Raw genomic sequence first — 121,920 nt, 5'->3', positions numbered from 1 at the left:
TGGCTGCAGTTGTCTAAGCTGAGAGTGTCTGTTACACTCTCTTTCACACTGCCCAAAGCCAACACTAACAATCCCCCCCCCAACCACACACACAGACAGACAGGAGACGAGAGAGGGCTCGATCTGCTCCTCTTTCCTCCCACCCCTACCCCTCTGTGTCTGCCCACACTCCAATCGCCAGGGATGTGCCTTAGAATAGGAAAGTAAGTTGGGGCCGGAAATGTGAAATCCAGCAGTCTCAGCTACATCTGGATTAGAGGTGCTAACTGCCAAGGGGTGAGTGAGCTCGCCATCCATCCCTGTCTGTGACTGAACTCTCCCCCTTCTCTCTCCTGCCTCTGAGTGAGCACACTAAGGTAAATCAGGGTTCTCAGAGCACCCCTTACATCAGAGTTCCCCTTTACACTTGAGGCCACAGTGTTTCCCTTTACATCAGAGTCTTCTCTGTACATCAGAGTACTCAGTATCCCTCTTAAATATGGGTTCCAAGAGCATCCCTTAAGTCAGAGTGACCAGAGTTCTCCCTTACATCAGAGTCTGCAGAGTCCCCCCTTACAGTGAAAGGGAACTCTGCAAGTTCAGATGTAAAAGGGGGAACTCTGTGGACTCTGATGTAAAGGGGGACTCTTGTTCTTAACTTCATATGATTAGAAATGTTATTTAATAGCAAAATATATGTATAGTTTATACTATAAAAAAAATGCAGCTAAAGTGTTCGGGTTTGACTTGAGGAAAATGTGGCAACCCTAGTTCTACAGCCGTAATGAATTTAATGTACTACTGAAAAAAATAATAATTGCCGTGCGCTGCTAATGTGTTGGGTTTGGCTTGAAGAAAAGGTGGCAACCCTAATCCCAGCCCAGTCTAAATTTAGTTTGGTGATCTTTGATCTCTTATCCATATTGTTCAGGTATATTTAAATAGTTTACTTTCAGCTCTGGGTAGCAGAATACAACTCACAGCACACTACAAGCCCAGTGTGCCTACTAAGCACAGCCACGCACTGGGTTTCTGCATTTTGCAAACGGTCTACTGTATGTAGTGTTGAAAGGGAAATCGCTCGATGCGTTAGATCTGCAGCCAACCACAAGGTGGCAGGCTTTTACCAAAACGTCTCTCCTCTAAATTTTGCATGCGAACAATGTAGTCAATAAAGTTTGAGGTGGAATATTGAAAAAAAAAAAAAATTCAAGTTGTTGGCGGCAGCGGGGCGGAGGAGAGATCTGTGTACGTGACAGGTGGGTTTCCGGGGCTCCCCTCCCCCAATATCACCTCCACAGGGCCCGGAATATCGGTGTACTCACACCTTCCCCCGACAATGTGTCTTGTAGCGCTAGACTCTGACCGGTGGCCTCTTCTCCTGTCTCTGTGCCGTGCATTCCTCCCTATGTGTCATCTGAGCACCCGACACTGCTTTATATTCTCCTCACTGTACATACCATACACAGGACTGTCATCAGATTCTGTGTTCCACGCCCCCTGTATCCCCTCCTTGCCCCTTGTCCCTCCTCCCTCTGTAGTACTGTACCCCCTCTCTCTGCGCCCCTTGTCCCTCCTCCCTCAGAGTCCCTTGCCCCCTGTACCCCTCCTTGTCCCGCCTCCCTCCGTGTCCCCTGTACCCCTTCCCTCAGGGTCCCTTGTCCCCCCTCCCTTCCCTCAGGGTCCCTTGCCCCCCCCTTCCCTCAGGGTCCCTTGTCGTGCCCCCTCTCCCTCAGGGTCCCTTGTCGTGCCCCCTCTCCCTCAGGGTCCCTTGTCGTGCCCCCTCTCCCTCAGGGTCCCTTGTCGTGCCCCCTCTCCCTCTGGATCCCTTGTCCCCTCTCCCTCTGGATCCCTTGTCCCCTCTCCCTCTGGATCCCTTGTCCCCTCTCCCTCTGGATCCCTTGTCCCCTCTCCCTCTGGATCCCTTGTCCCCCCTGTGCCCCCTCTCCCTCTGGGTCCCTTGTCCCCCCTGTGCCCCCTCTCCCTCTGGGTCCCTTGTCCCCCCTGTGCCCCCTCTCCCTCTGGGTCCCTTGTGCCCTCTCTCCCTCTGGGTCCCTTGTCCCCCCTGTGCCCCCTCTCCCTCTGGGTCCCTTGTGCCCCCTCTCCCTCTGGGTCCCTTGTGCCCCCTCTCCCTCTGGGTCCCTTGTCGTGCCCCCTCTCCCTCTGGGTCCCTTGTCGTGCCCCCTCTCCCTCTGGATCCCTTGTCCCCTCTCCCTCTGGATCCCTTGTCCCCTCTCCCTCTGGATCCCTTGTCCCCTCTCCCTCTGGATCCCTTGTCCCCTCTCCCTCTGGATCCCTTGTCCCCTCTCCCTCTGGGTCCCTTGTCCCCCCTGTGCCCCCTCTCCCTCTGGGTCCCTTGTCCCCCCTGTGCCCCCTCTCCCTCTGGGTCCCTTGTGCCCCCTCTCCCTCTGGGTCCCTTGTCCCCCCTGTGCCCCCTCTCCCTCTGGGTCCCTTGTGCCCTCTCTCCCTCTGGGTCCCTTGTCCCCCCTGTGCCCCCTCTCCCTCTGGGTCCCTTGTGCCCCCTCTCCCTCTGGGTCCCTTGTGCCCCCTCTCCCTCTGGGTCCCTTGTCGTGCCCCCTCTCCCTCTGGGTCCCTTGTCGTGCCCCCTCTCCCTCTGGGTCCCTTGTCGTGCCCCCTCTCCCTCTGGGTCCCTTGTCGTGCCCCCTCTCCCTCAGGGTCCCTTGTCGTGCCCCCTCTCCCTCTGGATCCCTTGTCCCCTCTCCCTCTGGATCCCTTGTCCCCTCTCCCTCTGGATCCCTTGTCCCCTCTCCCTCTGGGTCCCTTGTCCCCCCTGTGCCCCCTCTCCCTCTGGGTCCCTTGTCCCCCCTGTGCCCCCTCTCCCTCTGGGTCCCTTGTCCCCCCTGTGCCCCCTCTCCCTCTGGGTCCCTTGTGCCCCCTCTCCCTCTGGGTCCCTTGTCCCCCCTGTGCCCCCTCTCCCTCTGGGTCCCTTGTGCCCTCTCTCCCTCTGGGTCCCTTGTCCCCCCTGTGCCCCCTCTCCCTCTGGGTCCCTTGTGCCCCCTCTCCCTCTGGGTCCCTTGTCCCCCCTGTGCCCCCTCTCCCCCTGGGTCCCTTGTCCCCCCTGTGCCCCCTCTCCCCCTGGGTCCCTTGTCCCCCCTGTGCCCCCTCTCCCCCTGGGTCCCTTGTCCCCCCTGTGCCCCCTCTCCCCCTGGGTCCCTTGTCCCCCCTGTGCCCCCTCTCCCCCTGGGTCCCTTGTCCCCCCCTGTGCCCCCTCTCCCCCTGGGTCCCTTGTCCCCCCTGTGCCCCCTCTCCCCCTGGGTCCCTTGTCCCCCCTGTGCCCCCTCTCCCCCTGGGTCCCTTGTCCCCCCTGTGCCCCCTCTCCCCCTGGGTCCCTTGTGCCCCCTCTCCCTCTGGGTCCCTTGTGCCCCCTCTCCCTCTGGGTCCCTTGTGCCCCCTCTCCCTCTGGGTCCCTTGTGCCCCCTCTCCCTCTGGGTCCCTTGTGCCCCCTCTCCCTCTGGGTCCCTTGTCCCCCCTCTCCCTCTGGGTCCCTTGTTCCCCCGTGCCCCCTCTCCCTCTGGGTCCCTTGTTCCCCCCGTGCCCCCTCTCCCTCTGGGTCCCTTGTTCCCCCCGTGCCCCCTCTCCCTCTGGGTCCCTTGTCCCCCCCGTGCCCCCTCTCCCTCTGGGTCCCTTGTCCCCCCCGTGCCCCCTCTCCCTCTGGGTCCCTTGTCCCCCCCGTGCCCCCTCTCCCTCTGGGTCCCTTGTCCCCCCCGTGCCCCCTCTCCCTCTGGGTCCCTTGTCCCCCCCGTGCCCCCTCTCCCTCTGGGTCCCTTGTCCCCCCCGTGCCCCCTCTCCCTCTGGGTCCCTTGTCCCCCCCGTGCCCCCTCTCCCTCTGGGTCCCTTGTCCCCCCCGTGCCCCCTTTCCCTCTGGGTCCCTTGTCCCCCCCGTGCCCCCTTTCCCTCTGGGTCCCTTGTCCCCCCCGTGCCCCCTTTCCCTCTGGGTCCCTTGTCCCCCCGTGCCCCCTTTCCCTCTGGGTCCCTTGTCCCCCCGTGCCCCCTTTCCCTCTGGGTCCCTTGTCCCCCCCGTGCCCCCTTTCCCTCTGGGTCCCTTGTCCCCCCCGTGCCCCCTTTCCCTCTGGGTCCCTTGTCCCCCCCGTGCCCCCTTTCCCTCTGGGTCCCTTGTCCCCCCCGTGCCCCCTTTCCCTCTGGGTCCCTTGTCCCCCCCGTGCCCCCTCTCCCTCTGGGTCCCTTGTCCCCCCCGTGCCCCCTCTCCCTCTGGGTCCCTTGTGCCCCCTCTCCCTCTGGGTCCCTTGTCCCCCCTGTGCCCCCTCTCCCTCTGGGTCCCCCCTGTGCCCCCTCTGGGTCCCTTGTCCCCCCTGTGCCCCCTCTCCCTCTGGGTCCCTTGTCCCCCCTGTGCCCCCTCTCCCTCTGGGTCCCCCCTGTGCCCCCTCTCCCTCTGGGTCCCCCCTGTGCCCCCTCTCCCTCTGGGTCCCCCCTGTGCCCCCTCTCCCTCTGGGTCCCCCCTGTGCCCCCTCTCCCTCTGGGTCCCTTGTCGTCACCCCCCCCTCCTCCACCTCTCCCTCAGGGTCCCTTGTCGTCGCCCCCCCCCTCTCCCTCAGGGTCCCTTGTCGTCGCCCCCCCCCTCCTCTCCCTCAGGTTCCCTTTTCGTCGCCCCCCCCCTCCTCTCCCTCAGGTTCCCTTGTCGTCGCCCCCCCCCCTCTCCCTCAGGATCCCTTGTCGTCGCCCCCCCCCCTCTCCCTCAGGATCCCTTGTCGTCGCCCCCCCCCCCCTCATGGTCCCTTGTTGTCGCCCCTCCTCCTCTCCCTCATGGTCCCTTGTCGTCGCCCCTCCTCCTCTCCCTCATGGTCCCTTGTCGTCGCCCCTCCTCCTCTCCCTCATGGTCCCTTGTCGTCGCCCCTCCTCCTCTCCCTCATGGTCCCTTGTCGTCGCCCCCCCCTCCTCTCCCTCATGGTCCCTTGTCGTCGCCCCCCCCTCCTCTCCCTCATGGTCCCTTGTCGTCGCCCCCCCCCCTCCTCTCCCTCATGGTCCCTTGTCGTCGCCCCCCCTCCTCTCCCTCATGGTCCCTTGTCGTCGCCCCCCCCCCTCCTCCTCCTCTCCCTCATGGTCCCTTGTCGCGCCCCCCCCCTCCTCCTCTCCCTCATGGTCCCTTGTCGTCGCCCCCCCCCCCCCCCCGTCCCTCAGGGTCCCTTGTCGTCGCCCCCCCCTCCTCTATCTCAGGGTCCCTTGTCCCCCCCCCCCCCCACCCCTCCGCATCCCTTGTCCCCCCCACCCCTCCGCGCCCCTCCGCCTGCACCTCCTTGTCCCTCCCCTCCGCCCCTTGTACCCCCTTAGTGTCCCTTATCCCCCCCTCCCTCAGCGTCCCCCGTACCCCATGTAAAACATGTAATGATGACATTCAGTATATTTCATACTTGTTTATTTCACAATCCTTTGTATTTGTCTTCATATTTACATTTAGACCAAGTTGTCCAGCAAAAGTGACAAGATTTATAGCAAACAATCAAGCAAACAAGTGCAGCCATGTCTGTGACTGGAAACTTCTTCTGTAAACTGAGGTCCTTGGCAATCACTTTGGAGAAAGAGACAGCTCATCTGGACCAAGTATTCAATCAAGAAGACAGTGGTAATTAGATTCTGTCTTACAGTTTATAAAATAAACAGCAAAGGGACATCATTTTAACTGGTTTTTAATCTTTTATTAAAATCAGAGGACTCAACTGTGTTTGCAAACTATACTTAAAATCAACAGCCTCCTTCCTGGTCCTGTTTTGTATTACACCTGTTTTTAGGGTATGACCTGAAATGTGGTCAAAATCCACCGCAACCCCTTCCTTACTGAATCTTGGGGTTTCCCAGTCCCAGGAAGCTCCTGCTGGTTTTTGAATTTGGTGTGGTTGTTCAGGGTTTAGTCCACACAGCTGTGTCATCCATCAATCAACAGAGATCTGTGAATGGATCTGCCACCACGGTACAGGGACTTGTAGTTCTTAGTAAAGAAAAGTTAATTGCTACTTCCTCATAACCATAACCAAGGGTCCATGCTTTGGTAAGAACGTGTGGCCTGGAGGAGCCTGAGCATCGTACCCGCAATCCACTAATTGCAGTTGCAGAGCTTTGCAGGCTCAATTGCTGAAATAATAATAAAACTAATGAACGCACAATCCGAGTAGATGCATTTATTTTTTTGCAAAAGATAGAATATGACCAGGTAGTTCTCTAGGCATTCTTTAGGGATTTAACATATTGGCCTAAATTTATGGAGAAATTCGATTTTTCTCAAGTCATCTTCCAGGACGGCACACCTGAGAGATGAGAGGCTCCTCCCTACAGGAAACACAATCAATCGACAGCTGTTTTAAGTCCCCACCCTTCCCCTTGATCCTCAGTTTTTGATTGTGTTTCTCCCTGCACAGCGAAACTGTTTGTTTTTTTCCAAATGACCCGAAGCCTGGGGCTGGTGGTCTCCCCCTGGGAGCCGGACCACAAGCCTGGGAAGCCTCTGGGTCTGGTAGGATATTCTTGTCCTTCCTGGGGGGTTCCCCTATCTTTTCCTCAGGGGGGGCAGCAGAAATTGGAAGAGCCCCCCTGAGAGCTGAAGGACCCTGGGTACAGTGGTGTACCCAGAACTTCAGGGGCCATTATCCTGTCTCCCCTCCTTACCTGTACAGGTGGCTGTTCAGACGGGGGTGCTGGCCATTGCTTCTTTCCAGGGGGATCATGTCCCCGACTCCTGGGTCCCCGGTAGCTCGCGTGGGCTGCCGGAGAGGGCGTGGCAACAAGCAACCGCGTCATTTTCAAACTTCGGGAAAATGGCGTCGGCGTTCTTACCCAGGAGGGAAGGCTGAGAGTCAGTAGGAGCAGGCACCCACATCCTCCTTTCTCTAGAGCAAGGAGGCACCAGTTTACTACGGTGGATGTCTGCCTTAACCACCTCAGATGGGAAGATGGGAATGAGGAATGGAAGGCATTGCCCCCCCCCCCATGTATATAGACTGACTGGTACAGTGCAGGACACAGCCTAACCTGGCACCTCCCTATGGGGACAGCAGTTGGGGGGGGGGGGGGGGGAGCACTTTGGCGGCTATCCTCCTTGCGCGTGGACCATAAGGATGGAAAAGCAAGCCCGCTGGCTGTGGCAAAAAGAGGAAGACGACAACGGTGAGTACTTTCCTTTTGCTGTGGGAATTTAGCTGCAAAATCCCCAATTCCAGCCAGAGGGTTTCTGGGCCTTTGAGATCTCCCCTGGGGTCTGGATTCAAATAGCCCTTAAGCTTCTGCTAAAAACACCAGCTGCAGCCCCTCTTACATCAGAGAAGCTGTATGGTGGACAGGTGGTGCAGAGGAACGAGTGTGCCTAAACCACCTCAGATGAGAAAGAGGTAGGTAGGCCATTGCTCCCCCTTCCCCGTGTATATACTGACTGGTGCAGTGCAGAACCTGGGGTCGGGATACAAATAGCGCAGAGGCCACTGCTAAAACCACCAGCCACAGCTCCCTCTTACAGCAGAGACACTGTGGTTATCGCAGCAGTAGGTTGCCAGCCTCTCCCTACATGCCCAGTTGTGGTACATTAGTAGGGATGAATATGGCGTACAGAGGGGACCTGGTAGATACAAAGTTACTTACAGGCCAGGTATACCACTGAACAAGTGATTAATTGGGCAGTGTTTGGTGGATTCAGAAGCTCCCCTGGTCAGCAGGTGCACTAGGTTACTGGCCCTATTAACCCAGCTGCTAGGAATCTGAAGTTGCTTCACAATGTTTAAAAGCTGACCTAACATTCAAGGATGGGCAAAGACCAAGCTACTGTGTGGCACAGTAGGGGTTCCCTTGTGACAGATCCTCCTTTTGGGGGGTTGCTTGCTATAGTTTTCATAAGCTCCAACCTCCCACTCCACGTTTACACTGTGGTTATATTATAGTGTAGGAGGTAAGAAGAAACTTTTTTTATTGGTTTGGGCTACAATCCACTCAGTGGCAGATCTAAAGGCGATTCACCATAGATCGCTTCCTACATCCTTTTAATTGAGGATTTTCTGTGCAAACCTACGCAAGAGCTACATAATTGCTTGTTTGAAGCCTGCAAATAGCTATTTACCACCTCTTCTAGAGGCTGTCTTTAAATTGGTCTCTAGGGCTGGGCTCATTGAGACTTTAGTTGCTAATCAGCACCCACCTGGGTTTGAGCTGGCTAGCGTTTGCTCAGTCTATGGAGGTAAGGTAGGACAACTACTAATAGTAGGGTGTCCAACCATTTTAGGATTTGTTCCTTCACTGGTGGTGAAGGTTTAGTATCTACAGCCCAGGCTATGCCTATGAAATAAATTGCCTGTTGGTTATTTCATAAAGGGATAGACCATGACTCCTCATTGGCTGCACACCAGTAGACCTCAGTAGTGAAGGTTTGTCCTTGCTGGGATGTTTTTGTGGCACAGCAGAAATACACATTGAGATTTGTGACATCTCTGCTTATAAGGGCTATATTGCTGTACATCAGAAATGCACTGCACTGAAGCTTGTTTGCTATCCTTTATATCCTAAAGGTACTGCTTTGTTTGGCTACAGATCAGAAAAATACAACAGTGAAGGTGATCTGTACTTTCTGGTTTTGTGCTGCACAGCAGAAATGCACATTGAGTCTGGTGACATCTCTGCTCATAATGGTTATATTGCTGCACATCAGACATACACAAGATTGAGGTCTGTCTGTGGGGCTTTGTGTCCTGTTTTACTGCCTTGTTGGTTACTTATCAGAAAGGCAGCAGTGAAGTCTGATGGTCCTGATTTGCGTGGCGTTGTGCTGATTCAGACAGTGCTATTAACGGCAATGGCTGCTGAGTTTAAACATGCGATTTGACATGTTGAGTCGCATGACAAATCATTTCAATATGGATGTGCTATCTCTATTCAGAGTGTTTTATTGTTGCACATCAGATATATACAGCATTAAGGTCTGTGAGGTTTTGTGTCCTGTATTACTGCCTTATCAGAAAGGCAGCAGTGAAAATTGATGGTTCGAATTTGTTGGGCTACATAGCAGAAATACAAATTGAACCCCTGCCAGGTGTAGTACATATACTGCCTTTGGTAATCCGTGTAGCACCACAAAGTGGTGGTGTGCTGATTTTAGCCATGCGATTTGACATGTTGAGTCGCAAAGCCAAATCGCTTCAATATGGATGTGCTATCTCTATTCAGAATTGTTATATTGTTGCACATCAGACATATACAAGATTGAAGGTTGTCTGTCCTTTATGTCTTGCATATACTGCCTTATTGGCTGCATATCAGAAAGGACACAGCAGTGAAGATTGCTTGTCTTTTTCTGATTTTTGTTTTTGCTGCTCAGCTGAGAGACACATTGAGGATGGTGGCATCTCTGCTCAGTATTGGTATATTGCTACACATCAGGCATACACAAAGATTGAATGTTTGTGTCCTGTATGTCCTATATTTACTGCCTTATCGTTTGTATATCAGGCACAGCAGTGAGCAGTGTTTCTCATTGATCTACCTTTCTGCATCTTAGGGATACACAGCAGGGGCTTGTTGGCTGCAATCCTCCAGGGAGTCACAGCATTGGGGACCCCTTACTTGTTCGACCTGAAAATTGCAATTTTTTCCCTGCGACCTGTGTAATATTGAGGTCTGTGGATCCAGGAATCAGGGACTGCTGGTGTCGCACAGACACAAATGGTACCCATTGGAAGCCATAGTATATGACTTCTCATGCGTCTTGCAGTACCAAGTCGCAGGTTGGGTCGCACGGGTGTGGGAACCCTAAACTTATCTGTCCCTTCTGATTGAGGTTTTGCTACACAGCAGGAATACTCCTCATGGTGTTATTGTTTATTTTTCAGCAGACCAGAAAGATTGCAGCTGTAAAGGCTGTCTGTCTTTTTCCTCAGTGTCTGCTTTTATGTTGTTGCACAGCAGAAATACTCAAGATTGAAGCTTGTTGGTGCTTTCTGTTTCAGAAAAACACAATGTTGCAGGTTGCTTGTGTCCTTTCTCAGTGTTGGTTCTATCTGAACTACACTACAGAAGTGCATGACAGAAAGGATTGTCTTGTGTTCCATATTTTTCCCTGTGGCATAGCAGAGATGCACAACACGGGAGTTGGTGTTCATTATTAATCTTATAACTGTATTTGGTGGTTTGTCAGAAATACACAACATAGAAGTTTGGGTCTTTCTGTCTTTATATTTATAGCCTTGTTTTGCTGTACATAGGTAAAACACAACAGTAAAGGGGGTTCCTGTCCTTTCTGTATTTATATATCAGTTATGACCTAGCTAGCTGCACTAAAGAAATACGCAGCATTTAGGGTTTGCTTGTGTCTTAATGTTTTTACGTCTTGGCAGCACATCAGAAAACCAGACTGTGAGGACTGTTTGTCTACATTGAGGTTCAGATTTGGGTCTCTTCCCATATTTGATATATTGGTTTAGCTAGTCACACTCGGGTACACAACATTGTTGTCTATGCTTGTGTCCTTTCTGTCTAAATCTATTGTGCCATGCCCACAATCTATGATCATTTTATTTGTGATATTAATAATACATGTATCACCTTTTTGTATTTCAGCCTTCTTTTCCATGGAGGGGCCAGGAGTTCGGGCTGCAGTTGCCACATGTCAGAAAACCTCGAACCCTTACATTCAGGGATGCCAGAACCATTTCCTAGGGTTGAAGCCCTGTAGGGTTATGGGACACTGGAGAAAGGGGATAATGAATTGCCCTGTTTAGTAAGAACTTGGAGAGTTCTGTTCAGAGGAGTATTAGGGCCTGAGGATGGAGTATAAAGATGTATACCCGATCGAATAGGTTTCGGCTCGGTGCATGGCCTTCATTTCGCCCTTTTAGCAAAACTAGACGTAGCAATATGGGTAGTCTACTCCTGCTAGGGACTTTAATCTCCTGAAGAAGGCTCTCGGGCATAAGTAAGGACATAGATTGGGCATGCCTTAAACCCAGGGTTCAAGGTTCTGTTAATCTATTTCCCTTAAGTAGGCTTCCCTTAAGGGCCGGTTCACACAGCGAGGCGCGGCGAGGCGTCTCCGACTTACCTCGCCGCGACCTGCGGGGAGCTCAGCGGCGACTTGCAGAGGACTTCTGTATAGAAGTCAATGCAAGTCGCCCCCGAAGTCGCCCCGAAGTAGTACAGGAACCTTTTTTCTGAGTCGGAGCGACTCGAGTTGCTCCTCTCAGAACGGTTCCATAGTACAGAACGGGGGCGACTTGCGGGAGCGAGGCGAGCCGTGTCGCCTCGCCTCGCCTCGCCTCGCTGTGTGAACCGGCCCTTAGTCTTTTGCTGACATAAAGATAAAAAGGAACAGCTGCAGTTTTATTTCCCTCAACAGGGTAGTGTTAAGACAGGCCCTCTTATTGATTAATGTAGTGTCCTTGTCTTACACAGGTCTCTTATTTATCTTTTTAGTGGTTCTAAGTAGCACCTACAGGCACAATAGGCCATGGTTGTTAGATGTGTGAGATAGGCAACATTGCTAACCTACAAGTTTAACATGTTTTCTGATTCCATTTTTAAGAGCCCATTTCGCCTAGATACTGCATCCGAAGCGGAAAAGGCAGGAACATCTGTGGAGCAGACCTGCAGATCAGCCGCATGATCCAGCTAAGATGCCTTCATCAAGCATATGAGCGTATGGAGTGGAGGTAAAGCTCACTGCAGAACCAAGGTTCGCCAAGAGGGTCTTGCAGTGGCCCCACCCTAAGGTAGGCCTGAGGTACTTGTTTATCCTCTCAGGTGTGCCGTCCTGGAAGATGACTTGAGAAAGGTACCAGTTACTTACCGGTAACTGTATTTCTGGGAAATCTTCCAGGACGTCAGGCCTACTTCCCACCCGTTGGAGGAGGGAAAATTCTAGAACACTAGAAGGTGAGTACCTATGAGGAATGATTTCCCTTGTGAACCTGGTTCAGGAGTTACTTCTCTACAAACTGAGGATCAAGGAGAAGGGTGGGGGACTTAAAACAGCTGTCGATTGATTGTGTTTCCTGCAGGGCTGGACTGGGACAGAAAATTGGCCCTGGACTTCATTCAGACCGGCCCACTTTAATTTTGCAAACACACACAAAAACAGTATGTAAACTATACACAATTGCGCAAAAAAATAAGATAAAATTATTCATCAGTTACTGTGACCAGTGCCATTAAATTATTCATCAGTTACCGTTGCCAGTGCCATTAAATTATTCATCAGTTACCGTGACCAGTGCCATTAAATTATTCATCAGTTACCGTTGCCAGTGCCATTAAATTATTCATCAGTTACCGTGGCCAGAGCCATTAAATTATTCATCAGTTACCGTGGCCAGTGCCATTAAATTAATAATTGACCAGTGGCATTAAATAATAATCAGTTACCGTGACCAGTGACATTAATATTAATTTAATGCCACTGGTCAATTATTAATTTAATGTCACTGGCCACGGTAACTGATCAATAATTTAATGCCACTGCTCACGGTAATTGATGATCAGTTACTGTAGCCAGTGACATTAAATTAATAATTGACCAGTGGCATTAAATTAATATTAATGCCACTGGTCACGGTAACTGATTATTATTTAATGCCACTGGTCATTCAGGGACACCCCCCCCCCCCAGGCATTAAGAACAACAACACATGTCTTAAATTGCACTAAATATTGGCTTAAAGGGGGTGTTGTTTAGGGCTGCAACTAACAATTATTTTCAGAATCGATTAGTTGGCCGATTATTGTTTTGATTAATCGGTTAATAACCTTAAAAAAAAAAGTGGGTCAAATTGACGTTTAATAAATAGGGAATGCGGAGTGTATGGTGGTGAGTAATATGTACAGGAGAGGAGTGCGGAGTGTATGGCGGGGGGTGATATGTACAAGAGAGGAGTGTATGGCAGGGGGGTAATATGTACAGGAGAGGAGTGCGGAGTGTATGGCAGGGGGGTAATATGTACAGGGGAGGAGTGTGGAGTGTATGGCAGGGGGGTAATATGTACAGGGGAGGAGTGTGGAGTGTATGGCAGGGGGGTAACATGTACAGGAGAGGAGTGCGGAGTGTATGGCAGGGGGGTAATATGTACAGTGGAGGAGTGCGGAGTGTATGGCAGGGGGGTAATATGTACAGGGGAGGAGTGTGGAGTGTATGGCAGGGGGGTAACATGTACAGTGGAGGAGTGCGGAGTGTATGGCAGGGGGGTAACATGTACAGGAGAGGAGTGCGGAGTGTATGGCAGGGGGGTAACATGTACAGGAGAGGAGTGCGGAGTGTATGGCAGGGGGGTAACATGTACAGTGGAGGAGTGCGGAGTGTATGGCAGGGGGGTAACATGTACAGTGGAGGAGTGGGGAGTGTATGGCAGGGGGGTAACATGTACAGTGGAGGAGTGGGGAGTGTATGGCAGGGGGGTAACATGTACAGTGGAGGAGTGCGGAGTGTATGGCAGGGGGGTAACATGTACAGTGGAGGAGTGTGGAGTGTATGGCAGGGGGGTAACATGTACAGTTGAGTGCGGAGTGTATGGCAGGGGGGTAACATGTACAGTGGAGAAGTGTGGAGTGTATGGCAGGGGGGTAACATGTACAGTGGAGGAGTGGGGAGTGTATGGCAGGGGGGTAACATGTACAGTGGAGGAGTGCGGAGTGTATGGCAGGGGGGTAACATGTACAGTTGAGGAGTGCGGAGTGTATGGCAGGGGGGTAACATGTACAGTGGAGGAGTGCGGAGTGTATGGCAGGGGGGTAACATGTACAGTGGAGGAGTGCGGAGTGTATGGCAGGGGGGTAACATGTACAGTGGAGGAGTGTGGAGTGTATGGCAGGGGGGTAACATGTACAGTGGAGGAGTGCGGAGTGTATGGCAGGGGGGTAACATGTACAGTGGAGAAGTGTGGAGTGTATGGCAGGGGGGTAACATGTACAGTGGAGGAGTGCGGAGTGTATGGCAGGGGGGTAACATGTACAGTGGAGGAGTGTGGAGTGTATGGCAGGGGGGTAACATGTACAGTGGAGGAGTGCGGAGTGTATGGCAGGGGGGTAACATGTACAGTGGAGAAGTGTGGAGTGTATGGCAGGGGGGTAACATGTACAGTTGAGGAGTGCGGAGTGTATGGCAGGGGGGTAACATGTACAGTGGAGAAGTGTGGAGTGTATGGCAGGGGGGTAACATGTACAGTGGAGGAGTGCGGAGTGTATGGCAGGGGGGTAACATGTACAGTGGAGAAGTGTGGAGTGTATGGCAGGGGGGTAACATGTACAGTTGAGGAGTGCGGAGTGTATGGCAGGGGGGTAACATGTACAGTGGAGAAGTGTGGAGTGTATGGCAGGGGGGTAACATGTACAGTGGAGAAGTGTGGAGTGTATGGCAGGGGGGTAACATGTACAGTTGAGGAGTGCGGAGTGTATGGCAGGGGGGTAACATGTACAGTGGAGGAGTGCGGAGTGTATGGCAGGGGGGTAACATGTACAGTGGAGGAGTGCGGAGTGTATGGCAGGGGGGTAACATGTACAGTTGAGGAGTGCGGAGTGTATGGCAGGGGGGTAACATGTACAGTGGAGAAGTGTGGAGTGTATGGCAGGGGGGTAACATGTACAGTGGAGGAGTGCGGAGTGTATGGCAGGGGGGTAACATGTACAGTGGAGGAGTGCGGAGTGTATGGCAGGGGGGTAACATGTACAGGAGAGGAGTGCGGAGTGTATGGCAGGGGGGTAGTTAGTGGAGAGAGGAGGAAGAGGAGTGCACCTCCTGATAGTCTGTCAAAGTTCCAAGGATACCAGACAGTACAATTATCCCCGTGATAGCAGCCAGTTTTTCTTTGAAGATGGGGAAGGGGGCAAGTTGTGAAAGAAGAATACTTGCAGTGATTTTGGGGGATAAGAGCATGCTGGATGTGCTAGGAGGGCACACTTTGGGAGGGGAGAGAAATTGTGCAGGAAGGGGGGGGGGTTGAATAAAAAAATCTGACCCCCCCCCCTCCAGCACAATTTCTCTCCTCAGCTAAAGTGCCTCCTAGCACATCCAGCATGCTCTTATCCCCCAAAATCGCTGCAAGTATTCTTTTTTGACAACTTGCCCCCCGTCTCTCTGTGTCTTCTTCTCCTGCAAGTGCCAAGCACAAACCTCTGATCAGCACATCCCGTCCTGTTGTGTCCGTTCTCCTCCCCCTCCTTCTCCTGTCTGTGAGTCGAGGAAAAGGGGGAGGGGACTTCAGACCATGTGTTAGTGTGAGGTGGGCAGGAGGGGGGAGGAAGGGAGAGATGCCGTGCAGTACACACTGTAATCGCAGTGTGTGGGAACAGAAACACCCCACACAAGCTGCAAGCCAGTCACTGGAGCCAAGTGCGGAGGTGAAAGAACCAGCAGTGACTCAGCAGCACTAGCGCGGAGGAGGAGGATGTAAAATCCTCCTCCGCATTCAACGCTGGGCTGTGACGTCACTGGTTGCCAGACGCAAGGCGGCTATAGCAACCAGTGATCAGGAGGAGGTGGAGGCGGAGATAGAGCCAGTGCTATGGCAGCTCAGTCCGCCCCTGTTCCCAGATTGTCAATTTCATTCCGGTACAATTTATGCCAGCATCACTAGGGGGTGGTGCTTGTGTGCCGGGTGCAGGAGCGGAGCTGCCGCCGCCAGCCTTATTGTAACACAGGACAGACACGGAGAGTCCAGGGAGAGTGTAGTGATTCAAACACATAACACGCTGTCTGACAACCGGCCCACTGAGCCAATCGGCCCACCGGGAAACTCCCGGTAGTCCCGATGGCCAGTACAGGCCTGGTTTCCTGTAGGGAGGAGCCTCTCATCTCTCAGGTGTGCCGTCCTGGAAGATTTCCCAGAAATACAGTTACCGGTAAGTAACTGGTACCTTTTTTTTTTTTTTTGTTTATAGCACAAAAAATAAAAACCGCAGGGGTGATCAAATACCGCCAAAAGAAAGCTCTATTTGTGGGGGGAAAAAGAACATAAATTGTATTTGGGTACAGCATCGCACGACTGTGCAATTGTCAGTTAAATTAATGCAGTGCAGTATTTAAAAAAATGACCTGGTCATGAAGGAGGGTAAATCTTCCAGTGGTTAATAAGCCAACAGTAAAAAAAAAAACATACCTTTAGCATATAATTTCTGATTAGGAGCAGCAGATCAGGTCCTGACATATGACAGTGCCCAGGCCCACTGTTCTTCCAGCCTTCCAGGAGTTTATTAGGCATAACCCTCCCACTTCTATTTACTGGATTACATTGAGGGTTTCTCTTCAGGGCGTGGGGTGTAGGAAACCGTAAGAGTTGTGACAAAGGAAAATGGATGGCAAAGTTGACCTGTTGTATATCACTGCCCCGCACCGGCTTCATAATTATGCAATGAAACTCCATCCTAAGCTTATCTGACAGTGAAAAAGCAGGAGCATAGTTGGGAAAAAGTTCTCACCTCATAAACAAGAAGTGTCTGAAGAAAGACTTTTATGACCGGATCAGCAGCTATTTTAATGAAACGTGCAAGTTGTAAAAGAGTGAAAACATGTTTTGAAAACACACTAATATGTTAACGCTTATGTAGAAATTTAGTGATTTAGTTTGGATATAAATTTCCAAACACTCTGACATGGCTTTAAAAAAATAGTGCATGCATGCATACTTGCAAATCAAGCTGCGTCTTCTTCAGCAAAATCTGATGGGTTTGTGTCTCTCGGTCTGTATTCCTGGACAGCCATGAGCAACAGTTTGCAAAGTTCGAAGACCGACATAATTATTACTGAAGATAAAAATGATTTTGACTCCAAGTAGATGCATAAATAGGCAGTGATCAGGGGCAAGTTCAATGCAGTCGCATTTGTGTGTTCTTTAGAGCAGACTAAAGAGGAATTGATGACTCGGTTGTTACCTTGTTTTAAATCTGTCTCCCATTGCATTTCACTGCCCCTGTTGTAGCATTACGTTGCTTTGCAACAGGATTGGGAAATGTCCCTCTTTGTGTCTGGTGGCTTTTCCCCGAATATCTCCTAGCTGCTGTGCAGGACCTGAGATCCTCTATGACCTCTTGGCTTCAACTTTGCTAGCTGAACAGCTAAGAGTTCATAGGCTTTCCACACCTCTTTTAGTTTGCTCCCAAATTGCCATAGGAACCAGAGACCTGCAGAGCACAGAAAAGTGTGGCTCCTTCCAGTCCTGTCCTGTGTTCACTTGTCTCATTTGTTGCATCTTTTAAAGAATAAAGGTTTATTTGCTAAATAAAATGGGATACAGTTACAGCCATTAGACAGAAAAAGCGAGAGAGAGAAGCAGTGTCCCTATTTGATACTCAAGCGAAAGGTAGAAAATTACAGTAACATGCCTTATACACTATGCTGAAAATATCAGTCAAATTTATTTAGTCTCTGCCTTATATTTTAACAATCCATGTTGAAGGAAAGGGCATTGAGGTACATACAGTAGTGCTGTCATCTCGTCATAATTGTTCTAGCCACTTCAGCCCGGAAGATTTTACCCCCTTCCTCACCAGAGCACTTTTTGCGATTTGGCACTGCGTCGCTTTAACTGACAAAATTGATGTCCTTTTTTTTCCTACAAATAGAGCTTTCTTTTGGTGGTATTTGATCACCGCTGTGTTTATTTTTTGCACTATAACCACTTAAGGACCGCCGTATTGCCATTGTACATCATCGCAATGGCACAGGCAGGCACAAGCACGTACATGTACGTGTCTGCCTTCCAGCGGGTGGGGGGTCCGATCGGATCCCCTCCCGCTGGGGACGGCGGTCCGGTTCGCTGCAGGAGCGATCCGTGATGAGGGGATGGCCGTTGGTTTCTGGCTACCCCCTCTCGATCGCTCCTGGCCAATGAGAAGCTTCCTCCCACTGTGTATTGTATACACAGGAAGGAGGAAGTGATGTCATTCTCCTCGGGGCGGTCTTTTTGACCGGACTACGAGGAGAAGACAGAAAGTAAGTGTGCACCAACACTACACTGACATGTAGGTACACATAGGCACACAAGCCCCCCCCCCCCCCCCAGTCAGTGTCACTGATTGCAGTGATCATTTATTTACTGATCACTGCATTCAGTGTCAGTTGTAAAAGTAAAAACTGTCAGGGCAGTTAGTGTTAGGTCCAGGGTAGCCCCCTATCACCCCCCCAATAAAGGTTTAACCCCCTGATTGTCCCTAGAGTTAACCCTTTCACCCCCTTTTGCCAGTGTCACTAAAGCGATAATTTTTCTGATCGCTGCATTAGTGTCACTGATGTCGCTAGGTAGCTAGTTATTTTTTTTAGGTTCACCGCCAGGTTTTTATAGCGCTAGGTTCCCCCGATATACTACCCAATAATGGTTTTAACCCCCTGATTGCCCCTAGTTAACCCTTTCACCCCCTTTTGCCAGTGTCACTAAGCCATCGTTTTTCTGATCGCTGCATTAGTGTCACTAGTGCCGCTAGGTAGCTAGTTATTTTTTTAGGTTCACCGCCAGGTTTTTATAGTGCTAGGTACCCCGATATACTACCCAATAATGGTTTTAACCCCCTGATTGCCCCTAGTTAACCCTTTCACGAGCGATCACAGTATAAGTGTCACTGGTGACGCTGGTTAGCCAGTTAGTTATTTAGGTTCCCCGTCAGGTTTTTATATAGCGCCAGGGACCCCCATATACTACCTAATAAAAATTTGAACCCCCTGATTGCCCCTAGTTAACCCTTTCACCAGTGATCACCGTATAAGTGTTACGGGTGACTCTGGTTAGTTTGCTTTTTATAGCATCAGGGCACCCACCATTTATTACCCAATAAAGGTTTAACCCCCTGATCACCCGGCGGGTGATATCAATTAGGTTTTAGGGTCAGGGTCTGCGTCGCCCCAGGCAGCGCTAGGTTAGTGCCAGTGCCGCTAACACCCACACGCAAAGCATAAACCTGCCGTAGTGGTATAGAATCTGAACAGATCAATATCTGATATGATCAGATCTATACTAGCATCCCCAGCAGTTTAGGGTTCCAAAAAAACGCATTGTTAGCGGGATCAGCCCAGATACCTGCTAGCACCTGCGTTTTGCCCCTCTGCCCAGCCCACCCAAGTGCAGTATCGATCGATCACTGTCACTTACAAAACACTAAACACATAACTGCAGCTTTCGCAGAGTCAGGCCTGATCCCTGCGATCGCTAACAGTTTTTTTGGTAGCATTTTATATTTAAATCCGGAAGGCAGTGCTTGGTTTTCGGGGTCCCGTACGTGGCTAGGCTCCCAAAAAGTCCCCCACATGTGGTATCCCCGTACTCGGGAGAAGCAGCAGAATTTATTTTGGGGTGTAATTTGACTTATGCCCATAGCATGTGTGAGCAATATATCATTTAGTGACAACTTTGTGCAAAAAAAAATTGTAAAATTCCTGCAACTTGTGGCAAAATATAAAATATTTCATGGACTCAACATGCCTCTCAGTAAATAGCTTGGGGTGTCTACTTTCCAAAATGGGGTCATTTGGGGGGGTTTTGTGTTATTTTGGCATTTTATGGCCTTCGAAACTGTGATGGGTAGTGAGGAGTGAAATCAAAAATTTGCACCCTTAGAAATCCTGAAGGCAGTGATTGGTTTTCGGGGTACCGTACGTGGCTAGACTCCCAAAGAGTCCCACATATGTGGTATCCCCGTACTCAGGAGAAGCAGCAGAATATATTTTGGGGTGCAATTCCACATAACTATGGCATGTGTGAGCAATATCATTTAGTGACAACTTTTTGTAAACTTTTTTTTTTTTTGTTTTGTGTCATTATTCAATCACTTGGGACAAAAATAAAAATAAAAATATTCAATGGGCTCAACATGCCTCTCCACAACTTCCTTGGGGTGTCTACTTTCCAAAATGGGGTCATTTGGGGGGGGGGGGGATTGTACTGCCCTGCCATTTTCTCACCTCAAGAAATGAGATAGGCAGTCGTAATTTAAAAGCTGTGTAAATTCCAGAAAATTTACTCTAGTTTGTAGACGCTATAACTTTTGCGCAAACCAATATATATACGCTTATTGACATTTTTTTTACTAAAGACATGTGGCTGAATAAATTTTGCCCTAAATGTTTGACTAAAATTGAGTTTATTCGATTTTTCTTATAACAAAAAGTAGAAAATATCATTTTTTTTTTCCTCAAGATTTTCGGTCTTTTTCCATTTATATCGCAAAAAATAAAAATTGCAGAGGCAATCAAATACCATCAAAAGAAAGCTCTATTTGTGGGAAGAAAAGGACGCAAATTTCGTTTGGGTACAACATTGCATGACCACGTTACCAGTTAAAGCAGTGCAGTGCGAAATTGTAAAAAGACCTCTGGTCCTTAGGGTGTTTATTGGTCCGGGGCTGAAGTGGATAAACAAAAAAGTGACAATTTTGAAAGGCAAAATTTCTCCCTTCGCCTTTCAGGACAGTACCTTGGAGAGAGTGTAGCTCCACCTCTTCATAGGAAACACTGCGTGACAACGCCCCTTTTTAAAAGCAGCTGCTTCCACCATGCCATCAGTTTTAGTGTTTCCTCCGCCATGGAAGCACTGCTGGGGAACCAGAGAGGCTGCGCTTTCTTCAAGGAGATGGTTTTGGCAGTACCTTCTAGTTTGATGCTCAGACCAGACCAGCCCAGCACCTTCCCATATGAGAGGGGGGTGTTCCGGTGTCCCTTCCTTTGCCGGCTCACAGGAGTAATGGGCTGCTGGAGGTCGTCTGCCCATGGTGTTCGGGGGGCCGTGGGCATGCTCAGAACAAGCGTTCCATGCCAGGCTTCGGCATGGCAGCGCCGAAACCCGGACGCTGAGTGACGGCAGTTCTGGTGGGCAGAGACTTTCGGCGGGGCGTAACAGCGATTGGTTCCGGCTGCTGGAACACAGGAGCAAGGGGCGGGTCCTCTGGCCGCGACTTCCTTTTGTTTGGCACAACTTAAGAATCATGTGGTAGCAGGTACCTCCAGAAAAGATACATTGGAGTCCTTCCCTACAGTGCTTAAGGCCGTCAAATATATGGCAGATGCTTCTGCAGAATATATCAGGATGTCTGCCAGATCCTCCGTGCTTGTTAACTCAGTGAGAAGAGCCCTCTGGCTAAAGACTTGGTCAGGGGACCTGATGTTCAGCCAGAATTAGATACTGTCCTTGATAGGACTGCAGACAAAAAGAAAGCTTTCCCTCAGAAAAAAAAAGTGGTGCAGAAGAGGAAAATTTTTCGTCCTTTTCGACAAACCTATAAGGAAAAAGACCAGACAAAAGACCCTGGAATTCTCAAAGGAAGAGGCAGAGGCGGGGTACTTTTTAGAAACCCCGAGCAATCCCCTTAAAAACAATGATGATCTTCCAGTAGGCGGGAGACTTCAGGATTTCTTGCCAGTTTGGGAAGAAACGACAAGAACTGGAGTTCTGGGGTTAATCAAACAGGGTAATCATCTAGAATTCTCACAAAGTCCCCCAAGTCGGTTTTACATCACAAATCTGCCAAGAGCTGATGCAACAGAAAGTAATCTCTAGGGCTGCAACTAACGATTATTTTTATAATCGATTAGTTGGCCGATTATTGTTTCGATTAATCGGTTAATAACCTTAAAAAAAAAGTGTGTCAAATTGACGTTCATTTTCAACCACAGTGACAGGAAAATTTGGACATCATAGAAAACTTCTTAGTCAAAAGGAATTCTCAGACGGTGTTTGTGGTTTTCGTTCAGAAATTACATTCATTTTAAAAACAGAATGTACAAAGATTTTTCGTCTGAATATTCTCATCTGAAAATTGATTGGTGTGGCCAGCATAAGGCTCGGTATACACCTATGCAGTTTGCTTTTGATCTGTTTCTGCCGTGCCTTTTGCAGTACGTTTTGATTTTTGCGCATGTGATTTTAATGCAATTCGCATTTTTGCATTTTTTTGGGCAGATTAAAAAACACAAATTGCTGCAAAAACGCATTACATGCTTTTTCTGCAGCTTCTCCATTGAAGTATGTTGAACCAATAAAGCACCATTTTGCGTTTGAAAGTCCCTGACCCTTTCAGATGTGAACACTCATAGGAAACCATGTAAATGAACTGTAGTGCATTTCTGCAAAAAGCACCAATAAACACATAGATGTGAACCAGGTCTAAGACGTTTAGTAACATAATGGGGTTAAAAAAATGAAAATGAGCCCTTTATAGTAGAAAAAAGCAGATAATCACTACTGTAGGGGTTTATTTTTTTACTGTAGAACAGTGAAAGTAATATTTTTACAGTAGCCATTATTTGCTCTTTGTACTATCAAGAGCTCATTTTAGTTTTTTTTTAACACCATTATTTTACTGGCCGATTAATCGATTATGAAAATAGTAATCGATTAATTTCATAATCGATTAGTTGTCGATTAATCGATTAGTTGTTTCAGTCCTAGTAATCTCCCAGGTTCCAAAAGGTCAAGAGGGGAAAGGGTTTTACTCCCGGTTCAGGGGGTTTGGTCCAAACCAAAGAAGGTCGAATTGGAGAGAGTTGAAGGCTATTTAGCTAAGCCTTCTCTCCTTCCAGGAAGTTCTAGTGAAACAGCATGTCCAAATATTGTTGGACAATATGACGGCAGTATTATATTTAACAAAGCAAGGGGGCACCAAAAGCAGAACCTTGATGGAACTAGCTTACCAAATCCTGAGATGGGCAGAGAACAAGTTAGCCTCTCTATCCGCAGTCCATTTGAAGGGGACAAATTCAGGCTGGAATCCACGGAACTAATCTTAATAGCTCCTTATTGGCAGAAAAGACCCTGGCTTTCAATGTTGATGAACCTCTCAGTGAAACCTCCTTGGAAGCCTGATTTCTGGTGAACAAATCTTAAGACAGAAGGGCTTATCAGAGAAACTTTTCCTACTTGCAAGAAGGGTAGTAATAAAAGTGACGAGACATTTATTTCAAAGTCTGGAAGTTGTATAATACCTGGTGGTCCAGAAAAAACGCTAATTTGCTTAGTACAATTTCGGTTTTGGAATTTTTTCAAGACGGATTGGAGAAGGGGTTAGCAGCAAGTACGCTCAAGACGCAGGTAGCTACTTTATCATTTTTTTTTTTTTTTTTTTTTTTTTTTTTTGGAAAGAACCCTGTCATGGGAACCTTTTTAATAATCAGATTTTTTAGGGCTATGGCTAAAGTTTTGTTAGTGGCAGTAACTTCTGCCCATAGAATCAGTGAGTTATAAGCTCTATCAATTTAAAGAACCCTTTATGAGATGTCTACCAGATAGGGTAGTCTTAAGGACAGATCCAGCCTTCCTGCCAAAAGTGGCTTCAGTCTTTCATCATACACAGGAGATCATTCTCCATACATTTTGCCCTTTACCTTCGGGGCCAGGGGAAGAAGCCTTCCATACTCTTGATGTCAGGAGGTGTCTTCTTATATATCTTGAGATAACAAAGGGCTTTAGAAAATCATCTTCACTCTTTGTTTTAATTGAAGGTACTCCCAAGGGTTGTAAAGCTTCCAAAAGCACCCTCGGAAGATGGTTAAAACAAGCCATTAAAGAGGTATACACTTCTTTGGGTCCGGAACCTCCAGAAGGGATTTTGCCTCATTCGACTCGAGCAGTAGCGGTATCATGGGCAGAAAGGGCCGGGGCATCTCCTGAGCAAATTTGCAAGGCTGCCACATGGTCTAGTTTTTTTCAACCTTTTATAGGGCACTAGCGCTTGGATCTGCTTTCAGCCTCGGACCAATCCTTTGGTAGGAAGGTTTTACAGGCAGTAGTCCCACCCTGCAGTAAGTTTTTCGGTTATCCTCTCCAAGGTGCTGTCCTGAAAGGCGAAGTGAGAAAACCTTAGTTAGACTTACCGGTGACGGTATTTCTACGAGCCTTTCAGGACAGCAGCCTACTTTCCTCCCTAGGTTATCATGTATAATTATAGAGCTTGGTAACTGTCTGCTTATATTTTCCAGCATGTTGGAGGACTTCTTTTAAAAGGGGTGTTCTCACGTAGTGTTTCCTGTGAAGAGGTGGAGCTACGCTCTCTCCAAGGTGCTGTCCTGAAAGGCTCGTAGAAATACGGTCACCGGTTAGCCTAACGAAGGTTTTTTTACTTTTTGCTATAATAAATATCCCCCAAAAATATATAAACTATTTTTTTTTTCCCTCAGTTTAGGCTGATATGTATTCTACATATCTTTGGTAAAAAAAAAATCACAATAAGCGTATATTGATTGGTTTGCACGATCTGCGTGTTTTATTTTTTATTTTTTTTGTTTTTTTGTTTTGTTTTATTTTTTATCCTGATTGCAACATTATGGCGGACATATCGGACACTTTTGACACTATTTTGGGACCATTGTCATTTATACAGCGATCAGTGCTATAAAAATGCACTGATTACTGTTTAAATTACACTGGCAGGGAAGGGGTTAAACACTAGGGGCTGATCAAGGGGTAAAGTGTGTCCTAGGGAGTGATTCTAACTGTGGGGGGATGGTCTACCTAGGACATGACAGCGATCACTGCTCCCGATGACAGGGAGCAGTAGATCTGTCATGACACAAGGGAGAATGGGGAAATGCCTTGTTTACATAGGCCTCTCCAGACCGCAATCACGGCCCGCTGGTGATCATAGAGTTCCCAGGGACCCAGGACCCGCAGACTTGCTCATGTGGCGGGTGCACGCGTGCCCAAAAGGTGGCAAATTTAAAGGGACATACCTGTACGTTCCATTTGCCTGCCTGTGCCATTCTGCCGACGTATATGTGTGTGCGGTGGTTGATAATTGGCTAGAGAACCTGTGGTGAGGGAATAATCTCATCCTTTCCCTGAGATGGTAGCACCCTTTCATCACCTACCACTAATGCTGATGAAAAAACTAGGTCAGATGGCATATGTATAGTATGCAAAAGTGTATACGGAGTTGTGATTTTTAAATGCATGCATGATTTTTAATTTGCAGTTTTTAAGGGAGGGTTTTTGCAATATAAAGAAAAAAATCTTTAGTTCAGCTTTACGTCTGAGTAATTGCTAGAGTTCAACCTTAAGTAAGCACTCCACAGAGGGTGTCTGCTGGGTTCCTTGTATAAACAGAGTACAAGTTTACTTTAGAGCAGAACTAAACGCATTGATTTAACAGTTTCAAAAAGGTTACATTTCCGGCACGTGCTGGGAACATAACGGTCACAATGATTGTGCTCGCAACCAAGTTGTCAAACCATCCAATGGCTGGTGTCTTAACAGATCACACATGCAGCATCATGACAGTTGAAGATCAAACAGAGGCCAAAATGGCATCTTCCTTGAGTGAAAACGATAAGTGTTTACTTTCACTTTAAGGGCCCGTTTACACAAGACTGTGTTGCAGGAAACCTGCATTTTGTGCAAATGTTCCACACCGCGTTCAAAACACACTGGGTGTGTAATCTGCTGCGGGTGTCAATATAATCCTAATGCCCCATATGCAGTGCATTTGCCTGCACGGGATCAAATGAATGGGCTGAAAATTGAACGTGCTCTGCGTTTCTGTGCGATTCCGGTGTGAATGGGCACTAAGACACTGGGGTGTGCACAAGTGTAGGAAAATGTGATTATTTCATTTTGGGCCTGCTCTATAGCACACTTGTGAAATTTAGAAAGGACAGGGAAACTATTGGACAAGCTCTGGAGATGTTTAGTAAATTCTTGCTAAATGCCTTCTGAAGCTTGTTAAATACCTGCTGGAAGCCTGATGGTCTTCAAAACATTGTTTGTAGCATACTAAAATGTCCACTATACTTGGCCCAAGGATCATCTTAGCTTCTACTTTTGTTTTAGTTGTTATTTTCTTGAAGCACAAATGTTAATTTATACTTTTGCAAACCATGCACTGTCACGTTTCTGTTTGTAAAAGCAATTTTCTCCTTTCTGCAGACTATGAAGATGAATCTCCTATGAGAGTGCTGCATGATCTACGCTCGGAAATCGTAGGAGTAAAGGTTAGGTGATGCTCTCAACAAATGGTTAAGAACAAATCATCTAAGGAAATAGGTTCACATATTAGGCCTCACTTATTGCTGAAGAAAAAAAAGCCTTGTTTTGTCCCAAATCCACCAATCGGATTCAAGCTTGCACTTGAAATACAAATCTGACTGATGGCTGTGAAGCCACATTGGATTATCTTCTTACTTGAAGGACTATGTCTTTGGAACAACTTGACCATTGACACTGAGATTGAAAATGATAGAAAATCCAAAACCTGAAAAGGGTCCTAAATTCTTCTACTACCAAAAAATTATATAATTTTTTATTTTTTTTTCCGCTTCCCATACACCTTATTTTATGGTGGCCACTGATTTTTAAGGCATAGTTTAGTAGAACAGCTGTTTTGTGTTGTAGCAGCTCTTCTAGATTGAGAAATGGCTGACACTTTTAGAGCTCTAAATTGCTCTGACAGTAGAAGCCCATGGTGAAATTTTTGTTTCAACCAGATAAGACTGTCTCTGTTTTCTGACAAGTCTAATAGACACACCCAAATTGCGAAGATCAGTAGTAGATACTGCAGGTGACAGACCTGCTTGAAGTGATGATACTGTGGCCTATAAATGCCTCAAAATTCCCTTCTCTAAAAAATAGCAATTTTCATATTAGATCTCAGGTGCAGACACGCTTTACTATATGTAGTTTGGTGTGCGCACAGCAAGCCAGCTTTTCACCATTCCTAGGAGGCAGTGTGTGCAATAGTACACGTTTATTTTCTGGCCACAGATGTTATGTGGCAACTCTATCGCTCTGTCAGACTAAAGCACGATGGAATAGTCATGATTGTCCATTGCTGATATGATTAACTATTTTCTGTATTTTTAATATTGCTTCATTTATATCTAACAGACTGATGCTCAAGGTACTATTAACAGAAGCCTCGAGAGAGGCGATGAACTGAATGCATTTTTAAAGATTTGCAGAGTGCTGCAGACAAGAAACTCTTCAGATATCCATCAGATTAAAGATACTTTTCTGAAGTACGGGTATAAACCCTCTGAACTTGATACATCAGGTAATCTTTGAACGGTTATTTCTCATTAAAAGAACTGTTAGATTGATTCTGTACCTTACAGCACAGCAAATAGGAAAGCACTGCAAGTAGGAAGTAGCCCTTTGAAGCAGGGAATAGATATTTTTGTCAGAATTCTTCTAAGGGGAGTTTAGCTTTTTCATGGACTTTTTGCATTTACAGGGTTGTGCTTCTGCACATATTTGTCCAACAAAACATTACTGCAGCAGTCGATCCAGCGATGTTGCACTAGAGATTCGGTTGTCCCGGACTCTCCCTTCTGAGACGCACAGTGGGCACCATTGGCTTAAAGTCGGTGAGCCAATGAGGAGAGAAGGGGTGGGAGAGCCACAGCTCCGTGTCTGAATGGACACACAGAGCAGCGGCTCGTAGCAAGCTGCTTGCTGTGGGTTTACTTAGCAGGAGGGCCAGCGTTGTACCCTAGAAGAAGAGGATCTGGGCTGGTCTGTGCAAAACCACTGCACAGAGCAGGTAAATATAACATGGTTGTTATTTTTAAAGGGGGGGGGGACCACAAGACTTTAGTATGGCTTTTTTTTTTTTTTTTAAGTTTTTATTTGCCAAGTGTACATACATAAAAAAAAAAGGCATCATTTACAGAATACAATCTCAACCATAGTCAACAAGGCAGCAGAAGTATGGACTGTTTACAATGTTGCGCGGTCCGCAGATAAAGATATGTTGGCACATATAGCTTTTATTTCTGTATAATTTACCATTTACCCATATTAGTTACGGGTCATATCGTTCATCAGCATGTGGTATGGCAAAGAACAAACTAATAATTTATAAACCAAAACCATGGAGGTTAATTCTCCCACATCTATATGTGCTGTGTGCCGTCGTCTTTTCCCCCCCCCCCCCAGATATGCCCTCACCAATAGCATCTCTTGTTGAATATTTATTTGACAGTGGTATATAGTCATGTCCTTTAGGTGTCGCATGGCGTAGTTTTCTTAGAATTTATCCATCACCCCATATTTTATTACATTTTTTCTTGCTTCATAAGTCATTCTGTACAGGGTAATATTTGCATTAACCAGTCCTTTCCATGCAGATAAGGTAAGAACCTCACTCTTAATCCAGTTCAAGACTATAAGTTTTCTGACATAGTAAGGCTGCTTTCACACTGGGGCGGTATTCAGGCATTACAGCGCTAAAAATAGCGACTGTGTAACGCCTGAAAAAAACCGGCCCCTTTAACTCCAGTGTGAAAGCCGGAGGGCTTTCACACTGGAGCGATGCGCTGGCAGGACGGTGAAAAAAGTCCTGCTAGCCACATCTTTGCAGCGGTGAAGGAGCGGTGTATTCACTGCTCCTACCCATTGAAATCAATGGGACACCGCGGCAATACCGCCGGCAAAGCCACCCGCTAGCGCCCGCACACCGCCGCTAAAACGACGGTAAAGCGCCGCTAAAAATAGCGGCACTTTACCGCCGACGCCGCTCCCACTGCAGTGTGAAAGCAGCCTTATACAGCAATCGTGGGAACTGTCTCGTGTTGTTGTTCATCACCTCGTCCTCTATTACCCTCAGGAGTCCCAAGAGTGGGCTACATATATTCAGGAGATCAAAAGTGTCTGCAATAAACTGGGACACCTGTGACCACAATGGTCTTACTTTACCACACTCCCACACCATGTGAAGAAAGGTGATATAATTTGCTATTCAGTGATTGCAGTATTCTAGTCTTCATCTCCCCATGATAATACATAAAACCTGGCCTGTTAGTGGGCCCTGAGCACGCTTCCACACCTTCCCCATGCAGACTCTGTCTCTGTCTCTTGGGTACCTACTGGAGTCAGTCTACTCCTATTACTCCCAAATGGAAAGAGTATGCACTACTATAAAGTCATAGGATCAGCCTACTGCTTCTACTAGTGTTGTTCTCAGTCTGGAATCTTTTAGAACTCCGAAGACTGACACTTTCTTGGGGTACCCACTGTTCCAAGGCTTCCTCTATGGAGATTGGAAATGCCCTGACAAGGTGTTTGTTGTGTGCCCTTTGGCCTTGTATCCATTTAAAGAAGACTTTGCTAGAAAGTGGCCTAAAGCCCCCCCCCCCCCCCCCCTGTTGTTTTGGCAATGTGCCGCCTTAGCAAAGCCACTGCAATGCCAGTGAATATACACTTGTTTTTAAGCCCCCCCCCCCCCCCCGATGAGTTGGAGGCCCTCTCTAGAGCTCTGTTCTCGCTGGGTCTAGTCCTAGACATGGCTCAGGCCAGAGTTTATTTCCCTAGGAGAAGCTTCAAATTCTCAGATCCTGGACTCGTACTTTTCATTCCAGGAGCTGTGAACTCTTATTTCATCACAGATACCAGATACGTGTAGTGCCGGTTCACGCAGGGGTGACCTGTCAGACGACATACTTGTCTGACAAGTCGCGCTCCATGCAGTGCAATGGAACCGTTCTAATGGGAGCAACTCAAGTCACTCTGACTTAGAAAACGGTCCCTGTACTACTTTGGGGCGACTTCGGAGCAGCTTGCATTGACTTCTATTAAAGAAAAATCGTTAGACTTTGAAGCCGCCCCAGTGTGAACCGGCACATAGTGCTAAAACAACTATTCTGCATAATTGATTATGAAAATAGTTGTCAACTATTTTCATAATCGATTAGTTGGTGCAGCTCCGTACATCATCCATACATGTCAGTAAGTGCCTGAGAACTTGCCTCATGGGACAGGTAGTCCTGGGCAGGAGAAGCAAGGGAGTGATTCCAAAGGCAGAAGTTTTTTTTTTTTTAACCTTGATCTAGGGGCACTCTAAAGGAAGGAAGAGCCAGAAGTGCTGACGGGGGACCCCAGAAGAGGAGAATCAGGGCTGCTCTGTGCAAAACAATTAAACAGATCAGCTAAGTATGACATGTTTGTTGTTTAACGACTTTCAGACCAGACCATTTTTTGCGATTCGGCACTGTGTCGCTCTGAGAATTGCGCTGTCGTGCGACGTGGCTTCCAAACAAAATTGACGTCATTTTTTTCCCACAAATAGAGCTTTCTTTTGGTGGTATTTGATCACCCCTGCAGTTTTTATTTTTTGCCCTAGAAACAAAAAAAAAGCGACCATTTTGGAAAAAAAAACGCATTATTCTTTACTTTTTGCTATAATAAATATCCCCCAAAAATATATTTAAAAAAAAAAACACTTTTTTTTTTCCTCAGTTTAGGCCGATACGTATTCTTCTACATATTTTTGGTATAAAAAAAAACGCAATAGGCGACTATTGATTGGTTTGCGCAAAATTTATAGCGTTTACAAAATAGGGGATCGTTTTATGCCATTTTTATTAAAAAAAATGTTTTTACTAATAATGGCGGCGATCAGCGAGATTTTTTATTTTTTTTATTGTGACTGACATTATGGCGGACACATCAGACATTTTTGGGACCATTGTCATTTATACAGCAAACCGTGTTCTACAAATGCACTGATTCCAGGGGGTGGCAGTGTAGGGGTTAAGTGTGTCCTAGAGGCGTGTTACTAACTGGGGGGCGTGGCTGTGTTAGTGAACACTGATCTCTGCTCCAATCACAGGGAGCATAGATCAGTGTCACTTGTTTCTAGGCAGAATGGGGAGATGCTGTTTACTTCCGCATCTCCCCGTTCAGCCTCCCCGTGAGACGATCGGGGGTACCCCCGGTACACCCACGATTGAATCCGCAGGACCCACGACCAGACTCACGGGGGTCCTGACTGGCACACGCGCGCACCGCCGGCGGCACGCACGCAATGGCACGGTGGCAATTTCAAATGGACGTACCTGTATGCCAATTTGCCTGCACGTGCCATTCTGCCGACGTACATCGTCCTGCGCCGGTCGGGAAGTGGTTAAACAGTTTGGAGGGTAATATAAGGCATTACATTTAAAGTAAAAGTTTTTTTTTTTGTATCTGATCGAAATAATAATCGGCCAACTATACTATTGCAGCCTTAGATCTGTGATGGTTTGATTTTTAGAAATGTATTTGATCTGTGCAAAGAGAGATCACACAAATTCTTATAAGTATAACATTTAACCACTTACGGACCCCCGCCGCAGTTTTACGGCTGCTGTTTGAAGGAGGATATCGTTATAGTAGCAGCTAGCTGCTATAACCCCGGTATCCCCTTCTTCAGCGGGTGGTCCGCTACAAGATAAAAGTGGTCTCTGTGGCGGATTCGCCACGAGATCACTTTCATCAGTGGCAGGATATGAGGGCCCCCCTCCTGCCACTTACCGGAGCTGTCAGCAGCGGCGGAGGAGATCGCGTTCTGTCTCCTGTCAGGTATGGAGACGAGTGAGAGGTAGATGGCCTCCATCCGTCTCCATACAATTGCTGGGCGGAAGCGACGTCAAAATGTCACTTTTGCCCACAGGTATTATAGGGCCATTTTTTTATTTTACGCTTTTTTTTTTCTTTTCTTTTCTTTTTTTTTTTTTATTGCATTTTAGACTAAATATGAGTTCTGAGGACTTTTTGACACCAGATCTCATATTTAAGAGGTCCTGTCATGCTTTTTGCTATTACAAGGGATGTTCAGTTTCACTGCCTTAGTAATTACCACAGCCTTTTCATCTGAGGGAAATCCTGAAAAAATGACCTGTTGGGGTTACTTGAGGACTGGAGTTAAGAAACATTGACTTAGCAGACCATCATTCAAGCTTATGGTCTAAAAAGGATCAAGTCCCACCCTTTCTGGTCAAGGTGCAATCTACTAGATCCTACACGTTTCTCTTGCGCTTTTTGGCATTAGGGAATTTCACCCTAGATTTGCAAGTCTGCCATCTGGTCTTCTGTTCACACGTTCTACTAGGATTTTAGGCTTCAGCTGACACTAGCTTCCAGTATAAGGTCCTTCAGGTGGCACTTTGAGCACCAAACAATCCCCTGATTCTATTATCTTGGACCTTTTCAATGTCGTCACACTTCCTTCAATAGATGAGGACATTTTTTTTGTACCCAATGTAAATCCTTTTTCCAGAGTCCATATAAGAACAAAGGTCCTGTCCCTGTGTTTTTACAAAATGAAAGCATGCTGGTAGTAGGATCGGTTATTCTGGTTTGGCCTGCAACCAGCGGTGGCCCGTCCATAGGGGGACATTTAAAAAAAAAAACAGTGCACTATGGGAAGCGCCATGTCGATGCAATCACAAGATTGCATCCATGGCGCTTCATTTGCGGGTATTTAACCCACCTTGCGCTGCAGCCAGGTTACTTCCGGGTTTCGTGAAGCAGCCAGAAGTGACGTCGGCGGCTCCGTTCCTCAGCCCGAGCGGAGCTGCAGTAAAGTGAGGGAATGTAAATGTTCTCTACTTCTCTCTAAGGAAAAAAGCGATTTTAATTAAGCTCAAATCTATTTTAAAATGCACCCCGGCCTTTACTCAGAGTCTGCGTCACACACTGCCGGAATATGTGAGCCATTTTAAAATGTTTTGAAATGTAAAATTAAGCAGGAATAACATAACAATTAGGGGTGCACCGAATGGGTTTTTTGGTGCCAAAACCGAAAATGAAAAATACACTAGGCCGAAAACCGATACCGAAACAGCACCGATACCGAAAATGACTGTTTTTAAAAAAATATTTTCATACAGCAGATGGTCAGACTGGGGACATGGTACAGGAGATGGCCAGAGACTGGGGACATGGTACAGGAGATGGCCAGAGACTGGGGACATGGTACAGGAGATGGCCAGAGACTGGGGACATGGTACAGGAGATGGCCAGAGACTGGGGACATGGTACAGGAGATGGCCAGAGACTGGGGACATGGTACAGGAGATGGCCAGAGACTGGGGACATGGTACAGGAGATCAAAGCAGCCTCACCAGTTCCCCTCAGATGCAGCCTGCCTGATAAAAATACATGCACAGTGTTTTCCATGTATTCCAATGGCTTTAGTCCACACCACCTCTACTAGCAATAACTTGACCCTTCCCCATTCTATCACATGGCGATAAAAACCTAGCTGGGTCAAAATCAAGATTATTATTATTTTTTTTTTATATGGTCAATAAAGCCTTTGTCCTGTGACCTGGTTTTATATAGCATGGCTACATTCACACAAATGACTATTTTGGATGCAGCAGCACTGTAGGCACAAAAAACTTGTGATTTAGCTGCGGACAAAACTCTGCAATGCTTGCCCTGGGTACACTCTTTCCCCCTCATGCAGCTTGCCAGTGTGAATGCAGCCTTACCCATGCCCGGATCAGAGCGGTGATCTCCGTGTGTCACAGAGCTGTGCATTGAATTGCCCCGGTGGCTGCAGTAACAATGTCCCGCCTCCTGTAATCATGCCAGGCTGATTCAATGTCCCGCCATTGGATCAGTGTACCGTCTGTCACAGGAGGCGGGACATTGTTACTGCAGCTGCCCAGGCAATTCAATGCACAGCTCCGTGACACACGGAGATCACCGCACTGTCGGAAAGGAGGAGGGAGGACTGGGGACGAGCCAGGAAAACACCCCTGCAATGGGCGGCACCAGTGGGCGTAGGCCCGCCCAGGTCCCGCCCCCATTTTCCGCCCCATTATCGGCAAGATTTTCCTTTCGGTAATTTGCCGAAAGCACCATTTTCGGCCGATATGTTTCGGCGGCCGAAATTTCGGTGCATCCCTAATAATGCTTGCAGTTGCAGGAGGAGATGTAATGTGCATGCCATGCGGTATTCTTATCAACAAAGTGCAAACAAAGTAAATGGTCTGCTGCTTGTTACTCAAAGTAATTTGCTGGCAAAGACTAAATGATTTTGCTTGGTATAAATTGTGTGGCTTGGTGGGTGCTCTGTGCTAATAACATACATAGAGGAGTGTGGAGCATTTTTACAAACCTTTTTTGCATTTTAGTGTAAATAAGAGGGGTGTGGTTTAAGAAAAGTGGGTGGGGGGTCAGAAATGATGGGCGGAGTCTGTCCCCCCACCCCCCCCCCCAAAAAAAATTCACCAGTCGCCACTGCCTGCATCTTGTTTGCTTGCCAATGTCCATTTCTTCCATAGGCAGCTGTAAAACTCAGTTTTCCCTCTTCCAATGGACTCTAAAGATTTTCTGGTGATTTACAAAAATCTGTTTTTTTTTTTTTTTTAATACTATTCTAATACAAGGTTGGTTTTTTTTTTTTTTTTTTCCCTCCAGAAAATGAGATATTTAATGAAAATCCCAAACCTGATGGTGCTGCTGAGAACAACCACAACACAGCTCCAGCAGACCTTCCTCCTGACCCTGCAGCAATGCAGAAGCTAACCATATCGGATCTGCGAGCTCCTCAGTTATCAGACTTTGGTCTGTCTTATTACCCGATGCCCATAGTGTGGGAACCACAGAATGATAAGCAGCATGTTAAAGTACCAGAAGAAAAGCCCAAGCCCTTATATAAAGATATTCGTACACTAAATGTGGCTAAAACCCCTAAATGTGCCCTGACAAAAGAGGAAGACTTTTCACAAATACAGCACTTTGGGATCAGTGACTACAGCAACAATCTGAATGATGACTGCACCATTGCACTTTTCAACAAGAAAAAAGTAAGGTAGGTATACACAGTGTTTTTGGGGAAGTAATTGCTACATCTAGGAGTGTTCCCCAGAATTTGTTGCTTTTATTTGCCTGATCTCTCTCACTCTCACTCTCACTCTCACACACACACCCCTCTGGGTGATCAATGAATATTGCAGGAGTTTTAACAAGCTTAGTAGCCGATTCTTACCTTTTTGTTGCTACGAGGTTTGCTCTGTGTTATGTTTCATTGTTTCTTTGGGATACTGATTCTGAATGGGAGGGACTGGTTCATTATAATCAGCTGGCACATTCCCTGTGTTGTAATGAGGAAAGCTGCATGGTCTGCATCCCTTTAGAAGAATTTAACTGTCACGGATCCACAGTAATGTTTCTGCCAGCTTACCTCTCCATGTGTTCAGCTTAAAGACCAGTCGCCCCTTCACCTGGCTGCTTAAGTAATCTCTCCTCAAAGCATGACTCCACCCCAGGCCCTATCAGGGAACTCTATATTAACCTGTGCACTGCAAGCCAGCCCTGGTGATCAATATTGTGTTTTTGGCTTCCATGTGCTCCTTGCTGTGTGTTCTACATCCGATTCTAGTTACCGATCTTGACTGTCCTTGTCTGCTTCATATCCCGACTTTGGCGTATTCCTTGACTATCCTTACCTGCTTGTTGCCCCGACCTTTTGCTATCTCCTGACTATCCTTTGTTGTGGCAGTCTGCTGCTTCCTCTCTACCTTCCTGTAGTCGAGCGTGAGCTGGGAGACCCTGGGGGTCGCAACCTGGAGCCAGACTACAGCTAAATCCATCCCCACCACTAGGGGCCTCTGGTGAACACCCGCTGATTCCACGCCCTGGGAAATATCATGCTCTAGCTCCCAGTGTGATCCGTGTTTGTGCTCCAGAATACCTGCTCTCCTGAATCTCCTAGAGCTCCAACCCCAGCAGTCAGCCATAGGGTCCACTTCCTTGCAGTGCACTCCTGACCCCAACAGGGTGCATCTGTCACCTGGACTCAGGTGACCTGACATTAACCCATGGGGAATATCTCACCAAAACTGAAATTCCTATTGCAGTGGGTGCAGAGTTCTGGGAAAATTTTAGTGAGTGGGTCACAAAAGCAGGAAGTTGCATTCCTGTGTGTTCTGTACACCAACTGTTTGCAAAATGCCTCCAGGTTGCCATATTGCATTGAATTTTACAGAAGATTATAGTGGTTACAGATTGAAAATTAAATTACAACTCAGTTTGAGTAACAATTATATATGCTTTATTATTTTGCTATATTTTTAACACCTCTTTAACCACCTCGCGCCCGCCCTATAGCCGAATGACGGCCGTAGAGCAGGCGCGTTAGTCTGGGAGGCCGTCCCTGGACGTCCTAATGTTTACTTCGGCAATGCGCGCGGGCGCACATCGCGGAAGTTCTGTGTTTGCCGTGTCCCCCGGGGACAGGCAAACACAGATCGCTGTAAACGGCCAATCACAGCAGCCGTTTACAGCGTGATCGGCGTATCCAATGGGAGATGATCTCATATGTAAACATATGAGATCATCTCTCAGCGCCGCTCTCCCTCCTCACACAGTGTGAGAGGGGAGAGATGAACGGCTGCAGCGGCAGCCGTTCTGCCTTGAGCTGAAGAAAAAAAAAAAAGTAAAGTAAAAAGTGCCATCCTCCCCCCAGCGGCGCCATCCTCCCCCCAGCGGCGCCATCCTCCCCCCAGCGGCGCCATCCTTCCCCAGCGGCGCCATCCTTCCCCAGCGGCGCCATCTGCCCCCAGTGCTACGTGCCACGTATTAGTGCCATCTGTCATCAGTGCCACCTGTCAGTGTCACGTGCCATCTGTTGTCAGTGTCACGTGTCATCAATGCCACTTATCAGTGCCATCTGTCATCAGTGTCACGCATCATCGGTGCCATGTATTAGTGCCATCTGTCATCGGTGGCACGTATTAGTGCCATCTGTCATCAGTGCCACATATTAGTGCCATCTGTCATCAGTTCCACGTGTCATCAGTGCCACGTATAAGTGTCATCGTTGCCACGTATCAGTGCCATCTGTCATCAGTGTCACGTGTCATTGTCCTGGTGCTTCAAAAGTGTAATAAATAGTCAACAAGTTAGATGTGTAATTTATGTTCCTAGAACACATGATGGCGCTACCTGCATGTTGGGCCTCTCTATATGGCCAGGCTGTGAAAAGTCCCACACATGTGGTATTGTAATACTCAGGAGGAGAAGCAGAATTTTTTTGGGGGTGTAATTTGTGGTATACACATGCCACGTGAGAGAAATAACCTATTACAATGACAATTTTGTGGAGAAAAAAAAATGAAAAATCTTAATTTTGCAAAGAATTGTGGGAAAAAATGACAACATCAAAAAGCTCACTATGCCTCTTACTAAATACCTTGGAATGTCTACTTTCCAAAAAGGGGTCATTTGGGGGGTATTTGTACTTTCCTGACTTGTTCGGGTCACAAGAAATGAGATAGTCCACCAGTACATCAGATGTTATCAATTTTGTGCGATTCGCACCACACCTTGTAGACTCTCTAACTTTCACAAAGACCAAATAATATCCACTAATTTGGGTTATTTTTACCAAAGATATGTAGCAGTATAAATTGTGGCCAAAATTTATGAAGAAAAATGTATAATTTGCATAATTCTGTCACAGAAACAAAGAAATATGCGTTTTTTTTTTCAAAATTTTCGGTCTTTTTTCATTTATAGCGCAAAAAATAAAAACCCCAGAGGTGATCAAATACCACCAAATGAAAGCTCTATATTTGGGGAAAAAAAGGACAAAAAATTCATATGGGTACAGTGTTGCATGACTGAGTAATTGTCATTCAAAGTTTGAGAGCACCGAAAGCTTAAAATTGGTCTGGGCAGGAAGGTGTTTAAGTGCCCAGTAAGCAAGTGGTTAAGATAATATTTAAGTGTAGGCCCACTTTACATAAATGCTTAGAACCTCTTTCAGTTTTTTTAATGCTATCTGGGGCTCCATTGGAGGAATGTTGCATTTCACTTAGTAGTGCACCGAAATTGAAAATTCAGGATGCACTTGGCCGAAAACCCAAACTGACTTTTTTTTTTTTTAAATAATGTTTTTAAACAATTTTTGACTGGCGATTTTTGCATTGAAGTCAATGGGATGTGAGTCAGTGAGATGCACACATGCCATTATCTGCACTTTATTTTTTTTTTCCAATGGCAAAACTCTGATAACCCTATTTTTGCCCAATAATTTTCGGTGGCCAATATATCAGTGCATCCTTAATTTTACTTCCTGTGCTTCTGCTAATGTTTTACCAAACGGGAAGTGATGGTAGTTCTTTTCTTGTTTCGATGTAGGACATAGGAAGTCTTTAACCTTTTGGGTTGTACTGCCACCTACAGGAGGAATAGATACTGGCATGTTGTATGATTAACTTGGTGAGTAGGCCGATCAGGCAAAGCATTGGGAGCTACCACATTTGTTTGGATCACGGGGCATAATTTCATAATTCATAATTTCATAATTTCAGCTTTTTGCTGGTTTCTACCACAATAAGGGTTAACTTTTAGGATCTGACATCATCTGCTGGGTGTTGTGCTCTTTCTCCTACCAATTGAGCATTGAGTAAGCATCTTCCCACTGCTGCCTCTGCAATGCAACCAGCTACGCCCATCTTCTATCCATTTTTTACTCGCCTATGATAACTTTGCTCAGCTATGGCCATCCAATTCTTACTGGCTACCAGTTACCTGGCTTTTGGCAATACCTAAGGCCTTGTCTAGTTTACCACAATATGGCGCAACATTTATGTTTCTAGACTGAGAGGACAATCCTGCTGCAACAGGTGGCCCAGCTCACACTCCCGTAACTGTTCAAGGACCTTTGTTTCATACCTTCTGAAGGTATTAATGTCTGCAATCGGGAATCCTATAATCATAGGATATAACTCCTCATTCAGGTCGGGGTCTCTACTACCGTCATGCAAGACTCTGTGAGCCAGTTCATCTAGTTACCTGTTGACTGACTGCAGAGGCTTCAAGCGTGCTCCTGCACATTTTGTCTGCAGAATCTATAGCTGATCTGCCCATGGCCTCTGAGACATCGGTGGCAGTTACTATTTCTGACTTTAGTTCGAAATTGCCCTAATCTTTACTTGACAAACATACTTTCTGTTGCAGTTAATGTGGTATGCACTTCTGCCTCCAGTCTCATGTCTTTAGGCCTCCTACGGCTGCAAGACCTTCCCATCACCCCTGTTCTTTGAGCTAATCCTCTATGGGGATTGCAACCACCCTGATGTGCAATTAACATACTTTAAACACTTACTTTACTTACTCCTGTTTGGAAATTATTTCATAGTGTACATCCACTCTGGATCCGCCGGCAGAAACCACTAGGGCAGTGGAGTAAGTTCCTACATTCAAGGATTCTGATGGGCTCTATTATTTGAATTGAATTTAAATTTGTAGAAAAAAGTGCAGCGCTAAAATATATAAAGAAAGTTGTTGGACACAACTTACAAAAAAGTGCAGATTAGAGACCATATAATGTGAACAGTGTCACCATAAATCGCATATAAAACAAGAAAATGCTCAATACTGCCAATAAATAAAACATAAATCGAGCACAACTGAGACTTATACAAGACCAATAGTGTGTGTGTGTATATATATATATATATATATATATATATGTGTATGTATGTGTGTGTATATATATATATATATATATATATATATATATATATATATATATATATATATATATATATATATATATATATATATATATATAATACAGTAAAATATCGATTAAAAAAAAGTCCCATAAAAGTGACAAAAAATCTTCATATGGATATGTGACTTGGTGTGACTGCTTGACCTCGTGATACCCTTCATCTCTAGTAAAAGGAAGGCTTACCGGACCGCCAGCGACCCTTAGGGAGGTAAAAGAGCGTGAATTGGATCACAGATCCCCAGAAATTAACTCCAGATCTCCTGGGCTTCCTTGATCTTCTGGGCGTCTCTTGTTAATAACCTCTGTGTTCCGGGCGGTCTCTCAATCACGGTAAGTATCCCAAGTGTTCAAAAGATTGTGCAAATGTTGCAAAAAAATAGTGTAATATTGTCTCATCAAGAAGATTTATTGGAGTAAATGATACAATACAGTTTGGGAGCTTCCACAAGTCTCCAATTAGCATAAAACAGGGTTAAAACAAAGAGTTTCTAGCAAGTTTTTTCTTTTTTTTTATTGATCGTTTCGTCAACAACTGACCTCATCAGGGGTACGCCCACATGCCTGCACGGACGCTCTAAATAGGCTCAACCAGGAAATGAGCAAAGAGTGATAATTGGATGCAGACAGAGGCAAATCTCAATCCATCACAGCTGATGACGTTATACTTGATGCAATCACGTTTGCAGAGACCTACACATTGTATAACTACTTCCCTACCGCTGTATTGTCATATGACCCTTCATCCCTCCTGCGTCATATGATTTCCTGGGATTCCCTGCATTGCCGGCGGCTCGCGTGTCCGCTGCATCACTTGTGTCCCGATGCGCGTGCTCGGTGGCCACGATGTCACTGGCGGTCCGGTAAGCCTTCCTTTTACTAGAGGTGACAGGTGTCATGAGGTCAAGCAATCACACCAAGTCAAATATCCATATGAAGATTTTTTTTTTTTTTACTTTTATGGACTTTTTTTAAAATATTTACTATATATTTTGACCATATTTTTTGCACCTTTATTATAGCACTCTCTGGGGGTTATTTACAAAAGGCAAATCCACTTTGCACTACAATTGCAAACTACAAGTGCAAAGTGCACTTGAAATTGCACTGAGTGCAATTGGAAGTAAAGTCGCTGTAGATCCAAGGGGGACATGCAAGGAAAATAAAAAAACAGCATTTTAGCTTGCACACGATTGGATAATAAAGTAAGCAGAGCTTCCCCTCATTTCAGATCTACCCCTCAGATATACAGTGACTGCACTTCCAAGTGCACTTGTAGTGCAAAGTGGGTTTGCCTTTCGTAAATAGCCCCCGCCATCCTATCTATTTATCTATGTGATCTTTTGGTTTTGTATATTCCCAGTTGTGCTCGATTTATGCTAGTTTTATTTATTGGGAGTATTGAGCATTTTCTTGTTTTATATGGGACATTTTAACACTGTTCACATTATATGGTCTCTAATCTGCACTTTTTTGTAAGTTGTGTCCAACAACTTTCTTTATATATTTTAGCGCTGCACTTTTTTCTACACATTTATTTTATACCTTTTTATATCTGGATTATAGTGTTCAGCTGTTGCATGCTGTTTTTTTACCAAGCGTGGATATTACCCCCTCTTTTAAGAATTTAAATTGTCAAGCCATGGCAAAATGGTCAAAATCCTCTAACAGATCCTGTAGAACATATATCTGGAGCATTCCCCTCAAAGTCATGTGCAGAGCGCTCTGATTAAAGTGCTGGACTGTGGACTGCATCCAAAGAGCACATGACCTGTCTAGTGAGGGACGACATCTCTTTAGACCAACTCTTGACATTATTATCAAGGTTTTCACTGGAGACAAGAACGCCCACCTACCCCCAGCTAAAAAGTCTAAAGACAAGTCTACTAAGTCTCCTCCCTCTTTTTCCACTACTCCTGAAATATGCATGTCTAGGCCTCCTAAGACCCCTTTCACACCAGGGCATTTTGCAGGCGCTATAGCGTTAGAAATGGCGCCTGCAATCCGCCCTAAAGAAGCTGCACCATTGTGTGTAGTGTGAAAGCCCTCTGGCTTTCACACTACAGCGGTGCGCTGGCAAGACGTCAGAAAAAAGTCCTGCCAGCAGCTTCTTTGGAGCGGTGTGTTTACCTCTCCTCCACCGCTGCTCCCCATTGAAATCAATGGGGCAGTGCTGTAATACCGCCAGCAAAACGCCGCTATTGCGGTAGTTGTAACCCTTTCTCAGCCGCTAGCGGGGGTTAAAAGCGCCCCACTAACGGCCGAAATGCGCCGCAAATCCAGCGGTAAAACGCAGCTAAAATAGCAGCGTTTTACCACCGACGCAATGGACGGTGTGGTGTGAAAGGGGTCTAACTTGTTTCTCTAGCCACCCACAAGATCTGGGATAAGAAGCCTGCTAAACTCTGAGAAGCATTTGTCATCATCAAGGTGCTCTTCCACGTTATACAATGGGGGGAGAGTTTGCCCTTCATACATTTAGGTATAGAGAGTCATTTTTTTTCAGGATTAGAGACTGATTTGCGCCCTCCTCAACATCAACCTTAATGTGTTTTACTGTACAGATTAGCAGACCTGCTTCTTTCTCTTTTGGAGTCTCCTTGGTCAATCAGTCACTGATTAGATCCTCAGATTTTTCAGTCTTGCCTCTTGCCCGGGTGCTGACCCAAGTTTTGGCCTTAGTGCTATCTCATGGCATCCTCATTGTGGGATACTTCGACAACCTCCTGTGGTGAGACCTGGATTGGAAAGCGTTTCCCTGATTGTACAGCTGTTTCCACATTTCAGTTGGTTCCTGTGTCATCAGAAATTGTTTCCTAAATCTTTTCATTGCCCGCAGGCAGCTCAAACCAGAATGTTTCCTCCTCTTTTAGATGAATTTACAAGGTATTCACTTTTATGATCTTGTACCTCGGCCAAGGAGTTATCCCTCTCTCAGCTGTTGCAGGAGAGTCATGTGTTTGGTGCGTAATCCTCTTCAAGTCATCCACTTTTCTACATTCTGTTCCCAGACTGTTTCAGCTCTTCCCTCTGCTGTTGTGGGCAAGGTGGTCAAGTTTTTGAGCAGACCTAAGTTATCTGCCATATAGTTTGGGTAGTTTGTGGGCTGGTGAGCTGGTTTTCAAGTTCTGAGGTTGGGGGAAGTTTTCTTTATCCTGTTGCCAGGCCAACTGATCTGGATCCAGTTGGACAATGCTCCGGTTTAATACTGTTCATGTTGAGCCTGTTTGCAGTTGTTTGCTTTCATCTGCCATTCAGCTAGACTGTTTCTAGATGTTCTGACCGTGAATGACGTTGTGTGTCCCTCAGTGGATGAAAATAAAAATTAGGATTTTTGTATGTACCATAAAATCCTTTTCTTTGAGTCCATTGAGGGATATAGGTCCCACCTCTCTGTTTTTCACTATTTTCTACAAAAGATGAAGCATACTGGTGGTAGTAGGAGGGGGTTATCCTGGGCTGGCCTATACGTTTGCCTCCCTGTAAGTGGCAGTATAACCTGAAGGTCAAAAGCTTCCTGTGTCTTCACTTGTTTGACTTCAGTAAACTGAAATCTGGTTGGTTACTATAGTATTCTTTTTGCTTTTATATTTCCTCTGCTTTTAGTTTAATATGCATATCTTGTTTTTTGGATTCACGAAAGCTTAACATGGACCTCCAGATAATTTAATTGTCATATAACTTATTCCCGTTCCAGTGTTGCTGAAAACTGTACTAAGGAAACATCACAAAACCTGAAAAGTTTGCTAGCTACACCTGCTCACCAGAAATACAAAAATGGTAAGTTTCATTGAAACGATTACTTATTTAACTGCTTCACGCCCACATCATTGTAAAATGCAGGGAACCCTATTGTTCTAGGAAGACCTCATATATGGCGTTCTTCCGAGAATGTGCACCCACTCCGGGACATGCTTCGGAGCAATCTGTCACAGCTGATGACTGATCAATGTACTGGCCCGCTGCCGATACCATATGATCCCTGTGACCAATCAGACAGCAGAATCACATGACAGTTGTAAACAATGAATGGCTTCCTTTCATGCCATTCACTGTATACAATTGTTTTGCTAAATATGTATAATGCTAATGACAGCTAAGCAGATTCGTCAGGACCAAGAGGCTCCAAAAGGCAGTGATAGATAACAGCAAATAGCCAGCCGGATGTACATGGACGCCCGTCCACTAAGTCCCTGGTACGTGGTGACCTCGGCACATCAACGCCTCCCTATTATGGTGATTCCCCTTGTTTTTCTGGGTTTCGTATCGCTGCCTTTTGGAGCCTCTCGGTCCTGACAAGTCCGCTTAGCTGTCATTATCATCTGGTGGAGTGTGCATCCTCCGGAGACATTTGCCTTGTCTCTAGGATACAAGCCCGGAACTGGAGATTTTTGGTTCCCCTCTGGATAGAGGCCCTGACCGGGTTGCAGGTCACAAGTTCATTCAGCTTGCTAGTCGGTAAGCTTGCATATTATCTGGTGCCATATTCTGGATACGGTGGTGGATTTGTCATTGAATACTACTTTATTTTTTAGGACACTTTTTTCACCTCACTTTTAATCCATTTGATTATTTGTTTCACGTATTGGTTGGTGTCAAGGAGGGTGGAATTAATTTGTACCTTTTCATCCATGGCCATTTTTGCATGATTTATATGGACTTTTTCAATTAATTTTAATAATAATTTAATTTAGCAATGGATTGATTTGTTGATATTCACCCGCTGATTATTTCATCATTCACATTTTTGTGTTATTACACCTTTTTGAAATAGGTTTAGTTTTTTTTGTTTTTTTTAGCACTTGAGTTATTCCCTTATTTAGCACTGCTACATTTCTTTCTGTTCATTATTTGTGTGTATCTCACTTTTAGTGGCTGCTTTTATTTTAGTTTAGGAATTTTAGTATCATTATTAATTTTGGTATAGTGTGGTATTTTACCTTTATTTTTATTTATTTTTTTCCTCTTAATTTTCCAAGAAATTGTGACAAATTACAACTTCAAAAAATGTGCCAATTGAACGTGCAATTGTCATTCAAAGTGCGACAGTGCTGAAAGCTGAAAATTGGTGCGGGCAGGAAGGTGTATAAGTGCCCAGTATTGAAGTGGTTAAACTGCATTACTATGTAACATTGTGATAATTTTTATTTATTTATTTTTTTATATATATTAGATTTCTACTCTGTTGACTCTCCCTTGCCACCAATGTTCTGCACCCCTGGACTGAAAGTTCACAAGAAAGCAGACAAAGAGACTTTTGACTCAAACCAACCTGAAAGTATAAGAGGGTTAGTGTTATTCATTATTAAAACCTTCTTGCCCTATGAAAAGGGTGCCAGAAAACATTAACTTTTTCCAAGGACCATTTTAGAACTTGCTGTCATTTGGTGTCCCTGATCATTGGCAATATAAAAATCTTTGCGCATGCTTTTTTAGACTGACATAATGAGTGGTTGGCACCGAAATGGGTAGGACCCAAACAGAATCCCACATTTTGTATTGCCAGCACTTGTTAATCTGTAATATAATACTTATGTTTGAGTATCGCGCTCAGTAGTTGTGTGTGTTTTTTTTTTTTTTATGTTTTTGTTTGTTTTGTTTTGTTTTTTTCATTTTTTTTTTCGTTTTTGTTTTGTTTTTTAGTGGCTCTGACAGTTCTTCTGAAGAATGTAGCTCTTCACAAGCTGTGCATTCAGTCCAAGAACTGGAGACAGGTATGGTCCTATCATTGCACTTCACATTATTAAAATAAGTAGTAATGACAGAGTTGTATATCTATTATGGAAGGCCACGTACAGATGTTTATAGTGATGTTTTTACTGCATACTGTGTGTGGTAGACAGTGAATATATCATAACACAACTGCTTTTGCCTCTCAGACTGGGAAATGCATGACACAATAACATGGAATAAACAGAAAAAATATGCACAGAAATATATTTTTAGCGCGTTGCACACTTCTGCCCATGTTAATATGTTCACATCTGGTACTATGGTAACAACAGCAGCACATCTAAGGCAAACCAGTATATTCAATTGTATATGAACATACTTAGACTTGTACCTTTTTTTTTTTTTTTTTTTTTTTTTTTTTTTCATGAAATGGGAAGCACTACTTGTGTCACTTTGCATATCTCTGTCTGTGACATGCAAAATCATACAAAATCCTGCATCCCTTGCCCATCATGCCTACCTGTGTAGTCTGTGTTTTTTTTTCTCCAACAGCTAGTAAATGATGATTACGTATGTCAAGTGTATTATATTATACTGTATATTCTCATATATTGCACAATTGGGCGAATCACTATACAGAAGCCCAACACACAATAAAAGGGTGCTGTATGATGCGCTAAAACACGCACCACACCACCTCTTGCCATGGTTCACTACAGCCAAAACTGACAGCTGCCGGACACTAAACTGCTGCAGTTTAGTGTGCAGCAGCTGTCAGTTGCTGTGTAAATAGGCCCTCATGAGGTGGCATGTAGGAGTGGAAAAATTGTGTTTTACATAAAAGAAAAACAAATACTCTTGCGCTCAAGAGATTACTGTGTGATTGATTGAAGACGTGGGTCTTCGCTAATCAAGCCACCATATCAGTTGTTCTGTCACTCAACAGGTCAGGGGGAACTCAAAAGAAACTCTAAAAACGATAAGGGATCAGAGGGCACACCAGCCTCACACCTTTGCCATACTTTGTTGTAAAAGGTTTAAAAATCTACTTGCAAACAAGTGATAGAATCAAGCAAATTGTATAAAGTCCACCATTTGTTCCATCCAGGGAGGTCTGCTGGCCAGTAACAGTGCTGGGATGTAGAGTCCAAAGAAATCTGAAGCATTTCAAGGGGTAGCACCTGTTTTTTAGGCTGGGTTTGGAATGCAGGTAGATGGTCTTTATAGGATGACCATGGTCAAGGAATTGTCCCATGTGATTTAAGACCCTCCCTCTTATGGGAGAGCCAATATAATTTGGATTTGTAATATTTAAAAAAAAAAAAAAAAACACACGTATTGCGTTTTTCTGCAACACACTGAATCTCACCTCAAGTCACCATTCTCGTACTGCATGAAATCTCAATTTGACATTTAAAAAAAAAAAAAAAAGGGGGGGTAAATAGAGCCTTGCATTGTAAAAACACAAGGCACTACTCCCACCACAATATTGGACACTAGCCCTGTAGGTAAAACAGATCATACTTCCTCATGTTACAGCTCTCAGCAAGGAGAACAATAAGTAGTACTGGGTACTTGGGCGTAATTACCGTTTCTAACTGTTCTCCTAATATAGCAAATCTTCACTTTGGAAGTCCAAGTCTACTTTAAATTGGGCTAGCTGTTCTTTAATATACTTTTAGAAAAGCTGTAGTTACATCTGAACTTTGTAACAGTGCATAATGGAGTTATTGCGTCTTCAGATATAAACGGTGTGAATTCTCCTCAAGTCCCTACATTCTGTACACCTGGTCTGAAGGTCCAGAAGAAAGAAATAAGGTATGCAGTTGAGAAACCTGTGGAGGCTAAAGAGTTGAATGTAATTGGGAGTCTGGGCACTCCACCAATTCCAAGTTTTGAGACAAGATGGCTGAAGACTGACGCGGTAAGTGTCTTACACTGATAACATAGCACTGTAAGTGATCTCTACATTACCAGAAATGGGTACTGCTGTTTTTTTAGCATTCCAAGCAATGGCTCAGTGGCCACTTTTTTCATAATATATAAATCAAAAGTAAGCACAAGATGTTTGACAATCTCTTCCCTCTGTCACCCTATAATGGGATTATGTCAGTAGACCTCTTCAGTTGGCTCAATGATCAAAGCTCTACATTATGAGTTACCTCAGAAGATGGTGGTTGCCATTAGATCCCCAGTCTGTCATCCTCATTTTAGGAGGTTGTACATACAGACTGGAGACACCTGCACAAGGTGCTTGTTCCACCAAGTGGATTAAGACAGCAATACTCTGAGGGAGGGAGTTCACTAAGAAGTGGATTAAGCCCTCGGTGGATGCTTCTAATAACCTCAGAACTTTTACAGGCGTTAAAGTTCTGGTAGTGAGTACACTGCTCACAAAGGCTGTGACGCCATGTGTAAGGCATGTTGCCTTGATGGAGGCCGTTTTTTAGAAAGGAGCAGCTGTTAATTTCTGCCAGAGCCTCAGGTGTCCTCTGCATTTTAGTACTTTCTAATGGTTCTATGAATCTGTTGTTGCAGGCTTGGATAACTTATTTTAGGGAGAGTACCACATCTAGAGGATAAAGGTTTCAAGGTTGTGCTTAAACCTTTTTACGGTTCCAAAGCCGAACAATGAGTTTTTTTTTTAGATACAGGATCTCAAGTTGTCAACAGTTTTTTCTCCAGTGTACAATTATGTTGAATGGAGTTCATGTGTGTAGGAGTAGCATTTCTCCAGACTGGATTTTTTTTTAATTTATTTTTTTACATCAGTGGACATAAAGAGAGCTACCTACATTGGCATTCTTTAGTCCGGGGTTTTATGCAAGGGGTGGTGCAGGTTATTCCGCCAGTTAAATCACCTTTGAGCCCTTGGGACTTAAATTTCATTTGTCAGTATTACAAAAACAGCCATTTGAACAGATACAGCATATTCCTTTAGTCCTTCTGACAAGGAAGCTGGTATATTTGGTTGCTATATCCTCAGCAGGGAGGGTTTTGGAATTGGCTGCTCTTTCTTGTAAAGAGCCATATTTGATTATTCATGAGGACAGAGTGGCGTTATGCCCTCATCCAGGCTTTTTGCCAAAAGTAGTTTCAAGTTTTCACCTGAACCAAGATATTGTCCTGCCATCATTTTTTTCTAAAACCATGTTCCAGAGAAGAAAAGTCACTACATTGTCTTGATGTGGTGAGAGCAGTGAAAATCTATTTAAAAGGCAACTGCTCAGATTTGTCTTATTTATTCTGCCAGAAGGTCCTAAGAAAGGATGGTCAGCGTTGAAATCCACCGTCGCTAAGTGGATTCGACAAGTGATTATTCAAGCTTATGGTTAGTGCTTCTTGGGCAGTGCGTTACCAGGCCTCCATGGTTGAGATTTCAAGGCCGCAACTTGGTCTTCGGTGCATACATTCACAAAATGTTATTAAGTGGATGTAAGGAGGAATGAGGATGTCGTCTTCCGGCGCAGTGTGCTGTCGGCAGCAGTATAAGTCCTCAAGTCTGGGGGTACCCTGCGGGTTGTCTCTCCCTCCCCTCAAGTAGCATTGCTATGGGGTGTCCCATTAAGTAATTACTTAAGGCTTTGTGTCCCATGATGTATGATAAAGAAAATAGGATTTTTATAACAGCTTACCTGTAAAATTGGTTTATTGGAGCACATCATGGGACACAAAGGTCTCACCCCTCTTTTATGGGGTTTAAGTATGTTGTTTGGCTACAAAAACTGAGGTACTTCTGGAAGGAGGAGGGGTTATATAGGGGAGTGAACTTCCTGTATTGTGTATACCAGTGTCAACACCTGAAGGTGGCCCATAACCCATTAGGTAATTACTTAAGGCACTGTGTCCCATGGTATTATTTTTTTTATTTATTTATTTTTTTTTTTTTTTTTTAAATGGCAGTGGTTTATGGGTTTATGATGCACAGTGCTTTAGCAACTTAAATTTAATTCAATTACGGTTTACTTATACATAGCTTTTTGTTTTGGTAAGATAGATGCACCTGATTTTATCCCATTTTCATACATCCCACACTGAATGTAATTCTTTAGATTATTTTATATAATAGAATCCTCATACTCCTAAAAAAACATGTTGACTCTCTTTTAATAGACAATGTCACTGGATATCACAGAGCCAATTCCAAGGCCAGAGATGTCCCATACTGTATACTTGGAGCAGGCTGCACCATTGGGAATAAACTCTGATAAATATGGAAACCCAGCTAAGCCAATGTCTCCACCCAAGATGAGAGATTTTACTATAGGAACACCTCCAAGACCAGAGATGACTGCGCGTTTAACTGAGGATGTGTTCAAGGTACTACTTTATTAATTTCTATTTAATGTGTTCTATTTATTTATCCTCCATTGTGTCCACACAGAAAATGCATACTGACTGACAATACTTCCTTGGATGGCTTTATGTGCTCAGGCATTCACATCTCAAGTTGCCCAAATTAAAGGGGAATTAAAATATAATAAATAAATAAATAAATTTAAAAAAAACAACCTCTGAGCTTTGATGCTTCTTCCTTTTGAACTGTCAGGGTGAGCTGAAGGAGCAGACCTCAGTCAGTACACCTCAGTGTCACGGCACTTAGTGTCTCTCTTAACCACTTCAGCTCCGGACCAATAAACACCTTAAGGACCAGAGGTCTTTTTGCAATTACGCACTGCGCTGCTTTAACTGGTAATTGCGCTGTCATGCAATATTGCACCCAAACGAAATTTGCGTCCTTTTCTTCCCACAAATAGAGCTTTCTTTTGATGGTATTTGATTGCCTCTGCGATTTTTTTTTTTTTTTTTTTTTTTTTGCGATATAAATGGAAAAAGAGCGAAAATTTTGAGAAAAAAATATATTTTCTTCTTTTTGTTATAAGAAAAATCGAATAAACTAAATTTTAGTCATACATTGAGGGCAAAATTTATTCAGCCACATGTCTTTAGTAAAAAAAATGTCAATAAGCGTATATTTTTTGGTTTGCGCAAAAGTTATAGCGTCTACAAACTAGAGTACATTTTCTGGAATTTACACAGCTTTTAATTTATGACTGCCGATCTCATTTCTTGAGGTGCTAAAATGGCAGGGCAGTACAAACCCCCCCCCAAATGACCCCATTTTGGAAAGTAGACACCCCAAGGAAATTGCTGATGGGTATGTTGAGCCCATTGAATATTTATTTTTTTTGTCCTAGGGGATTGAATAATGACAAAAAAAAAAAAAAAATTTTTTTACAAAAAGTTGTCACTAAATGATATATTGTTCACACATGCCATGGTTATATGTGGAATTGCACCCCAAAATATATTCCGCTACTTCTCCCGAGTATGGGGATACCACATGTGTGGGACTTTTTGGGAGTCTAGTCGCGCACGGCACCCCGAAAACCAATCACCACCTTCAGGATTTCTAAGGGTGCAAATTTTTGATTTAACTCCTCACTACCTATCACAGTTTCGAAGGCCATAAAATGCCAAAATAGCACAAAACCCCCCCAAATGACCCCATTTTGGAAAGTAGACACCCCAAGCTATTTACTGAGAGCCATGTTGAGTCCATGGAATATTTTATATTTTGCCAAAAGTTGCGGGAATATTACAAACTTTTTTTTTTTTTTGCACAAAGTTGTCACTAAATGATATATTGCTCACACATGCTATGGGCAGAAGTCAAATTACACCCCAAAATAAATTCTGCTGCTTCTCCCGAGTACGGGGATACCACATGTGGGGGACTTTTTGGGAGCCTAGCCACGTACGGGACCCCGAAAACCAAGCACTGCCTTCCGGATTTGAATATAAAATGCTACCAAAAAACCTGTTAGCGATGGCAGGGATCAGGCCTGACTCTGCGATCGCTGCAGTTATGTGTTTAGTGTTTTGTAAGTGACAGTGATCGATCGATACTGCACTTGGGTGGGCTGGGCAGAGGGGCAAAACGTAGGTGCTAGCAGGTATTTGGGCTGATCCCGCTAACAATGCGTTTTTTTGGAACCCTAAACTGCTGGGGACGCTAGTATAGATCTGATCAGATCAGATATTGATCTGTTCAGATTCTATACCACTACGGGAGGTGTATGCTTTGCGTGTGGGTGTTAGCGGTACTGGCACTAACCTAGCGCTGCCTGGGGCGACGCAGACCCTGACCCTAAAACCTAATTGATATCACCCGCCGGGTGATCAGGGGGTTAAACCTTTATTGGGTAATAAATGGTGGGTGCCCTGATGCTATAAAAAACAAACTAACTAACCAGAGTCACCCGTAACACTTATACGGTGATCAGTGGTGAAAGGGTTAACTAGGGGCAATCAGGGGGTTCAAATTTTTATTAGGTAGTATATGGGGGTCCCTGGCGCTATATAAAAACCTGACGGGGAACCTAAATAACTAACTGGCTAACCAGCGTCACCAGTGACACTTATACTGTGATCGCTGGTGAAAGGGGGTGAAAGGGTTAACTAGCAGCAATCAGGGGGTTAAAACCATTATTGGGTAGTATATCGGGGTACCTAGCGCTATAAAAACCTGGCGGTGAACCTAAAAAAATAACTAGCTACCTAGCGACTGTAGCGACACTAATGCAGCGATCAGAAAAACGATCGCTTAGTGACACTGGCAAAAGGGGGTGAAAGGGTTAACTAGCGGCAATCAGGGGGTTAAAACCATTATTGGGTAGTATATCGGGGGTACCTAGCGATATAAAAACCTGGCGGTGAACCTAAAAAAATAACTAGCTACCTAGCGACACATGCAGCGATCAGAAAAATGATCGCTTAGTGACACTGGCAAAAGGGGGTGAAAGGGTTAACTAGCGGCAATCAGGGGGTTAAAATCATTATTGGGTAGTATATCGGGGTACCTAGCGCTATAAAAACCTGGCGGTGAACCTAAAAAAATAACTAGCTACCTAGCGACTGTAGCGACACTAATGCAGCGATCAGAAAAACGATCGCTTGGTGACACTGGCAAAAGGGGGTGAAAGGGTTAACTCTAGGGGCAATCAGGGGGTTAAATCTTTATTGGGGGGTGATAGGGGGCTACCCTGGACCTAACACTAACTGTCCTGATAGTTTTTACTGTCACAACTGACACTGAATGCATTGATCAGTAAAGAAATTATCAATGCAATCAGTGACACTGTGACTGGGGGGGGAGGGGGGGCGATCGGGGGGGGGGTTTGTGTGCCTGTGTGTACCTACATGTCAGTGTAGTGTTGGTGCACACTTACTATTAGTCTTCTCCTCGTAGTCCGGTCAAAAAGACCGCCCCGAGGAGAATGACATCACTTCCTCCTTCCTGTGTAAACAATACACAGTGGGAGGAAGCTTCTCATTGGCCAGGAGCGATCCAGAGGGGGTGGCCGAAAACGAACGGCCATCCCCTCATCACGGAGCGCTCCTGGAGCGAACCGGACCGCCGTAACCAGCGGGAGGGGGTCCGATCGGACCCCCCACCCGCTGGAAGGCAATCACGTACATCTACGTGATTGTGCCTGCCTGTGCCATTGTGTTGACGTACATTGGCAATACGGCGGTCCTGAAGTGGTTAAGTAAGGATTTTTTTTAATTATTATTTTATATGTAAGTTAATGCCTGTACTACCATTTTCGTTTCCAAATGAGCCACTTCACTATTCTGTGGGATGTAAAGTTGTAGAGCTGCAAGGATGTGCTATGTGTAATGTGAACTTTTATTCAATGTTTCCAGTCTCTGTGGCTGGTTAAAGAGGAACTGCAGTCTGCTCACATAAGTTGTAATAAAAACATCTTTGCCATTCTGAATCTTCCCTTCAACCACTTTGCATATTTTATATATGCTGTGATTCTGTACTTGGCAAATATGATGCAGAAATCTCCCTCCACTGAGTCTGGCTGTATCCATTTTAACTGTGGGCAGCTGAATCTTCTGCCTGTTCACTTCCTGGATTTACAGAGGCACACCTCCAGCTCTGATTAGCCCTCTTAAGACTCGCCCCCCTCCTTTTCTGGCAAACTCTGACAAGAGTGAGAGAGCCAGCTGTGCATGATGTTATAAGCCTAGATTTAATAGATGGAAAGTTGAAAAGAAAATGACTGAAGGTCCGTTTTAATAGATGTTATAAGATTCTTACTCAGTATAGGTTCTTTTAAATCCACTAGTTTTTATCTCTTGCAATTTTCTCCTACAATGTTAAGGATACGTTTTCACCTCTTTTGTTTTTAAAAAGTGACAGCTAGTATGGGAAACTTCTTCTCGTACTGCTGCCACAGGAAGGAGGAGCAGCAGGCAGTGGCTGCAGCATTTTGAACATGTTCCATCCTAAAGTTTAACCTTATCCTTTAAGTTTAAACGGAAACGCTGCATGCATGCATACTCCCAAATCTGTGTTTCTCTTGGTTTAAGCTCTGCGGGCTGCACAGCCCAAAGATCATGGTCGTTCCACACCTTGCTCTTAGTGTATCATTATGCTCTCTTACATTTGCATAAGTGCCAGCAACAGTGTGGCTCCTCCAAGTCCTTTCCTGTGTCCTGCCTTCTCCTTTGATAGACAACAACATTTAGTAAAACAAATAAAAAGTGGCAAATAAGACTGGGCAAGAGGGAGGGTTTGGGTGAAGATAGACCTGTCCTATTGCATGTTTTCATCCAGGCAAAGAAAAAAAGTGATAGCTTCCTTCAGATTGTAGCAGCATCTTAATCCAATGCTGAGGAGCTATAACTGAACAAACTCTACAAGTTGATGTATGGATACAGCAAGAGATAATACAGATTTGGACGTATGCACTATTTTTAACTTGCAATCCCAGAGGGTACCCAGTAAAAAGGTCCTTTTTAGATCTGCTTTAAAGGTTAAAAAATGATATGGCATTTGCACCTCAAATGTATCCTTTTTGCTCCTGTTGCCAATAAACACCCAACTGAAAATCAGTTTTTAAAGCCTGATCCTAGCAATATTTAGAAATAATGATCCGTGGGGATTAGCAAATTAATTTCAACCCATTACCAATTTGTCTTAACTTTTAGTTTTACTCATTGAGCTGCTTAGGCACATTTGGTTTTATTTAGTGCTCTTTTTTAAAGACCAGTTCCAGGCTCACCAGCCACCCTACCACCTTACCTCCATAAGAGTCACTGACGCTTTTTAATTAAATAAAAAAAAAAACGTTTATACATAATTTGTTTTTCCTGTATCCTTGGTTTGGTGACATGTCGTCACATGATGTCTTCTTCCTCCAGTGTAGGACGGATCTTGAATGCTACATAGAGCTGTGTCTTGTACTAACGTGGTGCTGCTCTCTGCAGCATTCTCCTGCGAGTCCAGGGTGAGGGTGGAGCCTTGACCCCCTGGGCTCACAGGAATTCGGTTAAATGACACCCAGTATTGGTGAATTGGTGTCTGGAGTAGACAGTGGAGTAAATAAGGTATAGCAGTTTTTGTTTTTTTAAAACCTTTGCTTTGTCCAAGCTAACCAATGCATTTCACTACAATTGTGAAAGCCATAACAATCGGAGCAATAATGTATGTGAATTTAGTCATGACACCTCAAAAATTGATAAACTAATGTATATGCTGTACGTTTACAGAATCAGTGTGGTAATGCCTTTAGTGAAAGGACAAATTTAACTGGTTAAAACACCATTAAATATACTGCACACTTTTTTTTTTTTTTTTTCATGCCTTGAGTTTTAGGTGTCACAGAGTTTGATCCTGGCACTCTCATCCAGTTCGCATCATTGTGCTAGTAGAGAGCTCCTCGGGCAGTGATAACTGTGTTCTGTTTCTCCACAGTACAGTATAAAACCAGCATCTCCTCCCAAGGTCTCGGAGTACGAGAATCTGCTGTGGACACCCACAAGACCTGAGATGACAACCTGCATAACTGAGGACATTTCACAGGTTCCTGCTTCTTAGAAAATATATTGGCGAAGCTGGTATTGCTTTAAAGAGACCTTTTTTTATAATTCTATTTATTTATTTTTTCTGTTGCAGCTATTATCTCGGTATTGTGAAAATAAAACAAAACCATCATGGCAAAATCCACAAGGCATGTATACTAGGAACAGAGATCCAAGAGATACAGAGAATAAAGAGAACAGGTGAGATTGGAGCTCATGCTATAGGTATGTTTCCTGTAAGATACCTCCAGAAATGAAGGTTGGGAAGTGGGAGATAATGTGATTTCTCGCCGAGAACAGCCAACTACTAAGACCTCTTCTCCTGGAACCTACTAGCATAGTATAAAAAAAATTGGCAGGCTTTCCTTTCTTGGTTTACCGGTAAAAATGTGCACCACTGTTGTATCACAGTAACGTGATAGTTTACGTTTTTTTCCTTTGTTTTTTTTTTGTTTTGTTTTTTGGAGTTGTATTCAATATATACAAAGAGAAATCAAACAAGTACATAAAAGTATAACATTTATTAAAGATAAAGAAAATATGACGAGAATGCCGTTTTGCCATGGAGTCCTCATCTGCTTTTATGCAGCATGGCTGACCAGGTTCTGACACATGCCTCAGCTCTAATGTGAGAGTAGCCTATTCCAGTTTGGGCTATGGTAGATACAGACTAATGTGTGATGTGAGTAAATGACCAATCAAAGTTGTTTGGACAGTGATATCACCTTTTAAGGGGAATAGTGGGCTGGTCATCTTGCATTCCTCAAGCCTTATATCAATTAAAATAAAGCCATTCATATTTTTTCTTATATGGCTCTTTGACCAAGATTTGGAGGCTTAGAATTCATTAGTGAGCCTCATAGTGGAGTGGAATTCACATGTTTCCTGTCAAAAGTAGAGCTCCAGTCTGCAGCCAGACCCCTCTCCTATGTGTTCTTCATACATTCGCACAGATACAATATCTCACAAAAGTGAGTAAACCCCTCACGTTTTTGTAAATATTTTATTATATCTTTTCATGTGACAACACTGAAGAAATAACACTTTGCTACAATGTAAAGTAGGGAGTGTACAGCTTGTATAACAATGTAAATTTGCTGTCCCCTCAAAATAACTCCACACAGCCATTAATGTCTAAACTGCTGGCAACAAAAGGGAGTACACCTCTAAGTGAAAATGTCCAAATAGGGCCCAATTAGCCCTTTTCCCTCCCCGGTGTCATGTTACTCCTTAGTGTTACAAGGTCTCAGGTGTGAATGGGGATTTGAAGTGTTCAATTTGGTGTTATCGCTTTCACTCTCATACTGGTCACTAGAAGTTCAACATGGCAAAGAACTCTCTGAAGATCTGAAAAAAAGAATTGTTTCTCTACATAAAGATGGCCTAGGCTATGAGAAGTTTGCCAAGACCCTGAAACTGAATTACAGCACAGTGGCCAAGACCATACAGCTGTTTAACAGGACAGGTTCCACTCAGAACAGGTCTCGCCATGGTCGACCAAAGAAGTTGAGTGCACGTGCTCAGTGTCATATTCAGAGGTTGTCTTTGGGAAATAGACATAGGATTGCTGCAGAGTTTGAGGGGTAGGGGGTCAGCCTGTCAGTGCTCAGATCATACACTGCATACTGCATTAAATTGGTCTGCATGGCTATCATCCCAGAAGGAAGCCTCTTCTAAAGACGATGCAAACAGTTTGCTGAAGAGAAGAAGACTAAGGACATGGATTACTGGAACCATGTTCTGTGCTCTGATGAGACCAAGATAAACGTATCTGGTTCAGATGTTGTCAAGCGTGTGTGGTGGCAACCAGGTGAGGAGTACAAAGACAAGTATGTCTTGCCTACAGTCAAGCATGGTGGTGGGAGTGTCATGGTCTGGGGCTGCATGAGTGCTGCCGACACTGGGGAGCTACAGTTCATTGAGGGAACCATGAATGCCAACATGTACTGTGACATACTGAAGCAGAGCATGATCCCCTCCCTTCAGAGACTGGGCCGCAGGGCAGTATTCCAGCATAACAATCTCAAACACACCTCCAAGATGACCACTGCATTGCTAAAGAAGCTGAGGGTCTCACTTGAGAAGAGGAGGAGCCAGGAGTGCTGCAGGGGGACCCCAGAAAAGGAGGACCAGGGCCACTGTGCAAAACCCTTGCACAGAGGAGGTAAGTATGACATGTTCGTTTTAAAAAAACAAAAAACCTACAATCACTTTTTAAGACTTGTACTACAAGAGAAAAGAACAGCCTCCAGGTGGCACTCTAGTTGCTCCATGTCCCTTTCTTAGATGTTCATCTGTACCGTTAATCCTCCAAGGAGTATTTAGGGAAAAAGCACAACCATAGTGTAGTAGTTTATATACCCGTATAATAAAATTATAAATTATGCTTGCATGAATACAATTATGTGCAAACCACCCATCAGTGAAACACAATAACAGTGCAGGTGACTTCCTGTTCCTCCAAAACAACACTATGCACAAATCTGGGTACAAAATGGTCTCTAACCAAACTGTGCAATCCTTAGATTCTATGGGGTCATGCCCGGTGTTGACAGCATATCATGGTCACCATGTTTTTCCTTCTCCATCTCGACTGGTCCAGACAACATCAGCATCTTAAACCACTCCACAGAGGGTAATATAGAGAGTGTAAAAGCTCATAGCATAGTAAAATTGTATTTTTATTTTAAAATTGCTTTATTCTAAAAAGAATCCTGCTTACAGAATTACATCAAATGCAGTGCGGGAACTGGAAGTGTGGAATCCACCATCTTTGTTGTAACGAATTGCATGCTATTTTGTCATGTTACAACCAAAAATGTAAACATATTTTATATGTGATAGACCAACACAAAGTGGCACATAAATGTGAAGTGGAAGGAAAATGATAAATGGTTTTCAATTTTGTTTACAAATATGTGAAAAGTGTGGCGTGTATTTATATTCAGCCCCCCCAAATCAATACTTTGTAATATCACCGTTCACTGCAAGTACAGATGCAAGTCTTTTGGGTATGTCTCTACCAGCTTTGTACATCTAGAGTGAAATGTTTGCCCATTCTTTGTAAAAATAGCTGAAGCTCTGTCAGATTGGATGGAGAGCGCCTGAACAGTAATTTTTAGGTCTTGCCACAGATTCTCAATTAGATTTAGCTCTGGATTTTGACTGGGCCATTCTAACACATGAATATACTTTGGTCTTAAACATTCCATTGTAGCTCTGGCTGAATGTGGTCATTATCCTGCTGGAAGGTGAACCACCGCCCCAGTCTCAAGGCTTTGGCAGATTCTAACAGGTTTTCTTTTAAGATTGCCCTGTATTTGGCTCCATTTATCTTCCCATCAACTCTGACCAGCTTCCCTGTCCCTGCTAAAGAAAAGCATCCCTACAACATGATGCTGCCACCACCATGTTTCACGGTGGAGATGGTGTGTTCAGGGTGATGTGCTGTTTTAGTTTCCTGTCAACATAGCGTTTTGCTTTTAGGCCAAAAAGTTCAATTTTGGTCTCATCTGACCAGAGCACCTTCTTCTACATGTTTGCCAATGGCTCCCGCTGCTATCAATCTGCCCTTTAAGGAGAGAGTGCCTCTGATCTCATGCACAGTGCTGGATCAAGATCGGTTGAGGTATCAGGGCGGGCTGGGAGAGGGGGATTATGCACACAGAAGGTTTTTCCAGAGTTTGCATTAAGGTGCTTTAAAACCACTTTAAGATGGGAATACATGGTGACTATGATATACTGCTAACACCTGGCATGACCTTGTAGAATCTAAGGCTACTTTCACCCTGAATGCTTTACAGGCTCTATAATGCTAAAAAATAGTGCCTTAAAAGAGCCTCTCCTCTCACTCCAATGTGTAACACTGGAGCAGTGTGCTGGCAGGATGGTAAAAAAGTATGGAATGAGAAAATGTATCAAAACGCGAGTGGTATGGTGGAAACAGAAAATAGTAGAAACGTGCCACGTCCTGGAATTAAATTTGTATATGTAGAATGAAAGGGGCTATGGACTTTATAGGCACAGTCATAAATGATTGATTAAAAAATATATAGTTTTATTTACACACATATCAGGAAAAGTGTTAGACAAAACATTAAAAACTAAAGACAGTCATATAGTCATTTAAAGATGTTACCGCTATTATAACTGTAATATATAAAATGTCTCTTGAACATTCCACGGTCCGAAACTTGATATAGAAACAAAATTGCGGAACATCAAAGGTGATTCAACGATGATGCTGGGCTCGACATGTTTTGCGTGTAACCACGCTTCTTCCGGATGACTGGCTAACAAAAAATGATGAAAGACTCACCATATAAATAAATCTGATGTTATATAAACAAAATAATACTGCAAAACATATACAAAAACATTTATATATAGTATCAATAGATTTGCATCCTGAATAGTCAGGCCTAACCAGGCGAGAAGGAACAGTTTTTGGGCGCTATGGGAGCGTACATAACAGTAGTAAAACTGTAGGAAAAAAAGTAGGAAAACTACGTGTGAGGAGACAAAAAGAAGAAAGGAAAGAAAAATAAGAGATGGAGATGTTATGTACGCCCCCATAGTGCCCAAAAGCTGTTCTTTCTCGCCTGTGCACTGGTTAGGCTGAACCGCTGGCAAATTGCTGCTGCAGCGGCACTTTGCGGGCGGTTTTAACCCTTTTTTGGCCGCTAGCAGGGGTTAAAAGCACCCCGCTAATGGCCGAAAGCCTCTGCAAAAACTATGGTAAAACACTGCTAAAAGTAGCAGTGCTTTACTGCCAAGGCCCCAGTGTGAAAGTAGCCTTAGGGTCTCAAACGCCAGTAATTTGTGCAGTGGTATTTTGGAGGAACAGGAAGTCGCCTGCATTTTTGTGTGTCGCTGATATGTGCTCTGCACATGTGTTCACGTAAGCATCATTTATAATTGTATCATACGAGTGTATAAATGTTGTGATTTTTACCTTTTTAATACTCCTTGGAGGATTCATTACATAATTGAACATCTAAGAAAGAAATGTGGAGCAACTAGAGTGATATCTGGAGGCTGTTCTTGTTTCATGATGCTTGCTATGACTTAATGGAGTGTTTAACATATCTGTGTGACTGTATGACGGTCCAATAGACGCCTGAGTACTGATTCATGAACTTGGGTTTACTGTTTTGTGGGCACTAAGATTGTTTTAACAATTTGTTTTTGAGGAATGGTACATATTTTTTTTTCCCCCCCTCCTAGCAATGTTTTTGTTTTATTTATTTATATAGCGCTTTCTGGACTATAGCTTATTGTCATGTAATTAAATCTGATCCAAAGTGGGAGGTGTTCTGCATTTTCTCCAGCTCAAGCTTATGGCCTTGGAGAAAATAAACACTGGCAGCTATTGTGATTTATCAAAACAGATAAAGGCAGCCACTTGAGATGCATATCAAAATAAGAACCATTCAGAAGGTCAACTATATGGGAAGGAGTGAAGGAAAGTATTATAGAATAGTAAAAAAAAAAAGTGTACCAAAGCGCTGATATGATAATAAATATTAGTGAAAAATAGAAAATAAAGAATTGTGCTGCAACCATTCTTATAGTGTTCTGACACCCCAAAATCTCATATAGCAAACAATAGTGCGCTATAATCAACTTTTCTATTTAAAATGCACAGACTCCTTTAACACAATACTAAAGGGTAGTGATAAAAGGTAAAATAAAGTGCTATAAATAAATCACTAGCGTGCATACTTTCAGTGACTTTTCTGTAAGTATATCTTTGAAGCACCAGCAATAATGGACATACACACGGCCCTCTAAGTAAAGCTCAGATTCAAAACCAGTTACCAATAGTCCCCAAATTATAAATAGATGGGTTCATACAAAGCTGTTCCTCAGTGTGCTTCAAAAGAAAAACCTCCTGTCAGCGGGTTTACACAACATAAATATTGCTCTGTTCTGTTCTTTCCTCCCACTCTTATGGGCTTCACCATTTACATGGATTTCATGGAAAAAAAGGAAACAATCATTGCGCAATAATCATCATGTAGGCTTATCATTAGAATCACAAGCAGATCCACTCACATGTAATTACGCAATGCCTAGCACTTAAGAACAGGCACTGAAGGCGAATTCAAATCCTCACACCACATCCACTGTGTCCCAAAGAGACACCTCAGATGTTGTCGCTGGCTTTCCCGACACGCTGCGTCACATGTCATGTGACTTTATCAAGACCCTTGATAGTTACGTGGTGTGACGCAGTGACGACATCTGAGGTGTCTCTTCGGAACACAGTGGATGCGGTGTGAGGATTTGAATTTGCCTTGAGCGTCTGTTCTTAAGTGTTGGGCATTGCGTAATTACATGTGATTGGATCTGCTTGTGATTCTAATGATAAGCTTACATGATGATTATTGCGCAATGATTGTTTCCTTTTTTCCATGAAAACGGTGAAGCCCATAGGAGGAACGGGCGGAAAGAGCAGAGCAATATTTATGTTGTGTAAACCCGCTGACAGGAGGTTTTTCTTTTGAAGCACACTGAGGGAACAGCTTTGTATGAACAATCTATTTATAATTTGGAGACTATTGGTAACTTGTTTTGAACCTGAGCTTTACTTGGAGGGCTGTGTATATGCCCATTATTGCTGGTGATTCAAAGATATACTTACACAGAAAAGTATTATAGAATGTCACTTGAGTCTCCTGACCTCACATCCAAGATGGCTGCACCCAGCAGCAGTTTTTGGGCTTTTGGATGTCTACTCAAGGTTTTACTGGTTACATATATTCTTACAGTAGGGTTTTTAATATATATATATATTTTTTTTATATGAATGGCCTTGTGACAGGGCCACTTTAAAATGGCACTGTCAGCCACCACTCACTGTGGGTGTTTTTCTTTTTCACTGGCAATTGCGTCACTACAGAAGTATGAACTGGTAAGAGGAGCAGAGTGACCGAGAGAGAAAAGTGCATTAGTCTTCTGCCTCTTATTTCACTGTCCAGTCACAAGGATCAGGGGGGCCTCCGACAGGACCTGTGTGTGTTGTTTAACTACAGCAGAGGGAATTCTGATTCTAATGCTGATAGGATTGTTCTGTGTTGCAATGCTGTGTTAATCTCAGCATTGTTTGGACAGTAATACAAATCCTTTCGCAGGTAAAAGAACCCTTTTCATTTATGTATGTACTTTCCTTTATAGTTTTAATTACATATGTTTTTATATGTGCCTGTAGCATATATGCAAGGCGGAAATGTATGAAACACTGGAATTCTTTTATGGAGCTCACTTACAATGTGATCCTTTGACTTTTTTTTTTTTTTTTTGTAGACCATGAGTGTGGATATCCTGCATGTGTGGAGAAGACGACTATGAACATTCTGAAAATGTATCCCATCTTGTATATCTTGACTAAAACCATTTTATGAGTTGGATATAAACACGCAGTCCTTAAGAATTCAAAGGGACCAAAAGCGTAACTGCTTCATGATCGCAGTTCTGCTTCCTCAACAGCTAAAGTGCTGCCATTAGTCCATGGCCCTTCTAAATGGAGAGAACAGAGCCCTGCTTTCATCTAAAAGTTATTTTCATTATTTTCTGTTCCTATAAACACTGCCCTAAAACTGGATACCATATTCAATATTAGTTTCATATTTTGTTTGAATCATCCTCAGATACCTGTTATAGTGCTGTATGTAAAGTTTTAGGAGATTTAATAAAATAATTATACTTTTGTATTTAATAAATATTGACCATGGTGAAGTTTGTCAAGGTGGTGTCTTGTCCATGAAAAGCGAAAAAAGAAGTGGGGACAGGAAGCTACCAAGGCAATGTATGAAAGGGTGTCTGGGCTGGAAGTAACATTTCTAATGTTCACTTATGACAACCTTGTCCTGTTGTGTAATCCAGCCCACCCTGATGTGGAGCAGCAAGAATACAGTGCCTCTTCATTGGGGGACACTAGCCCTGCACACTTAACCACTTCAATACCGGCCACTTAAACACCTTCCTGCCCAGACTAATTTTGAGCTTTCAGCGCTGTCGCACTTTGAATGACAATTGCGCGGTCATGCTACACTGTACACAAATGAAATTTGTATCATTTTTTTCCCACAAATAGAGCTTTCTTTTGGTGGTATTTGATCACCTCTACGGTTTTTATGTTTTGCTAAACAAATAAAAAAATACAGAAAATTTTGAAAAAAAAAATGTTTTTTTTTTGTTTCAGTTTCAAAACTTTGCAAATAAGTACGTTTTCTCCTTCACTGATGGGGTTACACTGATGGGCAATGATAAGGCGGCACTGATGGGCACCAATAAAGTGTCACTGATGAGGTGGCATTGATGGACACCGATATGTGGCACTGATAGGCGGCACTGATGGGCGACACGGATGGGCACTGATAGGTGGCACAAATTGGCATGGATGGGCATGGATAAGTGGCACAGGTGGGCATGGGTTAGGCGGCACAGGTGGGCATGGGTAGGTGGCACAGGTGGGCATGGGTAGGCGGCACAGGTGGGCATGGGTAGGCACAGATGGGAACTGATAGGCGGCATTGTATTATAATATATTGCACTAATGGATGCCAATCAATAATGCATGCCAATCAGTGATGCCCATTGTGGGCACTGATTGGCATCCATTATGGGCACTGATTGGCATCCATTGTGGCACTGACTAGAATCCCTGGTGGTCTAGGGTGGCATACCTTGTCCTTGGCATCCCTGGTGGTCCAGTGTGGGCATCCTCAGGGGGGCTGTGCTGATAATCGATCAGCACAGACCCCCCCCTGTCAGAGGAGCAGCCGATCGGCTCTCCTCTACTCGCGTCTGACACTATTTACACTGTGATCAGCCGTGATTGGACACGGCTGATCACGTGGTAAAGAGTCTCCGTCAGAGACTCTTTACCGAGATTGTAGTTGCCGGGTGTCAGACTGACACCCCGCAACAACGATCGCCGCGATGCACGCCCCCGGGGGTGGGCAGCGGCTCATAATCCTGATCACGTCATATGACGTCCGGTCAGGATTATCAAACCACTTTGCCGCCGTCCATTTGCTATAGGGCGGGCGGCAAGTGATTAATATTGCTAACGTCCTTGTGGCCAGTGCCACGATCCTAGCTACAAATACTGTAGCTGCTGCCTTTTAATAAACATGCACTTACCAGTCCAGGGATGTAGCGCTGTCCACACCTGGGCCCAAGTCTAACCTTTTCCTGCCAACCTGGCACATATAGGCATCCCTAGGTAAACCACTTTACTGTTCTGGGTGCGCACTCCCAGCACAGTAGCAAGCAGGTACCTGAAAGCTCTTCATGCATATTAGCAATTGGGAGCTTTCCAATCGTGACTGCCAATTACAGAGGTCACAAGATTGGAATACCTGGTCTCCCAGCATTTAGATCCTGTTAGGCCTCTTGCACACTGCAGCTTGAAAAAGCTCAGTATAGTGTTGTTTTGTTTTTCATGTAATACAAACATATAATATTACGTAAAAAAAAAAGAGGGGGGGGGGGGTGGGAGGTTAAAAGGTGAAAAAATGATGTACATGACATCTGCTCTCAATTCAGTGAGCAATTTGGATGATTTGAATGTTAAAATGGTTCTAAGGGCTAACTGTTTTTGTGCAGTTCCACCCCCTATACTTGCCTGAGCCTAATCTCGATTCAGTGCTGTGCACGAGAGCAGCGTCTCTCTCCCTTCCCTCCTCATAGACTCGGACAGCAACAGGAACCATTGGCCCCAGCCAATGTCTAAAATACAGGCGGTAGGGCCAGGCAGACCAATGCTCTGTGTGTCTGGACACACAGCTGGCTCAGGAGAAAGCCTGCATGAGTGCCTCTAAACGATAGCAAGCGGCTTGCTAAGGAAGATACTGTACTTATTGGAGGGGATGAGCCAGGAGAACCATCAGGGGACTCAAGAAAAGGACCCAAAACCATTGCACAGAGCAGGTAAAAACATCTGTTATCCTAACCCCTTCCTGCCGAGCATATGCAGATATGCGGCCTCGGTTTTCAGGGTTTATACCGGGGTGATGCCTGCAGCTACCGGCCATTCACAACACAGCCGGCCATTCACAATGCGCCACGTGACTCGGGCATGAGCAGTAGGAAACGGGCAGTGAAGCCACAAGGCTCCACTGCCTGTTTTCCTTAGTTCGAATGGTGGCGCCGGGACCGGATCTGATGGACGGATCGGCCTCGGGCGGCTGACATCGCAGGCACACTGGACAGGTAAGTGTGCTTATTAAAAGTCAGCAGTTGCAGTGTTTGTAGCTTAAAAAAAAAAATGTTTCAGCTGGACCTCTGCTTTAACTTGTAAACACCAAATATCAGAAATAGGCTTAGTCATGAAAGGGTTAAAGAAAAAAAAAACAATCATGGGTTTATAATCGCTTTAAATCCAGTCTCTTCTGATGTTGCAGGAGGCACTGGCCCGCTTAGATTGACATCTTTAGTTTTTCCAATGATAAATTAAGAGCTTGGTCCCAGCTGGGTAGCTGTCTTGTTCTGCAATGTGTGTTTCAGAGGAATCCAAGGGGGCATGCTGGAGTATTTTATTAAGCCCAGTGGACACACCCTTAATTCCCTCTACCCTGAGTAAATCTAGGTTTCCACATAACAAGGTTTCACAATTATAAAAACCAGCATATTATTTGGCAGAATGAAATCATGATTTGACCATTTGATTTCATTTTTCTTGCATTGAGCATCTTGAGTTGCACACTGTTTAACCACTTCCCACCCGGCCAATGCATATATACGGCCGGGTGGGAGCCGTCTACTCCTGATAGGACGTTCAGGAACGTCCTTCAGAAGTAGCGGGATCGCGCAGCGACGCGATCCCGATGTGCTCTTGTCACCCGGACACGGCACATCTCAGATCGGCAGGAGGGCTCTGTGATTGGCCCTCCTGATCACATGACGGCCGTGTCCAATCACGGCCGTCATGTGATGTAAACAAACAGCCGGTTGCTAGGCAATCGGCTCTCCTCTCCTCACACGGAAGTCATCGCTGAGGAGAGGAGAGCAGAACGCTGCAGCCGGCTGATGATCAGTGAGTATGAGCTGGTTTTTTACAGCTTTTTACTCACTGATCATCAGTCTAGTGTCAACACACAACACACCACACAGTACAAACACAGTCCCCACATATGTCCCCAAAACACACATGTCCCCAAATAATAAAAACACATGTCCCTAATAATAAAAACATGTCCCCCACATATGTCCCACTAAAATCACATGTCCCAATGATTATCTGCACACATATGTACGTGATCACCTGCACACATATGTACATGATCATTTGCGTACATATGTCCCTGATCACACAAACCAATTATTATACACTTAACGGAATTTTTTTTACCAAAAATATGTAGCAGAATACATTTTGGCTTAAATTTATGACAAAATTTGATTTTATTGGATTTCTTTTCAAATAGAAAAAAGAAAATATTGTTTTTCTCCAAATTTCCGCTTTTTTTGCGCTTATATCGCAAACAATAAAAAACGGAGTCGTGAATAAATAACACCAAAATAAAGCTCTATTTGTGCGAACAAAATGATAACAATTTCATTTGGGTACAGTGTAGCATGACCGCGCAATTGTCATTGAAAGCTCTAGAGCGATGAAAGCTGAAAATTGGGCTGGGAAGGAAGGGGGTGAAAGTGCCCTGTATTGTAGTGGTTAAGCAATGGTCTGTAATGGAACATCAATGCCTGTGTGTTGTGTGTTTTTTTTTTTTTTTTTGTTTCAATGTTTTTATTGATTAAAAAAAAATGCATGTTACATACACATAGTAAAACATAAATCTGAATATCATTGTAATTATGAAATACAGAATTTGAAAATAAAGCAACAATATGAATTGATATTTGGCATAAGATAGAAATGCATAGATCAATAAAATAAAAATTAAACAAAAAAAACACTTGTAAATATCTATCATATAGATGAAATGACTCCAAGCTGGATAAAATTTATTTAAACAACACATGCGTATATATGGAGTCATATTAGTCGCATACCTACATCTCATAAGAAACCAAAAAAAGGTGTAACAAACTAGAGTAACAATGAATCTGTAAATTCCATATTATCTCACGCACCCCTAATGGGATCAAACTGCGCGAAAAATAATTTGAGTCCTTACATCAGACTATATATAAGGTAGTGGTCTGTATGGCTTTAATCTGAGCTACAACCAACATGGTTGTCTACCTTATAAGGGATTAGTATCCAGAATTGAGTACAAGCTGCTATATAAAAGCAGTGAAATGTAATTTATTCTATTATATTAAGTTGGGGTCCCCAGATCAAGCTAAAAAGGGACAGATATTAGGGTGTTGTATGTAGTCGAGCACTTAAAATGTGACCAACATGACCACGTTTTATGAAATTTAATATGGGTATCTTTCGCTTGAGAGATCAAGCCCTCCGTTTTAGCTATTTTCTCTATTCTGCGGAGCCATTCAGAAATAGTGGGGGGAGAGGAAGAATGCCAATGAACGGGGACGCAAAGCTTTGCTGCATTTATAAGATGTAATGTGAGGGATCTTTTATAAGTCGATTGCGGAATAGATGTATGATGCAGGAGGTATTGAGCTGGCGTGTAGTCTGGGGTATAGGTTGCGATTTTAGTGATGAGCGTGTGGACTTCCTTCCAATATGGTTGGATTAAAGGACAATCCCACCATATGTGGAGAAGAAAACCGTGCGCTAGATTACATCTCGAACATGTGGGAGGGATAGTAGAATGGAATTTGTGAATTCGGTCAGGCGTTCTATACCATCTAGAGTATAATTTGTATCCATTTTCTTGAGCAGTAACATTTAGGGAGCCTGAATGTATGTGTTTACATATGTTTTGCCAGTCCTCGTGTGTTAAATCCAAGGACAGTTCTCTTACCCATTTCTTACATGTGGTGTCATTTGAGAAAGAAGCATCTGGGAACATTAAAGAATAGGTAAATGAAATGAGGTGTCTTTGAGGGTCTGTTTTGGAGCATACGTTTTCGAACGGCGTATGGTCTCTATACCAGAGATTGGGAGTTAGAGCTTTGCAAAAAATGTCTTATTTGAAGGTATTTAAAGAAAGGAATCTTCATTCCAGGGAAATTAGCTAAAATTTATTGAAAAGATAATATCTGACCATTGTGATAGAAGGATTTAGCTCTCATGGGTTCCACTGCAGATATGTCGGCATCGGATTTAAGCGAAATACCAGGAGGGAAGTCTGGATTCTGGTCAATTGGGGTTAGTGGGCCCGGAACTGAGGCAATGTGTAGCTTCTTGCAAACCGAATGGAAGATTTGTAACGTGGGCGCTATTAGAGGATGTGATCTGAACTCATGTGTTAATTTTTGTGGATTGATCCATGGTAAATAAAACATTGGTAAATGGAGGACAGCTTCTTCGATACCTATCCAGGCCTTTGTCTTGTGATGTAAATGCCAATCTAATATTCTAGTCAGATGACAAGCCCAGTAATACTTTTGAATATCCGAAAGACCTATTCAATTTTGGGGACACTAGCTTACCCCATTTGACCCTTGATGGTTTCTCTGCCCAGATAAATTTTAAACATAATCTTTTGTATGTGGAGAAGAAAGCTGGCGGTAGTTTTATAGGAATTGTTTGGAGTAAATATAAGAGTCTAGGGAGTACATTCATTTTTATAATCGCTGCCCTACCAAACCAGGAAAAATTGCTTTTGTTCCAGTCTTGAAGGTTCTTCTGTATGGTTTTTAAAATGGGGGCAAAATTTTTATTGTAAAGATCAGGTAGTTTTGATGGTAATATTATCTCTAGGTAGGTTATGGCTGATGCATCCCAGCCAAAAGGGAAATTGGACTGACATTGCGATACAATGGAATCTGACAGAGAAATGTTGAGTGTTTTCGATTTGGATAAATTTTATTTGGAGGTTGGAGATTTTTTTGAAAAGGTCAAAATCCTTCAATAAGTTCGGAATTGTTATGATGGAATCAGTAAGAAAAAGAAGAATATCATCGGCGTAAGCCGCTAATTTGTAATGAGTTGGCTCTAATTTTGCTTAGAATGGGTTCCATGGTTAGTATAAATATAAGGGGGGATAAGGGACAACCCTGTCTAGTTCCACCAGACGCGGAGAACGTGTCCGACAGAAGACCATTAACTCTGATTTTTGCTGTTGGGGACGAATATAAGGTTAAGATATAGTTCATCATGCGTTCCTTGAAACCTATTTTGCATAAGACTTCCTCATATAGTCACAGGCCACTCTGTCAAATGCTTTCTCCGCATCGAGGGAAAGGAAAAACGCAGGGGTGTTGGAAGATGTCAACCAATGATGAATATTGAGTGCCTTCAAGGTATTGTCCCTAGCTTCTCTGCCTGGGACAAATCCAACTTGATCCAGAGAAATCAAAGAGGACAGTAGAGAAAGTATACGATTAGCTAAAATTTTTGCATAAAGTTTCACATCGACATTTATTAAAGAAATGGGCCTGTAGTTAGAAACTATAGATGAATCTTTATTTGGTTTTGGTATCATAACTATATGGACTTCTAAAAGATCTTTATTTTTATCTGAGAGGGTATCTAGGGAATTAAAGGTCTCTAATAACCTTGGTATAAGAACTTCAGTGAATGTTTTATAGTAACTAACCGGAAGGCCATCTGGGCCAGGGCTTTTGTTTTGGCTTCATCATTTTGAGGGCTTCCAGTGTTTCTTCCCTGGTAAGAGGTTTATCTAAATCCTCTGCCTCCTCTTCAGTGATAGGGTGTGGACCATATTGTGTAAGGAAATCTTGTATTAATCTTATCCTGTCCTTGTTTGAGCCTGTCTGCGAATGGGATTGTATGTTGTAAAGTTTAGAAAAAAATTGTTTAAATTGATTTGCAATTCCACTGGATGATTCTATTTTATTCCCTTTGGGGTCCGTTATGTAATGAATGGTAGTATTTGCTTTTTTAGATTGCAGGGCTTTAGCTAGAAATTTGCTGGATTTATTCCCAAACTCATAGAAGGTTTTTTGTGATAGGACATATTTGCGACGTATGGATTTCCCTAGTTCTAGAAGTTCTTCCCTAGTTTTTAATAACTCTTGAAAAGTTTGATCAGCCAATGATTGTTTATGCTGTCTTTCCATGGAATTAATTTTATCTGATAATTTGGATATCAGAGCTTGTCTAGCTTTTTGACATTGAGCGTTTATGGAAATTAGTTCTCCCCGTATGACACACTTATGTGCCACCTAAAGGGTAACCGGGGTAATTTCGGAGGAATTATTCTCCTGAAAATACTGCAACAAGTGATCATTTATACACTTTACATTTACTGGCTCCGTTAAAATAGAGCTATTCATTCGCCAGATTGATTGTCTAGTGTTGGATGTAAAAAATGTGATTGTGACAAATAGGGTGATGATCTGAAATTACCATTGGGTCAATCGTAGCTTGATGAAGTAGATCCAAATCCGGTTGTGATAAGAAGTAGTCTATTCTTGTGTATTTCCAATGCGGAGTGGAATAGAAAGTGAAATCTTTACAGTTTGGGTTCAATGTGCGCCAAGTATCGTTTAACTCCAGGTTAGATAGCTGTGTTTTTATTGCCCGAAGAGCCCTATGCGTGATAGAGGAGGCACCTGAGGACGTATCAAGTAAGGGGTTCAAGGCCAAATTGAAATCGCCCCCGACGATGAGCATGCCTGCATGAAATGTACTAAGGTTTTGTAAGGCTTCACGGAAATAAGGAACGTGTTGTTTGTTAGGGGCGTACAAATTAGCCAAAGTAACGAGTTTGTTATGCAATTTGCCTTTTAGAAAAATATATCTTGCATTAGTATCAATCAAAGTATCTTGGATCTGCAATGGGCATTTTTTAGATATCAGAATAGATACTCCCTTTGATTTGGAGTCTGGATTAGTGGCATGAAATACTGTTGGATACTCTGGATTGAAAAGTTTGGGGATATTATCTGATCTAAAATGTGTTTCTTGGAGGTATACAATGTCCGCTTTAGCTTTTCTTAGTAACATAAAAAACTGAGATCTTTTTTTCTGGAGTATTAAGACCCCTTATGTTTAAAGAATATAGCTTGACCTGGGGAGGAGGGCAGTGCCTTCCTGCAAGAGGCATTGTATGTTTTGATTAGTAGCTTTCTTTTTGGATTAACTTTGGCAATAGGGGAAAGGGGGAAGGGGAATAGACCAGGTTATGTGATAAGGCTAAGATGGTGTAATGTGGGGAAAGGTCTGAAGCAATAACTGAGCAGGTTATGGGATCTACCCAAGACCTGTGTAAAATTAATCGGAGAAGTACAGAGCAAGGCCAGAGAAAGCCTACATAACACAGGCCAACTCTGATCCAAGCGGGGTTGGGGGTTGGATAAAACCTCACGGAGAACAGGAGAATGAGTGACATGGTAATCCGCTGTTATCAATGCCAAATGCATATAAAGGTGTAAATATGAGAAACTAAGGTAAATTTGTGTTGATACCGGTCATGTATTTGGCATGGGTGTGGAAGTACGAAATATCTAATTATGATAATAGACCCAAGCAACTACATGAGTGACGCAAATCAGGACATGGTGTATGCGAGTAGAGACTTGTTTTGTGGAATCTGCAAATAAAATACTGAGATGTTCTCACATAAAAAATAAATAAATTGTAAATTTATAAAGCATAGCAGTATCACGCCTATATAAACTTATACTTCTTTGGAAAGAACTAGAAACCCCAGCTCTGAATCCCATTATATATAGAACAACTACCAGGAAATATTAGTGGGTGTATGGAATAGACAGTGTAAAATTAGAAATATTTGTCAAACCAGAATGTCCTTACCAATATACCATTAATAAGGTGTTTTTGGTGTACTTTAACCTTAATATTAAAGATTATCTTAACCTAAGAAGACAAGTTCGGAACAGGAAAAAAATAATAATAATAAAAAAATAAATAAAAATAATGTAATAAAATAATTCTAGAGCAGTTGCAGTATTTTGGGCTTTCTTGAACCAAACTAGTATCTCCCAACTACTTGTGTAGTGTCTAATTGTATTGGTACTATACCTATGTATAAACCCATTCACGTTCCTTAGTATATCCACACCGGTGGAAGAAATATAACAATCTCTCACTGTCACATTCCAGTGGGTGTGAGGATAGGTGGGGATAGTTTAATGTATAATCCTGGGATGGACTTATCAAGTGCTGGAAGTAAAATAGCCATACCTAAAAACGAACTAGGACAACAGCACAAGTAATAATGCAAAACTAACACTTATAAAATGCGAGTCTCACTTAATGTCTTGACCGTAGTGTAATTCAATAAAGCCTTCTAGTATTTCATCCATAAGAACGAGACATAACCATTATGATGATTCCACTAAAGTGGAATACTATAACACTAATATTGCAATTAAAATTAAAGGCCAATTTTACCTATGATGACTTAATTTTTTTTTTTTTTTTTTTTTTAAATAGTGCTTCCGATTTTCCTTGGGCCTTGTTGGACCACCTTTATGCCTTACATCTCATTTAAACAGTGTCTAGCTTGACTGTTTCTAGGTATCATACAGAGGATAATACTAGTTCATTGGTCTCCTCAGAGCAGGATAACCGAAAACAAATCCTAATAACCGTAGTCCTACGGGTGTGATGAGGGGGGAGGGGAGTTCTGCATTGGAAAACCTTATATAGGACTAAACTGCTGGAAATTGAACGAAACACCCGTGGTCCCTTCTGGCCCTTCTAGGTCGCGGGGATTCAGGCGAGCTTGTACCGTTGTGCTATCTTCTAGTGGACATTGAAGACCTGTCGTCTGATGGAGATCTGCGACGAAGGTGTCGGGTCTCCTGTGCCTCCATAGGCTCTTCGTGGTGTTGTTCTTTTTTAGTTGCAGATTGTCGGAATTCAGAGTACCAATTTGGGACTTCTGCTAGAGGAATGCCCATGGTGTTGCAAAAGGATGGTAGGTCCTCGGGCACTCGCAGCAGAGCCGTGCGACCTTGAAATGTAGCCGAGAGCCCAAAGGGGAATTTCCACCTGTACAGAATATTTTTGGCACGCAGTGTGTCTAATAGGGGTTTTAGGTCTCTTCGGTTCTTCAGAGTAATGCCAGAAAGGTCTTGGCATATATGAATCTCCGCTCCCTCATACATAATGTGAATCCTGTTTCTCGCTTTGTGAAGAATGTCTTCTTTAAGTTTATAAACAACCAAACAGCACACCACATCCCTGGGGGAATCACTCTCTGCCTTTAGGTTTGAGGGCCCTGTGAATTCTTTCCATTGCTATATTTGTGTGCACTGGTCTGTCTAGCAGGTCATTGAATATAGTAATAATGGCAGACAGTAAATGATCATAATCCACAGCCTCTGGTAAACCTCTGACACGCAGATTATGTCTTCTTCCTCTATTATCCAAATCTTCTGTGTGTCTTTGTATGTCTCTAAGCTGTAGTGTGTGGGCATCTATTTTATGGGACATTCTGCGCAGATTTGTATGATGCTGGGCAGCTGTGTTTTCTACCACACAAACCCTGTCAGCAATGGCACAGATGTCTAGACGCAGGTTTGCAATGGCAGCTGACAGTGTATCCTTTATGCTACTGCTGCTACTGTTCTGAGGTCTAAAAGACTTGGGTGTGTAGCAGCTAGGGCAGAAGCAGAGGCCACTGAAATATCTGAGTCAGCGGGGTGATAATCTGGCTGCATTCCAGGTATTCTCTGCTGAGGTAACGGAGTTCTGGGAGGAAATTTGGTGGGAAGCTGCCATGTTAGAGCCCTGTGTCCAGAAAGGGTCAGGAAAATTGCTGTTTGTGCCGCTTTGGTTACTTCTCGGTGAGCGGGAACGAGAGGCGGAGGATGTCCGCGATGCTGTCCCCATGTCAGCTGGACTGGGTAAGCAAAGAAAAGTCTCTCAGCAGCAAAGCGGCAGCTAACACAGCGGGAGCTAACCTGTTGTGCGTCCATCTTCCTGTGAGGTCCGGCCACGCCCTTTTTTTTTTTTTTTTTTATGCACATTGAAAAGAGCTTGAATTATCATGGGTGTTAGTGGCCACAATAATAACCCCAAAAATATAACTTCCACACTCTCTGCACTGGTGGTCTGCATAGTAGCAGTGAATCTTAAAGTGGTTCTAATGGCAAAAATACAATTTTTGTACTCACCGTAAAATCCTTTTCTCTGAAGATTATATCGCCCCTTTAGGAGCGGGCTAGGCAGAAAGTGTTAAAAACAGCAACACTTGCACAGTACTGCCCAGGGGGCTGTCCAACTGGCTATAACCCCTTACACTGCATCCAGCAGCTCAGTTCGTCAAAAGCAGTACAAACAGAAATAGAAGGTGTGGGTGCTGTGTCCGTCTATGAACTTCAGAGAAAAGGAATTTGACGGTGAGTTCAAAAATCCTATTTTCTCTATTGTTCATTGATGGACACAGCAGCTCTTCTTGACCTTAGGGATGTCCCCAAGCAGTGTCAAAGAAACGAGGGGTGGGAACAGCAAACAACAATAACTCCACCCATAACAACCAGAGCTCCACAGAGGAGGCGTTGCAACCTTAAAAATCCACCTGTCAAACCTTGCGGCCGAAGCAAGCATCCAAAGATGCGCTCACATCAACCTTGTAAAATTTTGTGAAAATGTGAATGGACGACCAGGTCGCCGCCTTACACCCCTGAGAAACAGACGCTTGATGTTGGAAAGCCCAAGAGGCACCAATTACCCTGGTAGAATGCGCTATGACAGGAAAGGGAGGCGCCTGTCCCCTTATGGCATAAGCCTGAACTACAATCTGTCTGATCCACCAAGAGATGGTGGCCGATGAGACCACCAGTCCCTTCTTTGGACCAGCCACCTATACAAACAGTGAGTCCGACCTCCAAAAAGGAGCCATAGCAGACAGATACACCCACAGAGCCCGGGCCACGACCAAGGAATGCAAAGCCACATCTTTGGGGTGTGATGGCCGAGGACATAAAGATGGAAGCAGCATGTCCTCATTTAGATGAAAGGCCGAAACAACCTTTGGAAGAAATGAAGGCTGCGGGCGCAGCACCGCCTTATCCTCCTGGCAGATGTAATGGCCACTAGAAAATGGAAAATTCCTATCAAAATACTTACCGTAAATTTTCCTTTCCTGATGGACTCCATGGCAGCAACATGTGGGTTAAGTCCCGCCTCCATTACCCTATAGGACACTACTCCCATAAATCTTTCCTCCATGCCTACGGCCGTGTTCAGCAACTAGCCTACTCCAGCCATGTAGGAGGGAACTCCTGCTGACATGGAGTCCATCAGGAAAGGAAAATTATGGTAAGTATTTTGATAGGAATTTTCCATTTTCCTGACAGACTCCATGGCAGCAACGTGTGGGAAATAACTTGCCATACACACCCGCGTGGGCAAAATGCTGAACAAAAAGATTTATTCAACGCTGTCAGCCGACAACTTTCAAATCAAAATCAACAGAAGATAAGGACGCTGGCTCAACACAATAATGAGACATGAAAGTATGAATTGAAGACCAGGAGGCTGCTCTGCAGATTACTTCAGGCGCAATGTGACGAGAAGCCATCCATGAAGTTGAGAGACTTCTAGTAGAATGTGCTGTAACCACTTCAGGAGGAGCCAAGCCCTTCTCTCTATAAGCCCATTGGATTGCCTGGACCACCCAAGCAGCAATGGATCTGACAGAAGCCTTAGAGCCTTTATTTTTTCCATGGAACAGAACGAAGAGAAAGTCAGTTTGACGAAAGGAAGCTGCAACATCCAAATATTGCTTTAGGGTAACTCCCATATCAAGAGGATGTGGATCCGGACTCCCAGCAGAATTGAAGGTAGGAAGTGTGATTTCCTGGTTTTCATGGAAAACAGAGGTAACCTTTGAGGTTTGCTCCTAACATTGGAATTAGGACACACTCTATCCGGAAAAAAGGTGAGAAAGGGTTCCTTTACACCTAGAGATTGAATTTCGGAAATTCTCTTCGAAGTTATGGCTACCAGGAAAGAGGTTTTAAGGGTTAATTCTCTGACGGAGAGAGATTTGTCGAGTTGCGAGAAAATCCAGAACCAAAGGAAGATGCCATTTGGGAAAGCTAGGTTTCCTCTGTGGCATAAGCCTGACTGCTCCCTTGAAAAACTGTTGGACCAAAGGATGATTGGCCCATGCGACTCCAGAGAATGCTGAAATTGCTGACACCTGGACACGAAGAGAACTGACAGAGAGATATCCAATCCTGACTGCAAGAAACTTAAAACGTCCTGAACTTTCAGGGTATTACAGGAACTAGACCTTTAGGACATGTGACTTGTAAACTTCGTCCAAATTCTCTCATATACCCGATTGGTACTACTTCTTCTTGCACTAAGGAGAGTAGGAATAACCTCTTTGGGGCAGCCTAATGCCTCCAACCTTCCCCTTTTAAAAACCAAGCCTTTAGGCGCAGGTGATTCGGGCAAGGATGTAATCTCGACCCCTGAGACAGAAGGTCTGGTCTGGATGGTAAAGGAATCAGATCCCTGACACTGAGAAGCGTCAGAAGCGGAAACGAAGGCCTGTTGGGCCAATAGGGAATTATGGCTATCACTTCTGCAGGCTCTGACCTGAGTCTCCTCAGGAACTGAAGAATGATAGGAGTTTGTGGGAAGGCATAGGCCCTGTGGAACCACCATTTCTCCGTCAAAGCGTCCACCCCATAGGCTTGAGGATCCCTGTGCCTCGAATAGTACCTCGCCAGTTTCTTGTTGCAGGGGGAGGCAAACAAGTCGACCTCTGAGGAGAGCCCCAACGTTAGGATCCAATTAAATACTTCCTCGTGGAAACACCACTCGTTGTCTAGAAGTATTCGGGAAAGGAAGTCTGCCTGTACATTCTGAACCCCCGGAACATATGTTGCTGTTAGATCTTTCAGGTTCCTCTGAGCCCAGGTCATGATCGGTCCCACCTCTTGGAGAAGGGATAGACTTTGAGTACCCCCTTGCCTTCTTATGTATACCACTGCTGTGGTATTGTCTAGTCTGAGTAGGACCGAGGCTCCTGAAATCAGATGACAAAATGATAGTAGAGCCTGGAAGGCTGCTCTTAACTCCAAGATGTTTAACACGTTCTTCTGGAGGGAAGATCCCAGGTGCCCTGAGCCACTTCCCGCCAGGCAGTTGGTGCCCCAGCCCCTGTTGCTGGCATCCGTTGTTATAGTTACCCACGAGATGGAAAGAATGGAATGGCAGTTGCAAAGATTTTCCCGCTGCAGCCACCACGGAAGGTAATTCCTCATGGATGAGGTGATCCGGATCAGCTGGACTTTGCTGCCTGATCACTGACGAAGGAAACCCTTCTGAAAGGGTCTCATCCTCCACTGCGCCCACCTCACCATTGGAATTGTTGCCACCATAGTGCCTATAATTCTCAAGCACTGGAGAGCCTGGAGATGAGAGACAGAGAGGGATTCTGTCTCTAACTATTGACATCTTCTCTTCTGGTAACGAGATGGTGCCTCTGACTGTGTTGAATAGGGCCCCTAGAAACACCAGGGACTGAGACGGGTCTAACTGACTCTTCTCCAAGTTCAAAATCCACCCGAATTCCTGTACTAGGAGCTGTTCCCTGTCTTGAGCCAACAGCAGAAGGTCGTCTAAGTAGTGATGTAGACGAATCCCTTTGGTCCTCAGAAGAGCCACCACTGCCAACAGTACTTTTGAAAATGCATGCAGAGAAGTTGATAGCCTGAAGGGAAGGCACATGAATTGAAAATGGAGCTTGCCCATGGAGAAGCAGAGAAATTGCTGGAAATTTTCCGCAATGGGAACATGAAAATAGGCGTCTTTGAGGACTATGGAGACCATCCAGTCCCCTGCTTGAACAGACTGTTGGATTGTGGATAACGTTTCCATCTTGAACTTTTCTTTTTTGATAAAACGGTTCAAGTGGGTTAGATCTATGACCGGCCTCCAGGCCCCACTCGTCTTCTGGACCATAAAGAGAGGAAAGTAGATTCCCATGCCTCGCTGGTTGACTGGAACATGGATAACGGCGCCTTGAGCCAACAAAGATTCCACGTAGGCTAGAAGAATTAGCCTTTTTTCTTCTGTAGCTGGAAGAGAAGTGGGGACCCACCTGAGTCTGGGAGTTTCTTTGAAGGTCCAAGCATGGCCTGAAGAGACCATCTTGAATCAAGGCCACCCAGACATGACGAAAGTGGAAAAGGCGAGACCCCACCTGACCTGTCTGAGCGGGCCCAACCTCAAAAGAATTTGGTCGGCTCCCTCTCTCCTTTTGAATTGCTTTTTGCGGACTTCTTGAAGGATGATTGTCTTGACTTCCAGGACCTGGAGAATTCACGGCCTGGTCTGTAACTGCGAGCTTCCCTAGCTCGTTCATGGTACTGTCTCTTTGGGAAAGACGTTTTCTGGCCCTGCAGACGCCGATCTTGGGGAAGGAACCCCGACTGCCCACCAGTGGCTCGGGTAATAGCTTCATCTAATTTATTGTCGAAAAGAGAGGACCCCTCAAAGGGGATTCGGCACCATACTTGTTTCGAAGCTGGGTCAGCCAGCCAGGGGCGGAGCCACAGAGCCCACTTGGCAGTGATGGAAGAAAGCATTACCCGAGCCGCCAGGCGTATGATATCAATAGAGGCCTTCCCAAGAAAGGCAGAAGCCAGCCTCAACTCCTGGATAGGCAAGCTCTTGGCCGTATCTTCCGAGATATTTCTCAGCGTCTCGTCTACATTATCCATCCATACCTCCATTGCTTTGGACATAGCGGCCAACACTAAAGCTGGCTTACAGGCCATACCTGCCATAAGGTACACCCTCTTCAGATAGGCATCAATCTGCCTGTCCAGAACGTCCTTAAAAGATACTATATCCTCTAAGGGAGGAGTGCCGGTGATGCGACTTAGACGAGTCGTTCCCTCTGTGAGAGCTGCGATGCTGTTCTGACCTGGAAGGGCTGAAGAAAACAAGGAAAAGAGACCACAGGAAACAAGACATCAGGAAAATAGTAACAAACCCGATACACACCCCCCTACTCACCGGTCCCTCAGGTGAAAGAACAACATTCCAAATACCTTTTATGAGAGGGCTGGCCACAGACAGGCGGTAAAGAATCCATGTCCTCAGCGCTATCCATTTGCGTTGAAAAAACGACAAAGGGTTCAATGCAAGCGACAGGGAAGACCTAGCTCAGCCGTCCCAGAATGCCACTTACCAGTAGCTGCAACACAGGGGCAGGGGGAAGTCACCGCAATAGCCTGCAAGCATTCCCAAGTCTTGCAGGCTAATTCCCCAGTTTAAATAGCGCGCCCCTGAGCATGCGCGAATATCGTCATTTTGCCGCTATCGCACATGCGCGAAACCAAGCCTCGATCTTGTACCGCACTCGCGCATGCGCAGTATGGCCAAGAACGAAGACCGGAAGTGAAACAGCGGCTGGAACGCAGGAAGAACCAGCCGCCATGCCTGCACAAAAACGAACAGCACAAAACAGGAAAAAAAACAGGACAAGGAAAATAACAAACTGCTGCCACGAAGAACAAGAAACCTCTCACCACTTCCACCGCGATCGATCACCCAGGCTGAAAGTAAGACTTTCCAGGGGCAAAAAGGTCACCTGCTAGTAGCCAGTGGCCAGGAAACGGACTTCTCAGCGCCTCTTCCACTGCCCACTCCATACCTTGCTAATAGCTAGGGCTTAGCAGAGTAATGCAACTTTCCAGACCCAGATCGCAGTTCGGCCAAGCTCGATCGTGGGAATGACAGATCTTCAGGTAGAAAGACCACCACCACTAGGTCCTTCGGAGGAGGACAAAAAAAAGAACACTGCCGTAGGCAGGGAGCAAAGATTTATGGGAGTAGTGTCCTATAGGGTAATGGAGGCGGGATTTAACCCACAGCCAGGTGATCCACATCTAGCGTGTCCCACCTTTAGGCAAAGGAGCTGAAATACATCCAATGTAGCGACCATTCCCCTTGGTCCAGCATCTGACGACTTAGGTAGTCCGCTTGCCAGTTTTCAGAATGTACACGGCTGACAGAGCTGGCACGCACTGCTCTGCCCACCGCAGGATGTGAGCGACCTCCAGTGCTGCAACCAAGCTCCTTGTTCTTCCTTGATGGTTGGCATACGCCACCACCGTGGCGTTGTCAGACCGGATCCTTACCGGGCGCCCCTGCAGCCTCTGTGACCATGTGGAGAGGCACCGCCTGATTGCCTGAAGTTCCAGCACATTGATCGGCAGGCGCGATTCTTCCTGGGTCCACCAACCCTGGGCTGACTGTAGGCCCCAAACTCCTCCCCCAACCGGTCAGGCTGGCGTTCGTTGTGATCACCATCCAATGAAGAGGAAGGAATGACTTCCCGGACCGAAGGCCGGCGACCTCAGACACCAGAGCAGGGAATCCCTGACTAGCTGGTTCACCTGAATTTGACAATCCAGGGACAAAGGAGATTTGTTCCATTTGGACAGGATCTCCTTTTGCAAGATTCGAGTGTGGAATTGAGCATACGGTACCGCCTCGAAAGTGGCTACCATGAGACCCAGGACTCGCATGCAAAAACGCAGCGATGACCACCTGCAGGACACCAACAACTTCACTGTAGCTTATAGAGTCTGCAGCTTGTCCAAAGGGAGAAAGACTCTTGCTTCTAAGGAGTCCAGAAGCAAGCCCAGCTAACTCCAGGCGTGAAGTCAGCCCCAACACCGACTTCTATAGGTTCAGTACCCAACCAAACTCCCGAAGAGTTTGCATGGTGATTGCCACATACTCCCTTAATTCTGAGCGGAAGCTGCCCTCAGAAGGAGGTCGTCCAGGTAATGCACTATTGCAATCCCTCGCTGCCTTAGCAACGCCAAAATTGGGGCTAACACCTTGGTGAAGACCCTCGGTGCCGACACCATGCCAAAAAGGAGAGCTACAAATTTGTAGTGCTCGCCCCCGACCGCAAATCACATAAACCTCTGATGCTTGATGCATATGGGGACAGGCAAGTATGCGTCCTTGAGGTCCAGGGATACCAGAAAATCCCCGTGTACTTTCGCAAAGCTGTTGAGGGCCTTGAGGTCCAGGACCGGATGGACCCCTTCCTTCTTTGGGACTACAAACAGATTGGATTGGAAACCCTGAAACCTTTCCGGCATTGGTACAAGTACTATCACCCCACACAGCAGCAGGTCCTGTACTGCCCCAAACAGTGCCTCCAGAGGAGCCGGAAGATGAATGGGGGGTGAAAAATCTGTTTGTCAGACAAGAAAGAAACTATCTTGTACCCTGAGGAAACCAGTTTGCAGACCCACTGGTCGGAAAGTAGGGAGGTCCACCGGGCTGCAAACTCCCAAAGATGACCCCCCACCTGAGAGTCGGGCGGGGGCAAACTTTCATGCGCTAACAGTTTTACTCGCACGCTTGTTTGGCTTGCGAAACCAGGAATGCTTCTGTCCCTCAGCAGGCACCTTGTCGGACTGGGAACGCTTACCTGCTGACCCAGGCGGACGAAAAATACGCTTCTGAGTGGAAAAGGAGAACCCTTGCCTATGATGTGGCTCCTTCCCTTTTCTGGACTGTGGGAGTAACGTTCTCTTACCCCCAGTAACATTCTTAATAATGTCATCCAGCGAGGCTCCAAATAGCCTCTCTCCCTGGAAGGGCAAGTCCGCCAGTGCTTTCTTAGATGCCTGGTCCACAGACCAGCATTTTAGCCAAATCAGGCAATGTAGCACTACTGCTGATACTGAGGTTCTAGAGAGCAAGGGGGCCGTATCTAAGGCCGCATCACAGACATACTTAAGGCCCTGCACCAACTGGTCCGCCAGCTCCACGCAGATTGGGGAAGCCTGTTGCTTCTCCAATTCACGGTGCAACAATTTAGCCCATTCAGTAAGCATTTGCAATACCAGGGGCATGGCTAACACTACCCCCAATGCTGACCCCACCACGGTAAATATTGACCGGGCAACCACCTTGGCCCTTCTGCTTTCAAGGACCCTGCTGACAGGAGTCCCTTCCACTGGAATCATGGTTACCTTATTTAACCTGGATACCGAGGGGTCAACAATTGGAGATGTCAATTTCTTCAGGAGATTCTCCTCAAAGGGGTAACGCACAGCCATGCGTTTCGGGACTGAAAAGGCCCACTGCAGTTTTCCCCATTCCTTGTAAATAAACTTATCAAAATAAGTTGGGTAAGGACACACCTTAGCCGTGCGGGCCGTCTTGTGGGACCCGAAAAGGACTGACACCTCTGTAGATGCCCCTGCTGTATCCTCCATTTCAATGGTATCCCGCACCGCTGTAATAAGTGCTCCTAAAAGTGCCTTTTCCTGCACTGACCCGAACACGGAGTCATCCTCACTATCCAAACGGTCTTGGTCCGCATCCTCTGATACATCAGAACTGGGGCCTATCACAGTGGGCCCGAGTCTGAATCAGAGCTTTCCCCAGAAGACAGTGGGGGGGAGGGGGCGTTTTTTACCCCCTTGCGCCCGCACGCCACTTCCACCCTGGCGACAAAGGCCTCCAGGACAGTCAAGAGAGTGTCCATAGGCACCGCAGGTGCAGGGGAACCAGTTGCAGTAACAGGGATGTCCGGGGAAGAAGTGTCAGCTTCTGACGCCATGCTGACCCACACTCGCCCATCACCACTTAGGAACCTAAGGCAAGTCACACAAAAAGTCCACCCTCCTAGCTGCACAGACTGAGGGACCCCCTGCAGGACTCGCCACCGACCCAGGTACTGCGCTGTGCTGCTTCTGTCCGCTCTCCCCTGTGCCATCAACAAGGTCTCTGTGTGAAAGGCGCGCTGTTCTAGAAGAAAACAAGCACCCAGGGCTAGAGGCAAAACTACCTGGGCTACTAGAAAAAGGCCACCACAGCAAAAACGTCTGAGGGCACCAAGAAAATGGCTACTGAACTACTAGAAAATAGTTGAAGGGCAGAAAACTGGCTGTGGCTACAAAAAAAAATGGCCGCCGAGCGCACGGTGGCCTCCCCACATGTCTCACACAGCACAGGCACCCCACCATGGCCCAGAAACAGGGAAGAGGACAAGCTGACCCCCCAACACTCAGTGCAGCCCCCGGCCAGGTACGTGCACCGCAGCCCCATGTGCCCAGTCAAACAGCGGCCCATAGCATGGGGAGGAGGGAATGGACAGGGAGAGAAGAAAAGGAGAGTGAGAGACCCCCTAGTCGTCCAGCACCTCCATCCTGCCGAGACAGGTGGAACCATACTTACCCCTCCTGCAAGGACCGCTCGACGCATTCCACAGACAGACCCATCACCCGGGCAGTACGGGGTGGCTGCCTGTGACACAGACAGCAGTAGCCCAGTCATATGTGTACCCCGGAGCATATAGCGCACCGGCTGCCCCTGGATTAGATGGGGCATGTTGTGGCTGACCCAGCACGTAGCTAGGGCCTGCTCACGCTCGATGGCCAGGCTGGGGAGACTACAAGGTTCTAGATCATGGGTCTTCAAACTACGGCCCTCCAGTTGTTCAGGAACTATAAATTCCCGTCATGTCTGTGAATGTCAGAACTTTACAATGCCTCATGGGATGTGTAGTTTTGCAAGAGCTGGAGGGCCGTAGTTTGAGGATCCCTATTCTAGATTATCCAGCCTGTCACCCAGTCCTCCTACACTCGGCAGAAAAAAACTGAGCTGCTGGATGCAGTGTGGGGGGTTATAGCCACTACGACTGGCCCCTGGGCGGTATTGTCAAAGTGTGGCTGTTTCTAACACTTTATGCCTAGTCCTCTCCTAAAGGGGCGAATTTTATAACTGCAACTAAGAAAGCTTTTATTTATTTTTTTTACAAAATTTTCAGTATTCCTCTTTCATAGCACACAAAAAAAACAAAAAAAAAAACAGCAGTGATTAAATACCACCAAAAGAAAGCTCTATTTACGTGAAAAAAAAGGACAAAAAGTTCATTAGGTATGTTGTTGCATGACTGAGTAATTGTCATTCAAAATGTGAGCACCAAAAGCTGAAAATTGGTCTGGTTAGGAAGGGGGTTTAAAAAAATAAAAAATAAAAAAAAAGTCTAATTTTAAAATCTCTAAGAGTTTTAGGGTCACAGCATACACCAGGGTTTTATTTTTTTTTTTTTTTTAAAGAAACCAAGCTTACAGGTTGAACATGTGCAGTTAGGCCCATATATAATTAGGCACAAATTTTCATTATTTTTTTTCCCCAGTATTTACAAAAAACATTTAAGCTAGTTATTTCATGGATATTGTCTGAAAGTGCACACTCTCAAGTTTAATTTGAGGGTATGTACATCCAAATTGGAGCCCTCCCCCCTTTTCAAGGGACCACAAGTATTTGGGATAATTTAATCAAAAGCTGTTTCATGGCCAGGTGTGGGCTACTCCATTATTTCTTCATCAATTGAGCAGGCAAAAGGGGTGGAGTTGATTCTAAGCAGCAACATTCGGCGTGGCCAAATCAAACAGTTTGGTAGATTTTGAGGAAAACAAAAAGCAACAAAAAGAAAAAAAAAAAAGCCTGGACATCCACAGAAGACAACAGTGGTGGATAATCGCAGGATCCGGTCTATGGTAAAGAAAAACCCATTCATAACAGTCAGACAATGAAGGACACTCGCCAGGAGGTGGGTATATCATTGTCAGTCTACAATCAAGAGAAGACTTCATGCGTGGGCACTGTAAATGGAACTTTTCTGGCGAGTGGTGCTCCTGGTTCTACCAACCTGGCTGAATCTGGAGTAAAAGGTTATGTTACTTTTCTATACGACACTAATCAGAGATGGAGAGGGTAGCTGGTGGGTTATCCCACCCCCACTCTAAGGGCTTGTCCTTGCGTTCCCCTCCCCACCAGTCCCTCATCCCCCCCTCCTTGCCCATCCTATTAGCTGCACCCATTTGCCTCCCTTACTTTGCCATCTAGGAACTTTGGGCAGCGACAGAGACGAAGTAGAGGGGGAAACGGAGCCGTATACGCAGACCTTAGTAAAGTTCAGGATTACTGGATAAAACATATCAGCTGCAGTCAAGATATCCCAATTCTCTTGATAGCCCTGTAAGGGTATCAAACAAACACACTAGCAATAGAAAGCCTAAGAGCAGCAACTGCATGGTGCAACTAGGGTGCAGTAAACACATGGGCGATCTTGAAGGAAGGGCACCAGCCAGGGTCTACAATGTTTAACATTTGTCTTTTTGCAGGCATTTCGCATGGAATTTGCAACACCTAGTCAATGTTACATAGGAATGCTTTTGTGCAAATGTAAGACACGTTGACTGTACCTTTGGAATGCTGTTGATTCAGTATTATTTTGTATGATGCTTTAAAAAACACAAAATAAAAACGGTTTTGTAAAAAAAAAAAAACAGAAGACTTCATGAGAGCAAATACAGAGGGGTTCACCACAAGGTGCAAACCAAACCATTCATAAGCCTGAAGAATAGAAAAGCCAGATTCGATATTGCAAAAAAACAAAAAAGCCAGACCAGTTCTTGAAAAGCAATCTTTGGATAGATGAAACTAAGATTAATCTGTACCAGAATGATGGGAAGAAAAAAAAAAAAAAGTGTGAAGGCTTTAAACAGCTCATGATCCAAAGCACACTACATTATCTGTCAAACATAGTGGAGGCAGTGTGATGGCATGGGCATGCATGGCTTCCAGTGGCACTGGGTCACTGGCATTTATTGATGATGTGACAGAAGCAGCCGAATGAATTCTGCAGTGTTTAGAGATATATGGTCAGCCCAGTTTCAGCCAAATGCAGCAAAGTTAATTGGACGGCTTCACAGTACAGATGGACAATGATCCAATACACACTGCAAAATCAGCCCAGGAGCTTTTCAAGGAAAATAAGTGAAATATTCTGCAATGGCCGAGTCAATCACCTGATCTCAACCCAATTGAGCATGCATTTCACTTGCTGAAGGCAGAAAGACCCACAAAGACCTGAAGACAGATGCAGTTAGAGCCTGGAAAAGCATCAGAAAGGAGGGAACCCAGTCTTTGGTAATGTCCACGGGTTCCAGACTTCAGGCAGTCATTGCCAATAAAGAATTCAACAAAATATTTAAATAAATTACATTTTATTTATGATTATAATTATTTGTCCAATTACATTTGAGCCTCTGAAAATGGGGGGAGTGTGTATAAAAATGATTGCAGTTCCCAAAATTTGTACTTGATGTTTATGTTCAACCCCTTGAATTAAAGCTGAAAGTTTGCACTTCAAATTCATTTGGATGGTTTTTTTTTTTTTTTCCCTGGTGGAATAGAGCCAAAAGTATGAAAATTGTGCCCGTGTCCATATAATATATATATCTCAAAAGTGAATGTATTCTTTAAAGGGGTTGTATAGGTTTTTTTTTTTTGTTTTAAACAAACATGTCATACTTACCTCCACTGTGCAGCTTGTTTTGCAGAGTGGCCCTGATCCTCATTCTTCTGGGGACCTTCGGTGGTTGTCTCTGCTCCTCTCCTCTCTGGGAAGCAAACTCCCAAGGGGGTTAGCTTGTGGGCATGCTCCCATGTGATAGTCGGCAGCCATAGCTGCCGAGTATCACTTTGCCCCGCCCCCCAGCATGCCACATCATTGATTTGATTGACAGCACCGGGAGCCAATGGCTGCGCTGCTATCATCCAATGAAGAGCCCACAGGAGCTGGGGGAAGCAACGCGGGACCGCGCCCACAGAGATTCAGGGCTCAGGCAAGTAAAACGGGGGCCCGGAGAGTGCAAGGTGTTTTTTCACCTTAATGCATAGGATGCATTAAGGTGAAAAAACATGAAGCTTTACAACCCCTTTAACCTTTTTAGAGTCAACATTTTAGAGTTCTTAGCACGTGTTTAAAAAGTGATTTTAGGTCTGGAGATTATATAAAACCTCGCAAACATTATATATTTTCTGAAAGCAGACACCGTAAACCATAAAATAGTAGTTCCAATTTGTGTCGCATGATATTGCATAGGTTTGGGAAACAATTTCTGTAAAAAAACATTAAAAAGTGAATTTTGGGGGGCACAAAACACACAATTACCCAAATTCTTTTGGTAAATTATAAGATGAGGTTTCAGCATATTTCATTGGCCTAACTAATAAAATAAGGATAAAATATGATTGTCTATTATATGTACTATACACATTACTGCTTTGTTACGCAAATATTGTAATGCTATATTAACCACTTCCAGACCGCCCACTGGATTTACGTCGCTACTCTGACATTAAATACAGTTGTTACGGCAGCAGATAGGTGCCATAACCCCGGTATTTTCTTCACCGGGCGGGTGGTCCTCTTTAGGGTAAAAGTGGTCTCCACGCCGGATTCGCCCCAAGATCACTTTCTTCAGCAGCAGGAGAGGTGCCAAACCCCTCCCGGTCATCACCGTGGCTTACTGGATCCACCAATAGTGGCAGAGATGATCCAATGCTGTCCCAAGAGGTAAGAAGTCGAGTGAGGGAATGAACACATACGCATGTTGCACCCACATATGTAAACTGTGTTCAAACCACATGCAAGGTATCACGGCTATCAGAGCAAGTGTAATAATGCCAGCAAAAGACTTCCTCTAACTCAAAACCGGTAACCAGTAGAAATTTTTAAACAACGCCTTTGGAGATATTTAAGTGTCAAGTAAATATCAATGAATGACACTTTCACTAAATTTAGAATGCAGATAGACTTACAGCACTGGACAGGGGAGCAGGAGCTGCCAAAGTTAACCTTTCCAATTAACAAGCCGGCAATCGGCTGCCTAGCAACCAACCGCCAGCTTGTTAATAGGCAAAGGTAACTTTGGCAGCTCCTGCCCCACCTCATCTAGTTTTTTGCCAACTCTCACTGTATGCCAGGCCCTGCTAACAGACTGACAGGCAGTGGCGTTGTGAGGGTTGTCAACGCCTGGAAAAAGGCAAGTCATTTGAACCCCCTAACCCATGGACTTTTAGCACTCTCTTGCACTAGTACAGTATTAAACTGTGGCCGTGGCAAAGCGTTCCTCCACTCACAGCCTGAGCGTCTGATTGGCTACTCACAGACTTTTATTATTGGTTGAATCTGAGATCTCTCCGACTACATTAGTCAGAGATACCTTCTCACATTCAACCAATAATAAAAGGCTGCAGGCAGCCAATCAGAGGCTCAGGCTTTAAATATTAGTATCCCCCACTCCCCTTAAATCAGAGACAAAGAGGCAGGGATGGAGAAGGTACTACAGAGGTCTAAACTCTCTCTCAGGGCTGCCGTTAGAAATCATGAGGCCTCATACAGCGTACCTGCCAGGGCCTCCCCCAGCCTTGCAGCCTCAGCTGCACAGGTGAATAGGAAGTGCTCTGAGGCTTCCTGCTCATTCACAAACTGAAGCATAGTAAACTATGCTACAGCGATTAATAGACACAGGAGTAATTGCTACAGTTTGCTCAGTTTTCATTCAAGAAAGGGGCCAGTAAATTACATTTTCCACCCCTTCCCCCGCTCTATCCTGAAACCTCCCCATGTACCCATAGCAGCTGCAGTCAGGAGAGGAAAGAGCTGAGGAGGGGCACACGGGGGCCCAGACAGCAGATGGAAGGGGCACACGTGCTAGGACCACTCCTGCCAAGTAGGTGCCCGGGCCCCTCCTTTTGAACTGATGGGGCCTGGGTCCAGTACATAAGACCTGGCTGTACTGTCTTAGCAGCCCTGCTTGCTCTATACCTGGGATTATGATGTGTCAACATGTAACAATATGATGGGACAACAGAAACAAGGTACTGTTTGTTAACAAAAACTTTATAAAGGGGGGGGGAAGATTACAGAGAGCTGCTATTCACCAGCAAATGAACAAAACAATGGGAAATGTAATAAAAAGGGAAAAAGTCCATAAAAACAATCCCACAATTTTAGATCAGTACGGTCTCATACGCCCAGATGGGGGTGGGGCTCTGTTGGGAGGGGTTATTGCAATGTCTAAATAATCTCCAATCTGGAACCTCTGTGACTGTAATGTGAGCGAATCCTCTGATCCTTTCCTTCCAGAAACTGTGCTTCCAATCTCCTTTATCCTAGAAACAGAAATACATCAGTACAGTACAAGCAGCAGGTAGACTAATATTTTAGACAGATATCCAGGATCTCACACAAGTACAAACAGGAAGGGCGAAGCATTTTAAAAGGCCGAGACTGGAAGAAATCCCACATACACCAACTAGAAATTATTTCCTGAGGTTATATTGTTGCTTTTCCCAGCCACAATATTAATTTCATTATAAGCAGCAAATGAAATGACAGAGTAATGGATCTTCCACTAAGAACAAACCCTATATTTCTATTTTCAAAAGCTACTCCTCCCAATGATCTGCAATGTCAGGCTTTCAATAGCAAAAAGGCAGCTGCCTAGTGACCAGCACAGACATCCCCCACCCCCCCTCTCCCTCCATACCTGAGAATTAGCAGTACCCTTTATTGGAAAAGTCTGAACCCAAATTCATATTGGGGGTAAAAAAAAACTTTTAGACATAAGGGTAGGATGGTCAGGTGTGTATAAAAGCTTTTGATCATCTTCTAGCACCCATTGTTTCCTGACCAATATAGTAGTAGAGCTTGGAATATTCCATGGCTTTTTTTCTTCTAACATATGTTGCCCTCCAATGCTCCTTGCTGCAAAAGCCGGTGGCTAACTTTTTTCACTGTTGACATATTGGACAGATAACGCACTGTCACCTTTGTAGCCACAGGGCTAAGTGCTGGGGCTCAAGTATGTCCCTGTACCTTTGAGGGGTGGGCTCCTTCAAGCCCATCTGCCCTCTATCCACCAGAATGCATGCTCTTCCACTGTGGAGCCTCTTAAAAGTCACGAGGTAGGGACTACAAGTAAAGCGTGCCTTGACAGTGCCTGTAGCTTTTGCATTTGCAAATGTGCCAACTAAACCCCCCCTTTGTAAGGCATACTGTTTGGTCAATTTGATTGGTCGCAGGCTGGTCGGTAAATAGAGCTTGGAATTTTCCTTGACATATATGTTACCCTCCAATGCTCCTTGCTGCAAAGGCCAGTTATAGATGGGGGTAGTAGCCAACTTTTTCAATATGTTGTAAAATACAAAAATATAGAGCACAATTTCATGAAAAAAAAAATTATTAATCCTGCACTGCAAGGGATAAAATGCTCATTCCAGAGGAAGAGGATTCAGGAGAAATTCTTGCTCTAGCAATCTCGCTCCCACACCGTGACCAGTCCCCGAAAATTACTCTAACCTACTTCGTTTGCACTCCAGCCTCCTAAACATACGAATTTAAAGTTTCTGCATTCCACGGGGTGATGCAGAGGCTCCGCCCACAGACCAGAGCTTTAGGCGGAGGAGGAGAGTGCTTGAGCAGGGTGAAAGGCAAGTCTGTTCTCCAGTCCCCTTGACATAAGGCCTCATGCACACTAGACATTATAAAGCCACCAGTAGCATTAGCTGTAGAAAGCTGTCGCTGTGTTTATCAGCATGTTTGCAGTAGCGTTTCAGATTTTTAAACAAAATTATACTATTACAAAAGCCTTTGGCTGATAAAAGCAGATTAGCCACTTTAAGCTTTTCCCAGAGTTAGAGAGCGTTTTTACAGTTAAACTCCTCTCTAAACACGCTAGTACGGGGGATGGGTTTCCCAGCCAAAAAACGCCCCTGCAAATAACAGCCTGTGTGTGCATGGACACATAGGATAACATGCTGGGGAGTTTATTGGCTGCAGAAAATAAAAGTCTGATGCAAAAAAAAAAGGCTGTAAAAATGTCCAGGGTGCATGAGGCCTAACATTTAACCCCTGTAGTGGGGTGGACCTCATGGCAGGGGTGAATTTTCTTCATTTTCATGGAGTTGGGATTTACACAACGAAAACTGACTGAATGACTACCTCAGCAGTAACAGGGAACAGAGGACCAACTGGTCCTTTTTCCTATGGAATAGGGAGAGCTGACTTAGCGCTTGCATTTCAATTTGCATCATATAGCAAAAACTCTTACGATACAAGTGTTCCCCATCCCCCCCCCTTTACATTCTGCATTACAAATAATGAGATTTCAAATTCAGATATGAGGCATCACATTTTGATCTTCTCTAAACAAACTTAAACATTTGTTTCACAAATAAAAGAAAAGCCACATATACCTGTAGCTGGGTCGCTTCAGATCTGGATAAACAATAGCAAAGCTGAAATGTGTGCCTTTCTTACGGGCATCTCCATAAACTTCTTTTACCAAGCTGGTTAATTCTTTCAAAGTAGCATCCATCCTATTGAAAACAAAGACAAGAAAAATTTCATCTTAAATGATACATACTTTAGGGTGCTACTGCTACCCAAATTCAAGCATAAATGTGATGTTTAGGCGAAGTGTAAGGCCGCGTACACACGCGGGGACTGTTCGCTCAACTTTGTCCGCTGAACAGTGTTTCGGCGGACAGTCCGCTCGTGTGTGGGCTTTCAGCGGACAGTTTCAGCGGACAGTCTGACGAACAAAGTTTTTCGGAAATTCCGAAAAACTGTCCGCTGAAACTTGGTTTGAGCGGACAGTCCGCCCGTGTGTAGGCTTGTTCGTCAAACTAAGTCTCGCACATGCTCAGAAAGAATTTACACGCCGAAGGTTGCATTGCAGTGTATAGGACGTCGTTTTCTAGTCCCGTCGTACGTGCCGTTCACGTCATCGCGCACGGTTTCAGCGGACTGTTCGTTCGTCGTGTGTGGGCAAGTCCGTCCATGCTAATTTTGAGCGGACTGTCCGCTGAAACTGTTTGACGGACAAAGTTGAGCGAACAGTCCCCGCGTGTGTACGCGGCCTAACCTTGCATGTCTGCACAACCACCATTCAGCGGTTGGATCGATCCTGCATAGTTGGTCACTGTTTATGTTAAGGTGTCTACAACACTAAGTACTTGATGGAAAGCATTCCTACAATATTGTTACCTTGGTGAGGTTCAATTTATAAACAGAAGTGTTTCATTATTGTAAGTGCATTAAAGTGAACCTGTACTTTACACATTAAAGTTGACTCTGTGCCAAGAGTGCATTCACTGTACACTCCGAGTACAGTGATTGAGCTGTCGCACACAGATCTCTGCCACCATTTAAGTTTGGGAACCTGTGGAATGGGCTCCCAATCCAATGGTTACTGCGACTTCTGATCACAGTGGTCACATGATCAGAGGCCCATCCTGCAAGCTTTGCTTTTAAGACCCAGTCAAATTGGAGTAGCCTGGAGCTTCATGGTGTAGGACGTGCAGAGTGAGTGCTCCGTCTGAGACTATCCTTTTACCCTATCCTTTGGGGGTTTTTCACCTGCATCCTACCGCAATGACACTTGAGGGACCTACGCTTAATCCGCTCATGTCACCACCAAAGCGGGCCTCCGAGGCTGTAGCCAAGCATCACCATGAGGGCAAGGATGCGGAGGAGGAAGATGGCGCCAGCGCTGCTCGGACCGCGGAGGAGCTTCCCTCCAACGACACCGCTAAAATCCTGGAGGCCATCTCCATGTGCCAAACCGCACTCACCACAAAGATCGAGGAGGTGAAAATCGATATATCCCACATCCGGCAAGATTTGCAGAGGCTGAAGGACAGGGTGACCGAGACTGAGAGACGGGTGAGCCACGTGGAGGCGGACATCCCTCCATTGCAGACCTCCGTGGAGCGATTGCAACATCAGCTCAGTGCCGTTCTTCACAAGCAAGACAACATGGTAAATAGGCTCCGAAGGTGCAACCTCCGGTTCGTGGGTCTCCGGAGCAGTCTGAGGGCGCCGACCCCCCTACTTACCTGGAAAACCTTATCAAAACCTTCAGCAGGGAGTCCTCCTCCACGTTCGTGATAGAGAGGGCCCACCGCCTAGCAGCCGGTCCTCCGCCGGCAGGCGCACCCCCACGGACCTTCATCGCTAAATTGCTCAACTACAGAGACCGGGACACCGTGCTTCGCCTCACCCGAGAACTGGGAAATATACCGGTTGATAAAGCAATGGTCGCAGTGTTCCCGGACTTCTCCGCTGAGGTTCAGAGGAAGCGGGCGCAATTCATGGAAGCCAGGTTCGCATCCACCATCTACCATACACGATGCTGTTCCCTGCTCGGCTCCGGGTGACCCGTGATGGCAAGACGCAGTTCTTTGAGGACCCCGCTCATCACTGCCACTCCTGCCCCTCTACAACCAGTACGCTCGGCGCTGGGGGACCTGGACCATTCACCCGTAACTGCTCATTGTTTTTGCTTACATCCCCGGATTGCCCTCTCTTCCCCCCGCTCCCCCAAACTGCCTTCCCCGGCGGTGCGGGAATTCCCTGTCCCAGAGAACAACTCAGTGTTGGCGCATTTGACTTTCCATCCTTAACTGCCTTATACTCTGTGCCCTGCGGACCCTCTGATAACTTTTATCCATATGACCCCGTGGCCGACCTGTCTTGGCGGGCTTGACAAGAGGCGGCGGGCTCCGCTTAATCCTATTTACACATCCCCTATACTCCCCGGCGGCTGCTACGAGATACACTGGAGGACAATGACTGATACTCCACTCCTGGTATTTGACTTTGCTTCTCCTTGCCCTCGCCCTCCCCGGTCTTCCTTCATCCTACCACCTGTGCGGGCCCCCCGCAGCCATGTGGATTCTTTGTTTGCATGCTTGCCCCCAGCATACCCGATAGGACGACTCTCCTCCTCACCTTCCCTCACCCTATACCTCCTGGAACCCCCCACATTCCCTACCCCCCTGGTCTCTCAGATGTCTAGAAGACTCTCACTCTGATCACTGCACGCCTTATAATTTACCACACCGTGTGCCCTGCAGTTCCTTATAATTCCGCCCAATAATGTTATGTTTCCCTGGCCAGCTGTCACTACCATGGCTGTGGCGAGTGACTGTTTTGATGTTATGCCATGCTGGTCCAGTGTAGGCACTGTTATAAAAGTTTATATGCTTTGTGTACTGCTCTGTTTACAGCTGTTACTATACCTGCATTGTGTTCTTGATATGTTGGGGGACTGCCTGGATGGGTCTCGGGGGTGCTGTTGTACTGTATCTGCCTGGGACTCTCACTGTTGGAGCCGACTGCGGGTCTATACCCATCTGGATGTCTCATGGCTGCACTTAAAATAGCTACCTGGAACATCAGGGGCCTTGGCGCCAAACCCAAACGCCTGGGTGTCCTTACTCACCTTAAGTGCCTGCGAGTGGACATCTCAGTCCTGGTTGAGACTCACCTAACGGGTCATTCCTAGCGGGCACTTAAAAAACCCTGGGTGGGCTGGATGTACAGCGCTCCTTACACCTCCAGCTCGCGAGGTATTGCCATACTGTACAGTTCCATGAACCTGCAGTCGGACCCACAGGGTCGGTTCCTGTTCCTCCATTCCACCGTAGGTGGACTGGAGGCACTCATTATGGCGTTCTACATCCCGCCACCTTTCCAATTTCATGCCCTACAGGACGGGTTCACCTTTACGACCAAATTCCCCACGGTGCCCGTACTCTGGATTGGCGACTTCAACATGACACTCAATCCTAGCCTATATAGGCTCGGTGTGACTGACCAGACGTCCCCCTCCCTCTGCACCACTAGATTCGGCAAGTTTGCATCGGAGCTGGCCATGACGGACCCTTGGAGACAAATACCTGACCAAAAAAGCTCTCGTGTTTTACCCCCTCGCGGCGGGCCATGTCTTGTATTGACATGGCCCTACTCTCCCCCGCCCTGCTGCCTGACCTACTGGACATGGGCTTTGACACCAGGGTACTATCGGATCATTCTCCATATTGGCTGACATTGCGGCTGCCTTCGGCCGCACCTCCCCGCAACCTGGAGACTGAATACGATCTGGTTTACAATACTGCCGGGGATGAAAGATATGCAAAGGGAATGGGCTCACTTCTTCCGTACAAACCTGGGGTCTACGCCCACGGGTTCAGTGTGGGAAGCGTTTAAGCTCCACGCCAGACTGATCCTGTCTGCGCGCATAAACAGACACAAGGCCACCTCCAAGCTGGTACTGACACAAGCCGAGGAAAGGCTGAATTTCCCTCGAACAACTGTTTGTAGCAGACCCCTCACAGACCAACGCCTCTTAACTCCGTCTACAATCTAGGCTAACTAATCATCTACACTATGAGAAGGCGAAACAGGGCATGTTCTTTCGTAAACAACGCACCTTCCAACACGGCGAGCGGGAAATTTGTTAGCCTATATGGCCCACCTGGACCATAGCACCCCTGTAGTGGTCCGGCTCCGAACTGCAGCTGGAGACGTGATCTCTGACCCAGATTCGGTGGTGCAGGAATTTAAACTCTTTTACTCCACACTAGTATACGCCCCTACTACATGGCGCACACAGACCGAGCTTGCCCAGTTCCTCCACAGCGTCCGTTTCCCCACTCTCAATCAGGCTCAAAAGTCCCTCCTAGAAGCCCCCATCACCTCTGACTGCATTGCTGAGGCATTCGCCCAACTCCCAACCTCCAAGGCACCGGGCTCAGATGGGTTGCCCCTGGAGTTTTACACCCAATTCCAAGAAGTCCTAATCTTGGAACTGCTCACACTCTACACCTACGTTTGATACAGCGTCTCTCCCTGCCTCCATGGGAGAGGCCCTCATTGTCCTCATCCCTAAACATGGCAAAGACCCTCTTTACCCGGAGTCCTACCACCCCATATCCCTCCTGCAACTGGATATAAAAATCCTAGCTAAAATTATGGCCCTGCGGCTTAAAGTTATTTTTAGCCTGATCCACCCAAACCAGACTGGGTTCATGCCCAATAAGAATACCGCCTTCAACCCCTGCAGGCTCTTCGTGAACCTGCAGGCCACCCATGACAACACTGGATCACGGGTAGTGGTGAGCCTGGACGCGGCAAAGTGTTTGACTCCGTTGAATGGCGCTACCTATGGGAATGCTTGAACAGATTTGGCTTCGGCCCTAAATTCATTAAGTGGCTCCAGCTTCTCTACCGGGCTCCCACTGCCCAGATCAACAGCAGGATCTGACCCTTTCCCCCTGTCTTGGGGTACTCGCCAGGGGTTCCCACTGTCCCCCCCCCTTCTATACGCCCTGGCATTCGAGCTGCTGGCTATTGCCATCCGGGACCATCCACACATCAAAGGTCTACGCTCAGGCCCCCTTTACGGAAACCCTAAGTCTTTATGCGGATGACATGTTACTCTACCTAGAGGACTCAGGCCCCTCCCTTGTGGCGGCTCTGCGGCTGATTGAGCAGTTTGGGAAATATTCAGGATTGCAGATCAATTGGTCCAAGTCCCAGGTCCTCGCGGGCAGATTGGAGGTCTCCAGCCACGGCTGGCGGATCCCTACTTGCGTCCTCTGGGCGGCCCCTTACAGAATATACTGAATGTCCACCTATGGCCCCCCATTTTCTGGGCCCTTCATTTCATTGAACACACCATAATATTGGTTATGTGATACTTGTAACACATTGCCAACAGCTGTTATATCCTTGTATATGGTGCATGTTGCACCCTACACGTGTTTATGTTGTCCCTTTTCTACTATGCTCAATAAATGTTTTTTTGATTTAAAAAAAAAACCGAGTCAAATGCCACAGCAAACGGGCAGAAAGGGAGTAAGCATTAGACACACGTTAAACTCTCATCCACCTCTGAGGCTATGGGAATTGGTGAGAAATTCATTTTCATAAGTCACAAGGGGCACTAAATTCAGATTCTTTACGGTCTAACAAGAGCAGAATCTTGGCTCCCTACCAATGTAAACATGGGGTATGCTGCGGCAAGGCCAACTTTAGAATGCCTGCTGGAATCCTAAGGCCTCATGCACACGGACGTTTTTACAGCCACTTTTTTTAGCTTTTTTTGCAGCTTAAAAACGGCTGTCCATGTTAGTCTATGGCTTCATGCCCACCTAGGCGTTTTTGAGCTGCAAATGGCATAGGCGTTTTTAAGCTGTAAAAAAAACCCAGGACCAGTGCGTTCCGTGGCGTGGAGCTAGAGCTGTAAAAACGCGAATCGCGGGAAAACGCGCAAAAACGCGCATAAACGCGCAACATATTTTCTTTGTTTTCTGAGTGCTATAGCCAAGAGATGTGTTTCTTAAAAAAACGCTACTTAACGCTAAAAAACGCGCAAAAACGCCAATGCAAAACGCGGTAAAAATCACGTTTTTAACAACGATTTTTCCAGGCATCGGAGCTAGCTTTGCAGCCAGTTTTTTAAAACGTCCGTGCGCATGAGCACTAAAGGATGAATTACTTCACAGTACATGCAGCTAGAGAGGTCAACGATGGCTTCTTCTAACCATTTGACCTCCGGAAGGTTTTACCCCCTTCATGACCAGAGCATTTTTTGCTATTCATAACTGCGCTTCTTTAACTGCCAATCATTCGACATTGTACGCAAATTAAAATTTATCTTTTTTCCACAAAAATAGAACTTTCTGGGTTTATGTTTTGCGCTATATAACAGAAAAAAATAAATACTGCTTTGTTACTGGAAATTTACACAGCTATAAAAAAAGTATACTGTAATGGCAGTGATCAGCAAATGATTAGTAATACTATACACCGACACTATTGACACTGGCAGGGAAGGGGGTTAACATCTAGGGGCAATCAAGGGGGTAACTGTGTGCCTACAAAATGTATAAAGCAGGCATGTCCAAAGTCCGGCCGCGGGCCAATCGCGGCCTGCGTTCCGGTTTCGGACGGCCCACCTGGTAACGTTGACATATCTTTTGTGGCCCCCAACGAATCCCCAAGCACTGAGGGCCACAAAAGAAAGATATGCTGGCTGCCATGGAAGAGGCGGGACGAGTGCCGTGGATACAGGAGTATATCCTGTTTACACAGTGTCCTGTGTAAAAGGAAGTCCCGTCTCCTACGCTGCCATTGGACAACTGTTTTGTCCATCACAGGAGGCGGGACTTTCAATTAAAGAGGCCGTCGATAGAAACAGGAGTTTCTCCTGTATGTCTGTCGGCGCTCATCCCGCCCCCTCCCTGTCTCCTCCAAGGCTGCAGAGGACATGAATCAGGCTGCATTCATGGCAATATGCTGGGGGCTGCAGATGGGCACTGACCCTTATTTTGCTTCACAGGTCTTTATTTAAAATGTAAGTTTTTTTTTCCCTGAGGCTTCCTTTTTAAAGGAAAGGTGTGTGGTATAAGCCGATTAAATACGGTATATCCAAATAACACACCTGAGCTCATATATTCACCACACACAGCACAAAAGCAAGAGAATTCTTGTTGGGTCGTGCATTTGTGCTCGGACAAACACACTTAGACCGAATTTTAATGGTTTAAAGAATATCAGACAAAATGTTTGGCCCTCAAGCATGTTCACTTCATCAAATCTGGCCCCCTTTGAAAAAAAGTTTGGACACCCCTGGTATAAAGTGTGCTGCTTTACCTTTCTGACCTAGCTGAAATCTGCTGTCAAACTGATGCAGTGTCCAAGCACAGTACGGGTTGGCAGCGGGTGCAATTGTGCCCCAAATCCAGACAAAGGTAGGTTACGTATATGTATGCGACTGTGCCTGACACCCTCCCGCAGTATGTTTACTGTGAGTGGGTCGGCAGGTGGCTAGAGCTCTTTCACCGCTTGTAAAGAACATAGAAAACATTTAATGTCTGCAGCCTCGGCACAGGTGCTCTTGAAGCTCAAGATAAAATAAAAAAAAAAATCCAAATTAAACCTGTTTTTTTGTTAAAAACAAATGCATTAGGTGCAGCTCATCTATACTGAAAAGAAGGTCAAGATGGTCCTACCATGTATAAATCTGCAATTCACTGGATGGGACATTTCCTCGTGCAAACTCATCCGGTCTGTGGTGCCTCCCATTGGTTGTAGTGAACACCCTTAGAAGTAGGGGACACGTCTGGAATGAAGACAGGTAACAGATCAGCTATAGCAGTGTCCCAACATAGGAAACATTTAAGATAAACAGTAAAAGTGCCCCACACAACCCCTTTGAGTCAGAGCTGCAGATCTCCAATATGTAATCATTACTTCTGTACATTTGGAAAACCATGGGTGTGACAACGGAGAGGACCACTGCTGTCACACACCCGAGGGCTTTCACACTGGAGAGGTGTTCTGGCATGGCACGTAAAAAAAGTCCTGCTAGCAGCAGCATCTTTGGAGCGGTGTATACACACCGCTCCTGCCCATTGAAAGCAATGGGACAGCACAGCTATACCACAGGCAAAGCGCTTTGTGGGTGGTTTTAAACCTTTTTTGGTTGCTAGCAGGCAAATACGACAGCAAAGCGTGGCTTTACTGAAGGCGCCACCCCAGTGTGAAAGGGGCCTTATTGTCACAAGGAAAGTAAACATCCTTGTGAAAGCAATAGGCAAGTGTCAGGTACACCTTATTGAGAGATCTGGGGTCTATAAAACATGAAATCCCCCTCTGCCCTTACAAATTCAAAACACCAAGATCAGTGTTTTCGAATGCTTGATGTATGCAGGGAAACATGCAACATGCTCCCAAAGATGAACTTATCCTTCAGCCTTGGAGGTCACATATATGCGGTGCGAAAACGCAGCAAATCCTGTGCTTTTGCAGCACCACTTTGGAATCGCACAACATTCATGTGATCTGCTGCGGGTGTCAATGTTAACACACCAACAGCTCACAAATCACTGCGAATTCCTGAATGGGAACGTAAACACCCATGCAATCAGATTCTGGCGCAGGGAGAAAAAAAAGGGTCACGCGCTATTCTGGTGTGGATGCGGTGTGGCTTGATCCATACAAAATGAATGGCTCAAATTGCACGTCACAGACATTGTTAAAGCCCTTCTGCCAAGGTCACATTAATGCACACGGTGGGAAGAGGATAACAACAAAAAGATCCTCACCATGGGGAAGAGGACATAACTGGGCTGCATACATGCACACCATGGGTGTCTGTCAGCTGAGACCCTGCACGCCTCAGAGTGTGACGTAGTCACCCCAGAAGGAAGTAGGTGAGATCTCGTACATGGGTACACAGTGCGGGGACGGGGCTGTGGAGTGTTTAGGTAGACAGGGAACCCCACACAGACACACACAGCGAGTGGGATCTCTGCCAGGCCTCCCAGACCCAAAGCACGTGTGCACACGTGCTTCCAGAGGGAACATTGTAGACTTCATGGGGTTTTTGAAATAGGGGCAAATGGGAGTTATTTGGGGTGAAGCACCTCTGTCAGTAGGTATAGAGAGATGCAATGATCAATGCTACAATGATCAGCCCCCCCAGAGAAGTCCACGAGCCCCTCCATCCTCACTTCATACGAGCTCCATACACGGCCCGCCCGGGCCTCAGTGTCCGGCTCTTCTCCCGGCTGCAGCACACACACCCCTCCTCACCTTCTCCCGGTCTATCGGTTTTTCCGGTTCTTTCTTAATCTCCTCCTGCGTCACCCGCGACTCTACCGCCATTTTCTCCAGTTTCTAAACTAAACAGAGACCAACCCAACCAGAAAACCGTCCGCACCGACCCGCTTCCGGCGGCTACCCTGTACGTCTGCACGGTGTACGCTACGCGCCTTCTCAACTCAACGATGTACGTCTGACCACGTGGGGCGTGTTACGACGTCATGTAAGGCGAGCAGCCTTGTCGAGCGATAACGCGCATGCGTATTAGCTAGGTGTACTGTGTGTAGCTGATGGACGAAGGTTAAGTTGAAAGCAGCACAACTCTACAACAGCAACCCTAGTGGCTGGAAACGCCATGAGACTTATTATCCATTACATGTTCTATGATACCCATTCATTCCTCAACTCTCTGCCCAGTCCTTCCTACATCCCTGGAACCAACTCTTCTCTAGAGAAGGGCTTTCCAAACTTCTCAGATGGCACGTTTATTATCCTTCGGACTTTAGCAGTGGCAGGTTGTGGCCAGTGATGGTAGAAAATGTCTCATGCCCAACATTATAGGTAAAGAACATGTCCTCAGTGTTGGTGGTCAGTAAGAGGAGTGTCCAGTCATTGGTGTCTGTGGGAAGAATAGTGCCCCATCATTGGTGTCAGTGGGAAGAATAGTGCCCCATCATTGGTGTCAATGGGAAGAATAGTGTCCCATCATTGGTGTCAGCGGGAAGAATAGTGCCCCATCATCAGTGTCGGTGGGAAGAATAGTGCCCCATCATCAGTGTCAGTGGGAAGAATAGTGCCCCATCATCAGTATTGGTGGGAAGAATAGTGCCCCATCATCAGTGTCAGTGGGAAGAATAGTGCCCCATCATCAGTATCGGTGGGAAGAATAGTGCCCCATCATCAGTATCGGTGGGAAGAATAGTGCCCCATCATCAGTGTCAGTGGGAAGAATAGTGTCCCGCCATTGGTGTCGGTGGGAAGAATAGTGCCCCATCATCAGTGACAGTGGGAAGAATAGTGCCCCATCATCAGTATCGGTGGGAAGAATAGTGCCCTATCATGAGTGTCAATGGGAAGAATAGTGCCCCATCATCAGTGTCACAGTTCAGAGATCCCTGCTTTAGAACAATGGTTGAATTTTTTTGCACATGTTAAAATCTGAACTTTTTGCATATAAAATTACACAAATCCCCAGAATAATATTGATTTTATGAAGAAGAGGCCTTGTAGCGAAAAAACAGACAGTAGTTGCTTTTTTTATTTGGATGATATGCATGCAACTCTTTATGAAATACATATTTCCAGGAATAAAATATGAGAATGAATTTTACTGCAAAATATATATAATACACATTTTTTATAAAATATAAAAGATGGGGTTGTGTCAAGTAAATAATGTCAAGATGTAGAGATTTAAAATGAAATAACACACTACAGTAGTATTATCCATATAGGCAAAGCTTTAAGAGCCTTTGCAGGTTTCCAGTTTGAAATTAAACATAAGCACTGGTGTTAGAATTATTGCTTTTACTCTGTCGCTGATAGCAATACCCCACATATGTAGTACAATCACTGTTTACATATGAGTACAGGACCTGCATGTTTGCATTTGTATGTAAGCACATTTTTTTTATTCAACTTTATTTTTATCATAAGGGATAAACAACATTCCTTGTGATAGCTTAGGCAGTGACAGGTATTTGTTATGGCGAGATCCGGGGTCTTATAGGACCCTAATCCCTTGTCTTCCCTCCAAGGTATTTTAAAAGAACAAAAACACTGCGCTATTCAAATGTGCAAACAATATACAAACAGCAGCTAACACAACATCCAGGTGTGCAAATGTGACATAATAAATTTTGTAAAAAACAGTGTAGCGCTTATTTGTTTTTACCACATTACAATGTGACCAATGTAACCGATGCATACATTAAACTGTGCAAACTGATAAATACATTAAACACTCTTTGCTAAGTATGATGAACAAAACTGAAATGTCCAAAGAAATATATATAGAAAATATATAAAACAACGTGAAAACAAGAAAAAAGTTCTCCAAATTTTCTGTGTATAGTACGATGAAGTGTAAATAGTCCTACACCTTCCCCAAGAAATAATCGCACAATCACCGCGTGAACCCTCCACCACATGAAATGGGGGCTTACCAAACTTAATGGATCCTGCTCAAAATTATATTTGGAGGATCATATATGCTTGTAGGTGTACATAAGCTTTTTCGGTGTTACCCTTTTCTGGAAGACTTTCACAAATATGGCTATTTCCTCTACGGTATGTCTCCATCCATATGAATCCTCATAGGTAATTGGGCATATATAAAGGGAGGAAGCAGGGACCACAATAGTGTAACTCAGTTTTTTTTCCGTTTAAAATAATTTAATAAAAAATTATCAAACTCACATGTACAAAGAACATAAGCGCTTTTTCAATAAAATCTCAGGCTGCAGTGAAGTCCCGACGCGTTGCGTCATGAGCAGACGTCATCTGGGGTACAACTTCAAGGCAGCCCTCCAGTTTATATAACCAGACATCAGGCATAGATTTCGTCCATCAGTGTCACCACACATCACTTCCGGTATCCCAATATGGCCGCCGGCGTGCGTTCCACTCCTCTTTTTAATAATATAAAGGGTCTAGTCAAATAACTGGTACTTCCCATATTTGTATGTGTGTAGGACGAACGATTATGAAGGCCCGACATACATCATCTCAATATTTTTCAGAAATGCATAGTATCGTCTTATATCTTCCAGCCGGTCGTCAGAACCGGCGGAAGTAAGGTGGGTGTCTTAACGTCACTTCCGCGTATCTCAACAGCGGAAGCGAACGTCTTGGGGCACGTCATCAACGTCCGAATGGAACGCAGGCGTAAACCATATAAACTATCCAGCCGATCTTTTTACATCGGCGGAAGTAAGGTAAACGTAACCTTCGCGTATCTCACAAACGGAAATGGGCGGCCTGTAACGCACCAACTTCGTCCAATGGAGTGCAGACGCATATCAACATCCCGGTGCCATAACGTCACTTCCGTGTCCCCGAACTAACAAATAAAGTATAACGAAAAACGCCACCCCATATCTAAGGTAGAATACAGATCCATACAGGATACAACGAATCTACTATGCATATTAATAAGAAAAACAGAGTATGTACTCTGCGCAAAGGGATACATCTAATACGCATCGCTCAAAAAAATTCATAACAAAAATTGATAAAATATATAAAATTTGTAAATAAAAAGACATTAAATGCACGGACGCTACATCAAATAAATGACACAGTGCCCGTAGTTGCATATTAGCTTATCTAACCATACTTGACAGGAATAATAAGTTAAAAAGGCAAATTTACAAAGACTGTTTCCAATGGTTTTACCCAACCAAATCTTATAAGGAAGTTATTATAATATACCTAAAAATATAAACCGAAATTTTTTTTTTCAATTTTTAAAATATATATAAAGAGACTTAACCCCAAGGGCATATATATACTCAAAAATGGAGTTCTGTTGGTATTATGGCCCAATCAAAAGGAGACCGAAAGTCATATGTTCTGACATATTAGGTGGACCAAACCTTAATCGCTTTTAATCACATAATAATAATCCTAAAGTACATTCTCCCCACATATTACCACCATATATAACCAAAAGAAGAGGGAAAGAGGAAAATATATAGATGTAAAAGGTATCACAGACAAACATCGGCCATCATCAATGAATGCATCAATATCCCACTCCACGCTTAAACCAAACGGGAAGTAGGATTTAATGGTATATATCCAGTAGGTTTCTAATCTGGATACGCCCCTAGTCATGGCACCCCCCCTCCAGGGTGGCGTATACTTATCAATAACCAAAAACTCTGTTCCAGTAGGATCACTGTTATGACACTGCTTATAGTGTCTAGGGACGGTGTGTTTTGAGTCTTTACTTTTGATAAGAGATATATGTTCACCCACCCTGATTGCAAATGTCCTAATTGTCCTTCCTACATATTGCTTGCCGCATGGGCAGGTGATTAAGTATACCACATACTTGGTATCACAAGTACAAAACGGCTTAATAACATGTATCTTGTTGGTAATTGTAGATGTAAATTCAGTAGCTTTACGTCTCCCCAAGGTATTATATCTACATACACTACACTTTTTACAGGGGTGGAAACCCGTCATGTTATGAAAAAAGGATGGACGATTAGGTGGATCTAAGATATTGGGGGCTATACTATTCTGTAGAGATGGAACTCCCCTGAAAAGTACTTTAGCTTGTTCAGGTAGCTTGGGGCCTAAAACAGAATCATTCTTTAATATACTCCAATGTCTATTTATGATAGATTTAATCTGTCTGTGTTGTGATGAAAACGTTGTTAGCATAGACCATCTGTAAGTGTCATCAGGTTCGCTTTGTGTTCTCTCAACAATGAGGTCCTCTCTGTTAATTTCCGCGACTTTGCATATTTCCCTATCCAAAATTACACTATCATACCCCTTGTCTTCAAATTTTTGTTTGAGGTTTCCCGCTTGTATTTTGAATGTATCTAGGTCTGTACAGTTTCTCCGAAGGCGTAAAAACTGACTTCGTGGAACCGAATTGAGCCAGGCTCTATGATGGCAACTATCAAGGGGGATGAAGCTATTCCGATCTGTCTCTTTAAAGTGTGTTTTAAACACAAATTTATTATTCGCTATTTCAATTTCTAGATCCAAAAAGTTGATCTTAGAGGTACTCATCTCAAGTGATAATGAGATACCCCTATCATTATGGTTCAAGATATCAAAAAATTCTCTTAGCGATTCAGGTGTGCCATTCCATAGGAGGAGGATGTCGTCTATATATCTTGCCCACAGAACCAACGAAGGGCTATGATGGGCATAGACGACATCCCCCTCCCACTTTGCCATGAATAAATTGGCGAGACTGGGGGCGAATTTAGGCTAAATTCGCCCCCAGTCTCGCCAATTTATTCATGGCAAAGTGGGAGGAGGATGTCGTCTATGCCCATCATAGCCCTTCGTTGGTTCTGTGGGCAAGATATATAGACGACATCCTCCTCCTATGGAATGGCACACCTGAATCGCTAAGAGAATTTTTTGGACGTTGATGACGTGCCCCAGGACGTTCGATTCCGCTGTTGAGATACGCGGAAGTGACGTTAAGACACCCACCTTACTTCCGCCGGTTCTGACGACCGGCTGGAAGATATAAGACGATACTATGCATTTCTGAAAAATATTGAGATGATGTACAGTGGTGTGAAAAAGTGTTTGCCCCCTTCCTCATTTCCTGTTCCTTTGCATGTTTGTCACACTTAAGTGTTTCGGAACATCAAACCAATTTAAACAATAGTCAAGGACAACACAAGTAAACACAAAATGCAATTTGTAAATGAAGGTGTTTATTATTAAAGGTGAAAAAAAATCCAAACCATCATGGCCCTGTGTAAAAAAGTGATTGCCCCCTAAACCTAATAACTGGTTGGGCCACCCTTAGCAGCAACAACTGCAACCAAGCGTTTGCGATAACGTGCAATGAGGCTTTTACAGCGTCCTGGAGGAATTTTGGCCCACTCATCTTTGCAGAATTGTCCTAATTCAGCTACATTAGAGGGTTTTCGAGCATGAACGGCCTTTTTAAGGTCATACCACAACATCTCAATAGGATTCAGGTCAGGACTTTGGCTAGGCCACTCCAAAGTCTTCATTTTGTTTTTCTTCAGCCATTCGGTGGTGGACTTGCTGGTGTGTTTAGGATCATTGTCCTGCTGCAGAACCCAAGTTCGTTTCAGCTTGAGTACACAAACAGATGGTCGGACATTCTCCTTCAGGATCTCTTGGTAGACAGCAGAATTCATAGTTCCTTTTATCACGGCAAGTCTTCCAGGTCCTGAAGCAGCAAAACAGCCCCAGACCATCACACTACCACCACCATATTTTACTGTTGGTATAATGTTCTTTTTATGAAATGCAGTGTTCCTTCTACGCCAGATATACTTGGACACACACCTTCCAAAGAGTTCCACTTTTGTCTCATCGGTCCACAGAATGTTGTCCCAAAAGTCTTGGGGATCATCAAGATGTGTTGTGGAGAAATTGAGACGAGCTTTGATGTTCTTTTTGCTCAGCAGTGGTTTTCTCCTTGGAACTCTGCCATGCAGGCCATTTTTGCCCAGTCTGTTCATGATGGTGGAGGCATGAACGCTGACCTTAACTGAGGCAAGTGAGGCCTGCAGTTCCTTGGACGTTGTTGTGGGGTCTTTTGTGACCTCTTGGATGAGTCGTCGCTGCGCTCTTGGGGTAATTTTGGGCGGCCGGCCACTCCTGGGAAGGTTCACCACTGTTCCATGTCTTCGCCATTTGTGGATAATGGCTCTCACTGTGGTTCGCTGGATTCCCAAAGCTTTGGAAATGGCTTTATAACCCTTTCCAGACTGATAGATCTCAATTACTTTCTTTCTCAATTGTTCCTGAATTTCTTTGGGTCTCGGCATGATGTGTAGCTTTTAAGGATCTTCTGGTGGACCTTACTGTGTCAAGCATCTCCTATTTAAGTGATGCCTTGATTGTGAACAGGTGTGGCAATAATCAGGCCTGGGTGTGGCTAGAGAAATTGAACTCAGGTGTGGACAACCACAGTTATAGTATGTTTTAACAAGGGGGGCAATCACTTTTTCACACAGGGCCATGATGGTTTGGATTTTTTTTCACCTTTAATAATAAACACCTTCATTTACAAATTGCATTTTGTGTTTACTTGTGTTGTCCTTGACTATTGTTTAAATTGGTTTGATGTTCCGAAACACTTAAGTGTGACAAACATGCAAAGGAACAGGAAATGAGGAAGGGGGCAAACACTTTTTCACACCACTGTATGTCGGGCCTTCATAATCGTTCGTCCTACACACATACAAATATGGGAAGTACCAGTTATTTGACTAGACCTTTTATATTATTAAAAAGAGGCGTGGAACGCACGCCGGCGGCCATATTGGGATACCGGAAGTGATGTGTGGTGACACTGATGGACGAAATCTATGCCTGATTGGGGGTCTGGTTATATAAACTGGAGGGCTGCCTTGAAGTTGTACCCCAGATGACGTCTGCTCATGACGAAACGCGTCGGGACTTCACTGCAGCCTGAGATTTTATTGAAAAAGCGCTTATGTTCTTTGTACATGTGAGTTTGATCATTTTTTATTAAATTATTTTAAACGGAAAAAAAACGGAGTTACACTATTGTGGTCCCTGCTTCCTCCCTTTATATATGCCCAATTACCTATGAGGATTCATATGGATGGAGACATTCCCTCCAAGGTAGCTGATCAAACACAGATCTATTTGATTGGCTGCATCCCTGGCCAGTACACAGCAGGAAAATACAGCACCAAAACCAGAAGTGAAGAAATCCTTTTCACTTCTGGCTTCATTCGTTGACGTTACTCCCTGTCAGGGCTCTGCTCGCGCTGTGCGAGCGAATCGCCGTGCGCGCATGCGCACACACGCCGTTAGGCAGCCAGGGCATCGGGGCGTGTGTGCGTCAGTGTGCACCTCAGGCGCACGCACGCAGCGTCCGCACATGTGTGTGCGCTCTAGCGCGGTTTGGCGCCAGTGGCCCTATTTAAAGGTACAGCTGCATATGTTCCGTGCTGTTTGTCTGCAGCTAGTACCTGAAAACCCTGCTACCTGTCTGTTGTCTGTTGATTACCGTTACCGACCCGGCTCATGCTTGACTCTGCTGATCTCTCCTGCCCCTATCTCGGCCTGCCTGACTCTGCTAAGGACTGCTTATTTGCTGCTGAACCTTTGCTTGCTAGTGACTGTGCCTTTGCCTACCGTTCTTGCCTGATTAACTGTCTGCTTGACCCGGCTTGCCTGACCAACCTTTGCTTGTGCCTAGCGTTCTGAGTCCTTCCAGAATCCGCTGCTGCCATCCAGGACCTTCTCCCATTCCGGTTGCTGTTGGACCTCCTGCCCTGCCTGCTGCTGCCAGCTCTGCCAGCTGCCTCCAGCCTCTACCAGTTCCTGCGGTTCCAGCCGTCTGGAGGATCACCTACCCTGCCTGCATCAGCTGCTGCATCCAGCTCAGACGCTCCTACCCCGCTGCGCTCACGTTACCACTGTTCTCATTCCAGTGGGACTTGAACCAGAGAGGTCTTCTTCCATCAAGTCAGGCTCACCACCCAGGTACCTAACAGTACAAACAGCCATGACTGAGCCTGCGGAAGAAGCCTCTGCTATGAAGGAGATCTGTTCGCATCTTGCGGCTCTCACTCAGGCTGTAAAGTCTCTCCAGGAAGGATATACCAGATTGGAGGAGCAGGTTCAACATCTTTCCAGTTCCAGTCCCACGGTCGCAGTACCTCCGACTCTTCCAGCTCAACCCACCTCCCAGCCTGCTGTTATGATGCTTCCACCAGAACCAAGGGTACTTATTCCTGAGAGATTCCCGGGAGATCGTTCCAAGTTCCGGGTCCTTACGCAATGCTTGCCAGCTGTACTTCGCTCTCCAGCCCAGAACTTTTTCCTTGGAAGCTACCAAAGGGAGATTTGTTATTTCCCTGTTGCAAGGAGAGCCTCAGACCTGGGCCCATCATCTCCTGGAAAATGACATCGCTCTGACTCAGACTGTTCCTTCTTTCTTTGAGGCCATGGCACAACTGTACGACAACACTCAACGAACTGTCACAGCTGAAACCGCTCTATCTGCGCTCCAGCAGGGCTGCAGAACGGCTGAGGACTATGTTACGGACTTCAGACGCTGGAGTGCAGACACCCAGTGGAATGAGTCAGCCCTGAAGCACCAGTTTCGCATGGGCCTTTCTGAAGGACTCAAAGATGAACTTGCCCGTGTCAGTATTCTGGACTCCCTGCAGGGTCTGATCGCACTTGCCATCCAAATCGACCGCCGGCTCCGGGAACGCAGATCTGAACGTTCCTCGCAACTCCATCGCCCTGCTTGGATGACTGCAAGAGTCCCTACCCCTGCTACCCATTTCTCACCTGTCCCACAAGGGGGTACTGCCAGCTCTGCCCCGTCACTGATGAACCAATGCAGCTTGGACTTATGCGACCCACCTTATGGCCTGGAGGAGCGTGCCCGGCGATGGCAGCTGAACCTATGCCTCTACTGTGGTGGGTCCGGACATTACGTAAATAACTGTCCTGCTAAGACACGTAAGTGCCTCTCCTCTGTGTCTGCCAGCCCTGTATCTTTGCCAGCCAACACCACCCACATTACTCTTCCTCTTTCATTGCAGCTCCAGGAAAATAGGGTCTCCATCAGCGCCATTATTGACTCTGGGGCTTGCAGCTGTTTTATCGATACCACCTTCACCAGTCTACACACCATTCCCCTTCGGCTCTCGCATCAGGTTGGGTCAGGTAACTCAGGAGACACTGCCCTTACTGGCTATTTCCCCTTTTCAGCACAAGGAACTGTTAATCTTTGATGTGATCTCATCACCCCTGTTTCCTGTGATCTTGGGCATACCTTGGCTCCAGGCTCATAATCCCACCATCAACTGGTCCACTGGGGAGGTGAAGTTTCAGTCCTCCTATTGCTTGGATCACTGCTTACATGAAACACCTGACCTGCCCACTACACTTCTCTGCCTGGACTCTGATCAGGACTTATGCCAATCGGTGCCAGAACCGTATCACGAGTTCCTGGACGTCTTTAGCAAACGAGGGGCAGACTCCCTTCCTCCGCATCGTCCATATGACTGTCCTGTCGAGCTCCTTCCGGGGGCTGAGATCCCGTTCGGACGCATTTTCCCCTTGTCAGAAAAAGAGCAGGAAGCACTGAAAACCTACATCACGGAAAATCTGGAGAAGGGGTTCATTCGCCATTCCACCTCTTCCGCAGGCGCCGGAATATTCTTTGTCACCAAGAAAGATCAGTCGCTTCGGCCCTGTGTGGATTACCGCAAATTGAATATAATCACGGTCAAGAACCGCTACCCTCTGCCCCTGATACCAGATCTTTTCCAGAAATTGAGATCGGCCACAATTTTTTACCAAGCTGGACTTGAGAGGGGCATACAATCTGGTCCGCATACGGGCCAGAGATGAGTGGAAGACAGCTTTCCGAACCCGTTTTGGACACTATGAATACCTACTGATGCCCTTTGGGCTCTGCAACGCCCCCTGCCCCCTTCCAACATCTCATAAACGATGTGTTCGGGGACTTTCTGGACATCTTTGTCATTGTCTATCTGGACGATATTTTGATTTTCTCCGGGTCCCTGGAGCAACATCGAGAGCACGTAGGCAGAGTGCTGCTCCGTCTCCGCTAGCACGGATTGTATGCCAAGGCCGAGAAATGTAAGTTTGAACAACAGAACATTCAGTTTCTCGGCCTCGAGATTTCCCCAGCAGGCATCAGAATGGACCCACAGAAGGTGTCCGCTGTTCTGGACTGGATACAGCGTTTCGTGGGTTTTGCGTACTTCTATAGGAAATTCATTAAAGAGTTCTCTGCCATCATCACCCCCATTGCGCAACTTACCAAGCAGAATGTACGCTTCCACTGGGGCTCCGAGGCTCAGGAGGCCTTCGAGAAGCTCAAGGGCCTGTTCACTTCTGCTCCCATCCTCAGCCACCCTGACCCATCTCGGCCTTACATTCTCAAAGTCGATGCTTCCGAAGTAGCTGTGGGGGCGGTGGTGTCTCATCGTCAAGGCAGTAATGACCTGATGCACCCCGTAGGGTTCTTCTCTCGGAAGCTCTCTCCTGCTGAAAGGAACTATGACGTTGGAGACCGGGAGCTGCTTGCTATCAAGTCGGCATTGGAAGAATGGAGGTACTTGCTGGAAGGTGCAGTCCATCCTGTATTGATTTACACTGACCACAAGAACCTCGAATATCTAAGAACCGGCAAGCGCCTGAAGCCCCGGCAGGCTCGCTGGGCCGTGTTTTTTTTTTTTTCTCGATTTTTCTTCCATATCACATATCGCCCTGGCTCGAAGAATGTGAAACCGGATGTGCTCTCGCGCATGTATGACTGTTCCAAAGACTCTGCACCGCCAGATACTATTCTTCCTGCGAGTACCTTTTTGCTCGTTCAACTGGATCTGCTGTCCCAGATAAGAAAGGCATCTCTTAACTCTCCCTCTCCTCCAGGAATTACATTAACAACCAGGGAGGGCCTGTTGTGGAAGGACAGTCAAGTCTTTGTTTCCCGAGAGCATCCGAGTAAGGGTCCTTGCCCTTCTTCACGATCATCCATTAGCAGGGCACTTTGAGGCTCGCAAGACACTGGAACTTGTGCTGCGTACTTTCTGGTGGCCCGGCATAAAGGAATTTTGCAAGAAATACGTTAACTCCTGCCCTGTGTGCATCCGGAGTAAGGCAACTAGAAACCGAGCCTGGGGACTGCTGAAACCTCTTCCTGCCCGTTTTAGTCGACGGGAGTGAGGAGTATGAGGTGGAGGCTATTCTCGACTGTAGAAGACGGCAGGGGCAAAGACAGTTCTTGATTAAGTGGAAGGGTTACGGCCCAGACAGCAACTCTTGGGAGCCTGATGACAATCTACATGCTGGGAGATTAATCCAGGCCTTTTTCTCTGCACATCCTGAAAAAAGAGACGTTTTGGGCACCCGGATGTTGCCCCTTGTGGGGGGGCAATGTCAAGGCTCTGCTTGCGCTGTGTGAGCGAATCGCCGTGCGCGCATGCGCACACGCGCCGATAGGCAGCCCGGGCATCAGCAAGTGTGTGTGCATCAGTGTGCACCTCAGGCACACGCACGTGAGCAGCGTGCGCGCGCATCACATGCGCACATGTGTGCACCCTAGCGCGGTTTGGCGCCAGTGGCCCTATTTAAAGGTACAGCTGCATATGTTCCATGCTGTTTGTCTGCAGCTAGTACCTGAAAACCCTGCTACCTGTCTGTTTGATTACCGCTACCGACCTGGCTCACGCTTGACTCTGCTGAGCTCTCCTGCCCCTATCTTGGCCTGCCTGACTCTATTACGGTCTGCTTATTTGCTGCTGAACCCTTGCTTGCTAGTGACTGTGCCTTTGCCTACCGTTCCTGCCTGATTAACCGTCTGCTTGACCCGGCTTGCCTGACCAACCTTTGCTTGTGCCTAGCGTTCTGAGTCCTTCCAGAATCCGCTGCTGCCATCCAGGACCTTCTCCCATTCCGGTTGCTGTTGAACCTCCTGCCCTGCCTGCTTCTGCCAGCTCTGCCAGCTGTCTCCAGCCTCTACCAGTTCCTGCGGTTCCAGCCATCTTGAGGATCACCTACCCTGCCTGCTTCAGCTGCTGCATCCAGCTCAGACGCTCCTACCCTGCTGCTCTCACGTTACCACTGTTCTCATTCCAGTGGGACTTGAACCAGAGCCGTAAGAGAGGTCTTCTTCCATCAAGTCAGGCTCACCACCCAGGTACCTAACACTCCCTATCCTCTGTGGCAGCCAGGAATACAGAATGAGAAAAGTTTTGATTTGATGCCATAAAATGCTGGTATGTCCAAGGGAACTTGAGGTGCCTGCTATGCCAGTCTCTTGGACTGACATATCAATAAAAAAGATTTTGTTTTAGATACTGTCAGTCTTTGTACCAACACACTAAAAAAAATCTTACCTTATGTATGTAAAAGGTTTGGCTTTAAATCGGTTCTTCACCTTAAAGGGGAAGTTCCGCTAATATGATCCCTCCCCCCCTCCGGTGCCACAATCGGCACCTTTCAGGGGGGAGGGGGGTGCAGTTACCTGGATAATCCAGGTATCTGCACCCACTTCCAGGCAGACCCCCGCAGACACCCCGCCCCCCCCCCCCCGTTGTGTTCTGGGAAACACACAGTTCCCAGAGACACAGCGGGGGACCATAAGAGACGCGCAGTGCGACTCGCGCATGCGCAGTAGGGAACCGGGCAGTGAAGCTGTAATGCTTCACTTCCGGATTCCCTGACAGAGGATGGCGGCGGGGGCAGCAGCGAGATGAACGATCGCTCGTCATCTGCCGCCGACATCGCTGGACCCTGGGACAGGTAAGTGTGATTTTATTAAAAGTCAGCAGCTGCAATATTAGTAGCTGCTGGCTTTTAATATCTTTATTTTAGGTGCAGAACCGCTTTAAGAAATTACTTGCTTTTGCCACTCAACCCTGGTGCTTCTCCAGAGTAATTATAAAGCCGCGTACACACGGGCGGACTGTCTGGCCTACTTAGTCAGCCGAAACACATTTCAGCGGACAGTCCGCTCGTGTGTGGGCTTCATCTGACTTTTTCAGCGTGCAGTCTGGCGGACTAAGTATTTCGGAATGTTGGAAATACTGTCCGCTGGACTCGCATTTCGGCGGACAATCCGCCCGTGTGTGTGCCAGTCCGCCGTACTTTTGAAATGAGCGGACTTTTCCCGCCCGGAGAAAAGTCCGCTCATTTCGAGCGGGTATCCAGGTAGGCGGGGCCCGCGACGGAGACGTCGCTGGCCCCGCCGCCTGGTATGGACTTAAAGGGGAACCCCAACGCCGAAAAAAATCGGCGTGGGGGTCCCCCCCAAGTCCACAACAGACCCTTGTCCGAGCACGCTACCCGGCCGGCCAGGAAAGGGGGGCGAGCGAGCGCCCCCCCCTCCTGAGCCGCACCAGGCCGCGTGCCCTCAACATGGGGGGTGCCTTGGGGAAGGGGGGGCCGCGCGGCCCCCCCACCCCAAAGCACCTTGTCCCCATGTTGATGAGGACAAGGGCCTCTTTCTGACACCCTGGCCGTTGGTTGTCGGGGTCTGCGGGCGGGGGGCTTATCGGAATCCGGGAGCCCCCTTTAATAAGGGGGCCCCCGGATACCGGCCCCCCACCCTATGTGAATGAGTATGGGGTACAATGTACCCCTACCCATTCACCTGTGAAAAAAAGTAGAAAAAAAACACAACACAGGGTTAAAATATTTTATTGCACAGCTCCGGGGGTCTTCCGTCTTCGGGGGTCTTCTCGCCGGACTCCTCCGCTATCTTCTTGTAGCTCTTTTGCTAGCGGAGGAGTCCGGCTTTCTTCCTCGCCGCCGGCCTCTTCTCCTGACTTCGGGGGTCTTGTCCCCCTCTTCGGTTCTTCTGCCGGGCCACCGCGCCTTCTTATAGCTCTTTTACAGGCGGTGGCCCGGTCTTCTGTCACCGCCGTCGCCGCCGCCTTCCGTTCTTCTTCTTCTTCTTCTTCTTCTTCTCCAGGAGATGTTGCCTCGACGATCTCTCCGGCCGGAAAGCCAGGGACGCGCTCCGCTGCCACTTATATAGGGACAATGGGGCGGTGTCACATGGCTTTATGTCACATGGGTTGGTCACATGGGTTGATGTCACATGGGGACTATGACATCGTAAGGGGGCGGGGTCACCATGTGACCAACCCATGTGACATAAAGCCATGTGACACCGCCGCATTGTCCCTATATAAGTGGCAGCGGAGCGCGTCCCTGGCATTCCAGCCGGAGAGATCGTCGAGGCAACATCTCCTGGAGAAGAAGAAGAACAACAACGGAAGGCGGCGGCGACGGCGGCGACAGAAGACCGGGCCACCGCCTGTAAAAGAGCTATAAGAAGGCGCGGTGGCCCGGCAGAAGAACCGAAGAGGGGGACAAGACCCCCGAAGTCAGGAGAAGAGGCCGGCGGCGAGGAAGAAAGCCGGACTCCTCCGCTAGCAAAAGAGCTACAAGAAGATAGCGGAGGAGTCCGGCGAGAAGACCCCCGAAGACGGAAGACCCCCGGAGCTGTGCAATAAAATATTTTAACCCTGTGTTGTGTTTTTTTTCTACTTTTTTTCACAGGTGAATGGGTAGGGGTACATTGTACCCCATACTCATTCACATAGGGTGGGGGGCCGGTATCCGGGGGCCCCCTTATTAAAGGGGGCTCCCGGATTCCGATAAGCCCCCTGCCCGCAGACCCCGACAACCAACGGCCAGGGTTGTCGGGAAGGGGCCCTTGTCCTCATCAACATGGGGACAAGGTGCTTTGGGGTGGGGGGGCCGCGCGGCCCCCCCTTCCCCAAGGCACCCCCCATGTTGAGGGCACGCGGCCTGGTATGGCTCAGGAGGGGGGGCGCTCGCTCGCCCCCCTTTCCTGGCCGGCCGGGTAGCGTGCTCGGACAAGGGTCTGTTGTGGACTTGGGGGGACCCCCACGCCGATTTTTTTCGGCGTTGGGGTTCCCCTTTAAGTCCATACCAGGCGGCGGGGTCAGCGACGTCTCCTTCGCGGGCCCCGCCTACCTGGAGACGCGCTCGAAATGAGCGGACTTTCCTCCGCGTGTGTGGGCGAGTCCGTTCATTTCAAAAGTAGGGCGGATAGTATGGCGGACTTAGTCCGCCGTATTAGTCCGCTCAAAAAGTGCCGTGTGTGGGCAAGTCCGTTCATTCGAAAGTATGACGGACTGTCCGTCGGATTGTCTGACGGACTAAGTTGGCCAGACAGTCCGCCACGTGTGTACGCGGCTTAAGACATTGGGGCATTCTTGTATACACAATACATAAAAGGATTCGGACCTAGCACTAATGACAGTCTTGCCTTCTTCACTACCTATTTCACCTCACACAACTTGGGAGGAATGAGAAGTATCTTCTTCTTGCACCTCAGTGTGTTCTAGGGTGTTTCAAGAATTCACTGTTCTCTTTTGTGAAAATACTTTTTACAAATTCAAAGGGATCTTTGTAAAATTTTGATCTTACTCTTTCCTTCTTTTTCTACAGTTTTTTACATTCTTCTGCAGTTGCTTTTTATTCTTCTTTTTTCCCCCTTTTGTTAACATATTGATGTATTTCCTGCTGATGATGGGATTTGGGGACAGAAGGCTTAAGTTTTCTGCTGACTTGTTCCTTCATTCCAAATTTTCCTTTCCATAGTTTTAAACTGAGTCACTCATCTTCTCCAACATCTTTTCTGTTGATTCCTTCATCCACTTAAGATCAAACTTACATTTAAATTATAACTAAAGGCAAAACTTTTTAGTTTTGGATAGAGTGGAGGAGAGAGATTCATTCTCTCCATTTTTCCTGTTTACTATTATCATCAAAAGTAAAAGAACCCCCAAATTTTGGGTTGTTCTCAGAAAAGTATTAGAAGGGAAATTTTCCAATGGGACACTAGTTCTGGTGACCTGGAGGTCCTCAAGGAATTCCCTTTATTTGTAAAATCTTCTCACTTCCCTTTTTGGCTATAGTTCTACTTGAATAGTTTCCAACTCTTTGATGTTAGACTTTCACCATTTCTCCAGTGACTTACGTCCATTTTATTATTATTATACAGGTTTTATATAGCGCCAACAGTTTGCGCAGCGCTTCACAACATGAGGGCAGACATTACAGTTACATTACAATTTGGTACAAGAGGAATCAGAGGGCCCTGCTCATTAGAGTTTACAATCTAAAAAGGAAGGGTCAATTGATACAAGAGTTAATAGCTGTGGGGGGATGAGCTGATGGAGGAAGTAAAACAGTGTTAGTTAGAAGCAGGATAGGCTTCTTTGAAGAGAAGGGTTTTCAGGGATCGTCTAAAGATGGATAGATTAGGGGGCAGTCGGACAGATTGGAGTAGGGAGTTCCAAAGCATAGGAGAAGCTCTGGAGAAATCCTGCAGGCGAGTATGGGAGGAGGTGACAAGGGAGCTAGAGAGCAGGAGGTCTTGGGATGACCGAAGAGAGCGGCTTGGTTGGTATTTTGGAACTAGGTTAGTGATGTAGCTGGGGGCAGAGTTATGGATGACTTTGTAAATTATTGTTAGTACTTTGAATTCTATTTGCTGGATGAGTGGAAGCCAGTGGAGGAATTGGCAGAGAGGGGTGGAGGACACTGAATGGCTGATAAGGTGGATGAGTCTTGCAGCGGCATTCATTATGGACTGAAGGGGGGATAGTCTATGTAAAGAGCGATTTGTGTAGCTGGCTTATAACATCCCTGTTTAGGGTCTACTCATTCTTGCAAGCTGTCTCTTTAAGCTGTCACATGGTCTTTCCCTTGTTGTCAGTTACTGGATTTTTTTTACAAAAAGTTAGTAGAACTATTAGGACTTGATGTTGTTATGATATATTACAACGTCTGAAAGAAAGGTGTGTTCCCCTTTTCAACTAAACATTAACAGGCAGATTGCAGCGCTAATACTATTAACATGTATCTACAGCTATTTTTTCATGTATATTGTGTAGGGAAAGTTTGAAACTCCTATCATGTTTCTTGCCATCTGTGTCCCATTGGGGAGATTTCTCATCAAATCCTGTTCTACGGACACAACAGGAAAGCAGAGGAAATTTCCTAAAATGAGGGAAGTTCCTGCTTAAACAATTGGCACTGGAAAGAGTGTCCTCATTTGAAGATCACCCAACCATACTTGTTTAGGCTACAATTGAAAATGTTGGATTTCCCATCACTTTCAGTCCCAGTGACAAGAAAGGAGAGGGAGTCTCCCCGACAGGAATACAGACAGAAAAAAAAACCTGACAGGTCCAAACCCCTCACCACTCCACCCAAAACAAATGAAACTATTTTGACCTAAATACACTTTAAAGACGAGGTAACTCCAGCTAAACAAATCCAAAAAGCCCTCCACTAAAAATGTTTTCAAACTTTAAGATATACAGTGCATCCGGGAAAGTATTGAAAATGCTTCACTTTTTCCACATTTTGTTATGTTACAGCCTTACTCTAAAATGGATTCAATTCATTATTTTCCTGCAAATTCTACAAACAATACCCCATAATGACAATGTGAAAGAAGTTTGTTTGAAATCTTTGCAAATTTATTTAAAATAAAAAACAAAAAAATCACATGTACATAAGTATTCACAGCCTTTGCCATGGCACTCAAAATTCAGCTCATGTGCATCCTGTTTCCACTGATCATCCTTAGGCCTCTTTCAGACAAACGTTCAGGTCCGCCTGTCAGTTTTTTAGGTGGACCTGAACGGATGCTCCATAGACCTCTATGGAGCATCGGATGTCAGCGGTGATATGTCCGCTGACATCCGACCCGCTCCGATCCGAAAAAGTGTGACGGAGGAAAAACCTACCATCTGTCTGCGGATCGGATCAGGTGATGACGGACTCTGCGGTCCATCGTCATCCAATCTCCCATAGGGGAGAGCGGTGCTCTGACAGGTCCATCCCTGCACAGTGTGCAGAGACAGACCTGTCATCTGCTTGCTCAACGGGGATCGACGGAGCGATCCCTGCTGAGCAAGCGGATGTCCACAGGGTGGATAATCACGGATCTGTCCCATGTGAAAGAGCCCTAAAGATGTTTCTACAACTTGATTGGAGTCCACCTGTTGTAAATTCAGTTAATTGGACATTATGTGGAAAGGCACACATCTGTCTATATAAGGTCTCACATTTACCTGTGCATGTCACAGCACAAACCAAGCCAAGCAGTCTGTAGACCTCCGAGACAGGAGTGTATCGAGGTACAGATCTGGGGAAGGGTACATACAATTTTTTGCAGCATTGAAAGTCACAATGAGCACAGTGGCCTCCATCATCCATAAATGTAAGAAATTTGGAACCACCATGCCTCTTCCTAGAGGAGGCATATCTCCTAAACCGTACAGGTTTAGGAGATATTCTTTTTACCTACAGGTAAGCCTTATTATAGGCTTACCTGTAGGTAAAAGTAATACCATTTACTATACAACCACTTTAACTGGAGCTTTAAAGCGGGATTCCACCCTAAAGTGGAACCTCTGCTGATCGGAACCCCCCCCCCTCCGGTGTCACAATTGACACCTTTCAGGGGGGAGGGGGGGTGGAGATACCTGTCAAAGACAGGTATTTTCACCCACTTCCGGGCATAGACTCCCACGGGAGTCTACGCCATTTCCTGCCCTGCCGCGCTGTCTGCTGGGACACACACGGGTCCCAGTGACAGCGCGGAGATTTCCTATTGCGCGGCGCGGCTCGCGCATGCGCAGTAGGGAACCGGGAAGTGAAGCCGATTCGCTTCACTTCCTGATTCCCTCACCTAGAATGGCGGCGGCAGCAGCCGAGGCCCGAGCGGTCGATCGGCCTCGGCTGCCGGCATCGCTGGAACCCGGGACAGGTGAGTGTCCATTTATTAAAAGTCAGCAGCTGTAGTATTTATAGCTGCTGGCTTTTAATATTTTTTTTTTGGCGGAATCCCTCTTTAAAGGTTAGGAGCTGTTCCTGTATGCTTTAAACATTACTCTTTTGAATTCTCAGTTTAAGACACTAGATGGCACTAATGTGTGCCTGAAGAGGACACCCTGCTGATTTGCAAAAGAGAACTGTCATATTCACAGATTGGTGCACAATTCCAGAAAATGACTAGCGCTTGTTTCTAGATTTCTATGGTTATATACTGCATGGGTTTTTTTTTTTTTTTTTTTGGGAGGGGATAAATAAGTCTTTTTATATGGTTATAATGTCTTGCCAAAATGATTTGCTTTTATATGCAATCTATAGACAAAAGGATGTAACAAAATTCTCCCATTTGACCGGTGTTAATTCCTTGGATCACCCACATACCTCCCAACTTTTTGAGATGGGAATGAGGGACACCTATCAGCATAAGTATGCAGGCATAGGACCCACCCCTTGCCATCAGGGGCAGTCTGACCAGTTGGTCACTCGGACACCGCCCGAGGACATTAGGGGCCCGGACCCGGCCATATGAGCCACTTGCCACTTGCAGCGGCTGAATTACATGCCGCGATGCAGATAATAACACGGCTAACTGCGCGCTGCTCCCCGCCGGCCCCTCCCGTCCATCCCAGGTGCTTGTACTGAATGCGTCGTGACATCACCTGGGACAGACGAGAAGAGTGGAGGGGCCGACGGGGAGCAGCGCACCATTAGAAGTGTCTCAGCATCCGGTGACTCGGTGAGTGAAGCCAAGACACCAGGGCCGCCACACGTGATGGGGGGGGGGTACAGATGCATGGGTCTCCCCATCCCACAGTGTCCTCCTGGCTGCGTGCATGTCCTCCTGTGCTGTGTGCATGTCCCCCTGTGTGCATGTCCTGCTGTGTAAGTGTCCTGTGTGCATGTCCCCCTGTGTGCATGTCCTCCCGTGCTGTGTAAGTGTCCTGTGTGCATGTCCCCCTGTGCGCACGTCCCCCTGTGTGCACGTCCCCCTGTGCTGTGTGCGTGCTGTGTGCATGTCTCCCTGTGTGCATGTCGTCCTGTGCTGTGTGAGTGTCCCCCTGTGTACATGTCCTCCTGTGCTGTGTGCATGTCCTCCTGTGCTGTGTGAGTGTCCTCCTGTGCTGTGTGAGTGTCCTCCTGTGCTGTGTGAGTTTCCTCCTGTGCTGTGTGAGTGTCCTCCTGTGCTGTGTGCGTGTCCCGCTGTGTGCATGTCCTCCTGTGCTGTGTGAGTGTCCCCCTGTGTGCATGTCCCCGTGCAGTGTGAGTGTCCCCCTGTGTGCATGTCCCCCTGTGCTATGTGAGTGTCCCCCTGTGTGCATATCCTCCTTTGCTGTGTGAGTGTCCCCCTGTGTGCGTGTCCACCATGTGCATGTCCCCCTGTGTGCATGTGTGTGCATGTGTCCCCCTGTGAGCATGTGTCCCCCTGTGTGCATGTGTCCCCCTGTGTGCGCATTCTCCCTCCAGTGTCCCCGTGTGTGTGTGTGCGTTCTCCCTCCAGTGTCCCCCCATGTGTGCGTTCTCCCTCCAGTGTCCCCCTGTGTGTGTGTGGGCTCTCCCTCCAGTGTCCCCGTGTGTGTGTGTGCTCTCCCTCCAGTGTCCCCCTGTGTGCATGTGTCCTCCTGTGTGCATGTACCCATGTGTGTGTGTCCTCCTGTGTGCGCATTCTCCCTCCAGTGTCCCCCTGTGTGTGTGTGCGTGTGTGTGTGTGTGCATTCTCCCTCCAGTGTCCCCCTGTGTGTGTGTGCATTCTCCCTCCAGTGTCCCCCGTGTGTGCGTTCTCCCTCCAGTGTCCCCCTGTGTCTGTGTGTGTGTGTGTGTGTGTGCTCTCCCTCCAGTGTCCCCCTGTGTGTGTGTGCTCTCCCTCCAGTGTCCCCCTGTGTGTGTGCGCTCTCCCTCCAGTGTCCCCCTGTGTGTGCATTTTCCCTCCAATGTCCCCCTGTGTGTGTGCGCATTCTCCCTCCAGTGTCCCCCTGTGTGTGTGTGTGCGTTCTCCCTCCAGTGTCCCCCTGTGTGTGTGTGCGTTCTCCCTCCAGTGTCCCCCTGTGTGTGTGTTCTCCCTCCAGTGTCCCCATGTGTGTGTGTGCGTTCTCCCTCCAGTGTCCCCCTGTGTGTGTGTGCGCGTTCTCCCTCCAGTGTCCCCGTGTGTGTGTGTGTGTGTGTGTGTGCATGTGCATTCTCCCTCCAGTGTTCCCCTGTGTGTGTGTGTGTGTGTGCGTTCTCCCTCCAGTGTCCCCCCCTGTGTGTGTGTGTGTGTGTGTGTGTGTGTGCGCGTTCTCCCTCCAGTGTCCCCCCCTGTGTGTGTGTGTGTGTGTGTGTGTGTGTGTGTGTGTGTGTGCGTTCTCCCTCCAGTGTCCCCCTGTGTGTGTGCGTTCTCCCTCCAGTGTCCCACAGTGTGTGTGTGTGTGTGTGTGTGTGTGTGTGTGTGTGTGTGTGTGTGTGTGTGTGTGTGTGTGTGTGTGTGTGCGTTCTCCCTCTAGTGTCCCCCTGTGTGTATGTTCTCTCTCCAGTGTCTCCCTATGCAGGTTTGGCTTGAGTGTGGAGACCAAGGGGGCCCCATGATCTTCTACTGCCCGGGGGCCCCATGAGTTGTCAGTCTGCCCCTGCTTGCCATGCCCCCCTTAAAGGAGAATTGTACAAAAATAAACCAAGATTGGTTAAACCCACAAGTGTTTTTTTAACACTACTATTCCTTTATATTGGCTTTTGGAATTTACAAATGCAACAATTTAGAAATCAGATGAAAGGTTTAGCTCTGGAAAACACTTTTTGATAGATAAAAAGTGTTTTTTTATAAATACAACTT

At 45.8% G+C, this 121,920-nt stretch overlaps 2 protein-coding genes across 4 annotated transcripts; one reads left to right on the top strand and one right to left on the bottom strand.

Moving 5' to 3' along the window:
• The first annotated feature begins 1,136 nt into the window (after window positions 1-1,136).
• SKA3 (spindle and kinetochore associated complex subunit 3) lies at window positions 1,137-62,444 on the top strand. 3 transcript variants are annotated; one of them, XM_077484011.1, is made up of 13 exons: window positions 1,137-1,238; window positions 5,414-5,578; window positions 25,806-25,870; window positions 26,763-26,928; window positions 34,065-34,458; window positions 42,866-42,948; window positions 44,342-44,456; window positions 44,812-44,882; window positions 46,584-46,765; window positions 48,955-49,161; window positions 54,614-54,721; window positions 54,815-54,921; window positions 62,029-62,444. In XM_077484011.1, exons 2-13 carry the CDS (start codon window positions 5,476-5,478, stop codon window positions 62,033-62,035), a joined length of 1,608 nt encoding a protein of 535 aa, XP_077340137.1. In that variant the 5' UTR covers window positions 1,137-1,238; window positions 5,414-5,475; the 3' UTR covers window positions 62,036-62,444. The 3 variants fall into 3 exon arrangements, with proteins under 3 accessions (XP_077340137.1, XP_077340139.1, XP_077340138.1); XM_077484013.1 differs by having other exon boundaries at window positions 54,815-54,945; XM_077484012.1 differs by having other exon boundaries at window positions 1,156-1,227.
• Window positions 62,445-88,442: 25,998 nt separating this feature from the next.
• SAP18 (Sin3A associated protein 18) lies at window positions 88,443-100,220 on the bottom strand. Its single transcript, XM_077484010.1, has 4 exons — window positions 100,014-100,220; window positions 98,429-98,538; window positions 90,821-90,943; window positions 88,443-88,735 (listed from the first exon to the last, which is right to left on the bottom strand). The coding sequence occupies exons 1-4, from the start codon at window positions 100,083-100,085 to the stop codon at window positions 88,579-88,581; spliced, it is 462 nt and encodes a 153-aa protein (XP_077340136.1). The 5' UTR covers window positions 100,086-100,220; the 3' UTR covers window positions 88,443-88,578.
• Window positions 100,221-121,920: the final 21,700 nt, after the last annotated feature.

This window comes from Lithobates pipiens, unplaced genomic scaffold, assembly GCF_037356315.1.
Source record: "Lithobates pipiens isolate NorthernLeopardFrog02 unplaced genomic scaffold, aLitPip1_a1.2 Scaffold_16, whole genome shotgun sequence".
Classification (NCBI taxonomy): Eukaryota; Metazoa; Chordata; class Amphibia; order Anura; family Ranidae; genus Lithobates; species Lithobates pipiens.
The sequence above is the reverse complement of the archived record's forward strand: the minus strand, read 5'-3'. Positions and strand labels throughout refer to the sequence as shown.

Bases quoted from the DNA above. Each gene is read 5' to 3' on its own strand.
- SKA3 (XM_077484011.1), top strand. From the start codon at position 5,476: ATGTCTGTGACTGGAAACTTCTTCTGTAAACTGAGGTCCTTGGCAATC. The intron at 5,579-25,805 runs GTAATTAGATTC...TCCTTTCTGCAG, and splicing joins ATTCAATCAAGAAGACAGTG to ACTATGAAGATGAATCTCCT. The intron at 44,457-44,811 runs GTTAGTGTTATT...TTTGTTTTTTAG, and splicing joins CAACCTGAAAGTATAAGAGG to TGGCTCTGACAGTTCTTCTG.
- SAP18 (XM_077484010.1), bottom strand. From the start codon at position 100,085: ATGGCGGTAGAGTCGCGGGTGACGCAGGAGGAGATTAAGAAAGAACCG. The intron at 98,539-100,013 runs GTGAGGAGGGGT...TCTTCATTCCAG, and splicing joins AACCGATAGACCGGGAGAAG to ACGTGTCCCCTACTTCTAAG. The intron at 90,944-98,428 runs GTAGGACCATCT...TGTTTTCAATAG, and splicing joins GAATTGCAGATTTATACATG to GATGGATGCTACTTTGAAAG.